Source organism: Blennius ocellaris, assembly GCF_963422515.1.
Source record: "Blennius ocellaris genome assembly, chromosome: 12".
NCBI lineage: Eukaryota > Metazoa > Chordata > Actinopteri > Blenniiformes > Blenniidae > Blennius > Blennius ocellaris.
The window spans coordinates 3,254,056-3,397,367 of NC_137661.1; the positions used below are offsets into that span (position 1 = coordinate 3,254,056).

The following is a 143,312-nucleotide window of genomic DNA, read 5'->3' on the forward strand; positions in this document are numbered from 1 at the left end:
CAGGTGTAAGGGACATGTAGGACATTTACTCAGTGCAGGTGTATGGTACATGTAGGACATTTACTCAGTACAGGTGTAAGGTACATGTAGGACATTTACTCAGTGCAGGTGTATGGTACATGTAGGACATTTACTCAGTGCAGGTGTAAGGTACATGTAGGACATTTACTCAGTGCAGGTGTATGGTACATGTAGGACATTTACTCAGTGCAGGTGTAAGGTACATGTAGGACATTTACTCAGTGCAGGTGTAACGGTACATGTAGGACATTTACTCAGTGCAGGTGTAAGGGACATGTAGGACATTTACTCAGTGCAGGTGTAAGGTACATGTAGGACATTTACTCAGTGCAGGTGTAAGGTACATGTAGGACATTTACTCAGTGCAGGTGTATGGTACATGTAGGACATTTACTCAGTGCAGGTGTATGGTACATGTAGGACATTTACTCAGTACAGGTGTAAGGGACATGTAGGACATTTACTCAGTACAGGTGTAAGGGACATGTAGGACATTTACAGAGTTGTTAAATATCCTAACAGCTGTTGGGATGAATGACTTCTGGTAGCGTTTTGTTTTACACTGAAGGAGCTGCTGAGCTCCTCCACTGTCCTCTGTCCTCTGTCCCACCTCCTGGTTAATGCCCTCCTCTGTCCCACCTCCTCCATGATGGAGGACATTGTGGTCAACGTCCTCCTCTGTCCCACCTCCTCCACTGAGTCCAGCGAGTGAGTGTCCTCCTGGACTCCTGGACTCCTGGAGTATAGAGTGAGTGTCCTCCTGGACTCCTGGACTCCTGGAGTATAGAGTGAGTGTCCTCCTGGACTCCTGGACTCCTGGAGTATAGAGTGAGTGTCCTCCTGGACTCCTGGACTCCTGGAGTATAGAGTGAGTGTCCTCCTGGACTCCTGGACTCCTGGAGTATAGAGTGAGTGTCCTCCTGGACTCCTGGACTCCTGGAGTATAGAGTGAGTGTCCTCCTGGACTCCTGGAGTACGGTGGAGTGAGTGTCCTCCTGGACTCCTGGAGTATAGAGTGAGTGTCCTCCTGGACTCCTGGAGTACGGTGGAGTGAGTGTCCTCCTGGACTCCTGGAGAATAGAGTGAGTGTCCTCCTGGACTCCTGGAGTCCTCCAGGTTGAGACCTGCTCCCCTCAGGACCAGAGTCCACGTCCCTCAGTCCTCCAGGCTGAGCCAAACTGAAAAACAGACGTTAGACGGCATCATACATCCAGAAACACTGATCGGACTTTCACAGAGCGAAGAGATGCTGAACTATTTGATCAAACTGTGATAAAGCCTGGCTAAAGAGCACTGGGGCAGTGAGACGGTAACTGACCGACAGCCGGAGGACATGAAGAAATGAAAGACTTTAATGATCAAAAAGGGCTTTATTTTGGTGTATTGCATGTTGGGAAGCCAGCCCACAGAACATTACAGATGTACTTTGGAAACTGTCACGAGGCGGAGCTGCACTGAACACGGTGATGAACACTGCAGCAGGACTCGGAGGCTCGGGTGCAGAAAAACCACCTGGAGACAGACGAGAACCATGGAGGACTTGATTCTTAACAGGGACTGAACACAAGCTTCTGCAGGTTCCGGTGGCCGGAGGCTGAGGCTGGGTCCAGAACCAGGAGCTACTGGGGTCTAGAGTCAGGTCTGGTCCCGGTGGGTCCAGAACCAGGAGCAGGGTCTAGAGTCAGGTCTGGTCCCGGTGGGTCCAGAACCAGGAGCAGGGTCTAGAGTCAGGTCTGGTCCTGGTGGGTCCAGAACCAGGAACAGGGTCTAGAGTCAGGTCCGGTCCCGGTGGGTCCAGAACCAGGAGCAGGGTCTAGAGTCAGGTCCGGTCCCGGTGGGTCCAGAACCAGGAGCAGGGTCTAGAGTCAGGTCTGGTCCCGGTGGGTCCAGAACCAGGAGCAGGGTCTAGAGTCAGGTCTGGTCCCGGTGGGTCCAGAACCAGGAGCAGGGTCTAGAGTCAGGTCTGGTCCCGGTGGGTCCAGAACCAGGTCAGGAGAAGACGATCCACCCGGTCATCACAGCTGAACTGAATCAGGTAATAAATCCCCAGCAGCTCCACTTCCTGGAACTGCCTGGAACAAACTGCCTGGAACAAACTGCCTGGAACAAACTGCCTGGAACAAACTGCCTGGAATAAACTGCCTGGAATAAACTGCCTGGAACAAACTGCCTGGAATAAACTGCCTGGAACAAACTGCCTGGAACAAACTGCCTGGAACAAACTGCCTGGAACAAACTGCCTGGAATAAACTGCCTGGAACAAACTGCCTGGAATAAACTGCCTGGAACAAACTGCCTGGAACAAACTGCCTGGAATAAACTGCCTGGAACAAACTGCCTGGAACAAACTGCCTGGAACAAACTGCCTGGAACAAACTGCCTGGAATAAACTGCCTGGAACAAACTGCCTGGAACAAACTGCCTGGAACAAACTGCCTGGAATAAACTGCCTGGAATAAACTGCCTGGAACAAACTGCCTGGAATAAACTGCCTGGAACAAACTGCCTGGAATAAACTGCCTGGAACAAACTGCCTGGAACAAACTGCCTGGAATAAACTGCCTGGAACAAACTGCCTGGAATAAACTGCCTGGAACAAACTGCCTGGAACAAACTGCCTGGAATAAACTGCCTGGAACAAACTGCCTGGAACAAACTGCCTGGAATAAACTGCCTGGAATAAACTGCCTGGAACAATCTGCCTGGAACAAACTGCCTGGAACAAACTGCCTGGAATAAACTGCCTGGAACAAACTGCCTGGAATAAACTGCCTGGAATAAACTGCCTGGAACAAACTGCCTGGAACAAACTGCCTGGAATAAACTGCCTGGAACAAACTGCCTGGAACAAACTGCCTGGAACAAACTGCCTGGAATAAACTGCCTGGAACAATCTGCCTGGAATAAACTGCCTGGAACAAACTGCCTGGAACAAACTGCCTGAAACAAACTGCCTGGAACAAACTGCCTGGAATAAACTGCCTGGAACAAACTGCCTGGAATAAACTGCCTGGAACAAACTGCCTGGAACAAACTGCCTGGAACAAACTGCCTGGAACAAATTGCCTGGAACAAACTGCCTGGAACAAACTGCCTGGAATAAAGGGAGGAGAGACCGGAGAGGAAACACCCGGCCACGCCCTAACAGGCCTCTGAGGACTGGCTGTGACCCTGACAGTGGTGAAGACCTTTGTTTGTGTGTTTGTGTGTCTGTGTGTTTGTGTGTCTGTGTGTCTGTGTGTCTGTGTGTCTGTGTGTCTGTGTGTTTGTGTGTCTGTGTGTCTGTGTGTCTGTGTGTTTGTGTGTCTGTGTGTTTGTATGTCTGTGTGTTTGTGTGTATGTGTGTATGTGTGTCTGTGTGTCTGTGTGTCTGTGTGTCTGTGTGTTTGTGTGTCTGTGTGTTTGTATGTCTGTGTGTTTGTGTGTCTGTGTGTTTGTGTGTTTGTGTGTCTGTGTGTTTGTGTGTATGTGTGTTTGTGTGTCTGTGTGTCTGTGTGTTTGTGTGTATGTGTGTATGTGTGTATGTGAGTTTGTGTGTATGTGTGTCTGTGTGTTTGTGTGTCTGTGTGGATGTTTGGATGTGTGTCTGTGTGTCTGTGTGTATGTGTGGATGTTTGGATGTGTGTTTGTGTGTTTGTGTGTTTGTGTGTATGTGTGTTTGTGTGTCTGTGTGTATGTGTGTTTGTGTGTATGTGTGTCTGTGTGTCTGTGTGGATGTTTGGATGTGTGTCTGTGTGTCTGTGTGTCTGTGTGTTTGTGTGTATGTGTGTCTGTGTGTCTGTGTGTCTGTGTGGTTGTGTGTCTGTGTGTCTGTGTGTCTGTGTGTCTGTGTGTCTGTGTGTATGTGTGTTTGTGTGTCTGTGTGGATGTGTGTTTGTGTGTTTGTGTGTCTGTGTGTCTGTGTGTCTGTGTGTCTGTGTGTTTGTGTGTTTGTGTGTCTGTGTGGATGTTTGGATGTGTGTTTGTGTGTATGTGTGTCTGTGTGTTTGTGTGTTTGTGTGTCTGTGTGTTTGTGTGTTTGTGTGTCTGTGTGGATGTTTGGATGTGTGTTTGTGTGTTTGTGTGTCTGTGTGGATGTGTGGATGTGTGTTTGTGTGTTTGTGTGGATGTGTCTGTGTGTTTGTGTGTCTGTGTGGATGTGTGTTTGTGTGTTTGTGTGTCTGTGTGTATGTGTGTCTGTGTGTCTGTGTGTATGTGTGTTTGTGTGTTTGTGTGGATGTGTCTGTGTGTCTGTGTGTATGTGTGTTTGTGTGTCTGTGTGTATGTGTGTATGCATGCGTTTGTTAATTCGAGGAGTGTTTTGGTGGAGGCTAAAACTAAAAATGGAAAACTAAAAATAATAGTCCGAACAAATATCAGATGATTGAAATTTTTTTTATTTTTTTTTTGCAATAAGGGTGGTTTAAAATGGTTTATTTGAACATGTACAGTTTAAGGAATAAAATAAATGATATCCAGGTGATATTTGATATTTTACAAGACTGCAGGTATTGGCAATATCAGAAACACACCGAGACTCAACAATAAACAGCCCTGCATTAAATATAAATGGCTATAATATTTATAGACTGGATAGAAATGTACATGGTGGAGGTGTAGCTTGTTATGTCCAAAATCACACCCAGTCAGAACAAGAACACATCTGTCCATCAAAGAGTCCAAGTACTCTGATTACAGCTGCAGTTACCTCATCTGAGGCCAGTTACTGGATGTTGTTTCAGACCTTGATCAAATATGTGCAATGCTGGATAAGGTCTGTGACGCAAGAGATGAAATAGATTTTTTTAGGAGATTTAAATAGAGATTGGAAATCTGAAAGCTGTGCGTGAAGGACCAAATGAATTTCATCTGCTAATACTTGTAATCTGTCACAACTTGTCAGTGATATTCCCAAGAGTACATTCAAAAACCGATGGTATACGTTCCGCTGCTATTATTGATGATGATCATGTTTAATAATGAGTTTTGCTGTGAGGCCGTCTCTATTCCAGTTGGCTGCAGGGAACACGATCTGATTAGTCAAGAGGAAAACGCAGGTACCTAAACAAGGACAGACATTTATTTGTAAAAGGACCTTTAAAAAGTTTAAAGCGAGTGAGTTTGTAGCAGAAGTAAGTATTATAGACTGGTCAGAGGGAACACTCTAGCCTATTACAAGGCTGTGATGGTGTTTAATAGTTTGACGCTCCAGGTGATAGAGGAACCTGGTCCGGTGAGGAAACCAGCAGCGTCTCTCCAGCAGTACAGGAAACAACCAGCTGAAGCCAAAGCAGACGCAATGAAAACAAACCATTTGGCAACATGGCATGAATATCATAAATTACGTAATTTAGTTACCAAATTAAAAAAAAAAAAAAAAAAAAAAAAATGTTTGTATGATCAAAAAAAGAGTAATCAAGCTCAATTGTATAGTGCAAAAGTATGGAGTACATTGAATGAACTTATGAGAAAGAAAACAAGGTCGGCGCCTTCGTTTTTGGAGGGGGATGGAATTTATCTCCCAAATCGCCTGAATCAGTTTTTCATTCAGAAAATTCAGCAATTGAGAAATGCCATGGAGTTAAGACAAGACAATTCTAAGCATCAATTAATGGAAGATGGCAAAAATGATCCCTTTAATTAGAAATAACAAAGAACCACTGTCAGGTCAGAGCATAGACCAATAAGCTTGTTACCTGCATGAAGCAAAACAATGGAAAAAGTAGCATATAACCAAATACTAGAACATTTTACAGCTCATAGATTAAATACAACCTATCAGCATACATATAAAATAGGTCACTCCACAACCACTGCATTTACTCAGATTACAGATTATTGCTTAGAGGATATTGATAATAAAAAAGATAGCAGGCACAATATTTTTAGATTTAATTGCAGCTTTTGAAAATGCAGGTTGTCGGTTCAAAACCACACAGTGTTGCATCTCACCTTAGGAACTACCATAATCGAACAAGTTGACCAAGCGGAATTGCTAGGAGTAATAGTGGATTGTAAATTGTCATGGACCAGTCAAATGAATTATGTGTTGCAGAAAATGGGGAGCAGTGTGGACATCGTGAAACCCTGTGGGAGGTACAGTCCTCAGTGGTTGACCAAACAACCAGTTCAATCACTCTCATTTAGGTCATGCTTCAGTTGTTTGGTCAAACACAAGTGGAAATAATTGACACAAGTAACTCAGAACAAAGCGGCAAGAATTGTTTTAGGTTGCCCAGATAAAACTAATGTGAGGTCAGTGCAGTTTGGTGTGGTTAACAATTAAAAGTCAATTAAAGTACTTCCCAGTAACATTTATTGGAAATGTCATTGTTACAAAAATACCTAAAATTATAGATAATAGTTTGTCATTTTTCACAGATAAACATAATTATGGTACATGTCAGAGCAGTGAGACAAGGTGTGCTGTAAAACAAACTAAAAGCAGCAAGCTGTTTGTTATAGAGCCATGGTGGCCTGGAATGCATTACCGGGATTTTTGTTGACAGAAAATAACAAAAAATGCTTTCAAAAGAAATTAAAACTGTTTTTATTTACAGAAGAAGGAATTTTGGTGGAATAGCTGATCAGCAATCAATAATGATGATTGTAATATCAATAATAATAATGTAATAATAATAACAATGATATTTGTAATTGTTGTTTCATTTTCATTTTTGGACGAGCCCATGATTATTATTGTTATTATAGTTATGTGGGGTTTTTTGTGTTTTTTTTGACAGACATGTTTTAGTTGGTTTCACATTGAGCTTCACGGTTTGTGATTGTTTGCATGTGATTTTGTACTTAATCTTATAAATAAAAGCTGTAATGTAAAAGGAGAACATCTCCTACAAAAAAGCCAGGAGCTACTGGGGCTCTCAATAAGCTGCTCAATGGTGGGGGCTGCTCGGCTTGAGGTGGGCGGAAGCTGTTCAGTGGGAACCGACGGAGAGGCCCTGGTGCCCGTTACCTTCGGCAGTCAGCCGGGCTTGTAGCCGGTATCTGCTCCTCTCCTGTGTCTTCTCCAGTGGAGCTACAGAGCCTGGGCCGCTGTTTCTGGAGGCAAGCTGTTGTCCAGGCCGTCCGCACGTTGAACCTGACACCGGCTAATGGTTTTCTCCCCGAGCCTTCCCAGGACTGGGTTCACTACAACAGTGGTTCCCAAACTTTTTTGACCAGTGTACCCCTTGAGCTGGTTTCCATGTGAAAAGTACCCCCTCTCTCGTGTGTGATTATTCGCCTTAATGTGTACTTATATTTAACCCTTTGTCTTTCTATCTATCCAACTGCTCATTTAAATAAAACAATTATTGTGAGTGTAAAAACATACCTTTTAATGAGACACTTGCGCTTGCTTGTCTTTCCTAAGTCTTTCATAATTCCTTTTTTCACTGGGCTCCCCTGTGCCTGCGTCCGAGGCGACGGTAGCAGTAGCGGTAGCTGGACGTTTACTCCTGCCTAGCCATGCATCCATGTTTACAGTCGGTATGCAGCTGGAGTTAGCTAGCTTCGCGAATCGTGCAAGAACGTGAACCTTTTTTTTTTTTTTTTTAAAGCGCGCCACTTTATAGTCTTTTCATATTATGTGAATTGTAGTGTTACAATCACTGTGGACGAACTGCTACTCATGGAAAATAAACGTATGGCCTTACTAAAATTCAGGATATAATACAATATAATATAGTATAAATTTTTTTTTTGTGTGTGGATACTGTAGGCTAATTTATAATCTTTCTGCGTACCCCCTGCAATACCCTCGCGTACCCCTAGGGGTCCGTGTACCCCCGGTTGGGAATCACTGCACTACAAGACACTGGTGGTTTTTAAATCAGCCATTTCCTTCTCCGAGATGGGCTACCTTCTGAGGTTATCAAACCCCATCTGCCCGAAAGAGGCATCCTTGTGTTTTATACAAATATGGGAAAAACTGAGAGACTGCAGTTCAATTCCCCAATGGAGAGGTCTCAGATTTTTGATTTGCTCCTGATACAGGATTCTCAATTTCCCTGATAAAAAACCCCCCAAATAATCCAGTTCTTATCATTCTTATCATCCTGACTTACATCAGCGGTTCTTGTGATGATGTCATGGTCCTGAAAGAGTTCTGACATTCATATAGACAAAGTTATATGGATAAAGTTGGATTGTTATTACGGTGTATTACTTTGGACTTGGGGTGTAGAGCCTTTACCTGAACAGGCAGGAGGTGAGAGTCATGATCCGGCTTTCTCTCCTCCCCTCCTGTGTTCCCTTTAGCTCCGCCCCTGTGTTCTATTTTGCTCCGCCCCTTTGTTCCCCTTTAGCTCCGCCCCTGTGTTCTATTTAGCTCCGCCCCTTTGTTCCCCTTTAGCTCCGCCCCTGTGTTCCCCTTAGCTCCGCCCCTGTGTTCCCCTTTAGCTCCGCCCCTGTGTTCCCCTTTAGCTCCGCCCCTGTGTTCCCCTTAGCTCCGCCCCTGTGTTCCCCTTTAGCTCCGCCCCTGTGTTCCCTTTAGCTCCGCCCCTGTGTTCCCCTTAGCTCCGCCCCTGTGCTCTCCTGCTTCCTCCTCCTGATCACAACTGTTTGTTATTGTCATCAGTGTGTATTTAGTTCCCTCTCTTCCAGCTCCAGTTGCCAGTTGGTCTGAGTTCTCACACCATTCGCACCCGCCTTTTTCCCTCGTGTTGCTTTCGTGTGTTTTGACCTCCTGCCTGCCCGACCTCGCCTCCTGGATTTCCTCCTCTATTCGCCTGCTCTGGTTTTGACCCTGGACTGCCTGACTTTGCTGCTGCTGTGTTTTTTTGAGAATAAGTTGAGTTCACGAACCCTGACAGTGAGGTTGTAAACCTGGACAGGTTCTCTCACCTTCAGCTCTGTATCCCCGACCATTTCTTTCCTTTTCTACCATTTTTCTTTTCTTTATTATTTTCTTTACTACTATAAAGCACCTTTTAAATAAGCCGTGCCTTCTGAGGATTATATCTCACTCCAAAAGGCTAATAAGACTATTACTGAACTTAAAGAGGATGTTCAACCGCTCTCCAGAGAAGTGAAGAAGAAGGATGTTGTCTATCTTCATGAAGGTCGCCGAGGACCAGTCCAAACAGTTCTCCTCGTTCAACACCATCACCTTCCAGGACCTTCAGGACACAGTTGGTGGGATCCTGCCACCTGTCCTCGCTCTTCTTCCTCCTGCTCCACCCCCAGCCATGGTCTTCCTCCTGCTCCACCCCAGCCATGGTCTTCCTCCTGCTCCACCCCCAGCCATGGTCTTCCTCCTGCTCCACCCCCAGCCATGGCCTTCTTCCTGCTCCACCCCCAGCCATGGTCTTCCTCCTGCTCCACCCCCAGCCATGGCCTTCTTCCTGCTCCACCCCCAGCCATCAGCCGCCATGGCCTTCTTCCTGCTCCACCCCCAGCCATCAGCCGCCATGGTCTTCCTCCTGCTCCACCCCCAGCCCTCAGCCGCCATGGTCTTCCTCCTGCTCCACCCCCAGCCCTCAGCCGCCATGGTCTTCCTCCTGCTCCACCCCCAGCCCTCAGCCGCTATGGTCTTCCTCCTGCTCCACCCCCAGCCATGGTCTTCCTCCTGCTCCACCCCCAGCCATGGCCTTCTTCCTGCTCCACCCCCAGCCATCAGCCGCCATGGTCTTCCTCCTGCTCCACCCCCAGCCATGGTCTTCCTCATGCTCCACCCCCAGCCATGGTCTTCCTCCTGCTCCACCCCCAGCCATCAGCCACCCATGGTCTTCCTCCTGCTCCACCCCCAGCCATCAGCCGCCATGGTCGGAAGTGGTAATGCGTGGTCTAAAGAGACGCTCCGGTGCAGCAGCCTCACCTCCGGGACTCAGCTTGTCTAACTTTTACACTCCACTGGCCGGTGACGTGTCAGTTCACCCAGCTGCTCCTGCTGCTGCTCCTGCTGCTCCTGCTGCTGCTGCTGCTGCTGCTCCTGCTCCTGCTGCTGCTCCTGCTCCTGCTCCTGCTCCTGCTCCTGCTCCTGCTGCTGCTGCTGCTCCTGCTGCTCCTGCTGCTGCTGCTGCTGCCCCGGCAGCTTCCTGTCTGGATCTCTCTCCTCCTGCGCTCCCAAAAGCTGCATCTTCTTCATTGTTGGAGAGCAACAGCACTGGGTCGGCTTCCGTCTCCCCTGGACATCCAGACCAGCCACCCTCTTCTCGTCAGAAGGCTGCTGCTTCTTGTTGAAGACTCCTGCTGGGAGTCATGATGAGACACTGCTTCACTCCTGTCACCAGCACTGCTTCACCTCAGAACCAGCCTCCTGGTCCTCTCCTCATCTTCATCCACCTTCTCCTCATCTTCATCCACCTTCTCCTCATCTTCATCCACCTTCTCCTCATCTTCATCCACCACCTTCTCCTCATCTTCATCCACCTTCTCCTCATCTTCATCCACCTTCTCCTCATCTTCATCCACCACCTTCTCCTCATCTTCATCCACCTTCTCCTCATCTTCATCCACCACCTTCTCCTCATCTTCATCCACCTTCTCCTCATCTTCATCCACCACCTTCTCCTCATCTTCATCCACCTTCTCCTCATCTTCATCCACCTTCTCCTCATCTTCATCCACCACCTTCTCCTCATCTTCATCCACCTTCTCCTCATCTTCATCCACCACCTTCTCCTCATCTTCATCCACCTTCTCCTCATCTTCATCCACCACCTTCTCCTCATCTTCATCCACCTTCTCCTCATCTTCATCCACCTTCTCCTCATCTTCATCCACCACCTTCTCCTCATCTTCATCCTCCTTCTCCTCATCTTCATCCACCACCTTCTCCTCATCTTCATCCACCTTCTCCTCATCTTCACCCACCACCTTCTCCTCATCTTCATCCACCTTCTCCTCATCTTCATCCACCACCTTCTCCTCATCTTCATCCACCTTCTCCTCATCTTCATCCACCACCTTCTCCTCATCTTCATCCACCTTCTCCTCATCTTCATCCACCACCTTCTCCTCATCTTCATCCACCTTCTCCTCATCTTCATCCACCACCTTCTCCTCATCTTCATCCACCTTCTCCTCATCTTCATCCACCACCTTCTCCTCATCTTCATCCACCACCTTCTCCTCATCTTCATCCACCTTCTCCTCATCTTCATCCACCACCTTCTCCTCATCTTCATCCACCTTCTCCTCATCTTCATCCACCACCTTCTCCTCATCTTCATCCACCTTCTCCTCATCTTCATCCACCACCTTCTACTCATCTTCATCCACCACCTTTTCCTCATCTTCATCCACCACCTTCTCCTCATCTTCATCCACCACCTTCTCATCTTCATCCACCATCTTCTCCTCATCTTCATCCACCACCTTCTCCTCATCTTCATCCACCTTCTCCTCATCTTCATGTCATGTCAGTCATTCCAATTTGCTTTTATAGAGAAAATAGAAAAGCCCATCAGATCCACATGAGCAGCAGGTGTGTTTGTGACGGTGGAAAGAAAAACTTCTCTAACAGGAGAAACTTTGTGGAAACCAGAGTCAGAGAGGAGAGGAGAGGAGAGGAGAGGAGAGGAGAGGAGAGGAGAGGAGAGGAGGGGAGAGGAGAGGAGGGGAGAGGAGAGGAGGGGAGAGGAGAGACAGAGATAGACTGGGTGAGGAGAAACATACAATACCCTTGTTAGTGCTACATTTTTTTTAATACAGTAATGACAGTGATCCTAATATTTTCCAACCGCCATGAGATCAAACCAGCCTGAACAACAACAGAGCAAAAACCAAAATAACCAGTGTGTGTGCATGAGTGTGGTTTGTCCTCTGGATGTGAATGGAACTGTTGTGGGGGGGCCCGCAGCACCACCCCGGGGCCCGAGGTCACCAGGGCCGGACGCCGCCACTCCAGTACCCAGCGACCCACCGGACCCAGGGAGGCCCCGACAAACCCCCCCGGGGCGCCACGCCCCAACCCTGAAGGCACCAGACGGAGCGTGCAGAGAGGAGCCCCCCCCCAGGCATGAGGGGCCCACAGGAGAAGGATAAAGAGTGCAAAGAAGACCCCTCCCCCCCCAGGCCAGAGGGGTCCACAGGAGAAGGATAAAGGGCGCAGAGCCCCGGACCCCGACCCGAACCGCCAAGCCGGGACCCCCCACCCTAGGCCCCGCCCACTGGCCCCTATTGTTGAATGAGGTAAGGTGAGGTAAGGTAGGAGGGGCTGAGAGGGAGAAGGTCCATCCGTCGCTAGGACTTGGCCCAGCTGGACCTCCCGCGCCGCCCCACCCCACCCCCAAGTGGCCGGCCTGGAACACGGGGACCAACAGCAACTCCGACAAGGCACCACAAGAGGACCCGGACAGGAAGCCCCCCACCCCCACCCCACCCGACGGCCGAAGAGCAGAGTCTAAGACCCGCATGGCCCAGCACGAGCCCGGCTGGAGGCCAGCGGCTAGGGAGCGTAGACCCCCCCCCCCCCCACACCCTCACATACTCACATAAGACGACACCCATACTTATATATAGAACCCCCCCCCACACACACACACACACACACACACACACACACACACACACACACACACACACACACACACACACACACACACACACACACACACACACACACAGTGGAGGTTACAGTATGAATGAACTGGAGGCACACTGGGGACCCATCCAAGATGGCGCCTACGCTGTTTCGTCAAAAGCGGCGACGCACGCTCATTTTGATATATGGCGCCGCCCAGTGGACACTTCACATCTCGGGACCCGGCCCCGCCCCTACTACGTCCCGCCCCCACACACAAGATGGGCTTACGTTTTGATCACCGAGCTGTGCGGGCAAGCAGGGCGGCTTCAATCGCCGCTGGAATACGTTGCACGTGAAACCCCGCCTCGGCGGGCTGCGGGGGTGAAAACCGAGCACACCCCGTATCCCAGTTGAGGCTACGTAATTTGTTTCCATGCCGAGTGCCTCTGTCCGCGACCTGTCAATCAATGCCATTCGAAAGGGCTCGTTATTACAGCAGACCTGCTGAGGGGACGAGAATAGCCAAGGAGACGCAGAAGGTAATTTATAATTCCCGTCTCGACTCGGACATGTTGGTCGTTGGGCTGCCGAGCTGTCACGGACGCTGCGCCTCTCTCGGTTCGATGTCACGTCCGAGAAGCCCGGGTAGTGGAGCCCGGAGGATGGGAGCTACTTTAGCTCTGGCGAGCTAGCCTCCTGTTGGGGTTAGCATGAGCGGCTAAGCTAACGTGAATGTTCTGAGCTCCGGGTTCCATTAAGATCCCAGCGATGCCATGTCAGCCTGCCGTTTAACACCGCTCTGCTGTCTGCTTTGGTTTTCTTTGGTCACCAGTCTCAACCCGCAGTGTCAAGGATTACGGATTGGTAATGATTCACGCTCCTGCTATCCGAGCGTCCTCGAAAAGTCCCTGGTAATATTGTGCTGAAATTCATCTGGCCCAAAATAGCGACGTTCTTCAGTTATTGACGTCGATAAGGTATCGTTTGGTGCAAAGTTAAAGTCTCCACATTCTGCACAATTGTTGTTCCGAAAATGTAAGACGCTTTACCTGCAACTCTTCAATCTGATCTATTAGCTTGTTTGTAGTAGAAGAATACTGTAACTACTGAGCATGCAGGCGGTTTGGATGATGATGATGGTGGATGTTGGAGTGATTTCCATCAGTTGTCCTCAGTTGCAGACTGCCCGTCTCTTGTACTGCGTTTTGAATTGAGTTGGAGGTGCATAGTGTGCAATTACGCATCATTAAGTCATGGACAACAGCTCAGTTCTGCCTCATGCATCACTCCTCTTGTCGTGTTGTCAAATACAGATTTACCAAATGTACCTTTTTTTTAAATCAGTGAATGTGTTTTTCTTTTGTGCAGGTTGGCTGCGTTGGCAGCCAGGGGAGGCGAGGGGAAGATGCCTTCTCCATCCTTTACCCTCGATGCTCAGATACGATTTCATGACAAATGGCTGAAGATAGACCTGCAGGTATGCGCACTTCAAGGAGGCAATGCAGCTTCTGGTGTGGTGAGGTCAATGTAGTTTGAGGACTGAGTGCCGTGTGACTGAACCAAGATGCAGTGTGTCTGATTATTGCATTTAGCTTTCTTACAATACTTTTACTGTTAATGTGGATGGAGCTTCTTTCAGATGAGATGTGTTTATCATTTCATTTTACTGCTTTCATTTTGCTTGAGTCAATTCTTTTGTGTCAACGAATTGCCCTATTTCAACATATTGACTGTGAAACTGAGGATGCAGAGTTTTCATCGGGCCTCTTGTGCACAAATGATTATTCTTCCTGTGATGTGACGAGAGGCTTAGTTATTAACAACACAGAAGTGTTTCTTCAGAAATCACTGTTGTGAAAACAAGTGTGTGCAGAAGGTAATTGTGATGAACTAGACGAGGCCCTGATATGAAGAGAGCAAGTTGTGTACTAAGCCGTCTGCTCGCACCTCCATAAAGCTCAGCCCGTCTAGACCCACTCAGGAATTCGAAATTAGTTTCCAATGTCAAATGAGGAGTTAAATCGGAAGGATGTCCTGTTTTCCCATCGTTCAATATGTTGTCTGGTGCACAGGGAAGTGCAGCTTTCATTTTGCATGTCTCCTCGGTGTCATCTGTGAAGTTTCTGACGTTAAAAGAATCTGAGCCTTAAAAGGGAAGAAAGTTGAGTTGATATTTAGGTCATGAATACTTTTTGTTGTTGTTGAAAAGCAGAGCCACACATGATTGTAGCACCAAGCTGATGACACAAATATTGTTGTCTTTATGCATCGGTTGAATCCAAGAAGATGAAAAGGCTATTTTTATTCTTTTTGAGTTATGCAGGCTTGTGCTGGAGATTTTCAGCTTTAACTGGGTTGGATGAAAGAATCTGATTTTTGGCTGTGAATGTTTGACTTTGGATAGATGGACAAAGTGCTGCCAAATTGTTAAAGGAGTGACAATTGGTCACATTAGTAATAAAATGGTTTTACCTTTCACTTCTGTTGTATACTACAGCATCCATGGAGGCAGGGTCTTCATATTCACGAGCAAGAAACTCTAATGCATCTAATGTCCCAGTCTATACTTGTGACTTGCATATAAATCATTGGCTCAAGAACTACGAACTACGATAAACAAATGCTTAAGGATAAAGGATGCTGCCTTTATGCCTTGGGATTTGTACTTTCAAGTAACACTGCTTTTCTATTCCTTGACCCAATTATAACCAATTATAACCAAGTCTATTTTCTGGGCATCTGCAGTTCTTCACCCAGCTTTTGGACGGGGGAGCAGGCTGTTAACTTCAATGTTTTTTTGGTCATTATTTCCTTCTATTTGTGCTTCAGGCTTCTGACTAGTTGAAACACTGAAGTTGAATTGCATGCATGAATTCACAGTGCATGGAAAATTCAAATGTATTGCAGTTCAGCCTTCACAGCGACACAATGCAGAGAGAAATTTATCTCAATCTCTCACAACTTTGTTCAGTTTTATGTAAAAAGCACTTGATGTGTATTGCCGCTTGGCCTTTAATATTTCAATGAAAGGCAGGAAAAGAGGTGTGTGTGTGTGTCTAGTGATGGACTGGTCACCAGTCCAGTGTGTCTAGTGACGGACTGGTGACCAGTCCAGTGTGTCTAGTGACGGACTGGTGACCAGTCCAGTGTGTCTAGTGACGGACTGGTGACCAGTCCAGTGTGTCTAGTGACGGACTGGTGACCAGTCCAGTGTGTCTAGTGACGGACTGGTGACCAGTCCAGTGTGTCTAGTGATGGACTGGTGACGTGTCTAGTGATGGACTGGTGACCAGTCCAGTGTGTCTAGTGACGGACTGGTGACCAGTCCAGCGTGTCTAGTGACGGACTGGTGACCAGTCCAGTGTGTCTAGTGACGGACTGGTCACCAGTCCGTCACTAGACACACTGGACTGGTCACCAGTCCGTCACTAGTCCATCACCAGTCTATCACTAGACACACTGGACTGGTGACCAGTCCAGTGTGTCTAGTGATGGACTGGTGACCAGTCCAGCGTGTCTAGTGATGGACTGGTGACCAGTCCAGTGTGTCTCCTGCTCATGGTGAGCTGGGATTGGCTCCAGCGCCCTGAGCAGAAGGTGGATGTCTTTTACTGCTCTGGTGTGTTTCACACTGCTAATGCTGCTAGTGTTTGACTTGTGTGCTGTGAAGATGAGGATTCTTCTCCTGGTCACTATTGGGAAATGTGGCAAAGTTGGAAACGGTTCATTTGCTCAAATATTGTAATATATATTTTTTTTTTAATCTGAGATAAAATGAACACGTCACAGATATGGATGTGGAGAGAGATCCTATATTTTTCCATTTGCGAATGCAAACTGAGATTTCCTGGCTCTTCCCTTGGCAGCGAGCGTTTTCTCCAGACGGCCTGAGTGAGATGTGGAATGAAATGGTCAAAGACGAGGAGATCACATTCAACGGAGAAGAATCTGCTCACCCCGGTAGGTCACCACCACATCTGTTTGCCCTAAAGTTTCTGACGGATTTACACAGGTGGTCACCACGATGTGCAACATGCTGTCTTAGGACACCGCTGGACACACGTCTGGTGTCGGGGGATGGTTTCACCTTGTTGCCCAGGACCAAGTTAAATGTCGTAATTTGTTTGGACTCTTTCAGAGGATTGTCCTGATTGTTTTGGCACTCAGAAGAAGGATGAAGCGAACGACAAAGAAAAGAAGGAGGAGGAGGAGACGTCTACATCTGTACACCACTCCATCATGGAGACGTGGGACTGGGGCCGCCAGCCAGGTGAGACAATGCTAGCTAACCTCAGCAGCCCTCTGCCAGCCAGGTGAGACAATGCTAGCTAACCTCAGCAGCCCTCTGCCAGCCAGGTGAGACAATGCTAGCTAACCTCAGCAGCCCTCTGCCAGCCAGGTGAGACAATGCTAGCTAACCTCAGCAGCCCTCTGCCAGCCAGGTGAGACAATGCTAGCTGACCTCAGCAACCCTCTGCCAGCCAGGTGAGACAATGCTAGCTAACCTCAGCAGCCCTCTGCCAGCCAGGTGAGACAATGCTAGCTAACCTCAGCGGCCCTCTGCCAGCCAGGTGAGACAATGCTAGCTAACCTCAGCAGCCCTCTGCCAGCCAGGTGAGACAATGCTAGCTAACCTCAGCAGCCCTCTGCCAGCCAGGTGAGACAATGCTAGCTGGCCTCAGCGGCCCTCTGCCAGCCAGGTGAGACAATGCTAGCTGACCTCAGCGGCCCTCTGCCAGCCAGGTGAGACAATGCTAGCTAACCTCAGCAGCCCTCTGCCAGCCAGGTGAGACAATGCTAGCTAACCTCAGCAGCCCTCTGCCAGCCAGGTGAGACAATGCTAGCTGGCCTCAGCGGCCCTCTGCCAGCCAGGTGAGACAATGCTAGCTGACCTCAGCGGCCCTCTGCCAGCCAGGTGAGACAATGCTAGCTGACCTCAGCAGCCCTCTGCCAGCCAGGTGAGACAATGCTAGCTAACCTCAGCGGCCCTCTGCCATGCTCCCTCCTTCTCCAGCTGGACTCTTTATTTTGGCCCTTTCTGCTTCCTCGTGGAGGGAAGGAGTAGCCACTGACTCCAGGTTTCACAACACCTCCATGTTGACAGCATCCAAGTGTACCAACCATTTGGACACACAGCTGGCCGCTGCGTCTCTTAGTGTCACGTCTGTGTGGCCGTTCTGAGGCCAGCTTGTTCTGCCGTCACGTGAAGGGTTGAAGAGTTGACATGACAACTTGCAGTCTGAGTGGTTATTTTTACCTCCTCAAAGTGTAATCTTAGTTGGCATTGCAGTGTTGTTGGGAAGGAGAGGGTTGTCTGGGTGGGACGGTGCTGTGGTAGTATGAGATAAGCATTGGGGAGGCACGGGTGGGGGGGTGGGGGGGGTGGGGGTGGGGGGGGCAGAGGCCAGGTCTACATGGGTCAGCGGATGCTAGTTGTCTTGGTTGCTGCTTTGCTGGTGTTTTATTGAGTGAGCCAGGAAATCACACTGATCCAATGGTACGGTGGGTGTACCAGGGGCACGACGTGCACTAGCGCTCAGTCATTGATGCTGAAAGTTCAAACGACAGACTTCCTGTTTTTCCATTGTGTGACCAGATATCAGGGACCTGGTGGGCTCAGCAGTTCAGCTCCCACCCAAGTGACACTGCATCTGTCCTCGCCTTCAATAGGTTGTTTTCTTAATATTTTAGAGAACTTATTCCTGGATGAGGGGTTTTAATTTGGAAACCTCACCTGGTGTTTGAATAGTAATGAGGCCATGAGCATATGTGCTGTAATATTGTCTGGTATTTTGATCACCATGTGACTAAACGGACACTTGGCCGGACCATGTTCAGTGTGTGAAGTCTTTCTGCTTTGGGATATGTACCGTACTTGGAAATGATCGTTTTGACTCATTTGTCTTGGTTTGTATGCCTACGCCCTGTTGCCACAAGGTATTAAAAATAGTGTTTCAGTAATGGAGTGAAATACGATCAGTTGTCAACACAAACTACTATGAGTCCATTTGGTTTGCCAAATATGTTGACATGCAGAACATGAATACACAGAGCAGACATGATCGCAGAAGGAATATCAGGCTGCAGTGTTCACGTTGTACAGTGCTCCGGTTCAACATGTTGAAATCTCTGCTCATAAAACACAACCAAAAAGGCAGACAATGTATTTGATTGCTCGTTGATCCAAATAAAAGTGTTCTTTTAATGGCGCCATCATGATGTGCAATTTGGTAATAGATGCATGCAGAGATGGTAAAGTCATAACATGTTATACATGTATAAAACAGTCATTAAATATTGCGTTGAGGATCACCCTGTATTAATTGAAAATAAAGTTGTGCTTGAAAGGACGATAGAACATATAAGAGAAACGAGTGTGGAGTCAAACATATTTGTCGCTCAGAAGTTGAACTATGAACGTGAACAGCTCTAAGAAGTGTAATAATGGTATCAATTTTAAGATTTCCTGCGCTAACAACTTAATCACTGTAGGACACAAAGTCATTCACACAAAAACAGAAGGTCCAGAATCGTACAGGTAATAGGTGTTTGTGGCTTTAGGTCGGCGACGTGCCTTTTGAGCCTTTCTGGCTTCTTGCTGACTCAACTTGTTCTATAAAAGTGATCAGGGTTCCCCTCGCTTGGTGGCTTTGGTTCTGGACCCTTTGGGCCGGGGGCTGATCTGAGTGTTAGTGGGAGTCTATCTGGGATACATATCTCTTTATCTCTTCTGACAGCTGAGCACGGCTCACAACCTCAGGCCAGCCTGGCTTACATAAAACCCCAGTGGATTTCAGGCGCGCTATTTTGGCCCTTCAATGCAGAGTTGCTGTACGGATGCACAATAAAGGCCTTTTAAATTACGTGACTGTGGTCAAAGTTGGTGGAAAAGCAATTTCTGTGTGGAGTTTTTTTTCTCCCTTTTTAAGCAATCTTACTTAAGTGAAGTAGTTGTAATTTTTCACATTTAGCTTTGCTGAAATACCATGTGAATTGATATATGAACCAATTCTGAGAATGGAATTAGATTAAATTGGAGCTGTGTGTTTTATGAATGTCTTAATTTCACTGCTCGGTGTTTCCATTTGGTTGCATCTGAATAAAAATACATCTTGTTCAAGTGTGTGTGTGTCAAATTCAAATGTTTGTTTTTGATTCAAATGCATTTTATTGTTGTGGAGAGGTCATACAAAAAAGTACCATGTCTTTTGTTTTTCGAATTGTGTTCAAAGCATTACTGTAAAGTCTGGGCTAACAGGAACACAAAACTGGAGATACTGTGATGCAGCAAGGTTTGCAGTTTAGTTCGGGGAAATTCATTTCATATTCTTTGACGTTGAAATATGTCATAAGATGGATGCTAGTTTTTTTATGTCTGATTCCTTGGAATTTGAACTGGTGTTGTATTGAAACGCTGCAACCTGCTTCTGTGTGAGTGGAAGGCTGCAGGTCGTCATTGTTGGCATCTATCAAGTGTCGTGTCTTTTGGACAAGGTGACGTTTTTAAAAGCACCACGAGGATCCAAAAGTTTCACCTGAACATCTTGTGTTGTTGCCCATACAGCTTCCTGCTGCTTTATGAACTGTTCCTGTCATCGCTGGTTTAGTCATGAGCTGGTGTGTCAAACTCTTATCCTTGCCCTGCATGTTTTCCATGTCTTTTTCTTTCTTTCTTTTTTCTTACCCTCGTCCTGTTCAGCAGCTTGGGAGACAATATGAAGTGATTGAGAGCTTCTGATGTCAGAACAGTTTTTGCTCTTGCAACGGGAAGAGTCTCCCCATGTTGCTGCTTTATTAGAAGTTGGTATGGCTGCTGTACACGACCCGGGGGGAAAGATCAAAGAGAGAGAGAAGATTGAGAGGAGAGGGAGTGGGGGGTAGGGGGATGGGTGGGGGACAACATACAATACCCTCGTTAGGGCTACATATATTATTTACAGTAATCACACTGATCCAAATACTTTCCAACTGTTATGAGATTAAACCAGCCTGAGCAGCTCTATCTAGACAGTAACATGATTTTCTAGATTAAACCAGCCTGAGCAGCTCTATCTAGACAGTAACATGATTTTCTAGATTAAACCAGCCTGAGCTGCTCTATCTAGACAGTAACATGGTTTTCTAGATTAAACCAGCCTGAGCTGCTCTATCTAGACAGTAACATGGTTTTCTAGATTAAACCAGCCTGAGCAGCTCTATCTAGACAGTAACATGGTTTTCTAGATTAAACCAGCCTGAGCAGCTCTATCTAGACAGTAACATGGTTTTCTAGATTAAACCAGCCTGAGCAGCTCTATCTAGACAGTAACATGATTGTCTAGATCACATGTGTCGAACTCCGGTCCTTGAGGGCCACAGCCCTGCACGTTCTCCATGTGTCCCTGCTTCCACACAGCTGATTGCAATGAGCAGCTGGTTCTCTGGCTTTGTGCTGAATGTGGTGATGAACCATCAGGACATTCAGGGGAGGGAGACGTGGAAAACGTGCAGAGCTTCGGCCCTCGAGGATCTGAGTTTGACACCCCTGCATTAGATTAATTTACATGTGGTACATTCCTCATGACCAGTGGTCTCAAACTCAGATCCTGGAGGGCTGCAGCCCTGCATCTTTTCCGCGTCTTCCTCCCTATTCGCGGTTGGATTGGTGGATGGGACCTTGTAGTGGCCTGGTGGGAGCCCTACTGGCGGCATGGGGGGTGGGAAGCGTCCTCCTGTTTTTGTTTTGTTATGTTTTTTGGGTTGTTGTTGTTGTTGTTGTTGTTGTTTGTTTGTTTTGTTGTATTGCCTACCTGCCCATTTATACTCCTGCTTGAAAGTCATGTCACTGTCTAGACAGAGCTGCTCAGGCTGGTTTAATCTAGACAATCATGTTACTGTCTAGACAGAGCTGCTCAGGCTGGTTTAATCTAGACAATCATGTTACTGTCTAGACAGAGCTGCTCAGGCTGGTTTAATCTAGAAAATCATGTTACTGTCTAGACAGAGCTGCTCAGGCTGGTTTAATCTAGAAAATCATGTTACTGTCTAGATAGAGCTGCTCAGGCTGGTTTAATCTAGAAAATCATGTTACTGTCTAGATAGAGCTGCTCAGGCTGGTTTAATCTAGAAAATCATGTTACTGTCTAGACAGAGCTGCTCAGGCTGGTTTAATCTAGAAAATCATATTACTGTCTAGATGTATTGGTTGAATACATCCACGGTATTTATGCAAAATATGAAGCAAATCCAACATAACAGATGCCACTAAGGGCAACTATTAGGGCTGTAACGGTACACAAAAGTCACGGTTCGGTATGTACCTCAGTACAGAAGTCGTGGTACAGTTCGGTACTCGGTTAAGGGGAAAATGAAGAAAAACAAAAACTGCTCATATTTAATCCAAAACACTTGTTTGTTTTCTGAAACCAGACTTTGGTTTATTCTTCTCTTTGGTTACCAAAGAGAACAATATACACAAATGTAACAGAAATACTGCTGGATAGTTCTTAATATCAAATAAACAAAATACAATAAAATAAAAAACGTGCAAGTGCGGCATTAATAATTCTAGGTTATTCAGTAACAACTAAGATTACTTTTCCAGTAAAAAAAAGGATGAGGACACTGCTGCAGCCAAACCAAGTTCAGTGATATTTATAATACAAATTTAAATAAATTAAATCAATGAAAGAAGTTACCAGTTCCAGCTTGGTGTGTGTAGGTGTGGTTTACACAGTTTCATTCAACCTTTATGTTCTTTGTCAGAAAGATTGACATTTCAACATTGCGTGCAGAAAGGACTGATGTTTGGGCAGTTATCATTTCCCCAGCTGTAGAAAACACCCTTTCGTTTGGGACAGTAGATCTGTTGCTATGAAAACACGGATGGATTTAATTATTGCCTTCAGCCGTTCTGAATTGCCAGACAGGGCTTGTTGAAATGATGTCGGGAGTCTGCACAGTTCCTTGTCCTTGTTTTTTCCTCGTAGCGGCGACTGTGACACATGGACGGTGCCATTTTTAATGTTTGAGTAAATTTGGCGTGTTGCTGGCTGCACAATTCAGGACCCCATCGCAGTGTCCACATACGACTTTGGTCTTGTCCGCTTTTTTTCCCTCCTCTGTCATCCTTCATCAGGCAACCAAAGTGATCCCAAACAGGTCATTTTAAAGATGGCGGAGTGTCTTGCAGCTCTGGTTTCTTGATGTTAGCCTTCGCCGTCACATTAGCCAGCCATAGCAGAAGTGCCGGAAGGTGAATGAACGGTCAGTCACATCCTGTGGTCTGCTGGAAGGTTGGCCAGTGGAAGACCAACACAACTGTGGGCACTATGAGCTTTTACGTTTTGCATTTAAAACAATTCTGTACATGAACTATTGTTATTAGTCTTAAAATGTGTGTACCGCAGTGCACCTCTGGACCGAACGGTGCTGGTACCAGGACGTACGTACATTGTTACACCCTGAGCAACTATGATGGCTCTCGTGGAACTTGAGTGGCATTTATGTGATTAGATGTGAATCGTTGTTCTGCATTTCACTTGGTCACCTTTTCATTTTGCAATTAATGATGATATTGCTTGATGGTAATGGGTTTTATTTCCTTGTGCTCACAGATGAGACCGAGCTGAAGGATTGTCTGATGGTGCTGGTTGACGACCAGCAGAAGCTCTCGGCTCAGATGGCTAAGAGCACGCTTTCAGCCCAGCGGCTGCGCCAGCGCCTGATCATCCTGGAGCGCTACCTTATCTCCCTCTGCCACAGCATGATGGAGGAGAAGTACATGGTCCGCTGGAAGACGCCCCCCAGCCCGCCGCTGCCTGCCGCTGACAATAAAAGGTGAACTAAACACTGGAATTGAAGGTAGAGGGTGAAGACTGTGGTTAAACCAGCAACTTGACGGCTAAGCTAACAGCTGATTGATGCCCGATGCAGGTGGCTATGCTAACGGCTCAATGATGAAGTTGACTTCATTCTCCATCATCTTGGTGGAAAAGAGATCAAAGCCTGTGTGTCCTGGACAGAACAGGACAGGTGCTCACCACAACTCCTGCTGTTATACATGTTGTATATTTTGATATACAATTCAAAGACTACAGTATACAACAGTGTGTGACTTATAGTCCGGAAAATATGGTAATGACACTTGTGTTTTGGGTCTATTGGCTCTTTTATGTATGTTTTTGTGAAGTCCAAATTATTATGGTAAAGTATTCCAGAGACAGTTAGTTCCTGAATTGACTTTAACAGAAAAACTCAACATGGGTGACAAGTGTTCATCTTGCCAACTTCATTTGTGAAGAAATGTTCTCAAGTGCAACGAGATTGTGTTCTGCATTGGTGTGTTCGCTGCTGCTGAATGCTTTGCTTGGAGATAGAAGTGTGTGATAAAGTTCTATTTATTCAATTTGTAAACTCAAGAACAATTTTAAAATAGAATCACTTGGCATTTTACACTGACGCTGGCCTTAACTGACGCTGAACTAATTTTGTGTTGACCGGAGTTCAATTCCAAATCATGAATGAGCTGCTGAGCTTTTATCGCTTATGGGTTCCTTGATGGGAAGGAAAGAAATAGTTCTGTGATAAGGCCCAATCGCTGCATGCCTGATGGACATCATTACAGACAAACCATGCTATTACAGCTCCCCCATTAAAAAAAAAAACAAAAAAACTTTTTGGCTAGTATATTGATAAATTAACGTTGACATATCTAGTTTTTACCAGAAATGCCTTAATATGTACATTGTGAAAATGAATCTGTAAAAGTTTGCAAACTGTGAAATCTGAACAGTTTGACTAATAACACACAACGGCAGTCCACCGACCAAGCAGCAAGTGACATGCAAGGATTTACCCATAAACAACTTAAATCTGTGTATTTTGAGTTTGATACCACATGTCGCTAGCGCTGCTCGATTAATCCAATTTTAATGGTGATTACAATTTTGGCTCCAGATCTCAACATTCATATAATGGAGGAAAATGATGATGTGGTATTTTCGTTGCGAGATGCGCATTTGGCTCAGGCATTTCCGGTGCAGCCTGTCAGACAGGAAATGACGACACATTTAACGCGAAAGCGCAGGCGCTAGCTACTTAGCGGTAAGTTGCTACTTTTAAATTTCCCGAAAAAAGTTATGAATGTATGGTTTCTTGCGTGTGCTCGCTGTTGTTATACCTGCTGTAAACTAATATACACTACTCACAAAAAGTTAAGGGTATTTGGCTTTCAGGTGAAATTTATGGGAAATGTAAAAAGTTCACGCTACAGTGATGTCATATCATGAAAGGAGGACATTTAAGTAGAAGGATGCACTGGTGATTTCCTCATCTGAAACAATTTATTGAAACAAAAGTTAACAACAATGTTGGGTACAGCACAACAAAACATGTCAGCGTCTCAATAACTGGCCATGTGCCCTTGAGCATCAATTCCAGCTTGACAACGACGTCTCATGTTGTTCAAAAGTCCACTTATTGTCTGCTGAGGCGTCCCACTCTTCTTGAAGGGCAGCCCTCAGGTCATGAGGGTCTGAGGTGCAGAGCCTCTACAGGGCGACTCAGCTGATCCTACAGGCTTTCAATGGGATTCAGGTCTGGAGAAAGTCCAGACCCCTTGAGGTCCACCAGCCTCCGACAGCCGTTCTGATGACGTGACCTGGAAGAGCTGGAGCGTTGTCCTCCAGGAAGATGGCATTAGGCCTGTGTTGTTCATGTAGGGGCACAATCACTGGATCAATGATGTTATTCAGGTAGTACGGGCTTGTCACTGTACCACCCACAAAGTGTAGGGAAGTTCTGTACCGACTGGACACACCGTCCATACTGTAACACCGTAACACCGCCACCAAACGCTGGTCTGGTGACAACAGTGGCTCATGCATAGCGCTCTCCTGGACGTCTCCTGGACGTCTCCTGGACGTCTCCTGGACGTCTCCTGGACGTCTCCTGGACGTCTCCTGGACGTCTCCTGGACGTCTCCTGGACGTCTCCTGGACGTCTTCTTGATGTCTCCTTGATGTCTCCTTGATGTCTCCTTGATATCTCCTGGACGTCTCCTGGACGTCTCCTGGACGTCTCCTGGATGTCTCCTGGATGTCTCCTGGATGTCTCCTTGATGTCTCCTGGACGTCTCCAACAATCGTTGGCGGCCATCATTTCTGCTCAACATGAATCGACTTTCATCAGAGAACAGCACTGAGGCCCACTGGACCCTCGTCCAGCGTAAAAGCTCCCTGGTCCATCAAGACCATGACGCCTGGGCCTGGTGGTGTGGCCAGGTACCTTGCAGGTGGTCTACAGCAGACCACACTGATGGTGTGGTCAGGTATCTTGCAGGTGGTCTAGAGCAGACCACACTGGTGGTGTGGTCAGGTACCTTGCAGGTGGTCTACAGCAGACCACGCTGGTGGTGTGGTCAGGTATCTTGCAGGTGGTCTAGAGCAGACCACACTGGTGGTGTGGTCAGGTATCTTGCAGGTGGTCTAGAGCAGACCACGCTGGTGGTGTGGCCAGGTACCTTGCAGGTGGTCTAGAGCAGACCACACTGGTGGTGTGGTCAGGTACCTTGCAGGTGGTCCATACAGACCATGCTGATGGTGTGGTCAGGTATCTTGCAGGTGGTCCATACAGACCATGCTGATGGTGTGGTCAGGTACCTTGCAGGTGGTCTAGAGCAGACCACACTGGTGGTGTGGTCAGGTACCTTGCAGGTGGTCTAGAGCAGACCACGCTGATGGTGTGATCAGGTACCTTGCAGGTGGTCTAGAGCAGACCACACTGGTGGTGTGGTCAGGTACCTTGCAGGTGGTCCATACAGACCATGCTGATGGTGTGGTCAGGTACCTTGCAGGTGGTCTAGAGCAGACCACGCTGGTGGTGTGGTCAGGTACCTTGCAGGTGGTCCAGAGCAGACCACGCTGGTGGTGTGGTCAGGTACCTTGCAGGTGGTCTAGAGCAGACCACACTGATGGTGTGGTCAGGTACCTTGCAGGTGGTCCAGAGCAGACCACGCTGGTGGTGTGGTCAGGTACCTTGCAGGTGGTCTAGAGCAGACCACGCTGGTGGTGTGGTCAGGTACCTTGCAGGTGGTCTAGAGCAGACCACGCTGAGGGAAACGGTTTCAGATGGTCTGACGTGACACTTGGAGCCTCGCACCTTCCTTACATGTGTCTGGAGTTGAGTGGCCTTCGTCAATGTCGCGGTCATCAGGGTGGGATGTGGCCAAAGAATGTCCACTTTACACCTTTCTGTGACTCTTCCAGTCTCTGAGTCTCTGTTCAACCTGCTGACCCTCTGTGACCCTCTGAGCTCAGTGGACACTCCGTCTGAGGACGTCCTGTTTGAAGCTTCACAATGCGAGGTACTGTTGGTCCATCGTTAGGTGTGGTCTTGGTCTCATGAGGTCAAAACGTGAACAGCATGATGAGGACGACTGTTAGACACCAGCTCTAATTGAACCAGGACATTTATTGGTGGATTACAGGATCAAACGCCTGTTTTGCCGTTAAGCTCCTTGTTAGAGAACTTGCACAAAAAGTACTGAAACGTTTAACAGTTGGACACGTGCATTGAAAAGCTTAGAGAAGGTCATTAAGTTCACCTGTAAAGGTTTGAATGCATTTTAGGCTCGCCCTGAAACTTCACCCAAAAGCCGAGTAGCCCTAACTTTTTGTGAGTAGTGTATATTGATGATGATCATAAAAGCACGTTACACCAGTGGTTTAGATTCAAAGGTTAAAGATTAAGGTAACAGGTAAGGTAGGGTAAGGTTAGGTTAAAGCTAACTAATGCTAATGGTGGCTACTAGCATTACTAAGTACTGAGCCTCGCTGCCTCACAGGACGGCCAAAGAATCAACATGTAATGTAACGCAACATGATTCCTTACTGTAGTTTATATTGGTATCAAAAGTTATTTATTTATTGGTTTAAAAAGATTGAATGCAGAACAACAGTTTACTTTTTACTACTTCATTACAAGATATGTTTATATATTCAACAGGAGAGGTTTTTTTGAACATGTTCAATAAATGCAAAAACATAATCGTGTAAATGATCGTGATTTCAATATTGCCCCAAATAATCGTGATTATGAGTTTTTCCATAATCGAGCAGCCCTTCATGCCGTCTTATGCAATCCTTCCGTGTTTTGTGTTTTTTCAGTCCTCGTCCAGCCAGCAAAGGTGTGGAAGGTTTGGCCAGAGTCGGTTCCAGGGCAGCCCTGTCGTTCGCCTTTGCGTTCCTGCGTCGAGCGTGGAGGTCAGGTAAGAAAGTCACATGGTTCCTGTAGGGAAGACGTAGGGTGCGTCCAATAGTCCCTCCTTTCTCCTTTCCTATCCACTAAGGTGTTAGGAGGCTTCCTAAAGGCATTGGAGAAAGGCCATCACGTTAATGTGACCGACGGACCGCACTTTCACTCGGTGACATAATAAGCCAACAGCGGCGCAGGTTAGAAAAAACTCCAAATGTCAAAAAATGTACTACAAAAAGAGCATTTCTATTGGTTTCCATTGTGCCTCTAACCACTGATGTAATCTCAAAGATCACAAGGTTTTGTCAGAACCCGATCTTGAGCCCGCTGGCGCCTCCCGGTTCTTTGATCCTCTACTTGGTCGTTTAAAAAGGGTCTCAAGACAGCGAGATACATTCTACCATTTATTTGGCAAATAAAGTAAAGCTAGCCGAATGCGATTGGCAGCGCTGGACCTGAACGTGTCGGACGCAGGAGTACGAGCAGAGTGTCCAACTTCCGTGGTTCGACAGTTGTATTCTGGGTGGGGGCCACACCCCGACAATACGCTGGGCTTCAGCGGGATGGATCAGTTTGTAGGGCTGGGGGTAAACAAGGATTTTTAAAATGATAAGTCAGGCCATTATTTTATTGAATAGTCGACTATTCTAACGGATGTTGCCTTGGCTCCGTTAGTTGACATTCATTGGTGAACGAACTTCTGTGTAGGGAATCGTGATACGAAGCTGTTTGTGTCTTGTGTTTCACCGGGAAACGACCACAGCATGCTGGCGCTAACGCAAATCATGAATTGGCAAACGTAACATTGAACAGATACGTCTACTGTTACTACAATTTGCTTGCTACCGTAGCTAGCAGCTCTACACTTTGGTGGTGCTTGTGGCTAGATAGCAGTGTTCTGTTAGCTGTACGTTCCTGTGACCATTCATGCCAGCATTATATGCTATTTCTAGCTAACATTCACTAAACACAGCTGTTTTGCCACTAGCGACTAACGGTAGCCAAACACAAATGGCTAGCTAGCACCACCGAAGTACGCAGAGCTCAAGCTCATGTTGCACAATTGAAATAAAGTAAATTTAGCAAACGTTGGCGATGGTAACGCTGCTTACTTCTGTTCTACGGCGTCACGAGTAACAACAGGACGCCTCCGCTTCAAACGCTCCACATGGAAGTGGTGCTGGTGTGATATCCCGGCTCCATTGTGCAAAGACTGCAAACGACTATAGCCAACCGTGTATGGCTGCGTTTAAAGTCTCCCACACTTTTGATGTCAGGCGGCGGGTTGCTGCTGAGCCTGAGAGCTGGTCGGAGACGGGTTTCGTCCTCCATGCCGGTTTGTTCTGGTCACTCACATGCGCGTGGCGAGTGGGTGTGGCAACGCGCAGACTTACAGATTTGACGTCGACGGTTTTTTAGAACCAAGTCGTGGACGTCGTTGGCTGTATAACGGTCCCGTTTGCTCTTTGCTTCTTTGTTCTTTGTGTTTCATTCAATAATAAATTCAAGTCGACGTCCTCTCTTATGGAAATGGACATTTAACAGTTAGTAAAACAGTTGTTATGGGATCAACAACTTTCGTTGATCTATTTATGAGTTCCATGGCCATGTTGTCTATTGCTGATCAATCATTGTATTTACGGGCAGAAACTTCACCATATATCAACATCAAAATACACTTCATCCGCAAAAATCATCAAGTTTTGTGTGATCCCACTTAACACACACACACACACACACACACACACACACACACACACACACACACACACACACACACACACACACACACACACACACACACACACACACACACACACACACACACACACACACACACACACACACCCAGCTGTATATAGGTAGTTAGAATCTGTGTTTATTTGTTTTCATTGTAAATAAATATAATGTTTGGAATCATACTTGCTGTGTTATTAATGAGCACAAAGGAGAATGAAATGTCGACTCTTCTGTGTCAAGAACTCCAAAATCCTTCAATCTTTACTGTTAATTCTGGTAATTCTAATTAAATTAACTATTAATTCAAATTCCTGATGAACTGTTTAGTGTATCTTATGAGACTGATAGAACTGAATTGACTATCATTTCCTGTTAAGACAGTTGTTTTGTTTAATTCTTGAGTTGCTGCTGGTCTGGTGGAGGATTGGTCGGTGTTTTCTGTGGGAGGAGCAGAGGATTGTGTGCGCTCTGTTATTTCCATGCGTTTCTCGGGTTGCGTCTCTTCTGTGTTCAGCTGTTCCAATTTATTTATGCATAGATTGTGTGCTATATCTACTTGTCCTGTTTTATGCTAGTCTTCCAATTCATAGATTTTGCTCTTTTTTCATCAGGATTTGGCACCTTTGGGATGTTTTGCAAGTTTTTATTTTTTTTTATGTTCCAGTTTTGTCTTTGTGAGTTGATCATTTGATCAAATCGCTAATGTTAGTTCTTGGGCCCTCCCATGGTCTGATTGCTCCTTCGTTTTACATTTGTTTTGCCCATTTTACCAAAAGCTGGTTTCCCCCGTCTACAGCACTCCTGGTCAGTCTCTTCCCCTGCCTTTCCCAGGCTTTCCTCAAAAGTCCTCCTGCAGTTCCTGTTAACTCTTTCCATTAATTAATAGTCTTGTTTGTCATGACACACTCCCGGTTTCGGAACCTCAAACTAATGAAGTGCGGGGGATGGACCCAGGGTCTTGCTAACCGCCCCACTAGGGGAGGCAGAGGGTTGGGTCTTATTTCCTGGCCCACGTATCAAGTCTCCGTTTTGCAACGAGAGCGTATGTCAAGCTTCTATCCGTGGGGTAGACGTATCTTGGGCTTCCCCTTCTCTCAAGGTCCCTTTTGTTTCCCCCTTTACAATGAAGTCCAACCAGTGCCCTATGTCAACCAATTGTATTTAAGATCTCAGAACTATACTTTTACCATCACCAACCCACAATGCAGAAGTGTGTCTGTGGACTCCGGTGCCTCAATTGACCTCAGAACATAGGAAGGATCCGCCCCACAGTAGATGTGAAAAACAACAAATATTTCCCTACGTCCTTTTTAATTCTTTCTTCGGATTCCTCTCTGCTTTGTCCTATTTCAGTTGAGTTCCTGACTCCCTGGGTCCCAGACCCTTCGCGTTCCAAATGCGTATAGTCCCTGACTATCTTCAACGTCCTATGCCGGCCGTCCCAGACTGACCTGTTCCCTGAACAGGATTTTCTAAACTTTTCGCCACCCTCCGCTTTTACAGGAGTCCTGATTTAGACAAACGATTCTAGTTTTTGGACGCTTATTTGCCAGCCCTATTTGTGTATATGGGATTAAAGATTACATGTGGCTATATTCACTCAGTTTTGTAATAGAGCAGAAATACTCACACATTTAAAGGCTTTCTTCCAGACCCTCTCTCTCCAGCCAAACGACAGACAGACTTGGCTCTGGCAGAAATTTAGAAATGGTTTTCTGCTTACCTTATTTAGAATAGACATTTATTTATCCCCCATGTGGGAAATTCACATTACAGTAGCAGCCATAAGATTAAAAAAACAACAACCAAAAAACAAAATAAACATATATCATACAAAATATACATATTAAAATGGTACGGGAGAGAGTGTGGGGGAGTAACAAAAAATTGACCAGGGTTTAAAATACAACACTGAAAAAGGAATAAGTGACCTGTGCAAAAGTGACACAGTCATTATTGATTGAAGAAAAACGTTGTGAGTCCAGGTTATTGTTTGCTCTGGCTGGTGCTCTACAGCCTGATGGCAGTTGGGATGAAGGAACAGCAACTTGTTCAGTCTCTTTCTGTCTGCACTGTGCATCCACTGGCCCAGCAGGCCACCGCAGAGAGGGTGGCTAGTGCCATCACAGTCATAGAAAGTCCTCAGCAGAGTCCTGCACCACCCACAAGGAGCTCAGTCTTCTCAGTAGGTGGAGACGACTGTGGCCCTCCTTGTACAGTACGTCCCTGTTGTGTGACCAGTCCAGTTTAAGGTGAGCCCCCAGGTACCTGAACTCCTCCACGATCTTGATGTCCAGGCCCTGGATGCTCACCGGTGCAGGTTGTCAAGATTTCCTTCTGAAGTCAATCATCTTGTCTTGGCAGCACTGATGCGCAGGTGCTTTTGTTGGCACCAGCAGACACAGGAGGGGAAGACCTCCCTGTACTCCTGGTCGTCCCCCTCTGACACACGTCAAACGATGGCCGAGTCGTCGGAGAACTTCTGGAGGTGGCAGCTGTCAGTATTGTGAGTGAAGTCCGATGTGTAGAGTGTGAACAGGAACGGGGCGAGCACTGTACCCTGAGGAGCCCCCGTGCTGCAGACAACCACATCAGACATACAGTCCCGGAGCCTCCTGTACTGTGGCCTGTTGGTGAGGTAGTGGAAGGTCCATGCAGCCAGCTGATGGTCCAATCCAGCGCCCACCAGCTTCCCCCTGAGCAGTTGTGGCTGGATGGTGTTGAACGCACTGGAGAAGTTGAAGATCATCGCTCTCACAGTGCTCCCGGTGTCCTCCAGGTGCCAAAGTGACCGACGCCTTGTCTGTACGCCAACTGCAGGGGGGCCATGTTGCTGCTCACCCAGTGTCGGAGGTGGATGAGAACAATCCTCTCCATGGTCTTCATGAGGTGAGAGGTCAGAGACACTGGTGGAAGTGGTTTGGCTCCCTGGGGTGTGAGGTCTTAGGAAGGTTTTCCAGAGGAGTGGCACCCTCTCCAGGCTGAGGCTCAAATTACAGATGTGCCTCATAATTCCACACAACTGGTCTGCACATACTATTTTTGGAGCTCCTTGGAAAAAAAGAGGATCCCGTGAAGAAAAGCCAGATTTCCGAATTACTCAAAAACCAAGAGGGTCCTGAGGTTACGGCACAAAACTGTTAGAACCCGGCTTTAAGCCTGCCGGTTCCTCCCGGTTCTTAGATCCTATGCTTGGTTGTTTAAAAAGGGTCTGAAGACAGTGAGTTATTTGTGGCTACCCATTAGCCATGAGTTATCTAGCCTAGCCTGGAATGTGAATGTCACCGAACCAAATGACAGTGTGAACACCCCCCCCCCCCCCCCCCAAAAAAAAGTGAAAGGCTCCTAAAGCCCTGTTTACACTGTAAAACTGTGCCGAGATGGAACAGGACGCTTTGGTTCGGTATGGTCCGGGTTTTCCTGTGTTTTCACTGCGAAAGTTGTGAAGGGTGCCGAAATGTGTGCATTTTTTTTTTTTAGTGGGATACCTGTTGATCCTTGATCTTTATAAAGTGTAGCAACAGCCAGAGAGATCTTTTTTCTCTTTTGCATGCTCTCCTTGAGTATTGGGTAGCTGGTTTTCCTCCTCATTACTCTCCTGGGGAAACGATCTTTCATACCATTATTGTTTCCTTTCAGCTCCTGCTCCAATCCCTTCACCACAACTTTCTGCTTGAACTTTTCAAATGTGGTAATGATGGTTGGGCTCTTTCCTTCAGTTTCCTCTGGCATGTTGAGAGCTCTATCATGAAAAGCTCATACCCGCTCCTCCGGATCCTCTTGTCTGGTATTGGGGTAACTTGAGGTTGTCTCACATCGACTTGGAATGGATGTCCAGGACGGTCTCCATGAACTCTTGGTTGTCCTTCCTCAGCCGGTCCACCTGATTAGAGCTTAGTGTTGTCTAGCTGTATGTTGTGTACAACTAGTATAACAGTACACATTTACTGTTCCCTCACAACAATTCAATACGCAGCCATTAATATCTAAACTGTTGGCAACAGAAGTGAATACGCCGCTAAGAGAAAATGTCCAAATTGGGCCCAAATAGCCATTTTCCCTCCTCTGACGTGTGACTGAGTGTGACAAGATCTCAGGTTAGAATGGGGAGCAGGTGTGTTCAATTTTGGTATTAATGCTCTCACACACTAGCATACTGGTCACTGGAAGTTCAACACGGTACCTCATGGCAAAGAACTCTCTGAGGATCTGAAAAAACGATTGTTGCTCTCCATGAAGATGGCCTGGGCTTTAAGAAGATTGCAAACACCCTGAAACTGAGCAGCAGGACAGTGGCCAAGGCCATACAACAGTATAACAGGACAGGATCCACTCAGAACAGGACTGGTCGTCCAAAGAAGCCTTTAGAAAATAGACATACGAGTGCTGCCAGCATTGCTGCACAGGTTGAAGGGATGGGGGTCAGTCTCGGACCATACGCCGCACACTGCATCAAACTGGTCTGTATGGCTGGCGTCCCTCAAGGAAGCCTCTTCTAAAGATGATGCATAAGAAAGCCCACGAACTGTTTGCTGAAAACACAGACTACGGACATGGATTACTGGAACCATATCTTGTGGTCTGACAAGACCAAGATGAACTTACTTGGTTCAGATGGTGTCCAGTGTGTGTGGCGGAAACCGGGTGAGTCGTGCAAAGACAAATGTGTCTTGCCTCCAGTTAAACATGGTGGAGGGAGTATCATGGTGTGGGGCTGCATGAGCTGCCGGCACTGGGGAGGTCCAGTTCATTGAGGGAACCATGAATGCCAACCTGTACTGTGACATCCTGAAGCCCAGCGAGACCCCCTCCCCATGGAACTCTCTCTGCTCTCTGAAGATAAAGGGAATAAAACAAGTAAAATCCATTATCTCATGGGAAGTCTGACTCTGATTTATATCTATATATATTTTTTTTTCTTTTTCTTTTAAGGCCTGGTTTAAAAGACGTGTATGTCAGGAAGTTTGTTCCACCGGTGAGGCGTGTCGGAACTAAAAGCTGCGTCTTCTGACTCTGGGTTCTCTGAGTAAACCTCCCTGAGGACCTTGGGGGTCTGGATGTGTGTCCGGTGTGGAACATATAAAAACTGAAAGGGACTTGTTTTTACACAAGCCTTCTTGTGTTGGATGCCTTGTCAAACTTCTCTTTTGTTCTGTGCTCTGGTGCAGGAGACGATGCAGATCTGTGCAGTGAGCTTCTTCAGGAGTCCCTGGATGCCCTCCGAGCTCTACCTGAAGCCACACTGTTCGATGAAGGAACTGTATCGTCAGTGTGGCTGGAGGTTGTTGAGAGGGCCACCAAGTTCCTCAGGTCAGTGAAAGTCTCACATTACGCCCGTGCACACATCTTTAATCTTTTCATTGCTCCTTAATTTCACAGGCAACAAACGCATCTAGCAAAGTGTTAAAAGGATTGTTTCTACTTTGTTTTGTCATGAACTGACTCAAAGTTGAGGGTAAGGTTATTTAAGTGAAGAAATATTCCTTTGACATACATTGCAGAAACAAAGATTATTCCAAAATGTTTTCGTGGTGTAATTTGTGCCACGCAAGCACCAGCAAAGAAATGGAGCTAATCAATTTGAATAGCTTTTCAAGCCAACAAATACACTTTTTGTTGGAAGAGAGTCAGAAGACGATCAGTAGAACTTGGTTCCAGTTTGTCTAACCTCTTAACTACAACTACATTTGTTGTACAACTTGGGGAGAGGAATTCAAGACGGTAGGCAACAAAGGTCCTCAGCGTCTGACTGAACCTCCACAGTTATGAACTTAATACTGTATCATGTTTTGAGAAACCGACTTCATATTTTGTGTTTTTATGTATGTGACATTTACTCTTGCTAATGTTGTGATTAATTCAATCAAATACTTTGAAATGCAGGGGGAAATTAAACTTGACTACAGGCTTTAAAATGGTTTTGTTTCCATTCTTGTTTGAAAGCTGGGACATATTTCCGAGATGCATGTTTGAAATAAAGTCTGCTAATTTTAGTGTCCTCTTTCATAGCATTGGTTTTGTGTCTCCGATCAGAATTGTTCAGTGTAAACCTTGTCGGAAACTCTTATTTGAGTATGCCAGACGTGATTGGCTTGAACCAGCGTTGTCGGAAGTAGGAGTTGATCTTGCTGCTTCATCTTCACTTGACTCGTGTGACTACACATACAAGCAGTAATGTGTATTTCCACCAGATTTATGAGAAAATGGTGGTTTGATTAGTTTTGTGGCTCGCCATTTCCAGAGCCACCATTCACTGTTACAAGTTGGACCGTTTTTCTTCCCTGTTGTTTAGTTAGCCAACACTTGAAAATTAGAAAACCACCGCAATGTGCAGCTCTTCTAGCCTCAGTGAGCCCGTATTTCAATTTAAGTGAAAATATGTGGAGGAGTGACATACGATTGATTTTGTTAAATTTTAGAGGAACTTTCAAAAGGTCATTGTTGTTGAAAGGCTTACAAAGATGAAACGGACACAATTTGTAAAAGTTTGAATGTGTTGTCAACCGACAGTGGCACCAGCAAAGTGCATCGCAGGTCCTTTTCCAAACTTGGTAGTGAGAAACATGCATGCAGAAAAAGTCCACTCATCTTTTCTGCTGCAGATCCAACGCAAGATCTCAAATTTGGACTCATCAGTACAAAGCGCAGATTTCCACTGGTCTAATGTTCATTCCTTAGGTTGCTTGGTCCAACGAATCTCTTCGACTCGTTGCTTTTCCTTCACCGTGGTGTCCTAGCAGCTATTTGACCACAAAGGCCTGATTCGCTGGGTCTTCTTTGAAGTTGATGTGTGATGAGCGTCTGCTACTGGAACTGATTGACATTTATCTGGACTCTTAGCTGAGGTGCCGTGAACTTGTGATCTCTGAATTGATCTTCTGTGGCAGAATCGACTCTTGGTCTTCCTTTCCTGGGCCGGTCCTCACATGAGCCAGTTTCGTCGTAGCGCTTGATGGTTTTCGCAACTGACCACAGAATAAAGAATTATTCCCCAGGGAATTAATAAAGTACTTGTGATTCTCACACATTCAAAGTTTTTGCAGTTTTCTGGACCGACTGACCTTCAGTTCTTTATGTAATGATGCCCTGTCGCCTCACTTTACTTAACTGATTCGTTCTTGCTTTGATTTGAGTCGCTCTTGAAAGCTGCGTGAGATATATAATTTAGAAGCTGTTTTCACGCTTTTCATCACAACATCATTGTAACTAACTTCACTTGTTTCGCATTATGATCGCAGGCTGAGGCAATGCAGCTGCTGCAGCATGTGGCTGCATTACGCTCCGCTATGAGACGCTCCATTATTGTTTTCTAACCCACAGAACTTTATAATGAAGCGACACTTTTGGTTCATCAGCAACTAAAAAACAAACGACATACAAATGAAAGGTTGGATTTATTTTACCCTAAAATGAGCCTTTTAATGGCTTCATGTGAAAGAGAACTTTAATCAGTGTGTTTACGTAGGTTTCATTTATAAATGGCTGTAGAGCTGCGTTCTATCATTCTTCACCTCCATTCCTCCTATCATTCTTCACCTCCATTCCTCCTATCATTCTTCACCTCCATTCCTCCTATCATTCTTCACCTCATTCCTCCTATCATTCTTCACCTCCATTCCTCGTTCTATCATTCTTCACCTCCATTCCTCCTGATGTTGAAGCATTTGATTCAGACACGTCCAGAAATAAAGTGAAAGGAGCAGAAATTCACTATGTAATGTCCAAATGTTGAAAAATAAGCCCCAAACTCATTCACACGTTTGGTTTTTTTCTCTCTCTGGCCACTAGGGGCTCCAGACTGAAACAATTCTCTCTCTGGCCACTAGGGGCTCCAGACTGAAACAATTCTCTCTCTGGCCACTAGGGGCTCCAGACTGAAACAATTCTCTCTCTGGCCACTAGGGGCTCCAGACAGAGACAGACATGAAAAAACACTAATAAAGCAACAAGACTCAATGTTTTCTGTCTCTTTGGTCTGAATCTGAGGTTCAGGCCAGACTAGATGGAGCGACCTGGACCAGACTGGTGAATACAGTCTGTCTCCTGGTTCCTGGACCAGACTGGTGACTACAGTCCGTCTCCTGGTTCCTGGACCAGACTGGTGAATACAGTCTGTCTCCTGGTTCCTGGACCAGACTGGTGAATACAGTCCGTCTCCTGGTTCCTGGACCAGACTGGTGAATACAGTCCGTCTCCTGGTTCCTGGACCAGACTGGTGAATACAGTCCGTCTCCTGGTTCCTGGACCAGACTGGTGAATACAGTCCGTCTCCTGGTTCCTGGACCAAACTGGTGAATACAGTCTGTCTCCTGGTTCCTGGACCAGACTGGTGAATACAGTCTGTCTCCTGGTTCCTGGACCAGACTGGTGAATACAGTCTGTCTCCTGGTTCCTGGACCAGACTGGTGAATACAGTCTGTCTCCTCGTGAGTCGTTGCTACAGTGGGGAGAACAAGTATTTGATAAACTGCTGATTTTTGAGGTTTTCCCACCTACAAAGCATGTAGAGGTGTGTAATTTGTATCACAGGTACTCTTCAACTGTGAGGGACAGAATCTAAAACAAAAATACAGAAAATCTCAGTGGATGATTTTTAAATAATTAGTTTCCTTTGTATTGCATGACAGAAGTATTTGATGGCCTATCAACCAGTAACAATTGAGGCTCCTGTTAGTTCTTCTTTAAGAAGCCCTCCTGTTCTCCACTCCTTACCTGTATAAAAGACACCTGTCCACACTCCAACCTGTCCACAATGGCCGAGACCAGAGAGCTGTGCAAGGACATCAGGGATAAACTGTAGACCTGCACAAGGCTGGGCTCCAGGACAAGAGGCAAGGACATCAGGGATAAACTGTAGACCTGCACAAGGCTGGGCTCCAGGACAAGAGGCAAGGACATCAGGGATAAACTGTAGACCTGCACAAGGCTGGGCTCCAGGACAAGAGAAGCAGCTTGGTGGGAAGGCAACAACTGTTGGTGTAATTATCAGGAAATGGAAGAAGTTCAAGACGACGGTCGATCTCCCTCTGGAGCGCCATGCAAGATCTGTCCTCATGGGGCATCAGTGATCATGAGGACAGTGAGAGATGAGCCCAGAACCACACGGCAGGACCTGGTCAATGACCTGGAGAGAGCTGGGACCACCGTTTCAAAGAAAACCATCAGTAACACTCCGCCGTCATGGATTAATGTCCTGCACTGCACACAAGCTCCTCCTGCTCAAGCCAACATGTCAAGGTCCTCCTGCTCAAGACAGCATGTCAAGGTCCTCCTGCTCAAGACAGCATGTCAAGGCCCGTCTGAAGTTTGTCAATGACCATGTGGATGATCCAGAGGAGGACTGGGAGAAAGTCATGTGGTGTGATGAGACAACAGTGGAGCTGTTTGGTCTGAACTCCTCTCACCTTGTTTGGAGAAAGAAGGATGAGTACAATCCCAACAACACCATCCAACTGTGAACATGGAGGTGAAACATCATTGTTTGGGGATGCTTTCTGCAAAGGGACGGGACGACTGACCGTATTGAGGGAGGATGGATGAGGCCATGTATGGTGAGATCTGGACCTCGGTAGGAAGCATCTCAAGGTCCTGGAGTGGCTCGGTAGGAAGCATCTCAAGGTCCTGGAGTGGCTCGGTAGGAAGCATCTCAAGGTCCTGGAGTGGCTCGGTAGGAAGCATCTCCAGGTCCTGGAGTGGCTCCGTAGGAAGCATGTCCAGGTCCTGGAGTGGCTCGGTAGGAAGCGTCTCCAGGTCCTGGAGTGGCTCCGTAGGAAGCGTCTCAAGGTCCTGGAGTGGCCCAGTCAGTCTCCAGACCTGAATCCAATAGAAAGTCTTTGGAGAGAGCAGAAAGTCCGTGTTGCCAAGCAACAGTCTGAACCCTGAACGCTCTGGAGAACATCTGTATGGAGGAGTGGCCTGAACCCTGAACGCTCTGGAGAACATCTGTATGGAGGAGTGGCCTGAACCCTGAACGCTCTGGAGAACATCTGTATGGAGGAGTGGCCTGAACCCTGAATGCTCTGGAGAACATCTGTATGGAGGAGTGGCCTGAACCCTGAACGCTCTGGAGAACATCTGTATGGAGGAGTGGCCTGAACCCTGAATGCTCTGGAGAACATCTGTATGGAGGAGTGGCCTGAACCCTGAACGCTCTGGAGAACATCTGTATGGAGGAGTGGCCTGAACCCTGGACGCTCTGGAGAACATCTGTATGGAGTGGCCTGAACCCTGCTGCAGTGCAAACCTGGTGAAGAACTACAGAAAACGTCTGATCTCTGTAATTGCAAACGAAGGTTTCTGTACCAAATATTGAGTTCTGTTTGTCTGATGTATCAAATACTTCTGTCATGAATACACTGGAAATTAATTATTTAAAAATCACCCTCTGTGATTTTCTGCATTCTTGTTTTAGATTGTGTCTCTCACAGTTGAGAACCTCTGATACACATTACACACCTCTCCATGCTTTGTAGGTGGGAAAACCTCAAATCATCAGTGTATCAAATACTTGTTCTCCCCACTGTATATGAGCGCTGTCCACTAATCCGTCAGATCAGTGACGTATCACGTCTTGGAGTGACGCAGTGACGTTAACGGTGGAAAAAGAACCGGCTGTTTGGTGGTGCTCATTTAAGAACTGGCGCTGGCACCACCTCTTCTGTGGAGAAGCCCTATGTGAGACACATAATCATGGTATTCAGAGAACTGATGTATAAATAACCTGAGGTTTTACACTATAATGCCATAAGCTCTGATATGGTTCAGAAGATAGCGGTGGCACAAATTACTGTTGACCCCCTACTTATCCAAGTTCAAAATGTCTCATAGAATGCAAATCCAAGAGACTTAACCACAAGGCGTCTTCTGATTTCATACAAAGGAATAATGTTGAGACTCCTGAAATGTCATCTCTAACTGAATGTGTTGATCCGGCTATAGTTGTGTTGTGTAAAGTTTGTGCAATGTGTTGTGCTTGTCATGTCAGTGACGTCCATGGTAGCGCCAGCACCAAGGGGAACATCCCTCTTCAGGATCAGCACCTGGCCCTGGCCATCCTGCTGGAGCTGGCTGTTCAGCGGGGAACTCTCAGGTACCTCCAGACCCGTCAGCAGCTCAGAGTGGACGCTGTCCTCCTCACCACTCACCTCGTCCTGTGCTCCCAGTCAGCTCCTGTCTGCTGTGCTGCTGCTGTTGCGCCTGTGGGAGAGCGGTACCAGAGAGATGGACAACGAGCGCTCCACCCAGGGAACCAGCGCTCCTCTGCTGCCCCTCCTGCAACGGTTTCAGAACATCCACAGCAGCAAGAAGGAATCCGTTCCCGAGGAGGAAGCAGAGGTGAAAATGACCCAATGAACATGGAAAGCTGGACACAGTGGCTTCAAGAACAGGTCATAGGATAAGGCTGTCATGCTTATGAACTCACTGTTGTGATTCACAGATCCTCGGAGCCCCTCTCAGTCCAAATGAGAGTTTCCTGCGCTACCTGACCTTGCCTCAGGATAATGACCTGGCTATTGATCTTCGGCAAACAGCGGTGGTGATCATGGCTCACCTGGACCGTCTGGCTTCTCCCTGTAGCCCTCCGCTCTGTAACTCTCCAACGTCACACAAGGTGCCCACTCACTTTAAAAGCTGTTGATGGCTTTGATTAGGTCGGTACTGCTTCCTCCACTCATGTCCTTTTACAGTCTGGCAGACTGACACACCTGCACTTACACTCACATGTCCAAGTGGGTACTCCAGATTAGGAGTTCAGTGTGTTGCTATAGTTCATTTATGTACAAAGAACGTAACACCAGGTAGGAATTGCATTGCCAATATTTAGTTTGACGGGCCAGTTGATCACCTGGGCCACAGCCAAGTACACATCAGTAGTAGTTGTTGAGAGCATTTCATTGGTAGCATGTGATTTTGAGTAACAATTGGCACGGCGAAACATCACCAGGAAGGTGTTTGTCTAGTATAAGCAATAATTAAGGAGATTTCTATAACCCTAACCACCTTCACATATGCAAAGTGGACTGAACTGTGTTATACTGTAGAACATGTGGTTATCGTTAAGAAGAAACTGCTCCTGTAGCTCAGGCTGTTGTGTTGTTCCAGGGGACCTTACAAGAAGTGATTGCCTGGGGCTTGCTAGGCTGGAAACGTTATGCCAACATCAATGGACCCATTCAGTGTAAAGCCCTTTCCAGCCTCGGAGTCACCCAGATCGTCTGCTCAGAAAAGGGCTTCCTCACCCTGTCCAGCAGTGGGGCTGTCTACACCCAGAACTATAAGAGCACAACCCTGGTCCGTTCGGCAGCTACTTTCTCTTTCTTTCAATAACATATCGGCTGTTTTAAAGTGAACCGCTTTTCACCTGCTGCAGTTTGTCACTGACTTGTTGTGTTACAGGCTCCCATACTTATCCATTGTCTGAGCTCCCGGAAGATAGTGAAGCTCGCGGCTCATCCTGATGGGCAGCACTACTTGGCCCTGTCAGCCAATGGGGAGGTGTTCTCCTGGGGCTGTGGTGACGGCGGCCGCCTCGGACACGGAGACACCACGTACGCTGACTCACTTCTGTATTTACTCCTGCTCACGCAAGACAGAGGGCTGTTGTCATTCTGATCTCTCTGTGTTGGAAAGACCCTCACAGAACATTAAAGTTATAGGTTGTGGGATTTGGAAAGCACTAAAATAATTCCTTGGACTCTGTATGAAGTGCAAATCAACTTATTGTCACCTAAATGTCTTCAATCTGATGTTGAAATGTTTCTGCCCCCCATCAGATACCTAGAAGAACCTACGCTGATTGCAACATTCAATGGGAAACAAACGGGGAAGCACGTGATCCACGTGGCCTGTGGCAGCACGTACAGCGCTGCAGTCACTGCAGACGGGGAGCTCTACACGTGGGGCCGGGGGAACTACGGTCGACTGGGCCACGGTGAGCGCCACAGCCTTGGCCTTTATCTGCGTACTGGAGGGATTTCTTACCTCATAAGGAACTAGTTATGTTGTGGTTGGCTATCGATAATGATGAATAATTATCAAAGATAGTTATTGTTATTGAAATGTAATCTGATGTGTATCAGAACCTCGGAGCTCCACCTGTCTTAACAGGAAATGATAGTCAATTCAGTTCTATCAGTGTCATAAGATATACTAAACAGTTCATCAGGAATTTAATCAATAGTTAATTTAATTAGAATTACCAGAATTAACAGTAAAGATTGAAGGATTTTGGAGTTCTTGACACAGAAGAGTCGACATTTCATTCTCCTTTGTGCTCATTAATAACACAGCAAGTATGATTCCAAACATTATATTTATTAACAATGAAAACAAATAAAACACAGATTCTAACTACCTATATACAGCTGTGTGTGTGTGTGTGTGTGTGTGTGTGTGTGTGTGTGTGTGTGTGTGTGTGTGTGTGTGTGTGTGTGTGTGTGTGTGTGTGTGTGTGTGTGTGTGTGTGTGTGTGTGTGTGTGTGTGTGTGTGTGTGTGTCTCTGCTAAAGGACCATTTCTAGAATGACTTGATGTGAATGAGACTTGTTTTGTAAAACGTCAGGAGTCGTCAGATGGTGTTCAGTTACTGTGTGATGTTGTCTTTGATGTGATATGTGTAGGATTGTGAGTTAACTAGTTAGTAAAGCAAAGATTAGCATGCAGACCCTGTGTCTGTGGCAGAGCTAACGTTGGTTTACAGGTTGATCACTGCTCCTAATATCATTATCTATAGAACTCAATCACTGTAACAGAACCAACACATCTTCATAAAGTTAAACAGTTCTATCATAGCATCAGGTTTAACTAGTCTCAGGTAAAGCCCAGTTGTTGTTCCCACTTCCTTGAAGGAGTTCAGTTGTTGTCCTGCTGGAGGGAAGCTGGTGTTTTCTCCTGTAGTTAGCACCTCCTGCTAACTGTGGTTGCTGGTTCTGCAGGCTGAGGAGAAGAAGATGAAGTTGATGTTTCAGGAGTCCTTCTTTGCAGCTCCTGGTTGTTCCTTTTGTCCAGACTGAGGAGCTGGTCGCTCAGGTCTGTGATGGTTTTCCTGCTGGTTGAGGAAAACACAAAGAAGTTCTGTGAGGCGTCGTTTCCCTGGTCCGTCCTGGAGGAACTGCTTGGTTTTCCTGGTTGATGGGAGATCAGACTCTGGGTGCTGGTCTCTGGATCAGGGGAAGGTCTGACCCTCGTGGTGGGTCAGGAGAGGAGTTGAGGAGTGAAGGCCCCTGGGTGCAGGCCTCTGGTGTTAGCTGTGTGCTAACGCTGGAAAGCGGGGGAGGGTCTGCAGTGACTAAAGGTCCCCCCCCCCCCCCCCCCCCCCCCTCCACTGGGTGTGATGGTCAACCACATTCCTGGGTCAGAATTCATATGTCATGACTGTATCATGACATATGAAAATGGTCTTTCCCTAGAAATGGACAAAGTTTCGGGGGTCTTATGAATCCCAGCAGCGCCATGTTGGCAGGCTTTATGACCATTTTGTCACTTTCCATCCATCTGGAGTTGCAAAACACGTGTAACCTTTAAAATGACGCAGGACACAATGCTGTCAATCTTTGCCATATTTATTCTTTTATTTTGCGTTGAGGTTTCATTTGTAGAATTTAGAAGGGTAAATATTTAGTGGATTTCAGCAGTTATTGGAGCTTGTACATTTAAGTTACCGTATGTTTGTAATGTTTTAATATTTTTTTTAATAGTTTTAACAGTTTTAAGATTTAACTTGTTTTATTTTCGATCAGTTATTTTAGTTTTTATTTGAGGTTTAAACAGCTTTACGCCATTGAATGGTTTAACCGTTTAATTGTTTTCAACAATTGATTTTTTTTTTATTAATAAAGCTATATTTTTGCAGCCATTTGTTGCAATTTTAGTAGTTTAGGAGGGTTTATTTAGTTTTTGTTTTTGTTTTTTTAAAGCAAAAGAAACCCTGAAACCTACAAGAAATTTAGCAGTATTCTTTGTCTTGTTCATCAATTTTTTTGCTTGATTATTAAAAAAAAAAACCCCAAACCCTAATTTTAGCAAAGAGAACGGGGTCATCTTGAATACTATTAGATGAAAGAAAAGTAAGATAGAAAATATTTTGTTGGCGGACACTACAGAGGGTCCTGGAGAAACTCCATGTTGCTCCAGAGCTGCAGGTCAAGGACGTACCTGATGAGACATTTGCTTCCCGTCCTCCTGTCCAGGCTCCAGCGAGGATCAGACCACACCCATGTTGGTCACAGCACTGAAGGGAATGAAGGTGATGGATGTGGCTTGTGGAAGTGGTGATGCCCAAACGCTGGCCGTGACAGAGAACGGTACGGATGGTGGGTTTTACTGTTTCACACAGTGAAACCCGTTACAACTTCAATCATTCATTCTGTGGGTAACTATGGCATCAGCTTGATGCTGCCTTGGCATTTCATACCAGATGGCAAATTTTGTATAATTCATGCAGGAACAAAGTTTTGATATTGATTGCTCCAAATAATTCCACGCTGTAAATGTGAGTGTTTTGTTTTTTGTTTATTTTGTCTCTATTTCCATGTTGGGTTTTGTGAGGTTTTTATTAAAGGTCTGACACAATCTAACAATGCAACAAGTGCTTTGAGTTAAGAGCAATTCATTACAAACAAATGTTCTTTATATTTTGCTATTTTTGCCACAGAAGTGAAGGAAATTGTGTTTAGGACCTATTGAATAGTTGAACAATAGATAACTGTGGTAACTTGTGATCGTCTTGAGTGGCGGGTGTTGAAAGTCTCCATGTGCCCACAGGCCAGGTGTGGTCATGGGGCGATGGAGACTATGGGAAGCTGGGCAGAGGTGGCAGTGATGGCTGCAAGACTCCCAAACTGGTGGAGAAGCTGCAGGACCTGGACATAGCGAAGGTGTGCTGCGGCAGCCAGTTCTCGGTGGCCCTCACCAAGGAGGGCCAGGTGTACACCTGGGGGAAGGGAGACAACCAGCGCCTGGGCCACGGCACCGACGAGCACGTCCGCTATCCCAAGCTGCTTGACAGCCTGCAGGGTGAGTGGAGCTTTCACAACGGACGCTGAGGATCTCAAGCACAAAACCAAAAGAAATGCCTCTCGTCACATTTGCAAGCAGGAAAGAAAGTGGTGGACGTTGCTGTGGGGTCCACGCATTGCCTCGCCCTCACCGACGATGGGGAGGTGCACAGCTGGGGCAGCAATGATAAACTGCAGCACTTTGACACACTGTTCTCCAACAAGAAGCAGCCCAAGGCCCTTCCAGGTCTGAACTCCAAACACATAGTGGGGATCTCCTGTGGCCCGGGGCAGGTGAGGCACACACCGCTTTAACATGGCTGCAAAGCCAGAGACAAGCTGACCACCTCACATCTCTGTTGGTTTTCAGAGCTTCGCCTGGTCCTCGTGCTCGGAGTGGACTGTTGGACACCGGGTGCCCTTTGTGGTGGACGTTTGTCCAATGACCTTTGAGCAACTGGACTTGCTCCTGCGGCAGGTCAGTGAGGGGATGGACGGCAGCTCCGACTGGCCCCCCCCACAGGAGAAGGAGTGTATGGTGGTCGCCACACTCAACTTGCTTCGGCTTCAGGTAGGCCACAGCCTGGACTTCCGTGTTTGTCCAGTCTCTCCTGTCGTCAGGGTGACGGCTTGTCATTTGCACAACGTATTGTGACGTCGTTGCTTTCATCGTGCGATAGGAGTGATCTTCTTGTTCACAGCTCACAAATATCAGCATTAAAATACCTATCAAAGGCAAATTAATGGAGGAATTGGAGACGGTTGACTGTCAGTTGACACGAAGTCATTAGTGTCTTGTGTTTAGCTCCATGCAGCCATCAGCAACCAGGTGGACCCGGACGAGCTGGGCCTGGGGCTGGGCAGCGTGCTGCTCAACAACTTGAAACAGACGGTGGTCGTGCTAGCAAGCAGTGCCGGTGTGCTCAACACCGTGCAAGCAGCTGCCCAGGCTGTCCTCCAGAGTGGCTGGTCAGTGCTGCTGCCCACCGCCGAGGAGAGAGCCAGGGCACTCTCCTCCCTCCTTCCTAATGCTGGTGAGTGCCGAGCACACCAAACACTGGAACTCACATTGACAACACTACTCTACAATATTGTCTTCCCCCTTTCCAGCGTCAGGAAATGACATGAGTGTGAGTCCTGGGCGGCGCTTCATGATTGACCTGTTGGTGAGCAGTTTAATGGCTGATGGGGGTTTGGAATCTGCACTGAATGCTGCCATCACTGCTGAGATACAGGTCAGTGTGTGAAGCCCACCAATCATCTGCTGGTCCTCTTCTCACTGTGGGTTCATAGCTGCAATGTAGGAGTTCAAATGGAAATTAGAACTGGACTGCTTTTTTTTTTTCCAAGACGTTATTTATTAGATTTTTCATTTTGCAGGTATACACATATGCCTCCATGCCCAATCACCCTCCCTCCCTCCCTCCCATGATCACACATACACAACAGACAGAGAAAAGAAAAGTAAAATGCAAAACAGTGAATATACTTTACAGATTACTAAAACAAAACTCAACAAAATAAAAAAAAAAAATAAAAGTAAATAAATGTTACTCCTTTAATCGTGTAGATAATAACAGGAGCTTAAGTATAGACTCAGATTTTTAACCTGGTCAAAAAAAAGGAGCCCAGATCACCCACAACTTGTCAGGACAGTTTTCTCTGCTGTATCGCAGCTTCTCCAGTTGCAGCACAGAGAGAATGTCCTTTATGTTTCCTTTCCTTTATCTTTGTTAAATGATGGGGGTTTATCCGATTTCCACTGAAGAAGAATGGCTCTCCTGGCTGTTAAAGTTGCAAAAGCAAGTGGTTTCCCTTGTGACTTCAGGGGGAAAAATCCCCAAAATGGACGCAAATGGGGAAGGTGGAATTTGTTTCCTGCACACGAGAGATGACCTCAAAAATACTTGACCAGAAACTTTTTAACGACTCACAATTCCAGAACGTATGTCCCAGAGTAGCCAGACCTAATTTACATCTTGAACATGCAGAGCTAACGTTGGGATAGAACTTGGAAAGGTTTTCCATTTGAGTAGTGTAAGCAGTGCAACACTTGAACTTGAATCCGGCTACACAAGTAGAGGAGCCGTGAATCCGTCCTCAGCCAAGTTGTCGGACCTCGCTGTGATTTCAACACCCAGGTCTCTTTCCCAGGGCAATTTAGTTTTGGCCCAAGATGGCGGGTTAATATTCTGAATTTTGATGTATATTTTTGAAATGTTGCCTTTTGTACAGTGATTCTCAATTATTTTCTGTCACGCCCCCCCTAGAGGACAAACATTTTTTCAGCCCCCCCCCCCCCGAATTGTACTACCATTGAGAACCTGATAATATTTATTCATTTATCTGTATAAACCACTGTATGATTTTCTGGCACCAGCATTCTGCATACAATCACCTGCTTATCAAAATAAATTAATAAAATGAGCTGGAGGCCCTTTTTTTATCGTTCAAGCATGAATAAAGGACACTAACACTGAAAGTCGCGCCTGCCTCACGCCCCCCCTGACACCCCACCACGCCCCCCCAGGGGGGCTCGCCCCACCATTTGAGAAGCACTGCCTTTTGTATAAGGATGTAGATCTAGTATTTCATCCATTTTACACTTATTACAAGATTGTGGGGGTTTAAAGTGTTTGTTAACAAAACTTCTGATTTGAAGAAATATATAAAAGTGGGATTTGGGGACATTATATTTTCTCTGGAGGGTTTCAAACGACATTAAAGTTCTTTGGACGAAAAGGTCTCTGAAAGAAATCACACCAGATTTATGCCACGTCTGAAATGTTATAGGATGGTGCAATCCTTTCACATTCCAGGTCCACTTGGGACCTCTTTTTTTCTGAGTTTCTATCAGATCCTTCCACAGGGAGGACGGAAGCTTGTGTTTGACGGTCTCCATGGCGACGGAGGAAGCAGCCTCACCTGGGCAGTCTTTCTGGTAGAGGCTGCAGGTTTACTCCGAGGAGCAGGCCTTGTTTGCCAAAGAGTTGTTTGCTTACCTCTGGATTGTTTTCCAGCCATTTCTGCTTTCTAGACCTAGTTGGCAACATCAAACAAGCCCGGATTGTAACTTTATTAAGCAATCTGGGACCCATAATGCACTTTTTAAAATATAGTTCCGGGGGGGCTTCGTGTCTGGCTCCCAGGATCCACAACAGAAAAGGAGAAGAAGGATAGTCCAAACACTGTCCTGGTTCTTGTGGTCCACTTTGTGCTCTCCTGGTCTCCGGGTGCAGCAGAGACCAGGTCCCTGCTCGGAGACCAGGTGGAGAAGCAGAGACCTGGTCCCTGCTCTGAGACCAGGTGGAGAAGCAGAGACCAGGTCCCTGCTCTGAGACCAGGTGGAGAAGCAGAGACCAGGTCCCTGCTCGGGGACCAGGTGGAGAAGCAGAGACCTGGTCCCTGCTCGGAGACCAGGTGGAGAAGCAGAGACCTGGTCCCTGCTGGGAGACCAGGTGGAGAAGCAGAGACCAGGTCCCTGCTCAGAGACCAGGTGGAGAAGAGGGTCAGTTGGTTGTGAGGCAGTTTGACCAAGTTGTATTTGGGACTGTGGTGTCTGGGTCGGCTCCACCAATGGGGCTTTTCAACCAGGGATTGTGGCCCTGTGCCCCCCCCCCCCCACCCCCCCCCCCCCCCCCCCCCCCCCTGCTGTATTACCTTGCAGCCTGTTGTCTTGGGGGAGAGCTGCTTGGGGGAGAGCTGCTTGGGGGGGAGCTGCTTGGGGGAGAGCTGCTTGGGGGAGAGCTGCTTGGGGGAGAGCTGCTTGGAGGAGAGCTGCTTGGAGGAGAGCTGCTTGGGGGGGAGTTGCTTGCGGGGAGCTGCTTGGGGGGGAGCTGCTTGGGGGAGAGCTGCTTGGGGGAGAGCTGCTTGGAGGAGAGCTGCTTGGGGGGGAGTTGCTTGCGGGGAGCTGCTTGGGGGGGAGCTGCTTGGGGGGGAGCTGCTTGGGGAGAGCTGCTTGGAGGAGAGCTGCTTGGGGGAGAGCTGCTTGGGGGAGAGCTGCTTGGGGGAGAGCTGCTTGGGGGAGAGCTGCTTGGGGGAGAGCTGCTTGGAGGAGAGCTGCTTGGAGGAGAGCTGCTTGGGGGAGAGCTGCTTGGGGGAGAGCTGCTTGGGGGAGAGCTGCTTGGGGGAGAGCTGCTTGGAGGAGAGCTGCTTGGGGGAGAGCTGCTTGGGGGAGAGCTGCTTGGGGGAGAGCTGCTTGGAGGAGAGCTTCTTGGGGGAGAGCTGCTTGGGGGAGAGCTGCTTGGAGGAGAGCTGCTTGGAGGAGAGCTGCTTGGGGGAGAGCTGCTTGGGGGAGAGTGTGGATTCCAGGCCCAACACAGTTTAGTTTACTTGTTACAACTTGTAAACACTCTTGAAAGTAATTCAACATCCATTGCTTAGACATACATTTGACTATTAAAGGGGACAGGCTATGTTTGTTTTCATATGTTTTTTGCATTTCGTGGAAATCTGGCAGAATAATTTCTTCTGGCACAAAACAAAGCCCACTCACTTCTCCTGAAGTCTGATACAAACAGTTTGAAACTGCGACTCTGACGGCATCCACAAAGCTGGCCCGTCTGTGTTGACGTCCGACGAGTCTCTGAATCAGTCAACAAGAAATCAGCAGCTCCACGTCCACGTCAGTTTTTGGGAGGATGGCTGTGTCCAGTGCTAGGACTAGGGGCTCTCAATTCCTGAGACATGGAACCGCTTACCTCATTTCTGTTCAATTGGAAACTACAACTGTTAAAGATGTGTTGCTAACAACAACTTAAAGTGCTTCAAATCAATGGCATTCACATTCCTGAAATCCTCAAATCTTCGTGACGACTAGAGCGTCACATCTTGCACAATGTTTCATTAGTTGTCCTTTAGGCTGCAGATTAGAAACAGAGGACCCGTTCAATGAAGGATTAGCTTGTATAAGTCAGTGCAAATAGTAACTCTAAATGCTTGTTTACGTCATTATTTGACTCTTCAGCAATGTTCACTATAAGTGTACTGTGTAACACTGTATACTTGATGGACACTGTGGGAAAGCAGAACAGACATTTTTAAATGGGTTTAATGAAAACTCTTTTGCAGGGTGAGTCACACGTTTTGTTGTTTTGAATGACAGGATATTGAAGCAAAGAAGGAAGCCCAGAAAGAGAAGGAGATCGATGAGCAGGAGGCGAATGCCTCCACCATGCATCGCTGTCGCACCACGCTGGACAAAGACCTCATCAACACGGGCATTTACGAATCGGCAGGGAAACAATGTTTGCCTCTTGTGCAGCTTGTCCAGCAGCTCTTGAGGTATCTGCACTTTACTCCGTGTTACAACTATCTGCAATGTGAGCCATTGCTGTTTTCCAGAAGTGGTATTCCTTTGTCTTCTTCAGGAACATTGCTTCACAGACTATCGCCAGGCTAAAAGATGTGGCTCGCCGTATCTCCAACTACCTGGAGGCCGAGCATGTGAGTAAAGAGCGCTCTGCTTCTCTGGACCTGCTGCTGCGCTTCCAGAGGCTGCTGGTCAGCAAGTTGTACCTGGGCTTGGACGGCACAGAGAATGTGCAAGGCTACAGTGAGTCACACACCTTCCTTCTCATTCATATTCCTCCTGTTGATCATCAATGAGCTGCAAATGGAGTTGAATGTGTCTGGGGGTTTTTTTTTTTGCAGATCCGGAGCTTCTGGGCGTTGGCTCGTTGTTGAAGAAGTACATTGCTTTGCTGTGCACTCACATTGGAGACATCCTCCCCGTGGCAACAAGCATCGCCTCAACAGGCCGACGCCATTTTGCTGAAGTGTCTCGAGTTATTGAAGGGGATCTAACCGGTAGTTCCAACTCTACAAACATGCGTGATTTGAACAAACTCTTTCCACTTTGATCAATGCCACATTGTTTCGTTCTTTTCATTGCTAGGAGTTCTCCTGCCTGAGTTGGTGGTGTCCATCATCCTCCTCCTCACCATTGACGCTGGTCTGATGCAGGAAACTGGTTCCATCCCTCTCTTGGCTGGACTGCTGGAGCACCTGGACCGTTTCAACCACTTGGCCCCAGGGCATGAGAGGGACGATAACGAGGACTTGGCCTGGCCCGGCATTATGGGTACAATTCAGTTGGCAATACACTAATGAGAATATAATCTCACAACTTTTGCCATCCTGATCAAGAAGTAGAAGAAATTGACAATACTTCCCTTTCAACATAAATACACTTTTATCAGAACCAGACTCAAAGGGGTCTGAAAAGAAAGTCTACAAAACCACATCCAGCCAAGCAGACACATGGGAAAGAATATTGATTCAAGAAAAATCTGATGTTATGATTATTAGGCCTTTAATTGTGTTTTTATTGCATTTTAGTTTGTTGAACTGCACCCGATAGGCGATCCACCAATTCCCAATGCTGGCAACGTATCAACGGTCAAGTTGTAGTGTTTAGCGGCATTGTTGCACGTTATTCACCACGTCACATAGCTGTTGAGTTGATATCAAAACATCACATTGTGTTTGAAGTCAACATTTAACAGGTGAAGTTGTGGATTTGTTTTTGAAGCTTGCCTCAGGGAGACGCCGAATCGTGAGCTGATCATAAGTAAAGAGTGTGTTTCAGGAGTTTACAAGGTTTTCTGCTGTTGTGGCAGGATCCTTCTTCACAGGGCAGAACTCCAAGAACAATGAGGAGGTTTCACTCATCCGCAAGGCTGACCTGGAGAATCACAACAAAGATGGCGGCTTCTGGACGGTCATTGATGGGAAAGTGTACGACATCAAAGACTTTCAGGCTCAGTCTCAGTCACTGGCAGGAAATAGCATCCTGGGTACGGCTAAAAAAAGCTTTTCCTCTGGTGGTTCTTCCCCCACAAAAGTCTCTAGCAGCACTTGTGAGCAGGATGGGATGTAATGCTGTGCCCTGCTCTGCAGCCCAGTTTGCAGGGGAGGATCCAGTGGTTGCTCTGGAGGCTGCCCTCCAGTTCGAGGACACTAAGGAGTCCATGCAGGCCTTCTGTGTGGGCCAATATATGGAGGTACAAACTATTTCATTTCACAATGTACAAAAGCAGCTGTTGGTGTTTCTTCTCTTTTTTTAAATGGCCATGACCTTTATCATTCCCCAGCCTAACCAGGAAACAGTGACGACTCCAGACCTCGGCAGTCTTTCGTCGCCCCTCATCGACACTGAAAGGAACTTGGGGCTGCTGCTGGGACTGCATGCCTCATACCTGGCCAAGAGCACCCCGCTGTCCTCCATGGAGATCGAATGTGCCAGTGAGTACATACATCTTGAAGTAGATGCATCCAGTCGAACGTGAACTTTTAACGTGGGCTCTTTCCACACAGAGTGGCTCCAGTCCTCCATATTCTCAGGGGGCCTCCAGACCAGCCAGATCCACTACAACTACAATGAGGAGAAAGATGAAGACCACTGCAGCTCGTTGGGTAGCACCACTCCAGACAGGGCCAAGCTGTACTCCCGTAGGATCACCCTCAGTGACCATGCTCAGCCTTTCCTCCAGGCCATTGCCGACAACAACACTCAGGACCACACAGTGAAGGTACCAGTGAGACGCTGAGAGCGTGAGTTGGTGGGGGGCATGAAGCTCAGTGCACCTTGTTTCTGTCTGCGGTGTTTTCAGGACTTCCTGTGCCAAATAGAGCGTTGCTGTAAGCAGTACCACCTCATTACGCCCATCACCTTTCCCCCGGAGCACCCCGTGGAGGAAGTGGGCCGCCTGCTGCTCTGCTGTCTGCTCAAGCATCAAGACCTTGGTAACTAGGCAACGGAATCCACGCTTGTGTTTTGAGGAGGTTGAATAACAAGCATGGTTTGGCTCATTGTGTCACGGCACTTTGGACATTGTAGTGTTTTTAGTTGTCCTAAAAACACATTCCATTGACGATTCTTCTCTTCACAGGCCACATTGCTCTGTCACTTGTCAGTCAGTGTGCCTTGGGTGTGGACCAAGGAAAACAACGCTCCCTGCCCAAATCAGTGATTGACGTGTGCCGCATGGTCTACCAGGCTAAATGTTCTCTAATCAAGGTATGCGCTTCACTTGTGGGAATGTTTTTGAATCGGGGTCAAAGGGCTTGGTTCTGTCTGTTTTTAGTTTTCAACTTCAACTTTCACTTTCTTCCTGCAATATTTGCTTGGATTTTCTCATTGCCGCCCTGAGCATTGGTGATCAGGCTGGTCAAAACAGGCTAAATGGGTTCCTGGTCTACAGGCGGAGGATGGAAACTGTGATTCACTGCTCCAAATCAAAAGTGCACACAAACCGTACAGTCCGTGGATGAATGTGGACAGTGATGCACGCACGCTATTCACCAAAACTAGTTCCCATTGTATCTGCTGACTTTGATCTTGTCAGCCCATTTTGTTTTTAGAACGTTTTTTGTGTGCTGATGGATTAACTGTCAACCGCCAATACGAACATATTCCAAATTTCATGAGTTTATACAGAAGAAATGTACAAATAATCCACATAATGTTCAACTTTCTTTAAGCGCTTTAAGAACGAGATGAAAACATTCAAAGTTAAGTGACAATTAGTTTTAAAGATGAAGAGAAAAAACAGAGGGGGAAAAGCCTCTTGTTTGTGAGAAAGATGTGTAATTATAGGAATTAATAATGCATTTAAGTACTTGAATATCATCTACTTCAAAAGCACACCACTGTTGCTCCGTCAGTGTGCTCTTTATGTTTGAACAAATGTTAAACCACCACTGTTAATTCAGAAAAGGCCTTGAATTGTGCAAGAGTCCACGTCTCAGATACTTTATTAAGCTCTCTAATTTCACACAATTATATCCGTTTTTCTGATCCCAAAATCTGAATCTGTGGTTATACAATCAATCAATCAATCATCTTTGTTTATATAGCACTTTTTATACAACAAAGTAATACAAAGTGCTTTAACAAGATTTAAAAACAGTGCAAAGATAAAATGGATCATTAAAAAGCAAATGAACACACATGCAGACACACACAGAAATGAAGACATGAAGTAATATGAAGAAATAGGATGGAAGAAATAACTGCTGCGCAATTTTTTGGGAGTTCTGTTTGGATTAAATCTGATTATAAAAAAACAAAACAAAAAAAAAGACAATATGTATATATATATATATATATATATATATATTAGGGATGCTCCATCAGGTTTTTTGCTGCCGATCAGCCAAAGTGCCGATCATCCATACCGATCACATGGATTGGCTGTCAAGTTTTCAATTTAGTTATGATGAGTGCCACTCATCTTAATTTAGACAAAAGGATGGTTTTACTTTTTCAAGAGAAAAAGTACAAAAACCTTGTAAAGAACATGTGAAACTTCACTTCACTTCAGATACCTGCTATCAGTAACACGATCTTTAACAGAGTGAAAATATTAAGGCTCTCAACAGGCTAAGTGGTGCAAAAAAATCTAATAAATTATAGGCAATATATCTCAACTCTGCCTAAATCAAAAAATGTCAAAGAAAAAAAAACAACTAATGCTTAACTTTCTTTTAATTAACAAAAGAAAATGTCTAAATGTGCATCAGTCCAGTGTTAAACTCAACATTGCTCCATAAATCACTGGTGAAACTTAGAGGAGGAGAGACTTTCTTTAATGACACGTTGGGCTACGTCAGTACACTGTGTGGAGCTCTGGTAGGGCTACGTCAGTACACTGTGTGGAGCTCTGGTAGGACTACGTCAGTACACTGTGTGGAGCTCTGGTAGGACTACGTCAGTACACTGTGTGGAGCTCTGGTAGGACTACGTCAGTACACTGTGTGGAGCTCTGGTAGGGCTACGTCAGTACACTGTGTGGAGCTCTGGTAGGGCTACGTCAGTACACTGTGTGGAGCTCTGGTAGGACTACGTCAGTACACTGTGTGGAGCTCTGGTAGGACTACGTCAGTACACTGTGTGGAGCTCTGGTAGGGCTACGTCAGTACACTGTGTGGAGCTCTGGTAGGACTACGTCAGTACACTGTGTGGAGCTCTGGTAGGGCTACGTCAGTACACTGTGTGGAGCTCTGGTAGGACTACGTCAGTACACTGTGTGGAGCTCTGATAGGGCTACGTCAGTACACTGTGTGGAGCTCTGGTAGGACTACGTCAGTACACTGTGTGGAGCTCTGGTAGGACTACGTCAGTACACTGTGTGGAGCTCTGGTAGGACTACTTCAGTACACTGTGTGGAGCTCTGGTAGGGCTACGTCAGTACACTGTGTGGAGCTCTGGTAGGACTACGTCAGTACACTGTGTGGAGCTCTGGTAGGACTACGTCAGTACACTGTGGAGCTCTGGTGGGGCGACGTTAGTACACTGTGTGGAGCTCTGGTAGGGCTACGTCAGTACACTGTGTGGAGCTCTGGTAGGGCTACGTCAGTACACTGTGTGGAGCTCTGGTGGGGCTACGTCAGTACACTGTGTGGAGCTCTGGTAGGACTACGTCAGTACACTGTGGAGCTCTGGTAGGGATACGTCAGTACACTGTGTGGAGCTCTGGTGGGGCTACGTCAGTACACTGTGTGGAGCTCTGGTAGGACTACGTCAGTACACTGTGTGGAGCTCTGGTAGGGCTACGTCAGTACACTGTGTGGAGCTCTGGTAGGACTACGTCAGTACACTGTGTGGAGCTCTGGTAGGGCTACGTCAGTACACTGTGTGGAGCTCTGGTAGGACTACGTCAGTACACTGTGTGGAGCTCTGGTAGGACTACGTCAGTACACTGTGTGGAGCTCTGGTGGGGCTACGTCAGTACACTGTGTGGAGCTCTGGTAGAACTACGTCAGTACACTGTGTGGAGCTCTGGTAGAACTACGTCAGTGTAAGGTTTACTCCCAGTAGGACGTAGCAAGGCTCCAGGTGAGAGACGGAGGTCAGAACCAGGTCCTCCACCACTGAGGCTGGTCCACTGGTCCACTGGTCCCATGAAGTCACTGATGGTCCTGGTGACTTGCTGAACCTTCTGACCGTCTCTCATGAGGACAGTGTCTCATGAGGACGAGTGTCTCATGAGGACGAGTGTCTCTCAGGAGGACGAGCGTCTCTCATGAGGACAGTGTCTCATGGGGATGAGTGTCTCACGGGGACGAGTGTCTCTCATGAGGACAGTGTCTCACGGGGACGAGTCTCTCACGGGGACGAGTCTCTCATGAGGACAGTGTCTCACGGGGACGAGCGTCTCACGAGGACAGTGTCTCACGAGGACTGTCTCTCACGAGGACAGTGTCTCTCACGAGGACAGTGTCTCAAGAGGACAGTGTCTCACGAGGACAGTCTCTCACGAGGACAGTGTCTCACGAGGACAGTCTCTCATGAGGACAGTGTCTCACGGGGACGAGCCTCTCACGAGGACAGTGTCTCACGAGGACAGTGTCTCTCACGAGGACAGTCTCTCACGAGGACAGTGTCTCACGAGGACAGTATCTCTCACGAGGACAGTGTCTCACGAGGACAGTCTCTCATGAGGACAGTGTCTCACGGGGACGAGCCTCTCACGAGGACAGTGTCTCTCACGAGGACAGTCTCTCACGAGGACAGTCTCTCACGAGGACAGTGTCTCTCACGAGGACAGTCTCTCACGAGGACAGTCTCTCACGAGGACAGTGTCTCACGAGGACAGTCTCTCATGAGGACAGTGTCTCACGGGGACGAGCCTCTCACGAGGACAGTGTCTCTCACGAGGACAGTGTCTCACGAGGACAGTCTCTCACGAGGACAGTATCTCTCACGAGGACAGTGTCTCACGAGGACAGTGTCTCTCACGAGGACAGTGTCTCTCACGAGGACAGTCTCTCACGAGGACAGTGTCTCACAAGGACAGTCTCTCACGAGGACAGTATCTCTCACGAGGACAGTGTCTCACGAGGACAGTGTCTCACGAGGACAGTGTCTCTCACGAGGACAGTGTCTCTCACGAGGACAGTCTCACGAGGACAGTGTCTCACGAGGACAGTCTCTCACAAGGACAGTGTCTCACGAGGACAGTTTCTCCAGCGTGAGCAGCATTAATGGCCGTGAGCCTCACAAACCCTCCGGACTCTGTCAGAGTTGGTTCTTCAGATGGATCAACGGTGTTGAAGTGTTGTAACGTTCTTCCTCCACCACGGAGGTTTGGTTCCAGATAAAACTTGACCTCACTGTCACAGATCTGAAAGTTCCACGTGTTTGTTGTTGTTTGCAGCCACGCGCCTGCAGTGTGGAGAAAGGGGGCGGGGTTTTGGTGATCGGAATGAAAGGCATTAATTGGACCGATCACATGTTTTTCACGGAGATCGGCCGATAATTATCGTTGGCCGATAGATCGGAGCACCACTGGTTTATATAGATCTCAGGGTTCGGTTCAAGCTTCGTGTTGATGTCAGAGAGAAACCCTCATGCTCTCAAATCTATTAGCATTGTGATACAAGTCCTCTTCACGAGAACTTCCTGTTACCAAATTATATACTATAGGTTTTTTTGAATAAAATCAATAAAACTACAAATAATGTGACCATTAATGTGGTTTTCTCTTCCCCCTCTCATGCCAGACCCATCAGGAACAAGGTCGCTCCTACAAAGAGGTGTGTGCCCCAGTTATCGAGCGCCTGCGCTTTTTGTTCAATGAGTTGCGTCCAGCTGTGAGCAACGACTTGTCCATAGTGTCCAAACTGAAGCTCCTCAGCTCCCAGCCTCGCTGGAGGATGATCACCCAGAAGCTCATCAGGGATCGCAGGAAAAAAAGAGGTGGGCTATTTTCAACCTGCTGCAGTTTGACCAAAACAACAATGAGATCAAGCTTCACTTAATTCCACTGCTCCGATCTCTTCAGTGCCTAAGAAGTCAGAATCTGCTGACATTGAAGAGACAAAACTGGAGAATGAAGGGACCAACGAAGAAGAACTCAATGTGAACATGAGCCCCACACCTGCTGACAGGAAATGTCCCACTGGGAAGACCAAGGTAGTTATTATTGCTTTTTCTAGATGTCAGAAATGACTTCTCAAACAGTTGGCAGTGAGGCGCACTGGAACAGAGAGTTGTTGAGTAAAAAGTCTATTATTTCCTTCAACGATCGATGTCAATTTGTAGAATTGTATAAACAGCAAAAATAGGTTGTTTGGTCTCAATCTATTGTTCTATGTGTTTGCAGCAGGACAAGTGGCAGCCACTGTTAAACAGTGTGTCCCATGTGCAGAAGTACCGCTGGCTGAAACACAGCGTGCAGGGCGTCTTCTCTCAGTCCAGCCTCATGGCCACCATTGTGGAGTTTGCACTGAAAGAGGAACCACTGGATGTAGAGAAAATGAGGAAATGTCTCCTTAAGCAGGTAAGTGAGAGGATCAACATGTTTGTTCGGTGCATTTTACAAAACATTCTGAATTAATTGTATTGATGACTTTGGAAGGTCCTCCTCCATTTGTGCCTGTGTAATTGTCTTCATAGTTACTGTATTATCGTAATTTGTGACCATGACATTACAGCGACACGTTTCATCATTGGGTTAGTTGGAAACAATCCTGATGCATGTCAACTTTGTTCCTCACAGCTGGAGAGGGCTGAGGTGAGGCTGGAGGGCATCGACACCATGCTAAAGCTAGCCTCTAAAAGCTTCCTGCTGCCGTCTGTGCAGTACGCCATGCTCTGCGGCTGGCAGAGGGTCATACCTGAAGGGACCAACATCGGGTTGGTCGCCCCCTCTCAAACCTTGTGGTTAAAACAAAATATCTAGCAACATCTTAAAGATAAACTGCATTATGCATGACTTTTTTTAATGTCCAAACGCCACGTTTACCATTTCCTTGTCAGAGAGCCCTTGTCTGACTGCCTGAAGGATGTGGATCTGATCCCTCCCTTCAACCGCATGCTTCTGGAGGTGACCTTTGGAAAGTTGTATTCCTGGGCCATTCAGAACGTCCGCAACATCCTGCTGGAGGCCAGCGCTCGCTTTAAAGAGCTCGGTGAGTGAAGCCTGAACTCACAGATCGTGTCGGGGATGTGGCTCTTGTGAAGGTCTTCAAATCTTAAGGAGGATGTCATGTAGGCTTGCTAGCACATTTTGCTCAGCTTGGTCAACTTCAACCTGAGCTTCTGATTGGATCTGTTGTAAACAAATGGACTTCCTAACCCCCTACTCTAACCAGGCATGCAGCCCGTCCCCCTGCAGACGATCACCAATGAAAACCCAGCAGGACCAAGCCTGGGGACCATTCCACAGGCGCGCTTCCTCTTGGCCATGATACATATGCTGTCCCTGAAACATGGCTCTAATAGCCTGAGCCTCTTGCTGAACACGGGCATACTGGCCCTCACTCAGAGTATCCTTCGTCTCATAGGTGAGTCCTACTCAGTAGAGGAGCAGCGGTGCGCCCACACCAGGAGACGGCTCATCTCCTGTTCATGTGTCTGGTTCATTCCAGGACCCAGCACTGACAGCAGTGAGGAGGACCTCAGTCTATGTGCCCACGGAGGCTCCGCCACAGTCCTGGAAGAGTCCAGGAAGGAGGCTGCCCCAGCCCCCCTCCCTGCATCTGGCCCTGAACTGGCTGCCATGATGAAGATTGGCACCAGGGTCATGAGGGGAGTCGACTGGAAATGGGGAGATCAGGTATCTAGATTTAACCTGCTTTTTTTGCAAACCATTAGGAAATGCTGTGCAAGTGTGTGTTTATGGTCTTGCCTTGTCGTCTTCAGGATGGTCCAGCACCAGGGCTCGGCAGGGTCATTGGGGAGCTGGGGGAAGACGGCTGGATCAGAGTTCAGTGGGATACGAGCAGCACCAACTCCTACAGGATGGGCAAAGAGGGGAAGTATGACCTTAAACTAGCAGACCCACCGCCAGCGGCTCAGCCCCCGGCTGAAGACTCGGACACGGAGGACGATACAGGTCAGTCCACAGGTCGGCCACAGTTGTGTGTTCCATGTTGAAATGTTAACCTTCAACACTATTCCTTCTTTCTTGTTCCTCCTCAGACGGTGAGCTGATGGAGAAAAGCAGCCACCCAACGGCCATGATGCTCACCAGCACAGTAAACCTGCTGAAGACTCTGTCCCTGTCAGCGGGGATCTACGCCGAGATGCTGCAGATGGACGCAACACGGACACTGTGTGGTCTGCTGCGCATGCTGGTGGAAAGCGGTGCCAATGACAAGTCAGGTAACTTGTACAGTTGAATTTTCCAAGACATTACTGGAGGGAACCTTAGTTTGACTTGACTTGCTGTTTGTCAGGCTGTCACTCTCACAGGCTGGTGTCTCGGGAGCAGCACAGGAGCTGGTGCACCCTGGGCTTCATACGCAGTATTGCTCTCATGCCACAGATGTGCAGCACCCTCAGCACATCTGCATGGATGGGCCTGCTCCTGCGAATTGTTGAGGGACATCAGTCCTTTAATGCCGTCACTCTGCAGAGACAGGTTGGTAGCCATCATGATTGGGCTTGTGTTTTTGATGAGACCTGTTTCTTGTGGTGTAAAAAATCATGTTGATAATCAAATTTGGTAAAAATAAAAATGCTTAGAGCCAGGGTGTTTTTTTTTTTTTTTATCGAATTGATGACCCTCGGAGCTATGTTGCCGGGGGGCTTGCCCCCCCAGTAGGGTCTCCCAAGGCAAACAGGTCCGAGGCGACGGGTCAGACTAAAAGCAGTTCACAAGACCCCATGGACACACTCACGAGGAGCAAGGTGACGTCGCCCGGTTTGGCGCCACACCCTGGAGCCAGGCCCGGGGTGGAGGCTAGCACGCGAGCGCCTGGTGGCCGCGTTCTTGCCCGCGGGACTCGGCCGGGCTCAGCCCGAAGGGACGACGCGGGCCCCTCCTCCTCATCCTCCTGTGGACCCACCACCTACAGAGGCTGCCGTAGGGGTCGGGTGCAATGTGGGTTGGGTGGCAGTCGACGGCAGGGGCCTCGATGACCCGATCCCCGGACACGGACTCTGGCTTTTGGGACATGGAATGTGACCTCGCTGGGGGGGAAGGAGCCCGAGCTTGTGAGATACCGTCTAGATATAATCGGGCTCACCTCCACTCACAGCTTGGACTCTGGAACCCAGCTCCTCCACAGGGGCTGGACACTCCACTTCTCTGGAGTTGCCCGCGGTGTAAGGCGGCGGGCTGGAGTGAGCTTGCTTATTGCCCCACAGCTCAGCCGCCATGTGTTGGAGTTCACCCTGGTGAACCAGAGGGTCGCGTCCCTACGTCTTCAAGTAGGGGATAAGTCTCTGACTGTTGTCTCGGCTTATGCACCGAACAGCAGTTCAGAGTACCCAACCTTCTTGGAGTCCCTGGGAGGGGTGCTGGATAGTGCCCCAACTGGGGACTCCATTGTTCTCCTGGGGGACTTCAACGCCCACGTGGCCAATGACAGCGAGACTTGGAAGGGGGTGATTGGGAGGAACGGCCTCCCCGATCTGAACCTGAGCGGTGTTCTGTTATTGGACTTCTGTGCCAGGAGGAGGCCGGATAGACTCAGCAGGCCCAAACGTGTTATGAGGGTCTGCTGGGAACATCTGGCCGAGCCCTCCGTCCGCGCAGCCTTCAACTCCCACCTCCGGGAGAGCTTCTCACAGATCCCGAGGGAGGTTGGAGACATTGAGTCTGAGTGGACCATGTTCTCCACTTCCATTGTTGAAGCTGCTGCTCGGAGCTGTGGCCGCAGGGTCTCTGGCGCCTGTCGTGGCGGCAATCCCCGAACCCGGTGGTGGAAACCGGAAGTAAGGGATGCCGTCAAGCTGAAGAAGGAGTCCTATCAGGCTTTGTTAGCTCATAGGACTCCCGAGGCAATCGACAGGTACCGGCAGGCCAAGCGAGCTGCAGCCCGGGCTGTGGTGGAGGCAAAAACTCTGTCTGGGAGGAGTTCGGAGAGGCCATGGAGGAGGACTTTCGGTCGGCCTCGAGGAAATTCTGGCAAACCGTCCGGCGCCTCAGGCGGGGGAAGCAGTTCTCCACCAACACTGTTTACAGTGGAGGTGGGGAGCTGTTGACCTCAACTGGGGATGTCGTTGGGCAGTGTGGAAGGAATACTTCGAGGACCTCCTCAATCCCACCACCACGTCTTCTGTTGAGGAAGCAGAGACTGGGTTCTCAGAGGTGGACTCATCCATTACGCAAGCTGAAGTCACCGAGGTTGTTGTGAAGCTCCTCGGTGGCAAGGCACCGGGAGTGGATGAGATTCGCCCAGAGTTCCTTTAGTCTCTGGATGTGCAGGGACTGTCATGGCTGACCTGTCTCCCCAACATCGCGTGGCGGGCGGGGACAGTACCTCTGGACTGGCAGACTGGGGTGGTGGTCCCCCTCTTCAAGAAGGGGGATTGGAGTGTGTGTTCCAACTACAGAGGGATCACACTCCTCATCCTCCCCGGGAAAGTCTATTCCAGGGTACTGGAGAGGAGGGTCCGGCCGTTAGTCAAACCTCGGATCCAAGATTAACAATGTGGTTTTTGTCCTGGTGGTGGAACACTGGACCAGCTCTATACCCTCCACCAGGTTCTCCTGATGGTGGAACACTGGACCAGCTCTATACCCTCCACCAGGTTCTCCTGATGGTGGAACACTGGACCAGCTCTATACCCTCCACCAGGTTCTCCTGATGGTGGAACACTGGACCAGCTCTCTACCCTCCACCAGGTTCTCCTGATGGTGGAACACTGGACCAGCTCTATACCCTCCACTAGGTTCTCCTGGTGGTGGAACACTGGACCAGCTCTATACCCTCCACCAGGTGCTCCTGATGGTGGAACACTGGACCAGCTCTATACCCTCCACCAGGTTCTCCTGATGGTGGAACACTGGACCAGCTCTATACCCTCCACCAGGTGCTTGAGGGTTCGTGGGAGTTCGCCCAACCAGTCCACATGTGTTTTGTGGGCTGGAGAAGGCGTTCGACCGCGTCCCCCGAGATGTCCTGTGGGGGGTGCTCCGGGAGTACGGAGTCCAGGGTCCCTTGTTGAGGGCTGTTCGGTCCTTGTATTCCCGGAGCAGGAGTCTGGTTCACATTGCCGGCAGTAAGTCGGACCTGTTCCCAGTGCACGTTGGCCTCCAGCAGGGGTGTCCTTTATCACCAGTTCTCTTCATTACTTACATGGACAGAATTTCTAGGCACAGCCGGGGGCCGGAGGGGGTCCAGTTTGGGGACCACAGAATCTCATCTCTGCTATTTGCAGATGATGTGGTTCTGTTGGCTCCATCAAACCTGGACCTTCAGCGTGTACTGACGCGGTTCGCAGCCGAGTGTGAAGCAGCTGGGATGAAGCTCAGCACCTCTAAATCCGAGGCCATGGTTCTCCACCGGAAAAAGGTGTCTTGCCCCCTCCAGGTCGGTGGAGTGCCCTTGTCCCAAGTGGAGGAGTTCAAGTATCTCGGGGTCTTGTTCATGAGTGGGGGGAAGATGGGGCGTGAGATCGACAGGCGGATCGGTGCAGCGTCTGCAGTTATGTGGTCGTTGTATCGGTCCGTCGTGGTGAAGAAGGAGCTGAGCCAAAAGACGAAGCTCTCGATTTACCGGTCGATCTTCGTTCCTCCCCTCACCTCTGGTCATGAACTATGGGTCATGACCGAAAGAACCAGATCCCGGATACAAGCGGCTGAAATGAGCTTCCTCCGTAGGGTGGCTGGGCGTCACCCTTAGAGATAGGGTGAGGGGCTCAGTCACCCTTAGAGATAGGGAAGGAGCTCAGTCACCCTTAGAGATAGGGTGAGGAGCTCAGTCACCCTTGGAGATAGGGTGAGGAGCTCAGTCACCCTTAGAGATAGGGGGAGGAGCTCAGTCACCCTTAGAGATAGGGGGAGGAGCTCAGTCACCCTTAGAGATGGGGTGAGGGGCTCAGTCACCCTTAGAGATAGGGGGAGGAGCTCAGTCACCCTTAGAGATGGGGTGAGGGGCTCAGTCACCCTTAGAGATAGGGGGAGGAGCTCAGTCACCCTTAGAGATAGGGGGAGGAGCTCAGTCACCCTTAGAGATGGGGTGAGGGGCTCAGTCACCCTTAGAGATAGGGGGAGGAGCTCAGTCACCCTTAGAGATGGGGTGAGGGGCTCAGTCACCCTTAGAGATAGGGCGAGGAGCTCAGTCACCCTTAGAGATGGGGTGAGGAGCTCAGTCACCAGGGAGGAGCTCGGAGTAGAGCCGCTGCTCCTCCACATCGAGAGGAGCCAGCTGAGGAGGCTCGGGCATCTATTTCAGATGCCCCCCGGACGCCTCCCTGGGGAGGTGTTCCATCATGTCCCTCCGGTAGGAGGTCTCAGGACAGACCCAGGACACGCTGGAGGGACTATGTCTCTCTATGGCCTGGGAACTCCTTGGGGTGCCACCGGAGGAGCTGGAGGAAGAGTCTGGGTGAGGGAAGTCTGGGCAACTCTGCTCGGACTGCTGCCTCCGCGATCCGGCCTCGGATAAGTGGTGGACAATGGATGGATGGATGGATAATCTAATTGATTTGCCGAATTATAAGCACATATTTCACATATTGGTGTTCTTGGTCAAAAATATTATTGTCACACACCAACCCTGGACTATCAGGGAAGATGCATATATCTGTGTGTACAGCAGACATACAGAGCACATTTGTGATTTGTCACCTTTGTACAAGGTACTATAAACCCGATTTATCCCCGAAGAATCAAATCCCAACAAGGCCATTTTTCCAAATTGTAAGACAGTATGTGATGACGAGGGGAAAAAATACCAAGAAAAACATGTTTCATTTTTCAGCACAGATGCAGTTGTTTTCCATAGTTTGTAATGCCGAGAATCTCCGTTTCCAGATCCTGGCTCTCCGCCTCCTGCAGGCGGTGCTCCCTTCATGGGACAAGACGGAGCGCTCTCAGGACATGAAGTTCCTGGTGGACAAGTTGTTCAGCTTCTTGGGGAGCCTCCTGAGCACCTGCTCCTCAGACCTGCCCCTCCTCAGAGGTACGAGAATCGGAAAAGACAAGGTTGACGTGAATGTTTGTTTCCTTTTACCCCACAAATGGTAACGTCTCTCCATAGAAGGCTCACTGCGAAGGAGGAAGTCCCGGCCACAAGCGTCTCTGACAGCCACTCACAGCAGCACCCTGGCAGAGGAGATCGTTACTCTGCTGCGCACTCTGCACTCACTTGGTCAGTGGAACAGCCTGATCAACGAGTCCATCAACATTCAGCTGAGCTCCATTGGGGAAATCATGGCTGGCTGCCAGTCTGAAGGGGTACGATTTGTCTCACTGTTTGGGATTCATTGACTGTGATGCCAAAAATCTAAATTCAGAGATACGTTCACTTTTTTGCTTGTTTCTGTACACCACTGGCACAATCCTGTATCGCCACTGTGATACCTTATCTCTGGTCCCAGTGCTTCTTGGAGGAGTATTTCTCTGATTCGGAGGGTCCCGGAGTGGGCAGTCTGATGGCTGTGTTGGCAGTGATCGGCGGCATCGATGGGCGCCTCCGGCTCGGTGGCCAGGTCATTCATGAGGAATACGGCGAGGGAACGGTGACACGCATCACCCCAAAGGGACGCATCACAGTCCAGTTTCATGAGATGAGGACGTGCAGGGTTTGCTTGCTCAGCCATCTCAAACCGGTACACAACTGTTGATGATGATCTCAACTTGCAAACAGCCTGCCCTTCATTATGTAACCTGCTTTTCTTTGTTGTCGTCTATTTGTCCAATAGTTGCCGGTCATATCATTCAGTGTGCAGAACCTTCCTTTCACTGAGCCCATGTTGGCTGTTTGGGCTCAGCTGGTTAGCCTCGCTGGAAGTAAACTGGAGAAACAACACATGAAAAGGTCCCTGAGCCGAGGCCTCACAGGTGAACACTTTGTTGTCTTGTACATGACTCAACACAATACCCTCAAGGACCATCAATTTGGATGCTTTTGCAATTTCGGAAGATTTAGTTTTGTAGTTGAATGAAGGCCTCACTTGTGTTGTCCGGTGCTCAATGCTTCAAGCTTCAGTTCAATCCAAGCCATGGATTTAATGAAACCTTCCTGTGTGTCCAGCTGACCAGGTGGACATCCATCTGCTGCGCTGCCAGCAGCTGAGGCTGTATATTCTAAAGGCGGGGCGGGCGCTGCTTTCTCACCAGGACAAGCTCAGGCAGATCCTTTCCCAGCCTGCAGTCGTAGACGTTGGCCCCCACCCCACTGGTAAGCACACGTGAAGCATGGTTCTGTTTTGAAACCAAAACTGTCACAGCTTCTTTTGCCAGCCATTGTGTCAAGTAGTTTTGTTTCAGTTCAAAATACCAGTCTTCTCCACGGACCCAGAGATCTTTGTAAATAGCCCCATTGGGCTGATGGTGTATAGATAAAATAATTCTTTCTCGCTTTGTCCTCGTCTCGATTCTTGTGCTGAAATTAAAAGTACTGCCCAAGTTAACAAAGTTGGCCCAACATGAAACCATCTTCATAAAAATGCGTGATTCCCAAACCTTCAAGCTCTATTGGAGACGAATCTCAACAAAATCCAGTCAAAATATCATGGCTAACTGCAACAGTCATAGAGGAACACCTTCAGCATGATGATTGACACTAATATTAACTTGGACATCAAATTATCGAGACTGGATCAGATGTATGAAGGGTACATCAGTCAGTATGTCAGGTCACATTAGTATAAGGGCCCCGTGTTTTTGTGTTGTCACTTGTGTAGTTATCTTGAAACAAATTCTTTCAGGGTTTGTCTATTTCAACATTATTACAACTACCTCATCTCTGCAGTACACCCAACATGTGTGTGAGTGCAGAGGCCAATTGTAAAAACTATATGGTAAGAACTCCTCAAGATATCATTTTTTAAAACCTTTTTTTAATCTCTTTGAGTGCCTATTATGTTTCTTTTTTTTTATATGTTTCAGAATTAAGTAAAATCTTCATTGGAGAGTGTTTTCCCCCTCAGTTTTCACAATTACCATTTCACCATCTGCTGTGGAGTGAGGAAAAATGGACTCCATCAAATCATTGTGAATGTGGACTTTGTATTCTGGTCATGTGACTAGGCAGAGTTGGTGCAGCTGCATTGGACGACCACATGTCCATGTCCCAGATATCATGTCAGGCTCTGTTTTCACTGCTCTTGAACCTTTTCCCAGACCTTGTTCTGTCTCACTGTGTGCAGAGGATCCAGTAGTGTCGTCCCCCGAGGTGGGAGACTTGTCTCCTGAGGGTCCTCAGCCTCCCCTGATCCTCCTCCAGCAGTTGCTGTCCGCCGCCACACAGCCGTCGCCCATCAAAGCCATTTTTGATCGGCAGGAGATGGAGGTGTGTCATTAAACATCTTGCTGCTACGTTGGCAGTATTACTCCTGTTCAGTTTGATTCTTAACTGTGTGTGTGTGTGTGTGTGTGTGTGTGTGTGTGTAGGCGGCGGCTCTGGCAGTGTGCCAGTATCTGGCCGTGGAATCGGCCCACCCGTCTTCGCCGCTGTTTGAGGAGAGCAGCTCAAGCGAAGCCACCACACCCGTCACCATCCAGCACGTCAGGCCTCCCAAACAGAAGAAAGCCAAGACTTCCCCCATCCCCCCGCTGCCCATCGTCCTCCAGCTCATGGAGATGGGCTTTCCACGGAAAAACATCGAGTTTGCCTTGAAGTCGCTGTCGGGCATGACGGGAAGCACCTCTGGTGTTCCAGGTATGTTTCCACCTGAGCGCAACCTGAGCCTGGCACTTTCTGGTCACACTCTTCCAGTCACACACCTTCATTATGTGGCGCCCTGAGACTAATGGATGACCACCTCAGGTGTGGAGGCTCTGGTGAGCTGGCTGCTGGACCATCCTGACATTCACGTCACTGAGCTGTCAGACGCCGACACCGTGTCCGATGAGTACTCTGACGAGGAGGTGCTGGAGGAGCTAGAGGAGGCCGAGCCGGTGTTTTCAGTGGTGAATTACCTTCCATTCCATTCTTGCCATACAAGAAAAGAGAAGATCACTTGTTTTGCTCCTTGTTAAATTCTCCTCATGGCTTGATTCATTGACCGTTTATCAATACCATTTGCTGTCTGTTTCATTAGCCGCCAGGCGCAGTGGTGACTGAGAGCCAGACATTCAAGAAGAGAGCAGATTTCCAAAGCAATGATGATTATGCGGTGTATGTCAGGGAGAACATTCAGGTAATAAGCACAGCTCCTTTACAGTTTTGCTAAAAGTGCCTGATGGAAATGTGAAATGGTTCTGATGGCTCAGCGGTTTCTCTGCAGGTGGGGATGATGGTGAAGTGCTGCAGAACGTACGAGGAAGTGTATGACGGAGACATTGGGAAGGTGATAAAGCTGGACAGAGATGGACTTCATGACTTGAATGTGCAGTGTGACTGGCAGCAGAAAGGAGGAACCTACTGGGTTCGCTACATCCACATTGAGCTGCTCGGTAAGACCGCCTCAACGGATCTGCTGTGGCTGACAAGAGAGGCAGTGTCAGTCATTTCTCTGTGTTGGACTTCTGTCATCTTCACCTACGGCATCTGATTTTCCCACCAATTGCATTGGTGTAGTCAATTTATACTTTAGATTCTATACTGTTCTGTCCACCTGGGTGATTGTGGGCTAGTTGTTAAACCCTCCTGACTCTAAGCTAAGGCAGGATACATGTCATGAGATACATGTCATGAGATATACATGTCATGAGATATACATGTCATGAGGTACATGTCATGAGGTACATGTCATGAGATACATGTCATGAGGTACATGTCATGAGGTACATGTCATGAGGTACATGTCATGAGGTACATGTCATGGGGTACATGTCATGAGGTACATGTCATGAGGTACATGTCATGAGGTACATGTCATGGGGTACATGTCATGAGGTACATGTCATGGGGTACATGTCATGAGGTACATGTCATGAGGTACATGTCATGAGGTACATGTCATGAGATACATGTCATGAGGTACATGTCATGAGGTACATGTCATGAGGTACATGTCATGGGGTACATGTCATGAGGTACATGTCATGAGGTACATGTCATGAGGTACATGTCATGAGGTACATGTCATGAGGTACATGTCATGAGATATACATGTCATGAGGTACATGTCATGAGATATACATGTCATGAGGTACATGTCATGAGATATACATGTCATGAGATATACATGTCATAAAATATACATGTCATGAGGTACATGTCATGAGATATACATGTCATGAGATACACGTCATGAGATACACGTCATGAGATACACGTCATGAGGTACACGTCATGAGGTACACGTCATGAGATACACGTCATGAGATACACGTCATGAGATACACGTCATGAGATACACGTCATGAGGTACACGTCATGAGATACATGTCATGAGATACACGTCATGAGATATGTCAGTAGAGCAAACATGGAGAGACACACTGACTTTCACACCTCAGAGCAATTAGGACCCCAACACAAGGATTATGGGACAGTGGGAGGAGGACCACGTATGGACAGAGAACATGCAAACACAACGTAAGACCCCCTAGTACCTTGTACTCTCGCTGTGCAGCGCGAGTACAAAGGACACAACTTCTTGTACCCTTTTCAACACACTCCCACTTACATTTTGACATAATATGCACAATCTTTTTCTGTTTATTACAGATTTTAATTGCCATGTAAAGTTATGTAATCTGTATTGTCTGTGTTCTTAGATGATTTGATTAGATAGTAAAGAACAAGCAAATGAACAATTTTGTTACATTGTCAGTCGGGATGCTCCATCAGGTTTTTTGCTGCCGATCAGCCAAAGTGCCGATCATCCATACCGATCACATGGATTGCCTGTCAAGTTTTCAATTTAGTTATGATGAGTGCATTAATGGCCGTGAGCCTCACAAACCCTCCGGACAGAGTTGGTTCTTCAGATGGATCAACGGTGTTGAAGTGTTGTAACGTTCTTCCTCCACCACGGAGGGTTTGGTTCCAGATAAAACTTGACCTCACTGTCACAGATCTGCAAGTTCCACGTGTTTGTTGTTGTTTGCAGCCACGCGCCTACAGTGTGGAGAAAGGGGGCGGGGTTTTGGTGATCGGGAATGAAAGGCATTAATCGGACCGATCACATGTTTTCCACGGAGATCGGCCGATAATTATCGTTGGCCGATGACGGGAGCACCACTGTCAGTGGTGTTTACTGAAGTTCTCATGATAATCAAAGGCTGAACTGACTGATTCCCACGAAGGGTTCTTCACTCGTTTCCTTCTTGTTCAATGTTCTTTGCTTCGATCTGAAGATAATTGTCCTGTCCTGGTAACACAGGTTTGCATTAGAGAGGTAAAGATCTTTCAGTTCACTTCAATTGTCTGCCTTTTTAATTTTTTTTCCAGGATTCCCACCACAAACGTCCCCTTCCCATATAAAGATTGGTGACAAGGTGAGGGTCAAACCCACCGTCACAACACCAAAGTACAAATGGGGCTCTGTTACTCACAGGAGTGTTGGAGTCGTGAAAGGTAAACAAATATATAAGGCCTTTGATTTATCACTTTTTTTTAATTCTGTCTATCATAGTCTTGTAATGCAAACTTAAACCAAATGAGTGTTCTTCTTAGCTTTCAGTGCCAATGGGAAGGATGTGATCGTAGACTTCCCTCAGCAGTCCCACTGGACTGGGTTACTGTCTGAGATGGAGCTGGTGCCCAGTGTTCATCCTGGAGTGAGGTACAGATGCAGCAAGATGACATTTTCACCATTTCACTGGTATTTTGGTGTAAGACCCAATGCTGCCTGCAGGTGTGACGGCTGCCAGATGTTTCCCATCAACGGCCCCAGATTTAAGTGCCGAAATTGTGACGACTTCGACTTCTGTGAAAGCTGCTTCAAGACGCGCAAACACAACACCAGGCATTCTTTTGGCAGAATCAACGAGCCAGGTGCGTCCCATTTGGCCCCTCTCAGAGTCTCCGTGGTGTTTTCATCTGGGTGTAAACGTGCCGCCCTCCTCCACCCTCAGGCCAGTCTCCAGCTTTCTGCGGCCGCTCAGGGAAGCAGCTGAAGAAGCACCACAGCAGCCAGCGCGGGATGCTGATCGACGACTGGTCCCGGGCCGTCAAGGGCCTTAACGTGTCGTCCTCAGTCAACCAGTCCCCCAGGCTCATTGACTGCGGCGACCTGTGCTGGCAGTCGTCTGGCTCCCAGGGAAAGGTGGGACATTGAATCACTAACTCCTTCCATGCTCGACGACGGCCCGCTCAGGCCGCATCGTCACCTGTGTGCTTGTGTGGCCGTTTGCTTTGCAGCACTGGATTCGTCTGGAGCTCGTCCCAGACATTCTGGTGCACAGACTGAAGATGACCGTCGACCCAGCCGACAGCAGCTACATGCCCTCATTGGTGGTGGTGTCAGGTGATTGCCTTTACTCTTCGGTTTCAACATTTACACTTCCAAGCAAACCGATGCAGTTTGTTTCTCATTTTGAGATACTTGAAATAATATATTTATGTAGTGCTCCTCATGGATGATGGAAAGAGGCCGTAGACAGGTTTGTCAATTTAGGTTCATGAGGGATATGATTGTAGTCCCTCATGTAGGAGGTTGGCATTACGTTAGCAGCAATATTAACAAAAGTACAAGAAAATAGTTTTTTTTTTCCCTTTGTTTCTTCGTGAAGACGCTCAATGAACAATGACAAAGGATTGTATATTATCATTGAGCAGGTGGTTCGGTGCCTTTTAGCAGTAGTTCATCCAGAAATGCTCAGAAATATGTCTTGCTATATTCTCATCTGGCCAAGTCGGAGGCATCTCAAAGCAGTTGTATCTCATATTGAACTGGGCTTCCAGTGAAGTTTAACATTCAATCGCTTTCAGGTACATCCTGCCTGGACAATTGAGAATGTGCCTGTTTTTACACGTCTGGGACATTTCAGGAGCAGAAACATTTACAGAACTGCTCTCTGGGGGGAAAACCGAATGTTAATTCAACAAAAACGCCAGCAACTAAATGTTTATAGGCTAAATGAGGCTCTCATAACTATACATTTAGTTTAGATTACGTTTGCATGCAAATTATGAAGCTTTCGGCAGTTTGCGCTCAATGTCAGTGTGTTTCTTTGATTGCAGGTGGAAGTTCCTTGAACAACTTAATCGAGCTCAAGACAATCAACATCAATCCTACAGACACGACTGTGCTGCTCCTGAGTGACTGTACTGAGGTTGGTGGGCTCACGACTCAGTTCAAGACGGCTTCAGTCGGGTGACCCTGCTGTTGTAGGAAGTCCAATGGTGGCTCTTCTTTTTCAGTATCACAGATACATTGAAATTGCAATCAAGCAGTGTCGCAGCTCTGGTATAGACTGCAAGGTTCACGGACTCGGCATTGTTGGGCGTATCCGAGCAGAGGACGAAGACCTCGCCACCGTCCCTTTCCTTGCTTCCGATAATGAAGAGGAGGATGACGACAAAACGGCCACTGGGGGGTAAGATGGGCTGAGGGATGAATACAAAGGTGTTGGGATACCAAGGCTGCGTCTCATTTCTCCCCCTTAGCCCTTCATCTTACCCCTACCCCTCTGAAATGCGCGTTCATGAGTGTGTGAGGGGGGGGGGTCCTATTTCACTACTGTGCAGAGTTTGGGACGGCATGATGAGGCTCCTGCGGGAAAATCAACAAACATCCGTGGCTCCGAGGGAGAGAGAGGTCCCAAAGCTAAGGGCTGAAACTTTTATCCCTTTGCCCTCATTTTGGAGGGGAAGGCAGAGGTGGAGGCGGAGGGCTAAGGGGTAGGCGGAGGGGTACAAAAGAGAATTGGGATTGGGCCATACCGTGGTATGTATTGTAAATCGACTGTATAAGATACCATCAAAATATTCTGGAATCAATTAGCAAGTTTGTTGCGGCGCCTTCACTTACAGTAGGTTACTGAATGTTAGGAAATTATCAAATGATGAAAAAGAAAAGTCCTGTGAAGGCTGCCAGATTGTTACAGGAGGGGGAAGATTTAAGGATTGTCTAAAGCGGCCGAAGCTCTGCAGGTTCTCCACGTCTCCTCCACTGAACATCCTGATGCTTCACCACCTCATTCAGCTCAAACCCAGAGAACCAGCTGCTCATTGCAATCAGCTGTGTGGAAGCAGGGACACATGGAGAATGTGCAGGGCTGCAGCCATCGAGGACCGGAGTTCAACACGTGGTCTAGTGTGAACAATTAGTACTTTTTAAAAAGTGACTAAAATGATCCTTTGTGTTCAACAAACATTGTTAAAGCCATATATACTCTTGTTTTCAGTGAATGGAGATCCTACACCCTCATGTTATGGCAGACACAGAGGGATCTTTAATCCAATATCAAGTTACTACACTGACTTCTCAGCATCTTGCAGCACAATGTAAATGTTTGCTTTTCAGCCTGGTCCGAAAGAAGTCGTCAGGCTTGGAGTCGGCAGCCACCATCAGGACCAAAGTGTTTGTGTGGGGGCTCAATGACAAGGACCAGCTGGGAGGACTTAAGGGTTCAAAGGTACAATTCAGCTTTGGTTCAAAAGTTCTCATCAGTGTGAACACTGCTCTTACATTATGTGTAACATTGACTTTTCCAGTATTACTTCTATAAACTCGGTGAAATCATTTTAGGCTTTGCTTGTATATTGAAGTGCTTTTTTTTTTTTAAAGTTATATTTCACTTTGTTTTGTACTTTAACAACTTGCCGTGTTTTCATGGTCAAATAGCAGACATGGATGCTGGATGATGTCATGGGGTTAAGGAAAGGTGTTAGAAGGCTTCCTAAGCTAGTTAGTGAAAGGCAATCGCTGTCGTGTGGCAGTCGGACCGCACCGTTTTAGAGGATTTCACGTTGTTCCAGCAGATTATTGCTTTGGTAACTTACATGATCTGCTCCTTTTTCCGCCCTATTGATTTTCCGTAAACACTCGGATAAGCGGGTCCCTTTACATGTTGCCGCAAGGAATTGTTTGTTGCTTTTAGCCTATGTTTCCTAGGCTAAAAGAAGCATCAGTGTTTCCTAGGCTAAAGGAGGTTCTAGAGGAAGCATCAGTGTTTTCAAGGCTAAAGGAAGCATCAGTGTTTCCTAAGCTAAAGGAGGTTATAAAGGAAGCATCAGTGTTTCCTAGGCTAAAGGAAGCATCAGTGTTTCCTAGGCTAAAGGAGGTTGTAAAGGAAGCATCAGTGTTTCCTAAGCTAAAGGAGGATCTAAAGGAAGCATCAGTGTTTCCTAGGCTAAAGGAAGCATCAGTGTTTCCTAGGCTAAAGGAGGTTATAAAGGAAGCATCAGCGTTTCCTAAGCTAAAGGAGGATCTAAAGGAAGCATCAGCGTTTCCTAAGCTAAAGGAGGTTATAAAGGAAGCATCAGTGTTTCCTAGGCTAAAGGAGGATCTAAAGGAAGCATCAGTGTTTCCTAAGCTAAAGGAGGATCTAAAGGAAGCATCAGTGTTTCCTAGGCTAAAGGAAGCATCAGTGTTTCCTAGGCTAAAGGAGGATCTAAAGGAAGCATCAGTGTTTCCTAGGCTAAAGGAAGCATCAGTGTTTCCTAGGCTAAAGGAAGCATCAGTGTTTCCTAGGCTAAAGGAAGCATCAGTGTTTCCTAGGCTAAAGGAGGGTCTAAAGGAAGCATCAGTGTTTCCTAGGCTAAAGGAAGCATCAGTGTTTCCTAAGCTAAAGGAGGATCTAAAGGAAGCATCAGGGGCTGCTTCCACCTTTAATTAACTATGGTTCCTCGTCTGTCATCCCTGTGTCTCAAGTGTCCTCACTGGTTTGTGAGGACACTTGAGGATGTTTTGTATTTATTTTTGTCACCATTAGTTAAGACACTGCGGCCCTCAGGACAAGACATGAGGCCCCTGTAAAGGACAGGACAAGACGTGAGGCCCCTTTAAAGGACAGGACAAGACATGAGGCCCCTGTAAAGGACAGGACAAGACATGAGGCCCCTGTAAAGGACAGGACAAGACATGAGGCCCCTGTAAAGGACAGGACAAGACGTGAGGCCCCTGTAAAGGACAGGACAAGACATGAGGCCCCTGTAAAGGACAGGACAAGACGTGAGGCCCCTGTAAAGGACAGGACAAGACGTGAGGCCCCTGTAAAGGACAGGATAAGATGTGAGGCCCCTGTAAAGGACAGGACAAGACGTGAGGCCCCTGTAAAGGACAGGACAAGACATGAGGCCCCTGTAAAGGACAGGACAAGACATGAGGCCCCTGTAAAGGACAGGACAAGACATGAGGCCCCTGTAAAGGACAGGACAAGACGTGAGGCCCCTGTAAAGGACAGGACAAGACATGAGGCCCCTGTAAAGGACAGGACAAGACGTGAGGCCCCTGTAAAGGACAGGACAAGACGTGAGGCCCCTGTAAAGGACAGGACAAGACATGAGGCCCCTGTAAAGGACAGGACAAGACGTGAGGCCCCTGTAAAGGACAGGACAAGACATGAGGCCCCTGTAAAGGACAGGACAAGACATGAGGCCCCTATAAAGGACAGGACAAGACGTGAGGCCCCTGTAAAGGACAGGACAAGACATGAGGCCCCTGTAAAGGACAGGACAAGACATGAGGCCCCTGTAAAGGACAGGACAAGACGTGAGGCCCCTGTAAAGGACAGGACAAGACATGAGGCCCCTGTAAAGGACAGGACAAGACATGAGGCCCCTGTAAAGGACAGGACAAGACGCGAGTCTTTTCATTCTCTAACCACATTTGTTTGTGCTCTTCACAGATCAAAGTGCCCTCCTTCTCCGAAACACTTTCTGCACTCAACGTTGTTCAAGTAGCCGGTGGCTCCAAAAGTCTGTTTGCAGGTGAGTGGAAACATCCTTTGATGCCTTTACTTCTTTGGTTGGAGTTTTTGATGGATGTCGTTGATTGTAGTGACGGTGGAGGGCAAAATCTATGCGTGTGGAGAGGCCACCAATGGCAGACTGGGCCTGGGCCTCTCCAGTGGGACCATCCCAATCCCCCGTCAGATCACAGCACTCAGCAACTACGTGGTGAAGAAAGTGGCCGTGCATTCTGGGGGACGCCACGCCATGGCCCTCACTGTGGACGGCAAGGTGTTTTCCTGGGGTGAAGGAGACGACGGCAAACTGGGACACTTCAGTAGAATGTGAGTTATTGCATGAAGCTTCCAAGCTTGCCTTTGAAATCATACATACATTTTAATATTTCACATTGAATAATAGACAGTCAAAATCCAGGTTAACGGAGAGCAAATAACCCCCCCCAACAATATGATGTGACATTTTCCTCTCTTCAATGGTACTTGCTGAATTTCCTCTCATACAAGACAAGATGTAGAAGCAACACATGCAGCAAAATATAGCTGATGTTTTGTATCAGCAACATTCTTAACAGAAGAAATGCAAAAGAATAGGTGAATGTAGGATGCAAGCTCATTACTGCAAAAAACTGCATTTAAAATGTTCTGTGGCTGCTGATTGTTCACTGACGGCTCACAGTGCCGTCACCAAAGAGCTGTATGGCTTCAACATCAGCTCCGTCTCCAACATATTTCATAATGTCTGAGGTGCTTCAGGGATGTTGGGACTATATTTGAGCGGGATAAAACAAAAACTGTTTTGATTGATCATGCAAAGCTAAAAAGCCTGAATGATCTCCACGACTCCTAATCCAGAAGGTTCTCTTTAACAGCTTCACACGCTTGCCGTTTCTCATTTGAACGACGAAGAAACAAATGCTCTTCGTTTTAGGAACTGTGACAAGCCTCGGTTAATCGAGGCCCTGAAGACCAAGCGCATCCGGGACATAGCGTGTGGGAGCTCCCACAGTGCGGCCATCACGTCCAGCGGCGAGCTGTACAGCTGGGGCCTCGGGGAGTACGGCCGGCTGGGACACGGCGACAACACCACTCAACTGAGGCCCAAACTGGTAGCTCTGCACCTTCACATCCCAACCTGTGTGCTAAACTGCTTGGTCAGTGTGGTCATCCAGTTTTGTTTCTATAGTGCCAAATGAAAGTCACTTCAAGACCGTTTCACTGTTTTGTCCTCTACTTGTGGCGTCTGCTAGCCCAGAGGGACTTTGGTGCTCTGAACCAAATAAGACTAGGTGAAATAAAGAGGTTCACAACTTTACCACTACTAACTAACTTCCTGTTTCTGAAAGTAGTTCTAACCATCAGCCGAGTTGAATAAAGGAAATAAGTATATTTCTGAAGCAGCACATATTTTTTTCTTGTAATTGCACATTTTGTGACTAGCTGCTGTCTGTTCTGTTCCAAAGGTGAAAGTACTTTTGGGGCATCGTGTTGTCCAGGTGGCTTGTGGGAGCAGAGACGCTCAGACCCTGGCCCTCACCGATGAAGGTGTGTGCTGAAGGACCTGTGAGATCTGCAGGAGATGTGACTGTTGTCTCTGCTCAATCACCCGTGCTCTGTTTTCCTCTTTTCTTCGTCAGGCTTGGTGTTCTCTTGGGGTGACGGGGACTTTGGGAAGCTTGGTCGTGGCGGCAGCGAGGGCTGCAACATCCCTCAGAACATTGAGAGGCTCAATGGGCAGGGTGTGTGCCAGATCGAGTGCGGAGCACAATTCTCCCTGGCTCTGACCAAGTCTGGAGTGGTGTGGACCTGGTAGGACCATGAAGTACCGTCTTCACTAGTGCGATTCCTCCGTCTTCAGCCTGTCCCGTCACCAGCCCACATTTACATTTCCAACAGGGGCAAAGGGGATTACTTCCGTCTGGGCCATGGCACTGATGTTCATGTGCGTAAACCACAAATGGTAGAGGGGCTGAGAGGAAAGAAGATTGTCCACGTTGCTGTTGGTGCGCTGCACTGCCTGGCCGTCACTGACGCAGGACAGGTTTGTACTCGCTTGCGTTCACTTCTCCTTGTAGAGCCATGACACCTTCCAGACATCAGTCCTTCTCCCTGCAGTAACAGCAAGTTTATCCACTTTCTCAGCTTCTCCGCCACCTCTGGCCTTTCCTGCTATGGACTTTGTTTCACCATGTACGCTAACTTTTCCTCCGGAAATTCAATAACCTTAGCATTTTACTTCATACCATGAGGCTGTAACTCAATATTATATTATTTATCGCCATATTTTGCGATTGAGAGCTTGAGTGTATAAAGCTGTTGCCTCCACTGAGATGTGCAGTGAGCCCCAGTACAGACTGTGCCTGCCACACAGGTGTTTGCGTGGGGGGACAACGACCACGGCCAGCAGGGGAACGGCACCACCACAGTCAACAGGAAGCCCACCCTGGTTCAAGGTCTGGAGGGACAGAAGATCACCAGAGTAGCGTGTGGTTCCTCCCACAGCGTGGCCTGGACCACCGTGGACGTGACCACGCCATCGGTTCATGAGCCAGTCCTGTTCCAGACCGCCAGGGACTCCCTAGGAGCATCGTATTTGGGTAATTTCTCTTTTCCCTTGAGGGGAGTGCATGTACAATCCCTATTTCAAAGAAGTGAAGATGCTTTGTTCAGTGCAAACGAAAAGAAACCCTTTGGCCCTTTAGCCGCCCTTTGAACACATCTTTCATGTTTTTTTCTGTCACGTTAAAGTGTGTTTGAATAGGAAATGTGGTAACGCGAATGTTTGCTAACTTTATGTTTCAGTGCTAAAAAAGTACAGTTGAATACAGTTGTGAGCACAAAATGCACTTTTGTTATATTTGAGTCACTGAGAGCAAAACAAAACTAATAATTCCTTAGTTACAGGTGCCAACCTCATTGTTATGTTTGATGCAAAAGACGAGGAAAGAAAAAAAACCTAAACAATAAACCTGAAGTATTTATTTTTGTGTTGTTTAGGCAAATGCATTTTCCTTATTTTACTGGGCTGTTTGCACTTTATTCTACACAGTTAAACAAGTGTTTGCTGCTACAAGCATATTTCATTAAAGGTTTAATGAACTATCATTAAATTGTCTTTATTTTTAGTCATATATTTTGACTAGCTCTATGTACAGAGACCTTTTAACCCTGTGAGCACCAGGCCGCATGTAAACCTCCAGTAGTTGAGTCTTAAGTTGCCTTTTAAATATGAACAGTGTGGCTGATTTCTTTAAGTTACTTTCCAACTCATCCATATGCTAAAACTGGTACTTTTTAGTTCTCGAGATGTACCTTTTAGAAGCAGTTTATTTCTGGTGTCATGTTGGTGAGAGGGAGAGAATAATGAAATGAGTTCACATCATCTAATATTGACCTGTCAACAACCTGATACGTAATTCATGCTGTTTGATAAAGAAGCTTTAAGAGTCCAGAGTGATGGAAGAGATTAACCAGGAAGTGATTCTTAAAGCTTTCTTTTGTGGTGTCAGAAGCTTTGTGGTGCAAGTTGAGAATGTGTTGTTCTAGATAAAGTTACAATAATCCAAGTGAGGCTCAAACGGATCTGAACAGTGATAAGAGTGCTTCTATTGGGACCAACTGTCCTTTTAAATACCAGGCCTACAGTTTTAGACCACCTTTTAATGAGTTCATTAATATCCTTTTTAAAATGTATACATTCATCTATATAGATTCCTAGGAATCTTATGGAATCAATGTTTTTAATATCTATGCAATGTATTTTTATGTTCATGACCTGATTATTGAACTTGTGACTGTTTGAGTGGAAAATATAAAAGGTCTTGCTAATATTTAATGATAATTAATTACATTTAAACCAAGTATTGACCTTATCTAGTTCCTCATTCAGGAGCTTTTCAAGCTGATTCATGTTCTTATGTGACATAAACACATTTGTGTCATCTGCAAAGAGTATTTTCTAAATATCATTGGAACAATGTACAAAGTCATTAACGTAAATAATGAACAAAGAGGTCCCAGAATGGATCCCTGGGGAACACCACATTCTAGGTTTCCCTTTTCAGAACTTCCATGTTGCCGTCTTCCATAAATATAGTGTCTGAAGCAGTGGAAGGCCTCCGATACACTGTGTGCCAGGTTTTAATAGTCATCTCTGAGTATCATGTCATCATCCACAGCTTTGCTTGCAGTTACTGCACAGGCCAGCGTGAGGTGTTCGTGAGGGAACAGGCAGGTTGGCTTCACTGACACGTGCCTCATTGTTGTGGTTTTGTACTCTGCAGGTGTCCAGTCAGACAGTGATTCGTCAGCAGCGAACAACAAGATGAGTGGGCAGAGCAGCGCAAAGCCTAATCGACCCTCATTGGCCAAAATCCTCCTCAGTCTGGAAGGCAACCTGGCCAAACAGCAGGCTCTGTCTCATGTGCTGTCAGCCCTGCAGATCATGTATGCCAGGTATGCTGCCTTCAGGACTGGACGCATCTGTCTACTGATGTGAAAGACTTTTTTGAAAAAAGGTGCACTTTGATTGTGATAAAGGAAACTAAATCTGACATATTTGAATCGCATAGAAGCAAGACAGACTCAACTCCGCATTTCTTTTATTATGCACCAATTATTAAACTGCATTAACAAAATCCTGCTGAAAGTGGAATTTTATTAATGATTAAATAATATTTCGGGATGTGTATGACCTGAAAGCTTTATTGTGCTGACTGGCTCCGTTTGGTGTAATTGGCTGGAACCACTGCTGACAGGATGATGATGATGATGATGATGATGATGATGATGATGATGTGTGTCGCCCCAGGGATGCAGTGGCCGGTGCCCTGATGCCAGCCAGCATGATTCTGCCAGCAGAGTGTCCTTCCAGCTCACCTGTCCCACCATCCGAGTCCTCGTCTTCATCAACTGTGAGCGATGAAGAAAGTCTCCCTGTCCCCCCTGAAAGTGAAGAGCGGGTCAGCCCTAACCCCTGGCAGGACAAGAAGGGAGAGGTCAGGAGAACTCAGATGGCCCTCCCCCTCTTCAGACTGACTTTAGACTTGCAGCGTGGTTCCAAGTGTCCAGACAAACTGTTTGATTGGTGCCACTGAGGGTAAAATTGTAGTATTGTAGGTTATGAACAAAGGTCTGAAAATTAACTTTTTCAATAGTGCAATCATTTTGACACAGATTTTTTTTTTTTAGCTTTTAAGATATATCCAATAAAGAAATGACTTTGCGAATGTAATATATTCCATTATTGTAAACTACTCTGCTGTATGGATAGGTTCCTTCATCAGACGATGCCATCACCCCAACATCTGCTGTCACTCCGTCCGCCTGTGGAGCCTCCTCTCGTCCTTTCATCCCGGTGACCGACGACCCCGGAGCCGCCAGCATCATCGCTGAGACCATGACCAAGACCAAAGAGGTTAGTGCGAGCTGCTCCCGGGAAGGACAGGCATGCTTGTTTATACCTGATGTGCTGAAGTACTTCTTTGTACCGTGTCATGCGTTGATCTGCAGGACTCTGAGAACCAGAGTAAAGTCGTCGGTCCAGAGCCGCAGTACCTCGACGAGTTCACCAGTCTGCTCGTGCCCGACGACACTCGAGTGATGGTGGACCTGCTCAAGCTGGCTGTGTCCTGTCGTTCAGGAGAGAAGGGCAAGGAGGTTCTGTCAGCTGTGCTCTCTGGCATGGGTACAGCTTATCCACAGGTACTGCCCTACACACTCTTACAAGTAGGTTTCGGGAAATAAAAAGGTAGATATTTAGTATATTTTATTAGAATTTTACAGCAATTTGCATCAAATGAATGCAAGTGACTAAGTCTGACTTTACCTATTGGGACTAAAATACTAAAACATATAACACATTAATTTGCTGTGATGTACTAAACCACATAACATATTAATTTGCTTCGTGCTCCGACTGGGGACTCCTTTGTTCTCCTGGGGGACTTCAACGCCCAGGCTGTGCAAACAGACGTAGTTCACCACCATCCAGCATGGAATAAATGAATAATGCAATGTGAAGCGTCTTTGAGTGTCGAGAAAAGCGCTCTATAAAACCAATGCATTATTATTATTATTATTATTATTATAGTCTCCACCAGGTCCTTGAAAGTTCATGAGAGTTTACCCATTGGATATTAATTTGCTAAGTTGTGGTTTTATTAGTCTTGTTGAATTTTGCGTTGTGTAATTTAGTCGTGGTTATGCTGAAGGGCGAGGGGGTTGAAGTCCGCCTGCTTGTGGAACCTACAAGTAAGGCAACACTTTGCTCACTGAGCTTCTTTGTGTTTCCACGCCGTGCAGGTTGCTGACATGCTACTGGAGTTGTGCGTCACTGAGTTGGAGGATGTTGCCACAGACTCTCAGAGTGGCCGTCTGTCTTCCCAGCCAGTTGTTGTGGAGAGTAGCCATCCATACACGGACGACACATCTACCAGTGGCACCGTGAAGATCCCAGGTAAAGAGGGGCATCAACAGTTGGGCTCTTACAGGACCTCGATTCAACAAACCTCCTTATTCAGAACCTTTGCTTTCTTTCTGAAGGTGCTGAGGGCCTGAGGATAGAATTTGACCGACAGTGTTCAACTGAGAGACGCCATGACCCACTGACCATCATGGACGGAGCCAACAGGATAGTTTCTGTTCGATCAGGTAAACCAAAGAAGGCTGATACTGTGACGTGAATGCCATGCTACAGCAGAGAGTAGTTAACGTCACTGGATCCTCCTCTCACTCCAGGCCGGGAGTGGTCCGACTGGTCCAGTGAATTGAGGATTCCTGGAGATGAACTGAAATGGAAGTTCACCAGTGATGGCTCAGTTAATGGCTGGGGCTGGCGCTTCACTGTCTACCCCATCATGCCTGCAGCCGGTAAGCTCACTTTCATTTTTCAAATCATGCCCTAGCTGAACCGCTGTGCATGAACACACTTCCGTGATTCGTTACACCAAGCCTTTTTTTTCTGTTTTTCGTCAGGTCCCAAAGACTTGCTATCTGATCGCTGTATCTTGTCCTGCCCTTCAATGGACTTGGTCACATGCCTCTTGGACTTCCGGCTGAATTTTGCCTCCAACAGGGGCATTGTGCCCCGGCTCGCTGCATCTCTGGCAGCTTGTGCTCAGCTCAGCGCACTCGGTACTGCGGCAATTGTCCAGATCCAGTGAAGAATGACATTGTTCAAATACCAGCAGAATTTGCTGCACATCTGATAGAAATGACATTTGAGATATTGCTGTTTGGTTTTTGTTTTCTCCCCTGCAGCTGCTGGACACAGGATGTGGGCCCTGCAGAGGCTCCGGAAGCTTCTGACCACAGAGTACGGCCAGTCCATCAACATCAACCGGCTGCTGGGAGACACTGACGGCGAAGCTCGCTCTATGGTGAGTACAGCTGTGGAGCACTGCCTTCGAGTTTAATGTGGACATGGGACAGGATGATTTCTATCATTTGGACTACTGTTAAAATTGATGTTTCTAATGGGTTGTTAGACTCACATGGCTTATGTAACGCTGTTGAAAACTGTTTTACTGATTTTGTTTTGGTGATTTTGTTTGTTTCTTTCTCATTTAAAGAAACAAAAGTCAAATTTGAATGAAAAAATCAGAAGTCAGAAGAAAAATCCGAAGCATTATGTTCATATTCAGTACTTGTAATGGTTGTAACGGCTCCTGAAGATACAGAAGTGTGTATGAGGTCACTGGTCACCTGATGGGTTTTTCTATAGTACTTTAAATTAACAGCTCTAACTGTTAACCATCTGTATGCATTCCTCACATTTGTCAATAAATAATCCTCTGATAGACTTGAAAAAAATGCAAAAATAATTGTCTGGTAGAGCGGTCGTCTCCCAATCGGAAGGTTGCAGGTTCAATCCCATCTCTGCCTGCCCACATGCCGAAGTGTCCTTGGGCAAGACACTGAGCCCTGAACTGCCTGTGTGAATGCAGTGAGAGAGAGAGAGAGAGAGAGAGAGAGAGGTTGGGGACCGATGGCACAAAGCAGCCATCGGATAGTTCACCACCATCCAGTATGGAATAAATGAATAATGCAATGTGAAGCGTCTTTGAGTGTCTAGAAAAGCGCTCTATAAAACCAATGTATTATTATTCGTCTTAACAGTAATCCCATGAGACTGTAGAAAGACACTAATGTCAATGTTACTGATTGGCAAAGGCTTCGTATCAACATGTATATGTTCTGTTTGCGTTCAGAGTTTCACAGGCAGTGCGCTGGCAGCTCTTGTGAAGGGACTCCCTGAGGCTTTGCAGAGGCAGTATGAGTATGAGGATCCTATCGTCAGGGGAGGAAAGCAGCTGCTTCATAGTCCATTTTTCAAGGTAGCCCTTCCTTGCCAACATAATGACTGTAGTTTGGTGAAAGATTTGGGTGTCCTTGAATGAAGAGGATAAATGAAGCACTTTGTCCAGGTCCTGGTTGCTCTCGCTTGTGACCTGGAGCTGGATACCTTGCCTTGCTGCGCTGAGACCCACAAGTGGGCCTGGTTCCGCCGCTACTGCACCGCCTCCAGAGTGGCTGTCGCTCTGGATAAGCGGACGTCTCTGCCAAAAGCTTTCCTGGATGAGGTAGACGACGCCTTCTTGACCAGCCTTCACGTCTATACCTTTAATAGAAAATGTTCTGACTTCATTCCTTTTGTCGTTTTTTTAACCTCTTCCCCAGGTGACAAAGAAAATCCGGGAGCTCATGGCAGATCACGAGAGCATGAATGGACTTCATGAGAGCCACGAACTGTTCAAACGGGAGCATGATGAGCAGCTTGTGCAATGGATGAACCGTCGCCCGGACGATTGGACCCTCTCCGCCGGGGGCAGCGGCACCATCTATGGCTGGGGGCATAACCACAGAGGGCAGCTCGGGGGCATTGAGGGGGCAAAGGTCAAAGTTCCAACACCAACGGAAGCTCTGGCCACTCTGCGGCCAGTGCAGCTTATTGGAGGGGAGCAGACTCTGTTTGCCGTCACCGCTGATGGGAAGGTCTCAGCTCTGTTCGTTTTCATCAAGCATCATCTCGTGGTAGTCTGCACACCATTCCAAAATGTGTTTCCTTGCTCCTCAGCTGTACGCCACAGGATATGGAGCAGGGGGCAGACTGGGTATTGGTGGCACGGAGTCTGTTTCCACCCCAACGTTGCTTGAGTCCATCCAGCATGTCTTCATCAGGAAGGTGGCTGTGAACTCTGGAGGAAAACATTGCTTGGCGCTGTCCTCTGAGGGAGAGGTTTACTCCTGGGGAGAGGCAGAGGATGGCAAACTTGGCCACGGGAACAGAAGGTTAGTGCAACATCTAATAAAAGAGACTTTCACCTTCAAAGGAAAGTTCATAGTACAGAGCACTTGCTGGAGACCGAACTAAAGATTAGGACGGTACAGAGAAGTCAGATTTTTCTCAGTGACTCTTCTTGACTCTAGCCCCTGTGACCGGCCCCGTGTCATCGAGTCCCTGAGGGGCGTGGAGGTGGTGGATATCGCAGCCGGAGGAGCGCACAGCGCCTGCATCACTGCCAGCGGAGAGCTCTTCACCTGGGGCAAGGGCCGCTATGGGAGGCTGGGTCACGGTGACAGCGAGGACCAGCTGAAACCCAAGCTGGTGTGTGATCACTCCACTCAGACTTCTCACAGGACTCCACATCCTGTGCGCCTGACGTGAAACAAGCAACTGTCTCTGTGGTATATCCAGGTGGATGCCCTGCAGGGTCACAGGGTCATTGACGTGGCCTGTGGCAGTGGCGATGCCCAGACGCTGTGTCTGACCGACGACGACATGGTCTGGTCCTGGGGGGATGGGGACTATGGCAAATTGGGCCGGGGAGGCAGCGATGGCTGCAAAATCCCCATGAAGGTATGTGACTACACAGCAGTGTTGGCTGGAGGATAGCAAATACACACCCTGATATTTCTGGGTTTTTTCTCTTTTCACAACGTCCCTGTACATACTTTCACAGGAACCTAAAGTGAACTTCAGATTTTAAGTCTAAAAACTAAATGCGTGGACCTTCATGAGCTTAGGCATATTTATAGAAGTGTTTTTTCTCAAACATGTAGACCTGTATGTTTTTAGTGTCAAGGTCAATTTAAACCAATTATTCAAAAAGCACAATAAATATTATTTTCTTTTCTACTTTTAATCATAGTTATGGATAGTCTTAAAGGTTATTGATTTTTGTATTACCGTATTTTCCGCACTATGAGGCGCACCGGATTATAAGGTGCATGGAATAGACCAGTGTTCAGCAACCTTTATAGCTCAAAGCCATTAGGTTACATTTTCCACTGATTCTAACACCCAGAGAGGTGCACACACTTTATTTTGATAGTCCTACCTGCAGCCTATGCCAGGAAGACACTACACACAAAACCTTCTTCACTGCTGGTTGACAACTTACAACTACCGGTAATAAACTAAACTACATGAACTAAGCAACAAAAACACAACACAACACAATTATTACCGACACCACAAACCAAATATAACCCCAATAATTGCATTTAAAACACCACAAACAGAAACTCCCAGAATTCATTGCAGCTATCGTCTGCACTGAGGAGCTCAGGATGCAAGGCATGATGGGAATTCATGTTTTGTGTTGTTGGAGGTTATTGTGGGTTGTTGTTGGGCTTGGTGTTGTGTTGATTGTGTTTATGTGTTTTTGTTCCCCAGTTTAGGGAGTAATTATTTCATCTAGTTTATTTTGGTTTGTTAGAATGTTGGTGTGCAACCATGAGTGATGAAGGTGTTGTGTGGAGTGTCGTCCGCTCTGAAGATAGAGTTGTCAAAATAAAAGCTTGTGGTTGTTCAGCTGTCAAATAGCAGTCTCGAGTAGAACAATTCTTCCATATATAAGGCGCACCGGGTTATAAGGCGCACTGGCAGCTTTTGAGAAAATTGGAGGTATTTAGGTGCCTTATAGTGTGGGAAATACAGTACTCCTTTCGTATCATATTTATTTATTGATTTCTCCATCATCAGATGGGGGGTGTGTGTGTGTGTGTGTGTGTGTGTGTGTGTGTGTGTGTGTGTGTGTGTGTGTGTGTGTGTGTGTGTGTGTGTGTGTGTGTGTGTGTGTGTGTGTGTGTGTGTGTGTGTGTGTGTGTGTGTGTGTGTGTGTGCGCAGAGAAAGAGAGAGAGAGAGAGGTGGAGGGAGTGTGTGTGTGAGACGTGTGATGAACTACAAAACAAGATGGCGGATCACAAGAAACGACATTCCAAATGGAGGTTATCAGAGAACAGGAAGTCTGTCCTGGGTCTCCACCATGTGCTGGAGAACAATGGAACATGGAAGCTAGTCTTTAGCGTCTGCTTCCTGTGTGTCTCTGCTAAAGGACCATTTCTAGAATGACTTGATGTGAATGAGACTTGTTTTGTAAAACGTCAGGAGTCGTCAGATGGTGTTCAGTTACTGTGTGATGTTGTCTTTGATGTGATGTGTGTAGGATTGTGAGTTAACTAGTTAGTAAAGCAAAGATTAGCATGCAGACCCTGTGTCTGTGGCAGAGCTAACGTTGGTTTACAGGTTGATCACTGCTCCTAATATCATTATCTATAGAACTCAATCACTGTAACAGAACCAACACATCTTCATAAAGATAAACAGTTCTATCATAGCATCAGGTTTAACTAATCTCAGGTAAAGCCCAGTTGTTGTTCCCACTTCCTTGAAGGAGTTCAGTTGTTGTCCTGCTGGAGGGAAGCTGGTGTCTTCTCCTGTAGTTAGCACCTCCTGCTAACTGTGGTTGCTGGTTCTGCAGGCTGAGGAGAAGAAGATGAAGTTGATGTTTCAGGAGTCCTTCTTTGCAGCTCCTGGTTGTTCCTTTTGTCCAGACTGAGGATCTGGTCGCTCAGGTCTGTGATGGTTTTCCTGCTGGTTGAGGAAAACACAAAGAAGTTCTGTGAGGCGTCGTTTCCCTGGTCCGTCCTGGAGGAACTGCTTGGTTTTCCTGGTTGATGGGAGATCAGACTCTGGGTGCTGGTCTCTGGACCAGGGGAAGGTCTGACCCTCGTGGTGGGTCAGTAGAGGAGTGGAGGAGTGGAGGCCCTGGTTGCAGGCCTCTGGATCAGGGGAAGGTCTGTGTAAAACGAGTTAACAAGACAGTCTTCCCGATCCTTATTTCACAATGTGATGAAATGAATATCAAGGAGATGTTTCATTTCTTTAAGTAATTGCCAGATTTTTTTTCTCATGGAATCATAACATGCTGTTTTACCAAGCAACTACACATCCCTATCTGTATGAAGGAATGAATACACCTACACTTTCCCTCATGCCTCCATCGTCCATGGCTTTTCTATCCTTTTCCCTTGATTACTGATCGCAGATTCTGCAAACATATCTGTAGTTTGCTATCCATAGACGAGTGCATTCAAAGTAAAGTAAAGTCAATTCTAAATTATAATACTGAGAGGTGAGTAGAGCCCAGATATTACCTGCATCATTTGGAACCATTTTATAGCAAATCTACTCCTTTTTAACTGCAGTCTCGCTTCTTCTTTTTTTCAGATTGACTCCCTCACCGGCCTGGGAGTGGTGAAAGTGGAGTGTGGCTCTCAGTTTTCTGTGGCTCTTAATAAATCTGGAGCGGTGTACACCTGGTATGTATACCTTCCATATATCGCTTTTGAAGATGCTTTTTATTGGCGTGAGCTGATCTGTTGTGCTGTGCTTCCAGGGGTAAAGGGGACTACCATCGCTTGGGCCATGGTTCTGATGACCATGTCCGACGACCCAGACAAGTGCAAGGGTTGCAGGGGAAGAAAGTAATTGCCATTGCCACGGGGTCACTGCACTGTGTGTGCTGCACAGAGGACGGTGAGCACAGTGTGGCCCTTCCTTCTCGTTGGGATTTAGTCACTTGCACCCGTCTGTGGCCGTGGAGAGCCAACAGTTGAGCTCAGTCAGGCTCAATTGCAGCTTCACCGAAAGCTTTGCTGTTGTGTTTGGCTCAGGAGAAGTGTACACTTGGGGGGACAATGACGAAGGCCAACTTGGAGACGGGACCACCAACGCCATCCAGAGGCCACGGCTGGTGGCGGCACTGCAGGGAAAGAAGATCAACAGGGTGGCCTGCGGGTCGGCCCACACTCTGGCCTGGTCCACCAGCAAGCCCACTAATGCTGGGAAGCTGCCAGCACAGGTAGTGTCTGCACCACAGGAGCAACTCCATTGGTGGACTCGTGGGAAATTCATCCTGTGTTCACAGCTGCCAGTAGATGGCAGTAGATTATTTTGGGCACCAGCATCAGTAACCCAAAGCCACTTTTAGATTTCAGAATGCTTTTCACTGCAAAGTGTCAATCCTAAAATGTTTGTGTGGTTCGTCTTAAGGTTCCCATGGAGTACAACCATCTGCAGGAAATCCCTATCATGGCTCTGAGGAACCGGCTGCTGCTGCTGCATCACATCTCGGAGCTGTTTTGTCCCTGCATACCCATGTTTGACCTGGAGGGTCGGCTGGGTCAGACGGGCCACGGCCCCTCAGTGGGCTTTGACACTCTAAGGGGCATCCTCATCTCGCAGGGCAAGGTGGGAAGGACCGTGTGTGAAAGTGAAAATTGTTTAAATATTGCCTTAAATGATTCATTTGATTGTCACGTTATGAGTCAAACCACAACCGATCAATGTTGTTCTTTGAGCAGGAAGCAGCTTTCAGGAAGGTGGTGCAGGCCACCATGGTGAGGGACCGCCAGCACGGCCCTGTGGTGGAGCTCAACAGGATCCAGGTACAGACACTGTGTTGTCCAAATGGTACCAAACAGTTCAGTCTTTACAAAACCTAATGAGGATCTTTTTTATATAAATGCCCTTCTTCACGACCTTCTTCATGTATCTACGCCTTTCTTTGCTGTTTTGTTTGAATCCACAGCTTGGGAACGCAGACTGCAAATCTCAGTAGTGGATCAAATGTGATAAAAGACACTTTTAATATATTCAAAGGTTGGCTGTACATGTGTGTAAATAACGTTTTGTCTTCGAACGGTAACTACTTCAGTTGTACTGCATATTGACCATGTGCCTCAAAACCAATGTTCTTTTCTCGCAGTGATCTTCACAGTATATGATGCTACTATGACCTTCTTCCTCGAGACTGCTGAGCTCTGCTCTCCTCTACTGTACTCTACTCTACTCTCCCCTCCCTTGCCTCTCCTCTCCTCTCCTCTCCCCTCCCCTCCCCTCCTCTCCCCTCCTCTCCTCTCCCCTCCTCTCCTCTCCTCTCCTCTCCCCTCCTCTCCCCTCCCCTCCCCTCCTCTCCTCTCCTCTCCCCTCCTCTCCCCTCGTCTCCCCTCCCCTCCCTTCCTCTCCCCTCCTCTCCCCTCCTCTCCCCTCCTCTCCTCTCCTCTCCTCTCCCCTCCTCTCCCCTCCTCTCCCTCCTCTCCTCTCCTCTCCTCTCCTCTCCCTTCTCTCCCCCTCCCCTCCCCTCCTCTCCCCTCCCCTCCCCTCCTCTCCTCTCCTCTCCCCTCCTCTGCTCTCCCCTCCTCTGCTCTCCCCTCCTCTCCCCTCCTCTCCCCTCCTCTGCTCTCCCCTCCTCTCCCCTCGTCTCCCCTCCCCTCGTCTCCCCTCCTCTCCTCTCCCCTCCCCTCCCCTCCCTCCCCTCCCCTCCCTCCCTCCCCTCTTCTCCTTTTCCCTCCTCTCCTCTCCTCTCCTCTCCTCTCCTCTCCTCTCCTCTCCTCTCCCTCCCCTCCCCTCCCCTCCCCTCCCCTCCTCTCCTCTCCTCTCCTCTCCCCTCCCCTCCCCTCCCCTCCCCTCCCCTCTTTCCCCTTCCCTCCCCTCCCCTTCCCTCCTCTCCCCTTCCCTCCTCTCCTCTCCTCTCCTCTCCTCTCCTCTCCTCTCCTCTCCTCTCCTCTCCTCTCCTCTCCCCTCCCCTCCCCTCCCCTCCCCTCCCCTCCTCTCCTCTCCCCCCCTCCCCTCCTCTCCTCTCCTCTCCTCTCCTCTCCCCTCCCCTCCCCTCCCCTCCCCTCCTCTCCTCTCCCCTCCCCTCCCCTCCCCTCCCCTCCCCTCCTCTCCTCTCCTCTCCTCTCCTCTCCTCTCCTCTCCCCTCCCCTCCCCTCCCCTCCCCTCCTCTCCTCTCCTCTCCTCTCCTCTCCCCTCCCCTCCCCTCCCCTCCCCTCCCCTCCCCTCCCCTCCCCTCCCCTCCTCTCCTCTCCTCTCCTCTCCTCTCCTCTCTCCCCTCCCCATCCCCTCCTCTCCCCTCCCCTCCCCTCCTTGACTTGTCAAGATGGCTTCAAGTAGATTCATCAAGACTGAACTGACTTCCTCCTTTCAAATTAATCTTTGTTGTCTTGATTTTACACTGGACACATTATCAGTCCATCACATTGGTCATGCTCAGGAAGATTCACAATGTCTCACAAGGATATATCCATATTAGTCCCTGAGTAGTCACCAATTTACATAACATTGATGTCCCGTAGAAAACGCTTGCAAGGATTACATAACATGCCAACTGCACGGGATCGCGTCGCCCCAGGATAGGATGTGGGTCGATAAGTGAATCTACACACACTTTAGTTTCATCTTACATCATACAAAACAGCCCAATAAGGGAAATTGTGCAAAAGTTGCTGAATATTTGCAAAATGTCTGTTTATTTTCAGGTGACCAGTTTGGTTTTCATACTTTTGTATCACAGATGAGTTTGTTTTAGTGCTAGTGTCACAATATCAAAGACTTTCCCTCTTGTCTCACAGCCACGTTCTGACCTTTTGATTTGAGGATCTTTGCTGAATGCTGAACTTCACTGGTTCATCATCACTGCTTGTGTGATGAGATCCTGGGTGGAAGTGGGAGCTCACCCAGGAAGTGTAATGATGCATCCTGTGCTCATCCTGTCGCTCCTGATCATTCTCTCCATTACGGTCCAGTCTCTGACTCTCCTCGCTGAGTTTCCTCCCCCTGCTCTGACTGCAAGCCTGTTCCAGACGCTCTTCTGAGCCCCTCAGGTTTTATGGTGGTGGGTGATCTCCTGTGGGTTGTTCCGGTCTGGGTTTTAGACTTGGACCAGTGCCTTCCCTCCACCGCCATCATGTCAGTCTGCAGAGGGGAACACAACCACATGGAGCTGTTCATGTGCACCAGTACTTCCTCTCTATCTTTACAGGAAGCACGTCAATATGCAAGTCAAACTGTAACCCCTCCCACCTTTTTAACCCTGCAGGTAAAGCGTTCTCGGAGCAAAGGGGGCCTGGCGGGTCCTGATGGAACCAAGTCCGTGTTTGGACAGATGTGTGCCAAAATGAGTTCCTTCAGTCCAGACAGCTTGCTGCTGCCTCACCGGGTGTGGAAGGTCAAATTTGTGGGTAGGTGTTTGAGACAGTCAGACTCTGTAGACTCAATGCAGAGATGTGAGTGAACCGTGACTTGTGTTCCTCCAGGGGAGTCGGTGGACGACTGTGGCGGCGGCTACAGCGAGTCCATTGCTGAGATGTGCGAGGAGCTGCAGAACGCCCTGACTCCTCTGCTCATCGTCACCCCGAATGGCCGCGACGAGTCTGGCGCCAACAGGGACTGCTTCCTGCTCAACCCGCAGCCAAGTCTCCTCTCCACATGAGCATGTTCCGCTTCCTGGGTACGGTCCCGTTTACCTCCCAGGCTGTTCAACAGAGCCTGTGCTTTTTATTTCAAACAGTCCAGATCACACACCTGGATTTTAGTGATCAAACAAATGGCCTGAGCTGTTCAGCCTTTGTTTTGATTGTATTTAATGTTTTTCTGTCATTGTTGTGTTTATTGATAAAGGACAGAGGTTTGTGAACGTTTGATGTGTGAGTGACTCTCTCACCTTGCTGCACCTGCAGGAGTGCTGCTTGGAATTGCCATCAGGACTGGAAGCCCTCTCAGCCTGAACCTGGCAGAGCCCGTATGGAAACAACTGGCCGGCATGAACCTGACCATTGCTGACCTCAGTGAGGTATGAACACCTCCGCCCTCCTCCTCACTGTACTGCGCTGCACTATGATACTTCCACGGTGCGAGAAGTTTGCACTGAAGAGGAAGTGCAAATAATCAGTGGTTGAAACGCATCAAACGGTTCAGTCAATCAGAGAAACCGTCCCAGTGAATTGTCAAGAAAAGAGCTTGTGTTGTAGAAGCTGCAGAGCTTGTTGATTGAGCAACAGGTCAGAGTTGAGTCAGTGTCAAACCTCAAGTGCTCAATTGAAAATGGAAATCCAGCAGTTCCCTCATTTTACAAACGTGTCTGTGCACAGCAAGACTCTTGATGTGGAACGTCTGCACTCATACATCTTAGTTTCCATAGTTCATCACATGACCAGTTGTGTGGAGCAACTGGTCTGTTTCCCTGAGGAATACCATACAAACAATAACATAAACAATCACACCAGGAAGTCGTGGGTCATCAGATTGTTTTTCACGTCCTTTAAAAACAACATCATATTAAATGTATCGATCCCCTTCAGTCCTTTCTATCTCAATGTGAGTGTGAAATGCCCGCCTGTGTCACTTGTAGTGCAACAATAGAAAACTAAAGAACACAAAACTGAAGAGAGAAAAACGAATTTGATTGGAAACAGACTGAGATTGATTTTAGGCACCAATGTAAAGAAGTGTGCTGATTGTCTTCCAGTGAGCAGCGTTGGAGCACAATCTACCATCTTGTTCAATAGGTTTCGTCTTGCCCGTGTGTGGCGCTGCAGAGCGTCACTCGTGCTAGCGTCACTCTTGCTAGCGTGTCCGCCCTCCAGCTGCAAGCACAAAGGCCTTGCCCTTACCTGGGACGTTGTGTAGCACTCCCAACCTGCAGTCCTCTCCTATACATTAGTAAAGCTTCAGCCCATCGGCTCACAGCTCCCTAATGATCGCCAGACCTTCCTTAAGGTCCTTTCTCACCGTTCTTCAAAATGATTGAACTCTTCATTTGTTTTAGTGACGCAGGCATAAAGCCACAACCTTGGCCTTTGTGTGAGACGAGTCGGCTGCTGCTCCTCACGCTCTGATCATGAGCTGCCGAGCTATCGTTGGGAGAATAGTAGAGTGGAAAGAAAAGACCCTTTTCAATCACAAAGCTTCTCTTGTTTTGTGCTTTTGCCCCTGAGGTATTGCAAAGGTTATATGTGAAGCACAAGACTCTTAAATGGCAGAATCATGGTGGAGCTCACGGGAACTGTGCTTGACTTGAGGTGCGCTCACGTGCACCATCAGATCACACTATCCTCATTTCAATTCTGTTAAACCTTCCTGGTATATGGCGTGACTCACTGATTACACATCACTTGTGTCCACACGGTTCCTCATTTAAACATAGAAGAACACAAGTTATCATGTGTTTTACCGTATAACACAATAATGTAATAAGTTATGTTATATGAAGCATTTGTCACATAAAAATAATCAAACTTTTATGTGTTCATGATAAGAGAACCCCCTCCCCACCTAATATGAAGGGCCAAAGAATTGAACTGTACTTTCTATAGTTGTTTATTTAGAACTCAATTTCTATTAAGGTTTACAGTAGGGATGAGCGAGTCCACCACTGTCTGTATCTGTACTCAGAGTGGGCGGGGCCTAATGGGCGGGGATGGAGGGGGGGAGGGGAGGGGAGGGGAGGGGAGGGGAGGGGAGAGGAGAGGAGAGGAGAGGGGAGGGGAGGGGAGGGAGAGGAGGGGAGGGGAGAGGAGAGGAGAGGAGAGGGGAGGGGAGGGGAGGGGAGAGGAGGGGAGGGGAGAGGAGAGGAGAGGAGAGGAGGCATACAATACCCTTGTTAGTGCTACATACATTTTTTTATTTTTAGTAACACAATAATCACAGTGATCTAAATATTTTCCAGCTGTCATGAGATGAAACCAGCCTGAGCAACAACAGAGCAAAAACCAAAATAATCACAACAATGATAACAAAAGCAAAAACAAAAGGACATAAAACAACAAACAAACAAACAAAAAACAACAAAAACAGGAAGGAAAAAAACAACAAACAAACAAAAGCAAACAACTTAATTTTGATAATTAACAGGACAATCTCGTCAATGAGGAGTGGAAGTGTGTGTGTGTGTGTGTGTGTGTGTGTGTGTGTGTGTGTGTGTGTGTGTGTGTGTGTGTGTGTGTGTGTGTGTGTGTGTGTGTGTGTGTGTGTGTGTGTGTGTGTGTGTGTGTGTGTGTGTGTGTGTGTGTGTGTGTGTGTGTGTGTGTGTGTGTTTTGTCCTCTGGATGTGAATGGAACTGTTGTGGGGGCCCGGGGCCACCAGGGCCGGACCCGCCACTACTGAACCAGACTGCGGTTCAGCCACAGTCCCTGTCCAGTTGAAAGCCTTAGTTTGGTAGTGAGGACACGGTGTCCGGTGGAACCTTGGAGCTCGGCCACGGTCTCCGGTGGAACCTTGGAGCTCGGCCAGGGTCTCCGGTGGAACCTTGGAGCTCGGCCACGGTCTCCGGTGGAACCTTGGAGCTTGGCCAGGGTCTCCGGTGGAACCTTGGAGCTCGGCACGGTCTCCGGTGGAACCTTAGAGCTCGGCCAGGGTCTCCGGTGGAACCTTGGAGCTCGGCCAGGGTCTCCGGTGGAACCTTGAGCTCGGCCAGGGTCTCCGGTGGAACCTTGGAGCTCGGCCACGGTCTCCGGTGGAACCTTGGAGCTCGGCCAGGGTCTCCGGTGGAACCTTGGAGCTCGGCCACGGTCTCCGGTGGAACCTTGGAGCTCGGCCACGGTCCTCCGGTGGAACCTTGGAGCTCGGCCACGGTCTCCGGTGGAACCTTGGAGCTCGGCCAGGGTCTCCGGTGGAACCTTGGAGCTCGGCCACGGTCTCCGGTGGAACCTTGGAGCTCGGCCAGGGTCTCCAGCGCTGTTGCCTGAACGCCCTCTTGTTGGATGAGGTCTCCTGCTTCAACTCTCACCGATTAGCGGCCATAAATGGAGCTATAACCAACTTTTTTGATGTGCTGTTGATAGTAATACCCTTTAGAAAGGCTTTACAAAATCAATGGGTCACTTCAGTGTCCTTGAAATATGAGATTTAAGCGAAACTGCAGGAGCTCAGCTGTGCGTGGTCACTCCATCTTGCTAGCAGGCGCCCTTCTTTCTCTAGACTTCTGACGGTAACGATGACTTGCTCCGTCAGCAGCACTGTTGTGTACGTAGCTGTACGTTGACGGAGCGGCGTGTCGGAGAAACCACTCCGGTCACCAGACTGGCTTTCCAGCCGTCGGTCTGATGAGACGCTGCTCTGATAGGTGTTGGGTTGAGTTCCCTCTCGCGCTGCCAGCTGAGTGGACGGCTCCAACAGTACTACAGTACTACAGTACTACTGCAGAGTGTCGTGAAACCAGTCTCTGAGCGCAGCAGCTTGCTGTATGGCTTCAAGGAAAAGCAGTTGTCTGGAGGCTTTTAGACGAAGGTAACGGTGTGATCGGTGTCCGGATCACTGACATCCACACGTCAGCTGCCGACACTTTCATCTCTTTCTAACTTTGTTACATTAACCTAGAATGTCTGTTTTGGAAAAGTGGCAGCTCGTTCTGGATCCCAGGGGTTTTTTAGACGGACTGCTGGTGTGCAGCTTGACGTCTCGTCTCCTTTCACTTCTGAGCCTGACGACGTCACGTCCAACTCTACTAACCCTCGTCTCCTGGAAGAAAGGATGAAGACAAACATTAGAGCCAACTATTAGTATTAAAGTGGATGTAAACTCAACCACACAGGACTGGGTTTATTTGGTTGATTGATTGATTAAACAGAAAATATATTTTGATGAATAAAACAAATGCAAAAGAAACAGAATCCACTCAATCCTCATTTCCTGAACCAAAGGGAGTAGGAAGAAGTAAAAACCATATTGACTCCTACCAAACACTGTCAACTGTCAACCAATCAATGAGAAAAGTCCTTTACATGAATTCACCGGATGCTTACAGTAGCCATGGTACATATATGTGATGCTATAAGCTCCACTGGACAAGCAAACCTTAATATCTTCTTTTTATTTAACTGAATTATATTTGATTTTTGTTTTATCTCCATTTCTAATTTACTCCACAGATTTGGACACTGACTCTCCAGTCGTAGACTTAATGACTCTTGAAATGTAACTTTCCTCTAATATCAGAGCCACTCGCTGCTTCACACAACATTTTCTGGTTCTTCACCGGTAATAAGTTATTCTTTGCTTCGTACATTGTTTGAATGGTATTGAACTCTACCAGATCAGTGAATTTTAACGTTGCAGATAGTTTAGTCATTAAGACTTCGTATTGATCAATATATAAGGCTTGTATGCACAGCAGATGTATTTAGGGCTGCATTGACGCTGATGCCGTTCCGATATTGAGATACAGGGAGACTGATGAGCAGCCGACCTGAGTGCACAGGGAGGAAGAGATGTTCATGTTGCCCTGCTCTGCTCCTCCCAGGTTGATAAGGATTTCATTCCTGGCTTGATGTACATCCGAGACAACGAAGCCACAGCCGAGGAGTTCGAGGCCATGACCCTGCCCTTCACCGTGCCCAACGCCAGCGGCCAGGACATCCAGCTCAGCTCCAAGTTCTCTCACATCACCCTGGACAACCGCGCAGAGTACGTCCGGCTGGCCATCAACTACAGGTCAGACTCTCTCTCTCACACACACACACACACAGTGCAGTGGTGTTGTGGTTGACAGGTGTGTGTGTGTGTGTGTGTGTGTGTGTGTGTGTGTGTGTGTGTGTGTGTGTGTGTGTGTGTGTGTGTGTGTGTGTGTGTGTGTGTGTGTGTGTGTGTGTGTGTGTGTGTGTGTGTGTGTGTGTGTGTGTGTGTGTGTGTGTGTCCTCCTCAGGCTTCACGAGTTTGATGAGCAGGTGTCGGCGGTGCGAGAGGGGATGGCCCGGGTGGTGCCCGTCCCCCTGCTGTCGCTCTTCACCGGCTTCGAGTTGGAAACTATGGTGAGCCGTCGGATGTGAAAGCCCTCCGGTTCCCCCTGTTCCTCCGGTTCCCCCTGTTCCTCCGGTTCCCCCTGTTCCCCCTGTTCCTCCGGTTCCCCCTGTTCCTCCTGTTCCCCCGGTTCCTCCTGTTCCCCCGGTTCCCCCTGTTCCTCCGGTTCCCCCTGTTCCTCGGGTTCCCCCAGTTCCCCCTGTTCCTCGGGTTCCCCCTGTTCCTCGGGTTCCCCCTGTTCCTCGGGTTCCCCCTGTTCCTCCGGTTCCCCCAGTTACTCCGGTTCCCCCTGTTCCTCGGGTTCCCCCTGTTCCTCGGGTTCCCCCAGTTACTCCGGTTCCCCCTGTTCCTCCGGTTCCCCCTGTTCCTTGGGTTCCCCCAGTTCCCCCTGTTCCTCCGGTTCCCCCTGTTCCTCGGGTTCCCCCAGTTCCCCCTGTTCCTCGGGTTCCCCCTGTTCCTCGGGTTCCCCCAGTTACTCCGGTTCCCCCTGTTCCTCCGGTTCCTCGGGTTCCCCCAGTTCCTCCGGTTCCCCCTGTTCCTCGGGTTCCCCCAGTTCCTCCGGTTCCCCCTGTTCCTCCGGTTCCCCCTGTTCCCCCGGTTCCCCCTGTTCCTCCTGTTCCCCCGGTTCCTCGGGTTCCCCCTGTTCCTCGGGTTCCCCCTGTTCCTCGGGTTCCCCCTGTTCCTCGGGTTCCCCCTGTTCCTCCGGTTCCCCCAGTTACTCCGGTTCCCCCTGTTCCTCGGGTTCCCCCAGTTCCCCCTGTTCCTCGGGTTCCCCCTGTTCCTCCGGTTCCCCCTGTTCCTCCGGTTCCCCCAGTTACTCCGGTTCCCCCTGTTCCCCCTGTTCCCCCTGTTCCTCCGGTTCCCCCGGTTCCCCCTGTTCCTCCTGTTCCCCCGGTTCCTCCGGTCCCCCCGGTTCCTCCTGTTCCCCCGGTTCCCCCTGTTCCTCGGGTTCCCCCAGTTCCCCCTGTTCCTCGGGTTCCCCCTGTTCCTCAGGTTCCCCCTGTTCCTCCGGTTCCCCCAGTTACTCCGGTTCCCCCTGTTCCTCGGGTTCCCCCTGTTCCTCGGGTTCCCCCTGTTCCTCGGGTTCCCCCAGTTACTCCGGTTCCCCCTGTTCCTCCGGTTCCCCCTGTTCCTCGGGTTCCCCCAGTTCCCCCTGTTCCTCCGGTTCCCCCTGTTCCTCGGGTTCCCCCAGTTACTCCGGTTCCCCCTGTTCCTCCGGTTCCCCCTGTTCCTCGGGTTCCCCCAGTTCCTCGGGTTCCCCCAGTTCCTCGGGTTCCCCCTGTTCCCCCGGTTCCCCCGGTTCCTCCTGTTCCCCCGGTTCCTCGGGTTCCCCCTGTTCCTCCAGTTCCCCCTGTTCCTCGGGTTCCCCCAGTTCCCCCTGTTCCTCGGGTTCCCCCTGTTCCTCGGGTTCCCCCTGTTCCTCCGGTTCTCCCAGTTACTCCGGTTCCCCCTGTTCCTCGGGTTCCCCCAGTTCCCCCTGTTCCTCGGGTTCCCCCTGTTCCTCGGGTTCCCCCTGTTCCTCCGGTTCCCCCAGTTACTCCGGTTCCCCCTGTTCCTCCGGTTCCCCCTGTTCCTCGGGTTCCCCCAGTTCCCCCTGTTCCTCCGGTTCCCCCTGTTCCTCGGGTTCCCCCAGTTCCCCCTGTTCCTCGGGTTCCCCCAGTTACTCCGGTTCCCCCTGTTCCTCCGGTTCCCCCAGTTCCCCCTGTTCCTCCGGTTCCCCCTGTTCCTCGGGTTCCCCCAGTTCCCCCTGTTCCTCCGGTTCCCCCTGTTCCTCCGGTTCCCCCGGTTCCCCCTGTTCCCCCGGTTCCTCGGGTTCCCCCTGTTCCTCCGGTTCCCCCTGTTCCCCCTGTTCCCCCGGGTCTCCTACAGATGTTTTCTCTCTGCTCCAGGTGTGTGGAAGCCCAGACATCCCGCTCCACCTGCTGAAGTCTGTGGCCACCTACAAAGGGGTGGAGCCCACTGCTCCACTCATCCAGTGGTTCTGGGAGGTGATGGAGTCGTTCTCCAACACCGAGAGGTCTCTGTTCCTCAGGTTCGTGTGGGGGCGCACCCGCCTGCCCCGCACCATCGCCGACTTCAGAGGCCGCGACTTCGTGGTGCAGGTGAGACTGACGCATCACACTGATAGGTGCAGGTGAGACTGACGCGGTCACACTGATAGGTGCAGGTGAGACTGACGCGGTGCAGGTGAGACTGACGCGTCACACTGATAGGTGCAGGTGAGACTGACGGACGCCGTCACACTGATAGGTGCAGGTGAGACTGACGCGGTGCAGGTGAGACTGACGCGGTGCAGGTGAGACTGACGCGTCACACTGATAGGTGCAGGTGAGACTGACGTGGTGCAGGTGAGACTGACTGACGCGTCACACTGATAGGTGCAGGTGAGACTGACGCGTCACACTGATAGGTGCAGGTGAGACTGACTGACGCCGTCACACTGATAGGTGCAGGTGAGACTGACGCGTCACACTGATAGGTGCAGGTGAGACTGACGTGGTGCAGGTGAGACTGACTGACGCGTCACACTGATAGGTGCAGGTGAGACTGACGTGGTGCAGGTGAGACTGACGCGGTGCAGGTGAGACTGACGCGTCACACTGATAGGTGCAGGTGAGACTGACGCGTCACACTGATAGGTGCAGGTGAGACTGACGTGGTGCAGGTGAGACTGACGCGGTGCAGGTGAGACTGACGCGTCACACTGATAGGTGCAGGTGAGACTGACGCGGTGCAGGTGAGACTGACGCGGTGCAGGTGAGACTGACGCGGTGCAGGTGAGACTGACGTGGTGCAGGTGAGACTGACGCGGTGCAGGTGAGACTGACGCGTCACACTGATAGGTGCAGGTGAGACTGACGCGGTGCAGGTGAGACTGACGCGTCACACTGATAGGTGCAGGTGAGACTGACGCGGTGCAGGTGAGACTGACGCGGTGCAGGTGAGACTGACGCGGTGCAGGTGAGACTGACGTGGTGCAGGTGAGACTGACGCGTCACACTGATAGGTGCAGGTGAGACTGACGTGGTGCAGGTGAGACTGACGTGGTGCAGGTGAGACTGACGTGGTGCAGGTGAGACTGACGCGGTGCAGGTGAGACTGACGCGGTGCAGGTGAGACTGACGCGGTGCAGGTGAGACTGACGCGTCACACTGATAGGTGCAGGTGAGACTGACGTGTCACACTGATAGGTGCAGGTGAGACTGACGCGGTGCAGGTGAGACTGACGCGGTGCAGGTGAGACTGACGCGGTGCAGGTGAGACTGACGTGGTGCAGGTGAGACTGACGCGTCACACTGATAGGTGCAGGTGAGACTGACGTGGTGCAGGTGAGACTGACGTGGTGCAGGTGAGACTGACGTGGTGCAGGTGAGACTGACGCGGTGCAGGTGAGACTGACGCGGTGCAGGTGAGACTGACGCGGTGCAGGTGAGACTGACGCGTCACACTGATAGGTGCAGGTGAGACTGACGTGTCACACTGATAGGTGCAGGTGAGACTGACGCGGTGCAGGTGAGACTGACGCGGTGCAGGTGAGACTGACGCGTCACACTGATAGGTGCAGGTGAGACTGACGCGGTCACACTGATAGGTGCAGGTGAGACTGACGCGTCACACTGATAGGTGCAGGTGAGACTGACGCGTCACACTGATAGGTGCAGGTGAGACTGACGCGTCACACTGATAGGTGTCTTCAGGGGTTTACTGCTCAGTCATGTGACCTGATGGAATCCTGAGGATTTAACAGAGACCACATGAACGGGGTTTGTACCTTCTCCATTCAAGTGTGAAAAGAAAAACATCTGGACACTTGAAAATGGTGACCCCACACTGGGTGGTAGTCAAACCTTTTCTGAAGTATAACTATATTGTCATGGTATTGGAGCCAATTATGCATTAATCAAACTTAATAAACTGATCTGTTTCTTTTAAAGGAGTGGAGCTTGAAGACAAGATGTGTATTTGTCTTGATGTTTAATTTTAGATGCATGACAAAGATTTTACAAATATAATTTGAGTATGAAATTAATATTCTGTTGGATTTATTTTGGGGTTATGTATACAGAAAATATAAACAAAACCCCACCCCACAAGACGGCAAGTTACCTATACAAACAAACACATAAAAAGAAAAAGAAATGCAAAATAGAGTCAATTGCACCACAACAGTAGTGAAGAGCAACCGGTCCTGTTTCAGTGGAGATCTGAGTGTCTTCAGTAGCACGTTGCTCAGATCTGCAGATATATAGAAATTCATGTGTTTAAAGAATCGAACACCTTGTAAGGTATTAATTCTTGGCGTCAACTGCTATCACATCATAATAGTAGGCAGTCACACATATTGTCATGTCGTGGTCTTTAAGTGTGTGAGTTAGTGATGCGATTCCGTTCAGCAGCCAAGAAATGATTAAATATGTAAAGAAAATAACAACATATCAAGATGGCCTTTACAAAATATTCACTTTAGATGGTCAAACTCAACTTAGTTCCTATTTGACAACAACCACAGTGAAATCAAGGTGCTGAATATAAGAATCATGAGAAGGAGAGCAAACTGCTGGACAGAAGTGAAGAAGACTGTTGGTCTTCCTCTGTGGCTCTGGACGGCCTGAGGGTGAGACAGAGACATGGACGGCCTGAGGGTGAGACAGAGACATGGACGGCCTGAGACAGAGACATGGACGGCCTGAGGGTGAGACATGGACATGGACGGCCTGAGGGTGAGACAGAGACATGGACGGCCTGAGGGTGAGACAGAGACATGGACGGCCTGAGGGTGAGACAGAGACATGGACGGCCTGAGGGTGAGACAGAGACATGGACGGCCTGAGGGTGAGACAGAGACATGGACGGTCTGAGGGTGAGACAGAGACATGGACGGCCTGAGGGTGAGACATGGACATGGACGGCCTGAGGGTGAGACAGAGACATGGACGGTCTGAGACAGAGACATGGACGGCCTGAGACAGAGACATGGACGGCCTGAGGGTGAGACATGGACATGGACGGCCTGAGGGTAAGACAGAGACATGGACGGCCTGAGGGTGAGACATGGACGGCCTGAGGGTGAGACAGAGACATGGACGGTCTGAGGGTGAGACAGAGACATGGACGGTCTGAGGGTGAGACAGAGACATGGACGGCCTGAGGGTGAGACAGAGACATGGACGGCCTGAGGGTGAGACAGAGACATGGACGGCCTGAGAGTGAGACAGAGACATGGACGGCCTGAGGGTGAGACATGGACATGGACGGCCTGAGGGTGAGACAGAGACATGGACGGTCTGAGACAGAGACATGGACGGCCTGAGACAGAGACATGGACATGGACGGCCTGAGGGTAAGACAGAGACATGGACGGCCTGAGGGTGAGACATGGATGGCCTGAGGGTGAGACAGAGACATGGACGGCCTGAGGGTGAGACATGGACATGGATGGCCTGAGGGTGAGACAGAGACATGGATGGTCTGAGACAGAGACATGGACGGCCTGAGGGTGAGACAGAGACATGGACGGTCTGAGGGTGAGACATGGACATGGACGGCCTGAGGGTGAGACAGAGACATGGACGGCCTGAGACAGAGACAGAGACATGGACGGCCTGAGACAGAGACAGAGACATGGACGGTCTGAGGGTGAGACAGAGACATGGACGGCCTGAGGGTGAGACAGAGACATGGACGGCCTGAGACAGAGACAGAGACATGGACGGCCTGAGGGTGAGACAGAGACATGGACAGTCTGAGGGTGAGACAGAGACATGGACGGCCTGAGACAGAGACAGAGACATGGACGGCCTGAGGGTGAGACAGAGACATGGACGGCCTGAGACAGAGACAGAGACATGTCTCACCACTGCAGCTGCCACCATCTTCCTGTCAACTTGATTCTAGTTTGGGGAACTTGGGGCGGAGCCAGATGTTTCAGTGCCGTCCTCACTGTCCTCCAGTGGGAAGGCCCAGATGTGTCCTCCTGTCCTGGTCCAAGCAGCTGCTGTGTGTGTGTGCAGGTGCTGGACAAGTACAACCCCCCGGACCACTTCCTGCCAGAGTCCTACACCTGCTTCTTCCTGCTCAAGCTGCCCAGGTACTCGTGCAAACAGGTCCTGGAGGAGAAACTGAAATACGCCATTCACTTCTGCAAGTCCATCGACACGGACGACTACGCCCGCATCGCCCTGTCCGGGGAGCCGGCCGCCGACGACAGCAGCGAGGACTCGGACAACGAGGACGCCGACTCCTTCGCCTCGGACTCCACACAGGACTTCATCACGGGACACTGAGGACACCTGAGGACACCTGAGGACACCTTCATGCTGCAGACGGCTGTGCAATGAGCTTTAAAAGCGTTATAAGCTACAGAGAGGAACAAACAAAGGTTTGATGTTTGAAATTAAAGTGGGGTGATCGACTGCACATGTGATTGTTGTTACATGGAAATTGTGTATATTAATACAGTTACTGAGTTAAAAAAAAAATGAAGAAAGGCTCCGGCCTTGCACTGTCGTAGATTTCTCCCTCTGGTTTGTGTGAATTTTCTGTTCTTAGATTGTATATAGGAATTAATGTTCGGCAAAACAGTAGTTACTTTTTTGTTTCTCAATGATGAAATAATTTTGAAATTAAAGATAATCCGCGTTTGTCACTGGACTGGCGTCGGTCTGAGCCCAACGGAGGGTCGCTTTAAAAAGCCTTTATTTACTCCGGACCCTCCAGTATGTTTGTGCACCATCTCCTTAAAGAATGTATATATTATCATTGTGCCATGTATTCACAGAAGGTCTCATTCCTGCATATGAAATGTTAATACATTTTCTGCTAATAAATTCAACTGAAAACAGATGAGATGTTTGACAGTGGAGCACTGATTGTTTTCACTGGAGTGAGATTGAATAACCCGTCGGGACATTTGACATACGAGACGAAGTTGCCTGGTCCCTGCTGGCAGCTCAGCAATACGTTTGTAGAGGGTTCAAATCCCTGCTGTCTTTATCAAACCATCGTAGTGAATTCCACTGACTGGCCTGTGAGGTGAAGAGGCCTTCCTGGAACTACTCCAATCTGACTCCGTTGTTGTTTTCCCGTGTCCCAGAGGTTGTGGAGGTTTTCCTCGCCGTCTGCTGGGTTCAACAAGTGGTCAGAATCAACTTTGTGACTGCAGTGAGAGCTCACATTGTGCTGCTGTGTGTGTGTCTTCTACTTTTATCCACCCGTACGACCGTGTAGAGTCACGAGAGGAAGAAAAGAAAAAAAAAAAGCCCCCCTGTCTTATGAAGGTATGATTAGGCTTAAAATCATTAGCATTCTTTGTGGACTTAACGTCTTTTCTTCTGGTAATAATCAAAAGGTCGTTGTGCTGCTGGTGGTCAGGTGCTTTTCTACCGCCTCCTTCCTCCACGGCTCTTCTGTCGTTTCCTTACATAAAGTGGGGGGGGGGGTTATGATGCCATCTAATAAGCAGAACTTGCAGGTGGAGTCTTTAAAGAAACAAAACCCAAAACATTTGCACCTGCTTCTATTGTAGCTCCATCAATGCATCGAAGACCAGAACATGAGTCGAGTCATGTCATGTATTGTGTGGCAAATGTTTCACGTTTAGCCTTCTCTCGAAGTGAAGGATCAATAAACATTTTGGGGTTTTTTAAATGTTGGAGCCGGTATTCTAAAGAGACTTGCTTTGTAGAGCGATGAGACAAGTTGTGAGAAACGCCAACTTCTACCGGACAAGTTAGTGAGGATCTCTGACGGAGAGATTAAAGCGGCTCACGAAGTGTTGGGAAGATTAATAAAGCTACATTTTAAATCGGGTTTAAAGATTTAATAGACAGATTGTATTTGTTCAGAGGGTCGTGGAGGTCAAAGTCTGCAGACGCCCAGACAGAGACGGAGACATGGACGGCCTGAGGGTGAGACGGAGACAAACCTGAAGTTCCTTGTTCAACCACAAGCTCTTCACACCAGATCCCTCCAGCTGAACCTCCATCATTTCAGCTAAACTGCATTTTCATCACGTCCATTTCACGTACTGTACCTTTAAACAAAGCCTCTTTCTGCAGCCTTCGTCCACGTTTCTGTTTGGAAAAGAAAATTCTGATTTAACCGCCGACATCTGGAGTTTTACCCGATTACTTACAGCCTTTGTTTGTTTTTGTGAACGGAGTCAAAGTCATTTCTCTCCGTGTTTCTGTAGGTGAGGATGGATGATGTCAACTTTAAATCTCCGTCTGATCTCTCACTGGTCTGTACCTTTAAAACAAAATACACTACAACTCACAGCTGCTGGTTTACTATGAAGATACCAGAGTAAAAACTCATTCAACTATACATTTCACCTACAGTTTTGTTTTTTTTAGAAAAGAGCAGCTTGGTGAAAATGACACTGCATCCAGAAACCAGGGCCTAAATGAGTATTTATGCTTGTACTCGGTGTACTCAGGTATACAACTGCATGGTGAGATGACTGAGCTTCTGTTTGCGTCGGTGCTTCAACAGTGTGACGTGTTTTTCTTCAGGTTAAAGTTGGTTAAAGTGCGTCACGTTCAGGCTGCATGAATTCTCCAAGATTCTCCTGCCAAAAACATATTTTCAATATTTCCCCATCAGAGTAAGAATTGTCTGCTGATGCAACCTTGACTAGCAAGAATTCCACTGCAGGTCTCAGTGTCCTTTTCTGTCTTTTCTATTCCTTCCTCCAGCCTGAGTTGTGTCCTGATCACCTTCACAAACATTCACTTCCAGCAGGACGACAGTCCCTCAGACGGTTCCAGCGGCACTGGCCGGACCACCAGCCTCCCAACGGCTGCTACTCGGAGCCACAAGTGCCTCACACTCATCCTATCAATGATCGTGATTGATATTGAGATGCACTTCTGCAACAAGTGCAAATCCAGGATCTCTCTCGTCTGCATCAAAATTCTGTTATGCCAGTTGACTGTCAGAATAATGGAGTGGATTGATCAGAAACCATAATTATATTCAAATGTCAAATGTGCCCTAGATGAGAGAACATCAACCCCAAAATAAGATCAAGAACTTCAGGTACATGGAACATAATGCTTATTTCTTTAAATAAAGAAACTCAATAAATTAAAATCTTAAAGGGGTCATATTATACAGATTCTCAACACTTTCACATGGTCTCTTTGCTCAAGAAACATATTTAAAGTTTATTGCCCCAAATCCAGATTTTCCTTGATTCTCCTCCATTAGAACATTGATCATAGGAGCTGCATTCAGAATCTGCTGTGTCTGTGTGAGCTGGACTGGCTCCGCCCACACACGCCCATCTTGGGAAGAGGAGGAAGTACTTCCTCTGGTGGCGCCATGTGCCAGAGCAGAGCTGCCTGACTGTGGGAGGAGTCAAAGGGGAGGAGCCTACCTTGATTGTGATTGGCTGAACCCCCGATGACACTATAGAGGGTTTGATTCTGATTGGCTGGTTGGAGCAACACACTTTTTAAAACCTGGAACCACCAGGGAGAGAGAGGACACACTTTGTTCTCTTCTGGGACGTCTTGCAGGTGTGGAGACGATTAGTTCTGCTGCAGAACTGTTAGAAAGTGAGTTTAGCATAAAATGACCCCTGTAAGATATTAAGTGAAACTTTAAACAAAACACTAAAGGGAATTTAGATACTTACTGAGTAATCAATCTTTTATAAGACTCAAAATCCTGTTTTTTTTTCTGTGCGGTGCTGTGCTTGGTGATCCTGACAAAAATGTGGTGGAAATATGAATTAATTTATAAGTTCAGGTGTCATCTGGTTCAACATTAACTTAAGTGTAATGTGTTTAATGGTTATTGAGCAGCTACATGTCATCACATTCAGCCAGCGGATGAGTCTTTTAATGATTGTTTCCAGGAAGCTGTCCATTTCATCCATGTAGACACTGATATACAGCTTTACCAGGAAGTATTGAACATCTGTTTGCTCCACAAGTTCAGCTTCTTTTGTCTCTTTTTTTAACAGAAACACCAAACTAACCAAGTCTTTGTTGAAAGTGTAAAAAGAGCAGTGTTGTCTTCTGAATGGACCAGCAGCGATATCTCAGAGCAGCATGTGAAGGTGAAAGGTTTAAAGGCGACTTCATCAGCAGGAGAGGACATCTGGGAGCACATTAACAATGCAGGACAGTAAAACAGTAGGGACAGACACAGACACAGACATAGAGGGGCACTCAGGTTTAGTGATTAAATACATACATACATAGAAAGAGACACTTCAAATGCTTGTTGAAAATATGATAAAGAAGGGACATTAAATAGATAAAACTCTGGTCAAACTTCATTACATAGCAAGACCCAAGAGTAGGGTTGCAAAGGGGCGGGATATTTCTGGTACACTTCCAGAAACATTCCTGAAACTTTCCATGGGAAGTTAAGCAGGGGAATTTTGGAAATATTCCAAATTAGATAAGTATGTATAAATGAAGTGAATTGTCAGTGAGCAGTGAACATTGTCATGTGGCCACCTGAATAAAATGACTGTAGAAGAAACATACTTTCAATAATAAGCTTGAAACGTCACTAATGAGTCTCCAGTCCAGCTCAGGTTGCTGTGTCGAGGCCTGCAGGACAGATCATCACATGTTTTAACACAACAGATGACATTTTAACTCAGAATTCATATGACCTACAAATAGATTGGTTGTAATTAATTTCATGGGATCAGAGGAAGTGAATGGCCTGTAAAGTACCTTAAATATATTTTTTAAAAACTCTCCACTAATAAGGATTCCTCCTGCAGTAAAGCAAGCTGCTAACGAAGTGCTTTTTTCGAGGAACGTACTCAAACCATAATTCATTCCCAGCAGTCGCTCAGGTGGAGGTGAACTGTGTTGTAGCCACAAGTGTCCCGGGCTGCTGGCAGCAGCTAACTAGTAGTATTATTATTATAGTAGTATTATCATTCATAATCATGAGAAGGGAACATGAAGGCCGGTTGAAGGTGCTGATTGTAGCACGAGAGAGATGTAGCAGGTTCTTCCTCGGTTCTGGCTGAAACCAGATTCTGCACACGACAGGCCTTGCTTGGCCATGCCAACAACCACACCACAGTAGGGTTCTAAAGATATTTCAGGTAGAAGTCAGAGATTTTGGATCTCTTGCCAGAAACACACAGTTCTCATACGCGCTCTTGTTTTGAAACACGCCAACTTCCGGTCGCACAATATGAAAAAAAAAAAGTCGTTTTTTTTGTTTCAGTTCTCCAATGATTATGTTTTTTGTTTTGAGAAACAGAAAATGGGAATCCACCGGTTTTTAAAGCTTTGTTGGTCCCTTCTTGATCCTGATAAAGAAAAATGCATTGAATTTCAGTTTTTGTTTTTGAATTTTAAATTGAAAATCAAATAACTGTCTTTTTGTTTTGTGATATCTTCCTCTGAACGGAAAGTCCAAAGACCAAAACATACAAGGACACAGTTCAATCACACGGCGGACGAATACCTGCAGGGCGTGTTCACGAGGGGTTAATGGAGGAGAGACAGAAGAGAAAAGAGGGAGAAAGTTCTGGCGGGGCTCGGTTCTCCACCAAGACCTCCTCAGAACCCCTGTTCTCCTCAGAACCCCTGTTCCCCTCAGAACCCCTGTTCCCCTCAGAACCCCTGTTCTCCTCAGAACTCCTGTTCTCCTCAGAACCCCTGTTCCCCTCAGAACTCCTGTTCTCCTCAGAACTCCTGTTCTCCTCAGAACCTCGGTTCTCCTCAGAACTCCTGTTCTCCTCAGAACCTCTGTTCTCCTCAGAACTCCTGTTCTCCACAGAACTCCTGTTCTCCTCAGAACCCCTGTTCTCCACAGAACCCCTGTTCTCCTCAGAACTCCTGTTCTCCACAGAACCCCTGTTCTCCTCAGAACCCCTGTTCTCCTCAGAACCCCTGTTCCCCACAGAACCCCTGATCCCCTCAGAACCCCTGTTCCCCTCAGAACCCCTGTTCTCCTCAGAACCCCTGTTCCCCTCAGAACTCCTGTTCTCCACAGAACCCCTGTTCTCCTCAGAACTCCTGTTCTCCTCAGAACTCCTGTTCCCCTCAGAACTCCTGTTCTCCTCAGAACCCCTGTTCCCCTCAGAACTCCTGTTCTCCACAGAACTCCTGTTCTCCTCAGAACCCCTGTTCCCCTCAGAACCCCTGTTCCCCTCAGAACTCCTGTTCTCCTCAGAACCCCTGTTCCCCTCAGAACCCCTGTTCCCCTCAGAACCCCTGTTCCCCTCAGAACTCCTGTTCTCCTCAGAACCCCTGTTCCCCTCAGAACCCCTGTTCTCCTCAGAACTCCTGTTCTCCTCAGAACCCCTGTTCCCCTCAGAACCCCTGTTCCCCTCAGAACTCCTGTTCTCCTCAGAACCCCTGTTCCCCTCAGAACCCCTGTTCTCCTCAGAACTCCTGTTCTCCTCAGAACTCCTGTTCTCCTCAGAACCTCTGTTCTCCTCAGAACTCCTGTTCTCCACAGAACTCCTGTTCTCCTCAGAACCCCTGTTCTCCACAGAACCCCTGTTCTCCTCAGAACTCCTGTTCTCCACAGAACCCCTGTTCTCCTCAGAACCCCTGTTCTCCTCAGAACCCCTGTTCCCCACAGAACCCCTGATCCCCTCAGAACTCCTGTTCTCCTCAGAACCCCTGTTCCCCTCAGAACTCCTGTTCTCCACAGAACTCCTGTTCTCCTCAGAACCCCTGTTCCCCTCAGAACTCCTGTTCTCCACAGAACTCCTGTTCTCCTCAGAACCCCTGTTCCCCTCAGAACCCCTGTTCCCCTCAGAACCCCTGTTCCCCTCAGAACTCCTGTTCTCCTCAGAACCCCTGTTCTCCTCAGAACTCCTGTTCTCCTCAGAACCCCTGTTCTGAAGGGGAAAACAGTCCTGAGTTTGCGATGATGCTGTTGTTCACGTACAACAGAGGATTATTAGCGACACGTGAAAACACAGACAAAAGCTCTCTTGTGGTTCCGTTGCGCTGTGTGGACCCGTGCTGGACCCGTGCTGGACCTGTGTGGACCCGTGCTGGACCCGTGCTGGACCTGTGCTGGACCTGTGCTGGACCCGTGCTGGACCCATGCTGGACCTGTGCTGGACCCGTGCTGGACCTGTGTGGACCCGTGCTGGACCCGTGCTGGACCTGTGTGGACCCGTGCTGGACTGTAGGCCTGGTTTCTCTGCAGGGAGGCCTCAGGTTTGCAGCTGTGTTGTGAACGGCCTGGTCTGTGGAGCGCGTTGCAGCTGGGGGGGGGGGGGGGGGGGGTATAGCTTTGCGTCTGGCTCCCAGGATCCACACAAAGAAAAAGGAAAAAGAGAAAGAGGAGAGTCCAACAGTGTGTCCTGCTCGCCAGCAGGTGAGACGGTCTGGATTCTCCTGGTCCACTGTGTGCTCTCTTTCTCCCGGTGCTCTCTGCTTGGAGGCCCACAAGAGAAGAGGGGGGCAGTTGGTTGTGGTTGTACCCTGTGTCTGGGTCGGTTCGACCGATGATGAGGCTTTTCCAACCCGAGGCTTGTGGCCCTCTCAGGTCCCCCCCACCCACCCCCCCGTCTCCTGTTGTCGCCCCATTGTTCTTGCAGCATGCTTCCTTGCAGGAAGAGCTGTGTGAAGGACAGAGCACGGCTCCAGGCACAACTCCATGTTGTGGATGTAATAGTATCTCAGATTACTTGCAGGGATCCTGAGCGATGAAGACGAAGCAACCGTTCTCGTGGTCCCAGTCCTGACCCTCCATCAGAGCCTGCCTGAGAGGCCCGGGGTGTCTTCACCCTGAATCCTGGACCAGGAGGCAGCGGGGAAAATCCTCGGTGAGCCACTGACTCTGGGATCAGATGACAAAGACGCCATTCTGAAATATTAAACAACCATCCACATACCGTCATGTTTGTCCAAACAACTCTTTGCTGGATCCTTGAGGCTGGATGGTCCTGAGCCTGGTCCAGAGGGTGAAGCTCAGTGGGGCCCTGGTTGGCTGGGAGCCATTTGTGTCAGAGGCCTAATGAAGTGAGAGGTTTGACTTTGGCCCTCAACTCTTGTTGCCGTCCAGAACGGTCGGCTGGCGACCGGCTCAACCAGAGAGGTCCGTCCGCCAAGCACATGATCCTCTGCCTTCTGGGGAACCTGATCGTCACCGTCTGCTGGGGAGAGCAGTGTGTGTGTGTGTGTGTGTGTGTGTGTGTGTGTGTGTGTGTGTGTGTGTGTGTGTGTGTGTGTGTGTGTGTGTGTGTGTGTGTGTGTGTGTGTGTGTGTGTGTGTGTGTGTGTGTGTGTGAATGCTGGACTTTGTAATGATTTTCACATCAGATATCACCGAGACATTTGGATCCATAAGAAGTGAAAAACAGAACATTAATGTTTATTATCTGGTAAATTGTCACGTAGTAGTTGCCATAGTAACACCTATGATTTCACACTTACTTTCGCTTAATAATCTCAAGCCACCTTTATTATGCTCACGTTCAATTTTGAAAAAATCACTTAATCATGTTTCCAATTCACACTGAAGTCTGAACAAGTTAATGAAATCGTCAGAATAATTGAAAAAAAATAAAATCTTATCATTAATGTTTTCACTTTTTTAGAACACAGGGGAAACAACAAGAAGGTGTGGGTGGACAGGCTTGGAAATTAAAAGGGTCATACAATGCAATACAGGTACAGAATACATTATTTAAAAGTTGTGCTGAACTTTGAGAGAATTTGTGAGATTTCTAGAATTTGATCAAATCTTAAATGAGTGCAAACACTTTACACTTGTGGGAATATCACAAATGCAGCAGTTTTGGCTCAAGTTACTCAAGAGTCAAATTACTTCCAGACAAAAGACCTTGATCAACCAAACTTTAATGTGAAAGTGAGTTACGTTCATTAATAATCACATTTATTGTTCTTTTTTCCCCTCCATGCTCATTTAACCCAACTATATGACCAAAACTTTTTTCTGTTAATACAAGTAGGCTATTCAATTTTAGACCAAACGTAAATAGGGAACAGTTTCTTTATAATGCCCTTAAAAACCCTTCCGGTAGCAGGACGCGTGTGAGACTTCTTACAAGCTTTACTTTCAACACCACTTGTTCACTCAACCCTCACTACAAAAGCTTCGGCGGAGACATTTTTCCACAAAATGAGCAATTCCAAGAATGGACAAAAGGTTCATTCTGCTGAAACTCCAGCAACACGTGCGGCAGGTAAACTAGCTACATTTGCAGCTAGCGGCTCTCAGCTAACCAGCGAAGCACCTGAGAGACACTGTGGAGCAGCTCGCGGCTCGCGGCTCCGCTTCAGGAGGACGTTTCTTCCCTGATCAAAAATGTGTCAAGCCGCTGCTGCACTGGACTGACTCCAGAATACAGTGAACTCTTTCAGAGGCAACTTCGAGCCCCTGGAGTCCACCATCAGAACCTCCAGACCCACGGCCAGTCTCTCCTCGACCGAGTCGACAACCTCAAGAACCGCTCACGGAGGTCCAACCTCCGTATCCGGAACATCCCCGCAGGCAGGGAGGACGGTAAAGACTGGGCAACAGTGGATGGCTGAAATAAGATTGGTTTAAAATGTTAACATTGAAATTCACGTCTGGAAGCGGCGCAGCCGGGGGAAGAAGCTCTGAGAAGAAGCAGACAGACCATTTGGAATGATTTAAAAAGTATTCATGGACATAATATAATCAATATCAATCTCTGATGCAGATGTTGTTCTCAGGCCTGCAGAGAAGCCTTGAAGGCCTTGACGGCCGCCACTGGTCCATCCAAACCAGCCACAGGGGACTGAGGCTCTCAGTGAGAGTTGGTTCTGACTGGAGGATCTGTGGTTTTCAGTCACTCTCCTTTAGCACCTCTGAGTGCAGATGATTTCTCCCCCTGGTTCTCCCGCGTCACATGACTGTAGTTGGTGTGAGTCTGGTTGTGTGCATGTGATTAACAGCGCCGCAGTGAATTGCTCATTCATGCAGGACTGCTGGTCCGTCGTTCCCAGCCCCGGGCTCACTCTCCTCTCGCCTCGTCCTGCATGTGATCTGCTGCCTTCAGCCCCACAAGACCAGGCTGCCGTCGGCCCTGGACCTCTGCAGTGTGAGACGTTCCTCCTGGGGGGTTTCAGGAATCCCTGAGTCCACAGCAGGTGACGGCACATGCTCAATGGAAACACTGTCTGCACGGAGTTCTGAGAAGAGACAGTGAAACAAAGCCTGTGGAGTGCATGAGGAGGAGCGTGATGAGAAGTAGACTCATGCCGCTGCTGCCTCATTACAGAGATGGCCGTGCTGAGGAGGATGTGTTGTTCTGGTCAGTCTTGTTGGTCTGGTGGTCTGTACTTTACTCAGGCTTGAACTCTGCCTGTGTTGAATGAGGAAACAATGTGGGAGGAAAATCTTTCTTTTTCTTTTTCCATCCTGCAGAGACTCAGAGTCAAACAATGTCAATCTCAAGAAGCAAACCCTTTTTAAAAAACGTCATTCACATTGCTACCTAATGTCTGGAAAGCAGTGGGGGTATATGTGGAGGTAGATATTTGACTGAAGAAAAATAGCATTCTCAGAAAAAGTGGCGTCACACTCTACTGCTCTGCTATCAGACCGACCTTTATGACCTTTAGGACCTTTATGACCTTTAGGACCTTTAGGACCTTTAGGACCTTTATGACCTTTATGACCTTTAGGACCTTTAGGACCTTTATGACCTTTAGGACCTTTATGACCTTTAGGACCTTTAGGACCTTTATGACCTTTAGGACCTTCAGGACCTTTATCCTCCTGAGCCCAGCTTCCCCCTGGAGAGAACGCTCACGCCCCGTCACGTCAAACAAGTGTTTTTCTTAGAATTCAAAAGCAATTTCTAAACTCTTTCTTTAAGATGAAATGACGTGTAGTGGCGTCGCTTCCCTCACAAAACATTTCTGACAATATCCACACAAAAGAACCAGAAAACACCTGTTTCTTTGGAGATGATCAACAAGTTCCACTGATTGTGTAACATCAGTCTGAGCAGTGATCTGGGCTTTTCTGAAACTGCAACTTGGGGATAGGGTTAGGGTTCACCCTAACCCTAACCCTAACCCTAACCCTAACCCTTACCCCATCCCTCTGACCTTCCTAACCTTCAGGCTGCGGCGCTCAGTTGCTCTGCTGTTGTGACTTGGGCCTTTACTTGTGAATTTCTCTTGGAGATCATTAAAGTATTTATCTATCTATCTATCTATCTATCTATCTATCTATCTATCTATCTATCTATCTATCTATCTATCTATCTATCTATCTATCTATCTATCTATCTATCTATCTATCTAGCTATCTAGCTATCTATCTACTGATGATGACGACCTCTGAGCAAAGTTCTCATGGGTCATGGAGGAAATGCCTCCAGTGTCAAGACAATCAGTTGATGAGGAGTTTTCTCACTTGATGATCATGAAGGAGTGAAAACCACCGAGAGGAACACTTTTCTGTTAAGCTGCTAGTAGTTGAAGGCAAAGTGTGCTACTCCTCCTCCACCTCTCCTCCACCCCTTCTCCACCCCTCCTCCACCTCTCCTCCACCCCTCCACCACCCCTCCTCCACCCCTCCACCACCCCTCCTCCACCCCTCCACCTCCTCCACCCTTCCTCCACCCCTCCACCTCCTCCACCCCTCCTCCACCTCCTCCACTACTCCACTACTCCACCCCTCCTCCACCTCCTCCACCCCTCCTCCACTACTCCACCTCCTCCACTACTCCACCCCTCCTCCACCTCCTCCACTACTCCACCCCTCCTCCACCCCTCCTCCACTACTCCACCCCTCCTCCACCTCCTCCACCCCTCCTCCACTACTCCACCCCTCCTCCACCTCTCCTCCACCTCCTCCACCCCTCCTCCACCTCTACTCCACCTCCTCCACCTCCTCCACCTCTCCTCCACCCCTTCTCCACCTCCTCCACTACTCCACCCCTCCTCCACCCCTCCTCCACTCCTCCACCCCTCCCCTCCTCCACCCCTCAATTCCTCCACTCCTCCACCCCTCCCCTCCTCCACCCCTCAATTCCTCCACTACTCCACCCCTCCCCGGCTCCTCCACTCCTCCACTCCTCCTCCCCTCCTCCACCCCTCCCCGGCTCCTCCACCCCTCCACTCCTCCACTCCTCCTCCCCTCCACCCCTCCCCGGCTCCTCCACTCCTCCACTCCTCCACCCCTCCCCGGCCCTTCCACCCCTCCCCGGCTCCTCCACTCCTCCTCCCCTCCACCCCTCTCCGGCTCCTCCACTCCTCCACTCCTGCACCCCTCTTCCACTCCTCCACTCCTCCACCCCTCCCCGGCTCCTCCACTCCTCCACTCCTGCACCCCTCCTCCACTCCTCCACCCCTCCCCGGCTCCTCCACTCCTCCACTCCTGCACCCCACCCCTCCTCCACCCCTCGGCAGCTCAGGACCTTCTCCCTCCTTCTCTGGCGAGAGCACAGGAGAGGAGAAACACCTCCGCCTCTCTCTCATTTCCACAAACATCACCCTGCTCAGAAATAGCATCTTAAAAGCAACAAAATCCTGGGATTATTAGCGCGAACTATCGACATCACATTGCTGTCATCATCATCATCATCATCACCATCAGCAGCAGCATCATCATCGTCGCCGTCGTCATTTTCATCATTTTCATCTAAAATTGCTTCTGTCTCCATTTAAAACGGTAAGTTTCATTTTAATTTGGATGTTGAATTTCATAGCAAAACAATAACTGGACTCTTCCAATCTACTGCTGCAACCAAACAAAGAGTTTATTATTAATGTTGAATTATGATGGTTTTACAACTCTAGTTGGCTTTGTTTAAGGACTTAAAGCATTATGTCCAAATACATTAAAACAAACAAAACCCTGCAGTCACTCCTCTCCACTGTTAACGGTGACTAGATAGTCTTTTACACGATGAATGAGGGTAAAAGTAAAGGAGTGAGATGTGTGATGGCTTTGCTGCCTCCTTCAGCACGGTGGTCACCATTAGACACATCAACCTTGAGTTTTCTCTGGGAGTCTTGAATGTTGAGCTGTTGGGAGAGAGCGTGGAGAAAGCAGTTAGTGTTTGTTGTTACATGCATTAACAGCCTGTACAGAAGGAATTATTCCGCTCTGAATGAGCGCCTTCATGAGCTTTGGACAGGCATTGATAAATGAGGCGTGACTAAATGTATTGACACCAGCTATGAAAAGGACCTGTTTGAGAATGGTGGGTGTTTTTCACTGACTATAGTTGTCAAGAGGAAACTTAAGGGGAGTGAATATAATCCGTACATGGACAAACTGACCACTCTGGGGCTGCTTTAACCCTTGGATGCACAACCTACCAGCCGACACTCGTCCACCAGTGGGCGCAAAAATCACCCCAATTCAAATCAATGCGTTTTTACAATACTGGCTTGTTATTCTTCAAAATCTTTAAAACAAAGAGTTGTAATATTTTAATATTCTAGGTATTCCTCACAAAACATGTTTGTGACATGAGACTATTAGCATTTTTATTTTTTTTTTCATTCATTTTAAGAAATACCAGTTACCTACCTAAATACACTGTTAGCTAACAACAAAGTAGGCTAATCTGATCACACATTTTATCACTAATTTGTTCACACATCATAATTTGTCAATGAAAAACAAGTTCATAAATGGAGATAATACTTACCTGTACGTTGCTGGGTAAAATGTCCTCCAGGGTGGTGAGACTGCTGACGTCACATGTGTAAGTGGGACAGTATTGACAGTCAAAGTTGCATCAGATGTGAGAGATGAGATCAGATGTGAGAGATGATATCAGATGTGAGAGATGATATCAGATGTGAGAGATGACATCAGATGTGAGAGATGATATCAGATGTGAGAGATGATATCAGATGTGAGAGATGACATCAGATGTGAGAGATGACATCAGATGTGAGAGATGATATCAGATGTGAGAGATGATATCAGATGTGAGAGATGATATCAGATGTGAGAGATGATATCAGATGTGAGAGATGACATCAGATGTGTAAGTGAGACAGTCAGAGTTGCTAAGAATTAAAGTTTCATAGAAGATTCCATAGGAACTGCTTGGGGTCATTTTTGACCCCACTTGTGGAAGAGTGGGGTCGAGATACAAATACTGCACTTTCTTAAAATTAATGACAAAATAAATACAAATGCAAATGGCCTCATGTCACAAACATGTTACCTGGATATTAATATATTACAACTTTTCATTGTAAAGCTGTTGAAGAATGGGTCATTTGTGACCCCGCGTGTGCATGTAAGGGTTAATCTGTGTCGTGAGTTTGTTGCAGTCCTACAGACACAACAGAGTGACTTATGTGAAAGTTTGTTTTTCTTTCTGTCAAACTGACTGGAAGTTGTAAGAAGTGTGTTTGACCTCTTGCAGAAATGTGATCTTCTTCCTCAAAGAGGCATTGTGACACAGGAAGCTCTGACGCTACACCTGAGCTCCTGTTGCCTTTCATGTGAGCGTTAATCCCACTGAATTCAATCCTTTGTCTTGATGAGAACCACATGTCTGCTGAAGCTGACTTCATCCAGCGAGCTCCTGCTAAGCTCTGAATGGCTCAGCTGTTGAGATGCACCGTGACTTTCCTCTGCATCATCAAGCTCCAGGGAGCGTCGTTCCTATGAATCCACGTGCAGCGGAAACTGTACGGCTATTGTTGTGATATCAGAATGACAGTGGACAACAAAGCTCTTTGTTTTGTTTTTTCTCAGTGAGGTGAAGTCGAGATGAGGGGGGGGGGGATTTGGGATTTGATCATGAGTTGAGGCAGAAGCCGGAATTTAGTGGCATCTAGTGGTGGTTTGCAGATTGCAACCTCTTCTCTCAAGCGTGCAGGAGAACCTGTTGAGGCCAACTAAGTTTGTCCACGTTTTGCTATGATGGAAACAACAGCTCTCTGTAGGCATCCCGTGAGGAAGAAAAGTGTAAATTGATATGATTGATTAATGTTGGGTGATTAAAAAGGTTCCAGGTGGCCATTGGCCGAAAGATTTCTTTGTGATGTTACAAAACCAGATGTGGGCTGTCACATGACACAGCAGAGGCCCTGAGAGCTTTCAGGGCTTTTCTCTCCCTCCAGTCCAGAGGCTTCGATTTATTTCGCCAAGATATTACTTTTTTTAATTTTAAAGGGCCACTGGTTGAGATGACCCCATTAGTGTGTGATGTGACTTGTGGTTTCTGTATTTAGTTGACGATCACAACTGTCATTGCAACCACCGACAAGTGTTTTTGATTTAAAAATTCCAACATATACAACTTGTTTACCACCAAACGGCTACAATTGGCGTACAACTATTAATATAACAGAGTACCGTTACCGCAATAAGACCTGGAGAAAACTATTTCTCCTCAGAGAACCTGGAAACAGGAATCACATTTAAGAACGACTGCACAGACTAGGATTCGTTTAAGTTGCCAGAGGACATATGGAAACCAAAGGGAGAAATATGCAAACATTGCATCTTAAATGTCCCATATTATACACAATTATCTTTAGAATGGTTTCTACCAGTAATGTGTCTCTATAGCCTGTGTTTGGGGTAAGTCTTTCATCTCCTCCACTCACTCCACTTTTTCGGGAATATGTCAGACCAGGCCACTCAGAGATTTGTCCTTCATGATGTCATGTGGGGAAATGACCACTCCCTCTGGTAGTGGAGCTCTGCCTTATTGATAAACAAAAGTAATTCGGTATAACATGAAAAACAATAAGAGTTATACTGTTACAGTTTGCAGGAGCTAGCGGTAGGTACATTGTATGCATTGTATCGGTAAGCTGTGTCTCCTCCAGGGTTGCCAGATCTGACTCACTGTTTCCAGCCAAACAGAAGGTAAAACCTGCCCACCTCAGTAAAAACCAGCCCAAAACGCAACGTCTGTAGAAACTCTGTAGGAGTAATACCAAACACATCATGGCGCACAACTGCACAACATGAGCAACAACAAAAAAAAGACAGCACAGATCTGCTCCACAAGAAGCCCTGTTGGGAGGACATCTGCCCAATCTGGCAACACTGATCTAACCCAGAGTGTGGTGGAGCACGAATGGACAGACATAGAACCAGCCTGTTCTCAGTAGAACCAATAGAAGCACTTTTAGACTGATGATATTCAGGCCCAAGGCTGGATTTGGAGAAATACACTTTTAATACAATGTCTGACCTCTGACACCTTGTGAAGTTGGTGAAAGACATAATATGGGACCTTTGAAACAAGGGTTGCGGGTAGAGTGGCCCTCATGGAACATTGTTGCCCCCTATCAAATATCAGATCCATAAACATAATATTAACAGTTTGAAATTCAGTGGGTCTTGTTATATCATCTGCAACACCAATAGTGTAATCACAGTCACATCACGGTGCCGTCATGCTCACACAGGTAATGAAGACATGCATTTTGATACAACCATTAAGTTTCACTCACCACATGTTTCTTTCTTCATTCATATTTATTTCAAAATATTTCAAGAAAAAAATAGTAGATATAAAGCAGCCTTCAGATTCCACCTGATGACGTCACTCCTTGACGCTCATTGTGGTCGGTCCTGCTGTCTTCAGAGATATGTGTAGACAGCTATGTCCAGGGTTTTAATGGGTTAAAAAGAGCTTTACATTTAGCATTTTGATTCTAATCTCCCAGAGTGCTTTGCTGTTACCAGGCTCACTTCATGAGTCTGGAGCTGAGTGGGCGTCATCTGAACTGACGGACCTGCAGCTTCTGGTCCCCAGTCAAAGCCACTGTGGTCAAACATGTGATGTAATATAATCACTGGCTGGTGACATGAGCCAAAGAATGAATCTTCTTGGTGGTGTTTACTCTTCCCTCCTCCGTCACCAGTGGGATCATCATGTATTTGGAGAACAAAAGCAACCTGGAGATGGAGATGGAGACGTCTGCTCAAGGGCACCAGGGCCGAAGCAGCCTGAGGTCACCAGAGGCTGTTGCAGGGAACTTTGGGGAACTTCGCCTGCTGGAAGGAATCTCTGAGAGGAGAGACACACAAAAGATCCTGCAGTCTGCTGGCCTGCCCTCCGGACAGTGTGGCGTCCATACCGAGGCCTTCGTCCCCGTGAGACCTGAAGACGGGTAAGGTGGTGGTGCTGGTGGTGGTGGTGGTGGAGGTGGTGGTGGTGGTAGTGGTGGTGGTGGTGGTGGTGGAGGTGGTGATGGTGATGATGGTGGTGGTGGTGATGGTGGTGATGGTGATGATGGTGGTGGAGGTGATGGTGGTGGTGGTAGTGGTGGTGGTGGTGGTGGTGGTGATGGTGGAGGTGGTGGAGGTGATGGTGGTGGTGGTAGTGGTGGTGGTGGTGACGGTGATGATGGTGGTGGTGGTGGTGGTGGTGATGGTGGTGATGGTGATGATGGTGGTGGTGGTGATGGTGATGATGGTGGTGGTGATGGTGGTGGTGGTGATGGTGATGATGGTGGTGGTGGTGGTGATGATGGTGGAGGTGGTGGAGGTGATGGTGGTGGTGGTAGTGGTGGTGGTGGTGGTGGTGATGATGATGATGATGATGATGATGATCATGATGATGATGATGGTGGTGGTGGTTGTGATGATGATGATGATGATGATGATGATGATGATGGTGGTGGTGGTGGTGGTGGTGGTGGTGATGATGATGATGATGATGATGATGATGATGATGATGATGATGATGATGATGATGATGGTGGTGGTGGTGGTGGTGGTGGTGGTGGTGGTGATGAGGATGATGATGATGATGATGATGATGATGATGATGATGATGGGTCATGCTGTATGAGGAGAGCTTCTTCAGAGGCTCTGTTGTCTGAGGATGAAGACAAATGTCCTATACTATCATAAAAAGAAGGAAGAGGCAAAAATTCCTAGTGCAGTATTCCTTACGTAAATTTGGGGAATGTTAATACAAATCTTATAATCCCAACTGTGTTAGACTGTTTAAGGTGAAAACGCATCGTTTTTCCAATTATAATTTCACAAAAGGTTTGTGTTTATATTTACAATACTGTGAAAATTATGTCTGTTTACATGGGAATGAAAGAAACACTGAAAATGATGTAGTTTTCCTGTCGGGCCACTAGTCATTGCTGTTGTTCTTTTTTGTAATAAGACCACACATGTGCAGCAGAGAACAATAACTTATAAACTTTATCAATGTTGAGAACACAGACATTCGTATGTAAAGACAATGAAGTTAGATTACTATTCTGGGTGACTGTTAACTATAAGACAACCAAGTCCAGGAAAATATGATGTGGGAGTCGTGACTCTGGAGGAAACATTGTTCTCATTGTTCATCTGCTGGCGCATGTGCAGGAGAACTAGTTACTACGACTGGAGCGCATGAGTAGGAGCAGTAGTAGCAGTAGTAGCAGCAGTAGTAGCAGTAGTAGCAGCAGTAGCAGTAGGAGCAGTAGTAGCAGTAGTAGCAGTAGTAGCAGCAGTAGCAGTAGTAGCAGTAGTAGCAGCAGTAGCAGTAGTAGCAGCAGTAGCAGTAGTAGCAGTAGTAGCAGTAGTAGCAGCAGTAGCAGTAGTATCAGTAGTAGCAGCAGTAGCAGTAGTAGCAGTAGCAGCAGCAGTAGCAGTAGTAGCAGTACTAGCAGTAGGAGCAGTAGTAGCAGTAGTAGCAGTACTAGCAGTAGTAGCAGTACTAGCAGTAGTACTAGCAGTACTAGCAGTAGTAGCAGTAGTAGCAGCAGTAGCAGTAGGAGCAGTAGTAGTAGTAGTAGCAGTACTAGCAGTAGTAGCAGTACTAGCAGTAGTACTAGCAGTACTAGCAGTAGTAGCAGCAGTAGCAGTAGTAGCAGTAGTAGCAGCAGTAGCAGTAGTAGCAGTAGCAGTAGTAGCAGTACTAGCAGTAGGAGCAGTAGTAGCAGTAGTAGCAGTACTAGCAGTAGTAGCAGTACTAGCAGTAGTACTAGCAGTACTAGCAGTAGTAGCAGTAGTAGCAGTAGTAGCAGTACTAGCAGTAGTACTAGCAGTACTAGCAGTAGTAGCAGTAGTAGCAGTACTAGCAGTAGTACTAGCAGTAGTAGCAGTAGTAGCAGCAGTAGCAGTAGTAGCAGTAGTAGCAGTAGCAGCAGCAGTAGCAGTAGTAGCAGTACTAGCAGTAGTACTAGCAGTACTAGCAGTAGTAGCAGTAGCAGCAGTGTTTGTTCCTCCACATGGAGCCTGAGTGTTGAGATTGTTCAGTGTCTCTGACCACCGTTGTCACGTGAACCATAAACACAACAAAAGTTTTATGTTTTCACTGGAAAAACATTGTAAACAGGTCTGAGTTGAAACCACACTAGTTTACTTTTTATCTTGAGGAAAAAATGTTCACTTCTTGAAATCTCACAGCGCTGTGTAATTTAGAAAAAAAGAAAAGATTAAGACTCATGGAACACAACATTAAGATTGAATGCTTATGCTTATGATGGTGTCATGAGGAAAACTGAGTGTGGGTAACTGAGAGCCATGTGAACCTGGGCAATCCAAAGGTACGTGACTAAGACTAAATGAAGACGAGAACTACAAACACGTGTCTGTTGGAAACCACACTGAATGAAATCGTTGGTAATATTCAAAACTTTTATTTATTACTAAATCCCGCCTCCAATATGTGAAAAAGCTCATCCCAAAAGTTTGTGAATGAGGTTTTTGGATAGGTCATAATGTGAAGATACGTTTTAAAAACGTTTTTGTTTGCTGTTTAAGAAGATTTGCACTCATTCTCTCTTGTTGCTGGATTAACTTCATACCAAGAATTTCAATCGCACATGCAGAAAGAGATTACCCATGCCTTATTGGATAAATCCATACCAGATATGTTCTCATACTTAGAAAAGCTTTGACATTTCTTGTCAGCTGTGAACGTTCAAACACAGATATGAGTGTATGTGTCGGCGGGTGAGGAGCTCAGACGCTCAGGAGGTGCTAATCTCAAGCCCGTGGCTGTGACGTTATTGGGATTAAGCCCAGGAATTTCTTTCGCTTCAATACTTGAATAAGAGTTGTAAAAGATAAAAGAGTGGGCAATACTTGAGCAGAACTACAGCTGGATGTGACGTGTTAGAGGAGGAGGAGGGGCTGGAATGTCTTTTTGCAGACCTTGGCACGAGGTTAAACGGCTCACATGACTTCAGCTGGTTGATGGGATTGAACAAAATGCTACAATCTGCTTCAGCAGACAAGTGAAAATAGTTGAGAGAAGTTAAAGAAGCTCACAGGACTGAGGAACCTTAAAGTAGTTCATAGTCGTTCAGCAGCTGCTGGGAGTTTCCTGTGTGGAGCAACACAGAGTGTGAGGGAGGGTGGCTGTTTAACACTGAGTGCATCTGATAGACTTTTGTGTTTGTTTTCTTTATCCAAGACTTACATCATACCTTGCCAGTCAGAATGATGCAGCAGGAGTGGTCTGCTAAAAGGCCTCCGCCTCTTCTGTACTAATGAAGGCAGAGCGTCTCTCTCTCACGTTAACGTACCAAGATTACATTGTAGTTTGTACTTCATGTCAATATTAAAGGTCCTGCAGGTCGTAATCTCTCACATTAACAATTAAATAATGAGCTGTAAATTGTAAAACCTTTTCATTGCATTGCTTTTTTTTTTTTTTTTTTTACAAAATAAATTCAATATATTAAAACATTTTGAAACATTCTCATGGAATTTTAACACATTTATAAAATATGTATTTTAATCTCATCTCTTTCGAATACACTTTTTAACCCTCTGTCTATTTATTTCTTAACCTGCTTCTCATGAACAATTTTTTTTGATGTTTTTCACTGGGCAACATCTGGACCCCCGGTAAGAAGGAGCAAAAGCCCAGGTTGGGAACGGCTCGGACTCGCAAGGTGGCTGACCGAACATGAGATCCTGTTGACACAACAACATTCTGAAAACGTGAACCATTTACACTGCAATGGAAGAAACAATTAGCATGCTTAGCCAGGAGATATTCTTTCTTGAAATCACCCATAAACGGTGCATGAGATTGCTTGAAATCACATATACTTGTTTTGGGGATTGAAGTGCAACTGTGAGAAAGATAGACTCCAACTTGGAACGGATGCATGTTTAGCAAGAAGCTAAAAAAGAGAGAATCACACTTGTGTCCAATTTGAATCAACAGAACACAAAACAAAAACAAAAAACATGTCTTTGGATTGAGGGAAGATGTGTGACTTCATGGAAGAAAAAGAAAAAGTCTTTTTTTTTTTTTTTAACAGAGAAAATAGAAAAGTCCAACATGTCCACTTGAGCAAGCAGGTTTATTTGCGACTGTGGAAAGGACGCCGCCCCTCCGGCACCTGGCGGCCCCCCCTGACCCTACGCATCAGTTCACGCTTTCATTGGCCTTCCATGTACACAGACATCCAGCAATATTGTGCTACATGCCACACATGCTTAAAAACATGCCCTGCCTGTAAGTCCGACCGAGCTTTCTTGCAACCTCTTCCTATCATCCCTACCCCATTCTGCAGGGTTGCTATGGACATTGTGGGTCCTCTGGCGAGAAGCAGTGCAGGACACCAGTACATCCTGGTAGTGTGTGACTATGCTACCCGGTTTCCCTTGGCTTTCTCAATGCACACAACCACTGGCCCTGCTGTCTTGCGAGCGTTGGTACAACTCTTTGCCAGGGTCGGAATCCCTGACGAAATCCTGACTGACCAAGGTGCAAACTTCCCCTCCAGGCTCATGCAGCTGCGTCATAAACAGTTGGGTGTTTCTGCCATCAGGACCACATGATAGCATCCACAGACAGACGGCTCTGTTGAAAGGTTCAACCAAACCCTGAAACGCATGCTGCAGAAATTTGTGGATGACACGGGCAAGGACTGCGACCGTTGGTTGCCGTTTTGGCTCTTTGCCTACAGGGAGGTACCGCAGGCGTCAACAGGATTCTCCCCATTTGAACTTCTGTGTGGCCCCTGAGTAAGAAATGCAAGGACATAGAGGCTCGTTCTAGGCGTAATAATATTCGGCTTGTGGGCCTGCCTGAAGGAACTGAGGGTCCTAACCCTACAGAGTTTGTGGCTAAACTGCTGAAAGACTTTCTGAGCCTCGAAGCTGAGCCCAAGTTGGACAGAGTCCACCGCATGCTGTGGGCTAGGCCGCAGGGGGAGGAGCCACCACGGCCAATTGTCATCAGAGTCAACAAGTTCCAGGTCAGAGATCCTGCATTGTGCTGGGGAGGCTTCACCTCTGACTCACAATGAAAAAAACATCTATATCTTCCAAGATTTCACCTCCAGTTGGAGCAACTGACGGTGGAGCGAGCAGTTCTTGGTTGGCTTGGCGGGGGCAGCACGGCGGTGTGAGGCCAAACATCGTGGACAAGACCCGGTTTTCCGTGCTCGGATAAGCTGGCGGCGAACTGTTTCCAACTCTACCTGCCCAGACTTCCGCAACAGCCAGCAGCCACCAGGCCCAGGCTCCAGCATCCCCAAGTAGCTCACCTCTGCCAAGATGGCACTAGCGTGTGTGTGCACCACTGCTCGACTACGATCATGCTGCTAGCTTTTTGTATTTTGTGTCATGAGTTACGTGGTCATGCCAGTCCTAAATCTATCTACTTATTTTTCCAATCAGACCAGTAGGTACCTCTCTTTATTTTGATATTGTAATGCTTTTCCATCTTAATGGCTCAGCCCAATAGTACTCCACCTAATGTGATTGGAGACATTAAGTTTGTTAGTTTTAATTGTAAAGGTCTGAGCAATTCGATTAAGCGGAGTAAGGTGCTACATTATCTACATCATCGCTCATGTAATTTTTCTGCAGGAAACCCATTCACTGTTGCCAACTTGGTGACTTTCTCGCTAAATCTGGTGACTTTTCAGGTCCCGTTGGTGACTTTTGTTGTGAAGAGTGACTGGCGACAAATTTAGCGACTTTTTCTGGTGTTATTGGTGACTTTCTAGTGTGTTTAACGACTGACGCCAAATCACGAATGGTTCTGCAGTTGCTGTCGTCAAGGAGCAGCGGGTACTGCTGTGAGCCCCCCCGCCGTCCTGAAGCATTCACAGGCCTGAGGTCAGCCTGACAGGAGCCCCCCCTCCCTCCTGCGGCAGTCCCAGCTGCAGTCGGGCGAGTGGAGACCCTCTCCGACCTGCGTCCACACATGTGCAAGGCTCCTGCTGGTTTACTGAGCAGCAAGTAAATATAAAATTTACCGGATTAACAAATACAAATTCTCAACTCAAGGTCCATGGGCCACATCTGAGCCACATGTGGTCTCAACAAAGCATTAGGCTTAAAATTGTGTGGCCTACTTCAGTGAGAAAAATAAAACCAAAAACACTAGAATCAGCAGCAGAAAGCTCAGTGGCAATTCTAAACATATTCAGGGCATTTTTTTTCACGTACTTTGGTTCTTCCATAACGTTATTCCTCTTTCCTACAGCGTGCCTTGCAATTACACGTCAATGTCCAATTATGCAAATTAGGTGATGGCGTCATTTAGCGACTTCTAGTGACTTTGAGGACAGCCAATAGCTACTTTCCTTACTGAGGAGCTGGCAACACTGAACCCATTTGATTTCATCTTAGATTAAAATGGAGCTGGGTTGGTCAGATATTTCTCTCCTCTTTCTCCAGTAAAGTGAGAGGCATTACAATACTTTTACATAAAACCGTTCCTTTTGATCACATTAAAACTATATCTGATCCTACAGGCAGGTTCATTATTGTTACTGGCCAAATTTATGATGCCAAGGTAGTCCTTGCAAATATATATGCCCCTAACTGGGATGATGAGGCTTTCTTTAAACAAGTATTTTCAATGTTGCCAGACATGTCACAACATAACTTAATTTTGGGTGGAGATTTTATTTGCTGGCTGGACCCTTCGTTAGACTGCTCCCTTAGTGCAACCTTAGTGCCCAAATCTAAATCGGCCAAAGTAATTGAAGCATTCATGGATGAGTTTAATGTTATTGATCAATGGCGTTATTATGACCCAGGCAAAAGTACATCGGACTTTTACACATATTGATTTATTTTTGGCAGACAGCTCACTGCTTACAACAGTTTCTGGCTGTAAATATGATTCAATTATTTTGTTGGATCGCGCATCAGTCTCCGCTAATATATATCTATTCAGAAATTCACGTGTGTACAGCCGCCTTGGCGCCTCAACGCACAACTTCTCTTGGAGAAAGAGTTTGTTGAACTTATAATAAGGCAATTAGATTTTTTTCTTTTAAATTGATAAAACCTCAGATATTTCAGCTTCCGTATTATGGGAATCAATTAAGGCATTTATAAGAGGGTAAATTATCTCGTATGAGGTACACCAAAGGTGATCTATGAGATTGAAACTGAACAAATGATCCCACCGTATAGTGGTTTTAAACTCTCAGTATGCTTCTTCCAAACGACCGGCAATCTATAAGGAACGGGTTTCTTTATAAGCACAAGATAATGTTGTTATTCTCAACATTCTATTCGACTTCTACTTCTCTCAAGGTCAAAGTTTTATGAGCAGGGAGATAAATTATTATCTCTATTATTGATAAATTATTCAATAGCCGTCTACAAACGCTCCCAACAAGATAAAACTCATGCCATGTCAGCGAGAAAATGACACCTTGGATGGCAGAGCTGTCCGCAATGCTATAACCACTCACAATGACAGCTGCTGTAATCAAGGGGGAGAGGGAGAGGAAGAGAGAGAGAGAGCGAGAGTGAGAGCGAGAGCGAGAGCGAGAGCGAGAGAGAGAGAGAGAGAGAGAGCATTTAGGCTTACTTTATTTTGAAGATGAAGTCCATGCGTCTGTCCTTCTTGACAGAGACGTCGATCACAGAGGTCCGCCGTCTTGGTCTTCAGCTTTATGAGCCTCTCTTTCTCAGTGGATCTGAGAGCCAGTGAGGAAAGTCTTCTTTGCTCTGTCCTGTTGCCGCTGGAGGTTTTTATGCGTTTTAAAGAAAAAAAAAACCTCTCCACCAATGCTGTGGTGGCAGAATGGTCAACACCAACTTCAGCAGTTTCATTGCCTCTGGAACAGTCTGATCAGGGTCATTTTCAACCAGGAAAGCCAGCAGTTGTTGAGGTGATTGGTTTTTGATCACCTGTGAGCTATACAGTCCGATGAGGTTGGCTTTTAGCCCCACAAAAGCAAAATGCTTGCCATATGTAGCGAGGCTGTGCAGTTTTGCTATGTCAAAACAGATCATCAAACTTTTTACTCTGAACTAAAGCTAGAAAATCAAGTTCTCCCAGGTTCTGGAATTGTGCCTCCATTTGCAAGTTGACGTGATCTAGGATGGTGTAAAACAACTTTTAGACAAATGGCTGATTGCTGTCAATCAGGTTCATAGTGTTGCACCACAACAGAAAACGATCATGGAACGAGTCAAACGACTCCCTCTGTTTCTTCATGGCAAACATGGTTTCCCTGACACGGAGAGAACAGAATCGTATGTCCTTCACCTTACCCTGGAGGACACGGAACAATGCATCTGTCTCTGTGAAACTGACGGCGTACACCATGAGAAGAAAGCAAGTGGAAGCTTTTGATAACCAGAGGCTGAATCCAGATGCCATGGCTCGAGCTTGTCCATCCCATCCATCAGGGTTTTCCTGAACGATGTTGAACTCCTCACAAAGCTCTGCGTGGTGGAACATGATGGTCTGAACAAGCTGAGAGTTTGAGTTCCATCTGGTAGCTGCTGCCTGTGGAATCCGCCGTTTCCCCACTTCATCAAGCAGCTTTCTGCATTTAGTAGACTTGCTAAAATAAGCAGCAAGGCCCTCCACAGTCTTAAAAAAACTTTACACCCAGGGATCATCTGTGCAGACTGTGAAAGGACAAGGTTCACTTTATGACCGTTGTTGTGAGTAAACATTGCTTCCAGGCTCTTTTCTTTGATTTTGGCCTGCACTCGATTTCGCTGTGATGCCATAAATGACGTGCCATCATATGTTTGCACAACTTCTCGTGAGCACAGTTGAACTTGTCCAGTACACTGAACACGTAGTTAGTGATTGCTGTCGCTCTCCTGTCATCACCAACATCATCGAAGCCTAAAAAAGCCTCCTTTACGTCTCTGCCAGAGTCGTACTGTAAATGACTGAGAGTTGAGCCTTGTTTCTGACGTCTGTAGTTTCGTCTACCTCCACGGCAACAAAAGCCCCATTTCCAGCGCACAAAAAGTGCGGGAATGGACAGGTATAGTCCGTTACGGTTCGCGTTTCCACCGCAAGACTTTGGGATTTTCCAGAAACAACCGCTCCAAAGGCGGTTGCTTTCCCGCTCCCCCTCCATCGGGGTACCTGGGACCGTGGAACGGGTCTGAGTTGGAGGTTGAGGCTCGGGACTTTGCATTGCGTCGGAGCTATCTGTTTGCAGCATAGCGTCAGTGCGCCGTGCCGGGGGTGTGCTGTGCCGGGTCTGTCTTTGCATTGCGTCTGAGGTTTCTGTTCAAAGGCGATGCAGCGTTCTGTTTAACCACGGTCAGCGCCGCTGCATCGCGTTTGAACAGAAAGCTCCGTGCTGCCGGTGGTCGGGCAGAAGGTGCAGTGCAAAGAGACGCTCAGAGCCTCCGTGCTCAGAAAGGGCTCCCGTGTCCCGGTGCAGCACACCCAGCCGGGGGCTCGGGTGCGGGGCAAGTCGCCGGAGTGTTCGCTAGTGCAAAGTGGAGGATGTAAACAACAACAACAGAGGATTCATAAGATCCAGATCTGCCGACAGGCTGAGACGACTGTTGTAACCTCAAATATCTGCGGAGCTCTAAGCCCCGCCTCCTTTTTAAGCTCCTTTCTGCAGTGGAAACGGGCACCGGATTTGGCTCCGGTCACACTTTGCTGTACCGCTCCTTAAGGCTCCGTTCCGTCCTGCACGTTTTGTGCGGTGGAAACGCGGCTAAACTGAGCAGCACTCGCTTTGTCTTTAATGTCACCCCTCAGAACATCTACAATGGCCTCAATCAAGTCGTTCTGGATTGTTTGAGGTGCCGGAAAACACTGTTGACGTCAATTGGGAGGCTTGATCCGCGTCCTTGCTGGCTAGCAGGTGCAGCAGATCAATGTAATTTTCCCGGTTTGAGGACCTTTCAATTTAATTGTTTCCATGAAAAGCAAGCTCTTGTTTGCCAAGGAAACACACAACGTCAATAAGACTTTTAAGGATCTCTCATTGTGTATGCTAACACCCAGCCGTCGTTGCTCGTCCAAAGCCAGGTCAAGAAGCGCTCAGAAGAGGATTAATGCAGCTTCCAAAATGTAATCCATGCCTTTATGAACACCCTCGCGCCCGGGACACATTCATTGCTTCAAACTGTGCTGGCTCTCTGATGGGGCTGCTGGCGCTCGCCGGACTTGTCTACTGGTCACAACAACATCATTATGGCATCACGAATTACCGTAAGGCGCATGGAGTAGACCAGTGGTCAGCATCCTTTACAGCTCAAAGCTATTGGGTTACATTTTCCACTGATTCTAACACCCAGAGAGGTGCACATACTTTATTTTGATAGTCCTACCTGCAGCCTATGCCAGGAGGAGACTACACACAAAACCTTATTCACTACTGGTTGACAGCTTACAACTACCGGTAATAATAATAATAATAATAAACTAAACTACATGAACTAAGCAACAAAAACACTACACAACACAATTATTACCGACACCACAAACCAAATAGAACCCCCAATAATTGCATTTAAAACACCACAAACAGCTGCAATGAATTATGGGAGTTTCTATCGGCTGCACTGAGGAGCTCAGGTTGAATTTGTTGGAGGTTATTGTGGGTTGTTGTTGGGCTTGGTGTTGTGTTGATTGTGTTTATGTGTTTTTGTCCCCCAGTTTAGGGAGTCATTATTTCATCTAGTTTATTTTGGTTTGTTAGAATGTTGGTTTGCAACCATGAGTGATGAAGGTGTTGTGTGGAGTGTCGTCCGCTCTGAAGATCCGGTTGCGAAGTTAGAGTTGTCAAAATAAAAGCTTCTGGTTGTTCAGCTGTCAAATAGCAGCCTGGAGTAGAACAATCGTCCATATATAAGGCGCACCGGGCTATAAGGCGCACTGGCAGCTTTTGAGAAAATTTGAGGTATTTAGGTGCGCCTTATAGAGCGGGAAATACGGTAGAGAATTATCTTTGCTGTTCAGCATGAAAGGTTCATAGAAATGTTAAAAAGCCAACATTATCTATCACTATTATCTTCACACTGATCCACAACTAAACCTGCAGCACTTAAAAATGATGCAGGAGGCCCTTTTTCTTGTGACGAGTGCAAACTGAATACAAGCATACAAATCTTTTGAATAAGGAGCGAGTAGAAAAGGGGAAAAACCTTTTAGACTGAAAGATTATCTGAGGGGGAACTTTTAAGTTTCAGTGAGCTACTCTTTCTTTGATATAACAATTCTCATGGAATCTCTGTTGTTATCAAAGAATTGTCTTGTAAATCCTCCTCCTGCTTCTGTATGGACGCTTAACATCACGCATGCGTGCGTGTGTGTGTGTGTGTGTGTGTGTGTGTGTTTGTGAGGATTGTATTGTTGGTGGAGATCCAGCTGAGGCCACAGTCCAGCCGCAGGCTGACAAAAAAGCCTTTCATAACGGCTCCGGTGTGGAGTCACCGGCTCTCACCACCTTTAACCACCTGAACGTCTGCAGACACACTTTAATGAGGAAGCGGCAGCCATGATGTGACAGCTGAGAGTCTACATTGGAGTTAAAGTTTATAGATGCTTCTTGTTTCTCAGCAGTTTATTTATGTGACTAACTATTTATACTTTGTACTTTTTTTTGTTTTGTTTCAGTTTTAGGCATAACTTCAGTGCTGTTAACATTCTCAGAGGAAAGAAGAATTCTGCCAATCTGTCAGAGAGATCACCACTGCTGAGATTCTCTCAAGATGACAGGTGAGTAATGTCTCTTTCTATTCGTGGTGAGCTTTTAATCAGCTGTGAAAACATATGGAACTGAAGTGTGACCTCGAGTGCTCATTGTGATTGTGACACAATCAGTGTAGAAATGTTTCAAAACAAGAGCAGGCGCAAGAGTGGGAATACCACGTCACTGGTTTTAGTAGCTTAACATATTCATTTTTAATTAATAAAAGAATACATGTGTTCAGAAAATAACTCAACTAATCCTGATTTATTGTTACTGTTACGGTGGGACTTCGGAGGCTCAGGTGCGGAGAAACCAGCGGGAGACAGATGATTACACTTGGAAGAGTTTATTCTTTTAACAAGCGTGGATTGAAGGTGCTGCAGGCTCCGGAGGCAGGAGGTCAAGGTGGCTAGCTGAGGCAGGGACTACTGGGGTACGAGTCAGGTCTGGTCACGGTGGGTCAGGAAACCAAGGAAGCTGAGGCTGGCGAGTCTTCAAAGGGAAGCAAAGGAAACGGCGTTAGTATGATGCTAAACTGGGACACAGCACACGCAGGTCTACTGACTCAGGGAGTTTTACGATCCAGCGCCGAGTGGAGTCGAGCACACGTTTAAGAGCTGTAGCTGATCAGGAGACAACGAGCTCCACCCGGTCGTCGCAGCTGAACTGAATCAGGAGATGAATCCCTCAGCAGCTCCGCCTCCTTAAACACAACCTGAAAACCAGAAGGGGAGGAGAGACAGGAGAGGGAGAACACCCAGCCACGCCCCTAAGAGGCCTCTGAGGAGTGGGGCGTGACAGTTACACTCCAACACAAAACTTTCCTCACTGCACCTGAGAAAGTTCCTTTAATTTTTAAAGCATCTTCCATCAAACTGTTTCAGCAGACTCAACAAGGTTCTGTGGGGTGGCAGCATGGATAAGAGCATGGCTTATGCAACAAACAATTCACACATCGCTGAAACGTTTCAAGTCTTTGGTATCGTCTCAGTGCTAAACATGTACAGTAGCTGTAAGCATGAACACCTCAGCTGTACAGGTTTTTCCTCGTGTATATTTAAACTATACTGTATTGCTCACACTGGAAATAAAAGAACAAAGAAAAAGACAGAAAAACAGAATAATGGTGATAATGCTACATTCCGATAATGAATAAAGATTTGCTGTGTGAACACATGTAAGTCATTTTATTGATCTATTCATCGACAAAAATCAATTTCAATTGAAAAATGTTTCTTCTTGTTTGATGAGACTAGAATGTGAATAACAATAACTTAATTACAAAACTTCTGAACAGTTGTGTTACTTTTTCTACTTGATTCCATTCACTATTATATAGTTTATGTACAGAGGATGGACTACAGTGGAGTCACAGTCAGATTTAGGCAGCGTTTCCAGCAGAAACTCGATAAACTGACAAAGGAACAAAAGAACAGGAATTGAGATGTTAACCAAACAAGAAGCTCCTGCCGAACCAGAGCCTGGTTATAAATGTGGTCACATGGATTAACCACTAAACACTTAACCTGAGTTACACATGGAGGCAAGTGGCGCTGAGCTGACGAGATGAGACACAGTATTCTATTAAAATAAACATGAACGAAATCAGTGGAACACAGGTGAGAATAATCAAGCAAACATGAAGCGGAACAGCGGCAAACAGAACCATCAGGGCGCAGGGAGACTGCACCTGAAACAAAAGGGAAAAGGAACACAAATAAAGCACGTAGGAAGACATGGAGCAGCGAACACACATCTCGCTGTGCACCGCCACACGCTGCAACCAGCTGTTCATGACTGTGTCAGTCACATTTCTTCATGTTTAGCATGTAGCATCACTGCCCCCAAACTCTTTAGCATGTCGTATGGGGCACGGCTCAGAGTTACTAGATCCTCTGAGCAGGTGAACCAATGAATGACATCAAGCAGATTCTGCTGGACGTTAAGTTGCTGATGTTTTACAAAGTAGTTTTCTCTTCATATTTTCATAGAACATAATTTACAGTCTGTCTTACTTTGGTCATTCTTATTTATATCAAAATATCTGACGCATGACATCACATAATACTTGCTGGGCAGATCGGGGATCTTCAATGAGTATAAGTACTCCGTGCAGTATTGGACCTGGTACCCGATGAGTCTGGTATGTGGTATTGGTGCGTCCATCAAGTGGTGGTGGGCATCATCACAGAAGCAATAAGGGAGGAAGTGTAAAGATGAGGAGAGTCTGGGTCAATGATGAGGCCCATACACTTAATAATGTCACACATTAAAGAATGCCCGCGCACTAAACATGTCACAAGTTCTCAAACAGGCACACTTTCTACAACTCTTAGAACCCTTACAATTTGATGCTCACACGCTGTAGAATTTGCAGAAATCACCTATTTATTGCTGTATTCTGTGGCACTCATTAACTCATCTTTGTAGTTTAAAGAAAGAATAAATGTAAGAGTTGCCTGATGACATGACCCTCCTGATCCTTCTTTAGCTTTTGCCTTTGAGCAAGACCAGGACCCAGGTTTACAATAAGTTGTGATTTAATGTGTGCAGGTATTTAATACAGGATAGAAGATTTAACAGGAATAAAGTTTAAGAGCAAAAATATTTGCCATGGCCATCATGGTATGACGTGGGCTTCACATGTAGTACCACACAAATTGTCCTCCAGTCTTCTGTGTTTGCTACTTAGTTTTTTTAAAAACATTTTCGTGACACCAACCATCTGGTTATGCATTGTGTTGAATCTTGACAGCGAGTGTGAGGAAGGCATACAAACTACAAAGATACAAAGACTTTCTATGGTGTCTGTGTAAAAAAGAGGGAGCAGCCAAACTACCTAGAATCATCATTCTCTTAACACTGAAGTATTGTGGATTCCATAATCTGGACTTTAATACTTTTATTGATGCAGATTTGGGGACAATCCAGAAAAAAAAGAGATGTTTTTGCTTCCGGTGTGTCGTGTCAGAGAGAATGACAGCGGCATGGAGATGTTTCATTTCAGTAAATTCTCTTGACAGTGAGGCATGTAATGAAAATGTTATGTGACGCTTGTTTATTATTTTATTACTGGCGTTTTCTTCCGTTCAGACATTTTTCAAGTGAAAAGCTTTGATAGGGGCACAGCTGGTGTCTTTAATGTGTTTATCTAGTTGCTCAGACTTTTAAACCGTAGATGTCTGACAGTGAGTGACTGATTATTCTTTTTCAGCATAACCTACATGACCCTACACGACCCAGGCTTTGTTGGAGGGGGAGAGCCCTGGGACAACGGCTCGCTGGATGTGGAAAAACGCTACCGACTGGGCAGCGAGGTCACCAGCCTGTCCCTGTCCCGCTCCAGCTCCTCGGACAAATACGACCCTCTGGACAACCTGAGCTTCAAACTCACCAGCAGCATGAAGTGAGACCCCATCCTCCCTGGAGGAAAATGTGATGATATATTAAACAGTGGATTTAACGGATGCCAAGCCAGTGATCTGCTGCCAGTTTGATCAGGCTCAAAGATGCCAGAGAAAATAAAACCAAACTGCAGCTTCTGGTGTTGATGGTGAGATTCTTAGTGAGCTCTAGCGACGCGTCCTGGCAGAAGCAATCAGGGAGGAACGATGAATGAGGACAGCGTGTCCATGATGGAGCACGCGGCTGGTTGAACCCCTAAATGCTTATCGTTTGTGGTGTTGTGACGTCACGCATGTAAGTGGTGTAACTGTTTGAGCCGAGGAAGGTTGCAGGTTTCATTCTCCATCTCCTGTCCACATACCGAAATGTCCTCGAGCAAGGCTCAAAACCTTAAATTGCTCATTGTGTGCATTTGTGAATGGGTGAATGAGACTACCTGAAATCAATCTACTGAATGAAAAATGTTTTTGCAAATCTATCAGGGAAATACGGCCAAAACTAAATACCAAGATGTTTAACGTTATATCAAGTGGTGACAAACGTTTATTTAATTCACAAAATTCCACAACCCTGTTGGTTTGAAGTTTGTTATGCCCACCACTTGTCGTGTCACGATTCACACTCAGAGACTCAGGTGCAGACAGAAACAGGGCAATCAGGAATACTCTTAGTGACGTTTATTAAGCGACGTGGCAAAGAACTCAAACCAGGAACACAAGGAAGCAGAACTCTAAAGAGCCAGAACTACAGACTTAAGGGAGTCTTGTTGTGCTGCAGCCTGGAGGAGGTTGTCAGGGAGTCTTGTTGTGCTGAAGCCTGGAGGAGGTTGTCAGGGAGTCTTGTTGTGCTGCAGCCTGGAGGACGGTTGTCAGGGAGTCTTGTTGTGCTGCAGCCTGGAGGAGGTTTTCAGGGAGTCTTGTTGTGCTGCAGCCTTGAGGAGGTATTCAGGGAGTCTTGTTGTGCTGAAGCCTGGAGGAGGTTGTCAGGGAGTCTTGTTGTGCTGCAGCCTGGAGGAGGTATTCAGGGAGTCTTGTTGTGCTGAAGCCTGGAGGAGGTGGTCAGGGAGTCTTGTTGTGCTGAAGCCTGGAGGAGGTGGTCAGGGAGTCTTGTTGTGCTGAAGCCTAGAGGAGGTTGTCAGGGAGTCTTGTTGTGCTGCAGCCTGGAGGACGGTTGTCAGGGAGTCTTGTTGTGCTGCAGCCTGGAGGAGGTTTTCAGGGAGTCTTGTTGTGCTGAAGCCTTGAGGAGGTTGTCAGGGAGTCTTGTTGTGCTGCAGCCTGGAGGAGGTATTCAGGGAGTCTTGTTGTGCTGAAGCCTGGAGGAGGTTGTCAGGGAGTCTTGTTGTGCTGCAGCCTGGAGGAGGTATTCAGGGAGTCTTGTTGTGCTGAAGCCTGGAGGAGGTTTTCAGGGAGTCTTGTTGTGCTGCAGCCTGGAGGAAGTTGTCAGGGAGTCTTGTTGTGCTGCAGCCTGGAGGAGGTTGTCAGGGAGTCTTGTTGTGCTGCAGCCTGGAGGAGGTATTCAGGGAGTCTTGTTGTGCTGCAGCCTGGAGGACGGTTGTCAGGGAGTCTTGTTGTGCTGCAGCCTGGAGGAGGTTGTCAGGGAGTCTTGTTGTGCTGCAGCCTGGAGGACGGTTGTCAGGGAGTCTTGTTGTGCTGCAGCCTGGAGGACGGTTGTCAGGGAGTCTTGTTGTGCTGCAGCCTGGAGGAGGTTGTCAGGGAGTCTTGTTGTGCTGAAGCCTGGAGGACGGTTGTCAGGGAGTCTTGTTGTGCTGCAGCCTGGAGGAGGTTGTCAGGGAGTCTTGTTGTGCTGCAGCCTGGAGGACGGTTGTCAGGGAGTCTTGTTGTGCTGCAGCCTGGAGGACGGTTGTCAGGGAGTCTTGTTGTGCTGCAGCCTGGAGGAGGTTGTCAGGGAGTCTTGTTGTGCTGCAGCCTGGAGGAGGCTGTCAGGGAGTCTTGTTGTGCTGCAGCCTGGAGGAGGCTGTCAGGGAGTCTTGTTGTGCTGAAGCCTGGAGGACGGTGGTCAGGTAGTCTTGTTGTGCTGCAGCCTGGAGGAGGTATTCAGGGAGTCTTGTTGTGCTGCAGCCTGGAGGAGGCTGTCAGGGAGTCTTGTTGTGCTGAAGCCTGGAGGAGGCTGTCAGGGAGTCTTGTTGTGCTGCAGCCTGGAGGAGGTATTCAGGGAGTCTTGTTGTGCTGCAGCCTGGAGGAGGTTGTCAGGGAGTCTTGTTGTGCTGCAGCCTGGAGGAGGCTGTCAGGGAGTCTTGTTGTGCTGCAGCCTGGAGGAGGTTGTCAGGGAGTCTTGTTGTGCTGCAGCCTGGAGGAGGTATTCAGGGAGTCTTGTTGTGCTGCAGCCTGGAGGAGGCTGTCAGGGAGTCTTGTTGTGCTGCAGCCTGGAGGAGGTTGTCAGGGAGTCTTGTTGTGCTGCAGCCTGGAGGAGGTTGTCAGGGAGTCTTGTTGTGCTGCAGCCTGGAGGAGGTATTCAGGGAGTCTTGTTGTGCTGAAGCCTGGAGGAGGTATTCAGGGAGTCTTGTTGTGCTGCAGCCTGGAGGAGGTATTCAGGGAGTCTTGTTGTGCTGCAGCCTGGAGGAGGTTGTCAGGGAGTCTTGTTGTGCTGCAGCCTGGAGGAGGCTGTCAGGGAGTCTTGTTGTGCTGCAGCCTGGAGGAGGTTGTCAGGGAGTCTTGTTGTGCTGCAGCCTGGAGGAGGTATTCAGGGAGTCTTGTTGTGCTGCAGCCTGGAGGAGGCTGTCAGGGAGTCTTGTTGTGCTGCAGCCTGGAGGAGGTTGTCAGGGAGTCTTGTTGTGCTGCAGCCTGGAGGAGGTTGTCAGGGAGTCTTGTTGTGCTGCAGCCTGGAGGAGGTATTCAGGGAGTCTTGTTGTGCTGAAGCCTGGAGGAGGTATTCAGGGAGTCTTGTTGTGCTGAAGCCTGGAGGACGGTTGTCAGGGAGTCTTGTTGTGCTGAAGCCTAGAGGAGGTTGTCAGGGAGTCTTGTTGTGCTGCAGCCTGGAGGACGGTTGTCAGGGAGTCTTGTTGTGCTGCAGCCTGGAGGAGGTTTTCAGGGAGTCTTGTTGTGCTGAAGCCTTGAGGAGGTTGTCAGGGAGTCTTGTTGTGCTGCAGCCTGGAGGAGGTATTCAGGGAGTCTTGTTGTGCTGAAGCCTGGAGGAGGTTGTCAGGGAGTCTTGTTGTGCTGCAGCCTGGAGGAGGTATTCAGGGAGTCTTGTTGTGCTGAAGCCTGGAGGAGGTTTTCAGGGAGTCTTGTTGTGCTGCAGCCTGGAGGAAGTTGTCAGGGAGTCTTGTTGTGCTGCAGCCTGGAGGAGGTTGTCAGGGAGTCTTGTTGTGCTGCAGCCTGGAGGAGGTATTCAGGGAGTCTTGTTGTGCTGCAGCCTGGAGGACGGTTGTCAGGGAGTCTTGTTGTGCTGCAGCCTGGAGGAGGTTGTCAGGGAGTCTTGTTGTGCTGCAGCCTGGAGGACGGTTGTCAGGGAGTCTTGTTGTGCTGCAGCCTGGAGGACGGTTGTCAGGGAGTCTTGTTGTGCTGCAGCCTGGAGGAGGTTGTCAGGGAGTCTTGTTGTGCTGAAGCCTGGAGGACGGTTGTCAGGGAGTCTTGTTGTGCTGCAGCCTGGAGGAGGTTGTCAGGGAGTCTTGTTGTGCTGCAGCCTGGAGGACGGTTGTCAGGGAGTCTTGTTGTGCTGCAGCCTGGAGGACGGTTGTCAGGGAGTCTTGTTGTGCTGCAGCCTGGAGGAGGTTGTCAGGGAGTCTTGTTGTGCTGCAGCCTGGAGGAGGCTGTCAGGGAGTCTTGTTGTGCTGCAGCCTGGAGGAGGCTGTCAGGGAGTCTTGTTGTGCTGAAGCCTGGAGGACGGTGGTCAGGTAGTCTTGTTGTGCTGCAGCCTGGAGGAGGTATTCAGGGAGTCTTGTTGTGCTGCAGCCTGGAGGAGGCTGTCAGGGAGTCTTGTTGTGCTGAAGCCTGGAGGAGGCTGTCAGGGAGTCTTGTTGTGCTGCAGCCTGGAGGAGGTATTCAGGGAGTCTTGTTGTGCTGCAGCCTGGAGGAGGTTGTCAGGGAGTCTTGTTGTGCTGCAGCCTGGAGGAGGCTGTCAGGGAGTCTTGTTGTGCTGCAGCCTGGAGGAGGTTGTCAGGGAGTCTTGTTGTGCTGCAGCCTGGAGGAGGTATTCAGGGAGTCTTGTTGTGCTGCAGCCTGGAGGAGGCTGTCAGGGAGTCTTGTTGTGCTGCAGCCTGGAGGAGGTTGTCAGGGAGTCTTGTTGTGCTGCAGCCTGGAGGAGGTTGTCAGGGAGTCTTGTTGTGCTGCAGCCTGGAGGAGGTATTCAGGGAGTCTTGTTGTGCTGAAGCCTGGAGGAGGTATTCAGGGAGTCTTGTTGTGCTGCAGCCTGGAGGAGGTATTCAGGGAGTCTTGTTGTGCTGCAGCCTGGAGGAGGTTGTCAGGGAGTCTTGTTGTGCTGCAGCCTGGAGGAGGCTGTCAGGGAGTCTTGTTGTGCTGCAGCCTGGAGGAGGTTGTCAGGGAGTCTTGTTGTGCTGCAGCCTGGAGGAGGTATTCAGGGAGTCTTGTTGTGCTGCAGCCTGGAGGAGGCTGTCAGGGAGTCTTGTTGTGCTGCAGCCTGGAGGAGGTTGTCAGGGAGTCTTGTTGTGCTGCAGCCTGGAGGAGGTTGTCAGGGAGTCTTGTTGTGCTGCAGCCTGGAGGAGGTATTCAGGGAGTCTTGTTGTGCTGAAGCCTGGAGGAGGTATTCAGGGAGTCTTGTTGTGCTGAAGCCTGGAGGACGGTTGTCAGGGAGTCTTGTTGTGCTGCAGCTTGGAGGAGGCTGTCAGGGAGTCTTGTTGTGCTGCAGCTTGGAGGAGGCTGTCAGGGAGTCTTGTTGTGCTGCAGCTTGGAGGAGGCTGTCAGGGAGTCTTGTTGTGCTGCAGCTTGGAGGAGGCTGTCAGGGAGTCTTGTCCAGAAACTGTAGGAAACGGCCAAAGAACAGAGTCCCAGGCAGGAGCTCGGTGCAGCAGGTGGGTCCGGAACTGCAGCAGAGGAGAGACAGATTTAACCCAGAGAAACAGACTGAGGCAAGGCAAGGCAGAGCACGGCACCACTAACTGAAGGGAGTTTTACAGTCTGGCGCCAAGTCTTCATCTGATGCCAGCTTTATAGAGAGAGAGGTGCATTGTAGGGTTAAGCGACACCCTGCTGCAGGTGAGAGCATCAGGTAATCAGCACTGCACTCCTCCACCTCACAGCATGCAGGACACGCCCACCTAGGAAAGAGGAAAGGAGGGAGGGGGAAGGGAAAACTGATGCCACTAGGAAGAGCCAGAGGTGGAGGTTATGACAGTACCCCCCCCCCCCCCCCCCCCCCCCCCCCCCATGTGCACCTCCAGGTGCACAAGTGAAGCGTTCTGGACGTCGTCTTCTCAGGTCCCGGATCAGTTTGAAGTCCAGAATTTGGCGACGGGGTACCCAGCTGCGTTCTTCGGGCCCATACCCCTTCCCAATCTACCAGAAACTGAAGTCTGCGTCTCCATCAGCGCGCATCCAATAGGCGTCTTACGGCGCGTCATCCACCATCCTGGGTGGTGGAGGGGGACGGACAGGGGGGGCCAGAGTGCTCTCTCTGACAGGTTTGATTTGGGAAACATGAAAGGTCGGATGGATCTTCATGGAGGCAGGAAGTTTGAGCAGTACAGAACTGGAGTTAACAATCCTCTCTACCTCGACTGGTCTGACAAATCGCGGTGCCAGCTTCCGAGACTCCACCTTCAGGGGAAGATCCTTGGCCCGGAGCCAAACCTTTTGACCTGGCGTACACACTGGAGCAGGAGTGCATCTGCGATTCGCCTGCTGTTCCATCCTCTGATTCGACTGGGTTAGGGAGGCCCTGGCCTTCTTCCACGTCCTCTCGCATCTCTTGATGAAGACCTGAACGGACGGGACGGCAATCTCCTCCTCCTGAGATGGAAACAATGGTGGCTGGTACCCCAGGGAGCACTGGAAGGGTGATAAGCCAGAGGAAGAGTTAGGTAGCGTGTTGTGAGCGTACTCTACCCGTGGAAGCTGAGAACTCCAGGCTGTGGGGTTTTCTGCCATGACACATCTCAGCAGGGTCTCCAGGGACTGGTTCGCCCGCTCCGTCTGACCATTTGACTGTGGATGAAACCCAGATGTTAGACTGACTGTGGCTCCCAGAGCCTTGCAGAAAAGCTTCCACACTTCTGACATAAACTGAGGTTCTTGGTCTGACACAATATCCACTGGGATTCCATGGATCCTGAAAACTTGTGAGACCAATATCTCAGCAGTCTCTTTAGCAGAGGGGAGTTTAGGCAGAGCGATAAGATGTGCCGCCTTAGAAAACCGATCAACCATAGTTAGAATTGCGGTATTACCGTCGGAAGGAGGCAATCCCGTAATGAAGTCCACTGCCATGTGTGACCAGGGCCGGTGTGGGACAGGGAAAGGCTGCAGTAGACCAGAGCTGGGCTTGGTCGAGGACTTTTGACGGGCACAGACAGAACAGGCAGCGACAAACTCCTTGGTGTCTTTCTCCATGGTGTCCCACCTGAACCTCTGCCTTACGAATTTCATTTTCTGCAACATTGGCTGGTGTTTGTATTGTTTATTTATATTATATATATGTATTATTTGTATAATAATAATAATAATAATAATAATAATAATGCATGTTTTTATGTCTTTTCAGGTGCTGCTTCAGAATCTCAAAAATTGCCATGATATTTGCCATTGTGGTTCTCTGCAGTGTAAGTTTAACGGGTCCTTATTAACCCCCTTTTAAAAATGAAAAGTTTTCTTATTCACAATAATTCTTTAATTCTGAGAAGGAAAAGCACAACCTAGAGAAAATGAGGAAGTTGACACCACATTCTGAATTTTGTTGTGCATAGTAAGTTGTGGCATCAAGACTCGCCACATACAATCTCTTTTGACGATTAAATGACAAGGAGATAATCTCAGCGGTTCTGTGTATTGCATTACTGTGAGCACCAGATTTATGAATCTGAAACAGGTAAATATTTGCACTTATTCAACATATTGAGGAACACAGCTTCATAACAAAACCAGGACTGACCGCAGGCTTCATTCCAACTGGACCTCATAGATCCTCATTTCATCTGTTTACTGGGCTAAGTTACACTTAACACTTCCTTTATTCTCAACATCACCC

General features: G+C 47.8%; 2 protein-coding genes across 2 annotated transcripts in view; both read left to right on the plus strand.

Annotated features, from left to right (window-relative positions):
- The first annotated feature begins 16,227 nt into the window (after positions 1-16,227).
- Positions 16,228-104,778, plus strand: herc2 (HECT and RLD domain containing E3 ubiquitin protein ligase 2). Its single transcript, XM_080505752.1, is given in 90 exon segments — positions 16,228-16,429; positions 16,608-16,739; positions 23,065-23,287; positions 27,616-27,716; positions 34,612-34,753; positions 40,428-40,532; positions 40,606-40,777; positions 40,881-41,054; positions 41,546-41,734; positions 41,840-41,991; positions 42,217-42,374; positions 44,631-44,744; positions 45,205-45,456; positions 45,538-45,731; positions 45,808-46,008; positions 46,243-46,471; positions 46,548-46,672; positions 50,542-50,720; positions 50,807-50,991; positions 51,090-51,245; positions 51,334-51,519; positions 52,058-52,234; positions 52,338-52,441; positions 52,532-52,682; positions 52,755-52,969; positions 53,051-53,183; positions 53,330-53,457; positions 57,945-58,140; positions 58,226-58,356; positions 58,547-58,723; positions 58,943-59,079; positions 59,203-59,354; positions 59,538-59,729; positions 59,814-60,001; positions 60,088-60,280; positions 60,367-60,549; positions 60,624-60,808; positions 65,153-65,300; positions 65,379-65,575; positions 65,719-65,949; positions 66,043-66,181; positions 66,375-66,521; positions 67,492-67,634; positions 67,736-68,003; positions 68,112-68,254; positions 68,386-68,484; positions 68,572-68,740; positions 70,686-70,811; positions 70,911-71,019; positions 71,092-71,231; positions 71,312-71,502; positions 71,598-71,703; positions 72,420-72,511; positions 72,600-72,775; positions 73,705-73,816; positions 76,031-76,112; positions 76,183-76,417; positions 77,022-77,199; positions 77,554-77,635; positions 77,728-77,899; positions 77,987-78,131; positions 78,462-78,687; positions 80,374-80,545; positions 80,901-81,087; positions 81,363-81,506; positions 81,602-81,793; positions 82,394-82,547; positions 82,634-82,741; positions 82,829-82,960; positions 83,066-83,224; positions 83,351-83,469; positions 84,301-84,426; positions 84,517-84,672; positions 84,770-85,084; positions 85,167-85,381; positions 85,520-85,697; positions 85,788-85,949; positions 88,606-88,697; positions 88,775-88,914; positions 89,052-89,239; positions 89,431-89,628; positions 89,742-89,825; positions 92,258-92,399; positions 92,475-92,618; positions 92,621-92,668; positions 92,898-93,010; positions 97,458-97,648; positions 97,860-97,965; positions 99,844-100,056; positions 103,966-104,778. Coding segments are annotated over 90 exon segments (14,487 nt in total). The 5' UTR covers positions 16,228-16,260; the 3' UTR covers positions 104,239-104,778.
- Positions 104,779-120,771: 15,993 nt separating this feature from the next.
- oca2 (oculocutaneous albinism II) overlaps positions 120,772-143,312 on the plus strand; it is a gene marked incomplete at its 5' end in the record, with an annotated part of 99,546 nt that continues 77,005 nt past the window's right edge. The window contains 4 exons of the mRNA XM_080506048.1: positions 120,772-121,010; positions 132,680-132,775; positions 135,964-136,155; positions 142,830-142,887. Of these exons, the coding sequence (XP_080362174.1) occupies positions 120,772-121,010; positions 132,680-132,775; positions 135,964-136,155; positions 142,830-142,887 (585 nt within the window). The remainder of the gene's footprint in view (positions 121,011-132,679; positions 132,776-135,963; positions 136,156-142,829; positions 142,888-143,312) is intronic.